A 112,414-nucleotide genomic window follows, 5' to 3' on the forward strand; every position below is an offset into this window, starting at 1 on the left:
CCGTACGCACCCAACCGTGATAATCGGAGGTGCGGCGGCGGCGTCGAGTTGGAAGTTTATCCAGCGCCGTGGAGGCAGCAGCGAGGGTTGCTGAATCACACAAATGCGTGAAACTCTCTTCGCGTGGACATCGAGATATGCGATACCCTGGCTTGTCTGGGGGAGAAGGCAGTACAGCAAATGTGTACGCCACTGCTTCCATAGGGAGAGAATACAGTGCTCTCACTTCGCACGCGTGGGTTTTCTGCGGTTGCCCCGGGTTACCTCCAATGCGTAAATACTCACGAATTGACTGATAACACCTTAACATATATAGAGGACTGCAGAGCTTTCTGGGGAGGGGCGGGGGCGATGAGGGGATGTGGCGCCAGCTTGCCGCGTGGCTGCTGCTGCCATCACGCTCAGAATCAGATGAGCTTCGAAGCTTTTTAATTCCACAAATATCCAGTCGTCCATAATAGTTTTTTTTATTATTACACGCTTTTATTTAACTCACTGTTATTGTTGTCGTATCCTCAAATATTGTAACTCAATTTTAACCCACTTCCCAATGTGGTATCGACTGCAAACTTGGTATACTTATGTCATACTGATGACAATACTATATTCTATCATAAAAAATAAAAGAAAGTATTTTAAAACAATATTTTTTATATGTTATGTTTCGGCTTGGCTCTAATTGTCCACGCTCAACTGACGTTGGCTGTAAATCACCACGGCCCCTTACGTTATGGCAAGCTTCGGGGCCACTTTCTGGAGTCGTGGACTTCTGCCATTACTCGTACGGTACATTTCATGAAAGCGTTTAAAAAAAAGTTTTTTTAAATATTACTTATTTTTGGGTTAGATGGATGATAGTGGTCGCGAAAGCCTCCGTGTTCAACTACAGTATCTCTCCAGAATCGGCGAGCGGACACTGCGTGCAGCGGTGTCGGAGCCGCATCTTTACAAATCAACGTTATTGTATTTTTTTATTATTATACATTTTTTGTATCATTCGCCAAAAATCACGAGGACTCGAAGCATGCCCCGCAGGGGTTGCGAGCGAGCTCCAGACAAACTCTTGTCAAGTCGGCCTTTGTGTTCCCCAAAACCACCACGTACTTCTGGTGTACAGGTGAACGTTAGCGGGGTGTTGGGGCGGGGGGAGGTAGTGTCTGTTAATATTTTTTATTTTTTCGTTCAACAATCCGCGGTGTAATTTAATGAGATGAAGGATCGCCGGCTCCGGGTCCTTGAGTCTCAGGGCACGCTGCCTCGAACAGCTCCCATCAATCATCGGCCTTAATTATTGCAGCCCCAGCCACACCACGTACCCAAGCGCCACCACCACCGCCACCACCACCGCCACCACCTCCCGCCTCCACCACTCTGCCCTCCTCCACAGCTCCTTCCCCAACCAACCCCCCCGACTCACCCAACCTGGCCGCTCCTCTTCCTCTCCCCCCACCTCGTGTTTTATATAAACATGCCAGCGAGCGTTGTTGGCTTCATGTGTGATGGATGTATGGCCGTGCTCAAAGTGACGTCTCCTGCCGTGTGATGGCGATGGTGATGATAGGCATGATTTGTACGTCAAGGTTAGATGACACAACAGGTGTTATAGGCGTTGTGCAGATGTAACCTGACCACGTTGTGGGCAGCAAGAGGGCAGCGCTGCAAAATCGGTTGCTGTGCTGCCGGGTCTGTGCCCGAACATCTTCTGCTCCACCGCCTTCACCAACCTGCGCTCCCACTGACCCAGTGTGGTGAAGTATGGTCAAACAACTCCCACAACTCGATCGGTGCGAGGAAGCCCTCGATCTAGCAGTGGATTGACCAGACGCAACTAATGGCTGCACACGTACTTTATAAACACTTGGCTTAAACGTCTTCACAGGACAGGGGCTCGCTTAACATACGCCACGCGGAGTGACGCCGGAGTCCAACAACCTCAGCTGTGCCAACGGACGCGTTATCAATATCATCGCCCCAGTGCATTCTCGCACTCTGCATGAGCTTCGCTTATTGCTTGCGAGTTGCCAGCGTGGATCCTGTTGCTGCCGTGAACTCAGAGTCACCTTCCTCCCCAGCGACCAGGTGACCCCCACCCCCCCAGAAAATCAACGATACGGAGCAGCAGCTGCGACAGATAGGGCTCCAGTTGACGCCTGTTTTGAGCTCAACGGCCGTTGGGGACGTATGCGGCTGGTGTGCTCGCAATCGGGCTCGCGAATCGGGCTTATCGCACACTTACCTGCACCGGACACACCACACGGGAACACGGGTAGCCTGATCCCCTGATCGCTATCAACTCCCACCGACAATTCGGTAAGCGAAATGCTGGGAGGCGCTGTGTTAAAATAATAATAAAAAATATATATTGGAAGGCACCCCACCGCAAAGACCCAGCGATGATGGCGCATGTAAGCTTACAACGGGCGGATGAGCTTGCACCGCCGAGAGCCTGGGTTCGAACCCATGTTTGGGTTCGATCCCATGTTTGATCAAACAGGGGCTGTCGAGCGTAGAGAGCCGATGGTCTCAGCCCGGTCACCAATCCACTGCACAAATAAAAAACATCGCATCACATTTTGGTTCTGCAGGTAAATTGCCTAAATTCCAGCTCTGATAATTAAATCAATTTGTCGTTTTTACTGTCACGAGACAAACTTTTTTCTGGGTGGCAGAGCGGGCGTGGAAGCGCTGCCCCCTTGCTGAGTTAGGATCAGAGGTCAATCACTTGAAGAGATCTCAGAAGCAGTTCTGTGACTTCCACTTCCACGGGCCTGTTATGCAACATGAATGGCCGCGCTGCTCTGCGAGAGATCCTAGTGGACTCGTCGTCTCCCGAGGCGACGTCGGTAATAGTGGGGATGAAACTGGGGCGGACATAGTCAAGGAGAAACAAGCAGCTGTCATCTTGAGCTTTCCAGATGGAGATCGGCGATGGGACGCCAGGCTCGTGAAGCTCGTGCATCCGACTTGGGGATCACGAGCACAAAGCTACGGCGAGACCGCGCGATTGATGTGGACGTTTGCACAAACAGGAGCGTGCGATGCACCAGCGCGGGTTACACAATTAGTCAACGTTTTTATTGCTTTGGTCCAAATATTTTTGCTCATTTCGTTACATTTGAGTTTCCCCTACGACACGAAGCCAGCTTCCCTTATCCTACTTATCCGACAATCGCCCCCCCCCTTCCCAGACCCGGAAAACCTGGATCCACATTCACAAACCCACACCCCTCCCCAGAAAACGCCACCATTCAAACTCGATCGTGTTGTCCACGTTATTATTTTTCACGATGCGCTACGGTAATACATCCAACGATGTAAGGATTACTTATAACGACATCATATAACAACCGTACCGTCAATTTATTAATGGATAATTCCGAATTGCTACCACGAACGTCAGTTATTGTTATTCCAGACGTATTTTGTCAAGAAATAAAATACACATATATAAAAAGTAAAATGGACAAAAATAAATCACCATGTGACGATCATTTTAAAAAGCGGACAATTCGATTATCGTTGATCTTGTACCGTACAATGTATCACAGTATCGCCATACCGCGGCGACCACAGTATTAACATAACTTCCCTCATCAGGCTCCACAACAAATACAGTCCTAGGTTCATGTCTGTTTTTTCACATTTTAAATGTAAAAAAAAGTTGTGTTAATTTTAGTAAAAAAAATGTAAGATACAGATAAAGTTTTTTTTTTTAAAGTGAGTATAGACGAAGGGCATTTATTTTCTCTCTTGCATCGGAGGGGTCGACGTAATCTCCCCCACTATCGTTTCACATCGCTCACTCGCTCACATTGCTTACTCGTGTCACGGTCAAGGGCCGAAGGGATAGAGGGCAAGAGGACGGAGCGGATCAGCTGGTGGCACAGCGTGAGCAGTCGGACTCTCGACGAGAGACGCCGACGATCGTCGTATATGGTTATTCGTCTGTCATGCACATCGACCCTCGGTTATGAGGATGACGCTATATAGATGGATAAGACTCACCCCCCCATCCACCCCAGCGGTGATCGCGAGCACCAATTACAACTTTTCATCCCTCTCCGGGTGGACAACTGTTGCTCTCCGTACACCCGAGCTCATCCCCGCGGCCTCATCCTCCCACATCCGACAGCTGCCGCCCCCCCCCCTCATCCCCCAACCACCACCAGGCACGGTGGACAGCTCATCAGAGAGCGACCGAGGGAGACCGGCCGGCTACTCCAGAAAGTACGTGGTGGTGTGCGTCGGGAAGGGGCTGGTGGTGATGAAGACGAAGATCTTGGCCACGAAGCTCGTGACCGTGCCCTGGCGGAAGAGCTTCATCTCCGCCTCGAGCAGGAAGTCGTGCGCTCCGCCTACGACGGGCCGTCGGAGCATCACGACGCCCGTGTGCGAGTTGAGCTTGCGCGTCGCAAAGTAGCCCAGCTCGTTGCCGGACGGGATGGACAGCAGGATGCTGTCGCCCGCGAAGGCCGGCGAGGGCCCGATGCGGAAGATGTTGGCGGGCGTGCGCACGCTGTCGGGGAACGTGAGCGCGTAGTGGGTGATGCGCGCCGGAGCGTCGGCGCAGCCCAGGTAGTCGTGGCACGAGATCCGCTCGCAGCGCCTTTCGGGGTCAAGCATGGGAGGGTAGTGAGAGAACCGGTGAGCAGGAACGGCTACGTACGGTGCGAAAGAAGTTCAACGAGCATACATTCAAAATGTGCACCTCCGATTAGCACAGTTGGCTAGGTACGGTGCGAAAGAACTTTAACATACATATATACCTCGAATAGTGCTTGAATGAAAAACTAGCACCGTGTGCACTTTTCTTAATGACCAAATATCTTAACCTTTTTCCAAGCCTGTATCTGAACTTTAGGTTGCTCCGGGGGCTAAGGTGGCAGCAGAGGGCATTGCAGGAAAATACATCCATTGTTTCCCTGTACAGCAACACCTAGACTTTCGTCCACTTGACTTTCGTCGCTTCGCTCTTTCGGCCGTTTTCAACGAAAACCACATTTCACATTTCGTCCACGCGGCTTTCCTCTTTCGTCCGATTTCATCCCCAAGCTTTTCATGACGTTCACGCCACGAGCCGTGTTTTTCGTTTTTGAAAAGAAGTCGTTCAGTGAGCATCTCATATATTTGTGTTTATTCGTATATTATGAATACTTTACTTATTTCTGTGATTAAACTGTAAACAATTCATAGTTACTACAGTGATTACTTATGCAGGAATAAAAACATTTCAAGGTATCATTTTGTTTATTTATTTAGATTTTAGTTTTATTTATTTATTGTTCATTTTTATTATATTTATGTTTATTTAGGTTTCGCGCGCATGTGTCATATATTTACTGTAGCTATTTGCATGTACGTTTCTATATTTACTGTAGTTATTTGCATGGACGTTTTTCGCCGGCCAAAATAAATTTGCAAGCTGAATAACGGCTCTGCTTTGACATTCGTCCATGCTCTGGTCCCTAACCAGACGAAAGTGCAAAGTATTCCTGTACTCTGTTCAACGCATACTGCTCCCTACCTTTAATAACCCGCAACGCCCAGCATGGTCCGACGTTTTGCCAAGTAGAAAAAAAATTGACCCACGATGTACTCGATTGGAATATATACACGTAGCGATAATTATCATCAACCTGGACTGAAAACTTGGCAGCACCCTCTTGAGGACTTCCCGTGTAAACACGCGTCAATAAATAGCTCCCAACGACCCGTAAGGCGCGGGGAGGCCCTCATGCCCCAGCAGACTGACAAAAGGAGCCGCAGATCACACAGGTGTACACAACAAAGACAAAGATCCCCCGTATAGCCTTAACAGACTGTAGGGGCAAGTGCTGTTAGCGAGCACCTATGAGGTGCACACGCACACACGCACACACACGTGCGCACGTACAATCTCGGGTTCGCTCGCACACTCACGTGTCCGACGCCCTGCGGTAGTTCGGCGGGCAGTCGTAGGAGAGGCACCGGAAGCTGCCCTGGATGTTGTAGCAGGTCTGGTCGGAGGAGCAGTTGTGGCTGCCCAGCGCGCACTCGTCCACGTCTGCAGAGCGGCAAAAGCGGCAGTGAGTCCAACGTTTTTTTTTAAAACAACGGCGCTACGCCTCTCTAAATAAAATTTACGCTGAGCCGCTATCGCGTTCAAAGATTGATAGGTGAACGGGACACCCGCCCTGCAACCCGCAGACGTCTGGGAACGGGAAAGGGTTCAATGGCCCCCCCTCTCTGTCCAATTTCTATCTTTGTAGCCCGGCACCGGAGCCCTTCCGGATCTCAGTGCAACCGGTGAGGTTGCACTGAGATCACTCGGGAGGGACGTGCCGGCTGTGCCACCGGCCGACAGCAGGGCCTGTGCCACGCGCAGCCGAATTTTATCTCGGCCGATCGTTATCGTCTGCGATGTCATTCGTTCAGACTCGAGGCATTCGCCTACGTGTTAGGAGCATGACGAGGCATCGATTCGTCGATTGAAATTGAATCTCGCGCTCGCGGTGCGCTGGTCGAATCGCAAGCGTGCCAGCCGGCTACTTGATAATGAATTCGTGGACTCTTCATGCAAACGTTTCGTTCAGAGCAAATTGTGCGAGCAAAATGTGCAAGCGAGACAGGGCAATAGAAACGCAATACAAATGAGAGGGTGCAAATGACACGAGAGAAAATGGAAGTCGCGAAAACGTGAATCGTGACCATTCCTCAACATTGCTGAAGACGCGTGTCAGATTGGAAGTTGCCTAATGGGAGCGTGGGAGCACGGACCGTTCCACCATTGCGCGAGGCAGACCTGGGAATAATCAAGGCTATCATCGCAGCTTTTCGGCACTGCAGCTAAATCGCTGGTGCTTGTCCACTTGCTCCCCATTGCTCGGCGCCTGAAAGCGTTTGTCTCAGTTGTCCAGGCGTGCTGCTGCAGCTGCTGCTGCTGCTGTTGCTGCTGCTGCTGTTGCTGCTGCTGCTGTTGCTGCTGCTGCTGTGCCACCTGCCGAAGGCGAAGAAGTCGCCCGATTATGAAATCCACCGCCCCCCCCGCCCCTCTGAGTAGTTGTCGTACCTCACGCGGTTTGCTTTATTACGTTTCTTTGAAGTTTCCTGCCCAGGGGCAGGTCCCTCCATCCTCCCCTCGCCAGCATTTATTGGGCAACGCTGTCACTGAACGCAGTTTGACGTCATAGCCTCCATACCCTCAAGCATCCAGCTTGCTCTGGCTGAGAGCTAGAGATCATCATCATCGTCGTCAGCCGTGTTGAATCCATTGCTAGATGGCGGCCGCGCCCTTCCGTGTTGGTCACGTGCGCTCATTCGACTATACTTCCCCACTTTTTGGGGAATGGACGTTTGTGAAGGAAGAGAATGGGGCAGCACAGGACCGGCGGTGCAGAGAGCACCCGCCACTGACGTGATAGCCGTGGCTGGGATTCCAACTCGGGTCACAACAGAGCGTTTCGTAAATCACGGGCGGTGACGCGGTCCCTGCTTGTTGCAGAGGTTCGCGGTTCGAATCCCAGCGGCCGCCCTGGCTATCACTGCGCTGTGTAATGACCGTAACAATACGACGACACGCCGTCTGCATCGCAGTGCCCGTTCAAGATTGCCCTGATTTCATTAGCAAAAGATTGTGGACCATCGTGTGCCATCGTGTGCCGGCGTTGGTGGTCCAAATTTTGCCAAATTTGAAAATTATCCACAAATTACTCAACTGGGATTATACACAGCAGCAATAATTGCCCCCCTTATGAGTAGACTAATACCCCAGGTCACTGTTGCAAATTAGACTATCAGACATTCCTGCCCTCTGGAATTCTCACCTGGCTAATTAGCATAAACTTGGGAAGTCAACTTTAACCACTGAACCACCGCTCCACCCATGTTCACATGTTCATATTAGCCTTTCTGAACAGCGCTGAACTCAATCAGAACTCCGATGCGCATTTGTCAGTGCGCGCCTGAACTCGAGCTAGCAAAGGTGCGTCGCTCACAAACAGCTGGAAGGCAAGACCCTCACAGTGGGGCACTACAGTGGTGAGATGTTAAATACTTCGCTTGGTATACAGGAGGTCGTGGGTTCCATCCCGATCCCAACCCTGACGCCTGTATATTTGGAGTGCATATTCTCCCCCGTGATCGCATGGATTTTTCTCCGGGTTCTGCGGTTTTTCCCTCCACATTTTAAAAAATGCGTTAAGAGTATTTGGCTGCTATACTTTTCCACGTGATTAGCCACTTCGTTGAGCTGTCATTTGTGGCCAGGCCATTTCTTTAAAAGAGCAAGATGACTCAGTGAGGCTTACCTAGTAAAATAAAAAAACTGTTTAGTTTAGTAAATAGACATAGTTATTCGTTTTAGGACTCCCATCATGCTTTGCACGCTTGTGATCTGACCACCACATTGCGTGCACAATGCTTCCAGTCTTGTCTAGACCACCGACTCAAAAGAGTTTGTTTCCACAACCTGCACGTATTTTCCCAACCTCGCTGAGCTTTCTCATCATTAAACAGAGAGAGAGTGCCCGATTTGCATTTTGCGCGCAAACTATCTAGCTACGGCCACATTCCCGCGGCTGTAATATTTTTTTTCGTTTAACCGCGGACGTGCAATACTTTCCATCGCTGCGCGTCGTATGCGACAGCCACACCGGCGCATAAATCATCGCCCGTCTCGCGGCCAGGGGGGTGGGGGGGGTGGGAAGGCCAAGGACGGCGCGGGCAACGGGTGGCAACGACTTCGTGGTGTTGTGTCTGCCCACGACAGGTTTATTACGCCCTTCGCAAGGGCGCGCTGCGTCAATGGCCTTTCCAGTTCGCGGGGAATCTGGAATGCCGTGCAGATGTTGTGCCTGTTTTATCTCTTCGCTATCGCAAGCCAACACTTCCTCTGATACCATCACAATGACAGGCTCTTTGGTTTCAGGTTATAATCTCAGATTTCGCACAATGCGTTTTTTTTTTACATTTTTTTTTTTGGACATGCTCAAGACGATGGCATTTTAAATAAAACAATGCCGTTAAGCGTGCGTTTTCAGTTTTCATTTAAACGTAAGGCAAATCAGCTCGATGTGCTGCCGATAAACTAACGGCATGGGTGTTACCGTTGTGTAATGGTTGGCGCACCGGACTTGCAAGTCGGTGGTCGCCGGTTCGATTCCGTGGCGCAGTAATTGAAATAACTTGCCGCAAGTTTCTTAAATCCCCCCCTTCCTCTCTCCTCTGCCCACTCAGCAATGTTAATGAGTGTTAGGCAATCGGCAGATCCTGTGTGGTGGGGTAAACTGTGGATAATGTAACCGCTTCCACGATATCTGGCAAGCGTGGAAGAGTAGGCCAAACACACACTAGAGGCCATACAACCATCAGAAGCATGGCCACGTAATTGCAGGGCTGCACCTTCACAATTTTTTTAAAAGCTAATCGTAAGTGTCGTTTTTTCCAGCTTTTTAACGTATTATAATAATAACATTACTTTTTTTATGAAGCTTGGCACACACACGTAACTTTCTTTGTATTCGCTGCGCGGGGGTATCATTACACTGCCAGTTACAGTCAGGGCAGTAAGTGACTCGGGCTATTGACACACGAGGAGGGCTTAATAGGGCGCTTAGGCAATTTACAGCACGTTGAACAGGGGGGGGGGGCAGGGGGTGAGCTGAAGCGGGAGCCACACACGGCGCGGTGTATCATGTGGCAGGATCGCACCACGCGACGACGCTCACCTAGTCCATCACCTGCCACAACATCCTCCCTTTACCCCCTCCTCCTCCCCGCCGCCGCCGTGCCTCCACAGCCAATCTCTCAACTGGCCCTCCCCACACGCACACAACTCCCGTACAGGCACCATTATTACCACTCCTGCATCTAGCCAACACCCCCCCCTCTCTCCTCCTCATCCCCACCGTCGTTCCAGCCACTTCACCCCAACACTAATCTACCCAAGCGAGCAACCCTCATGCCCCCACGCCACTCACCCGGCTCATTCCCCCTCAACCTCCTCCCACCCCCCGCCTCTCCAGCTCCTCTCTGATGTTCACCTGTACTGTAGCTACCAGGGGTGGAAGGCAAATGACTCATTTGGGATTACAAGGGCAGCACCTCCGATTAGCACGGTTGGCTAACTTTACGGTGCGACAGAAGTTCAACATACATACATTCTTATAGCAGTCACTGCTACCACCCCCCGCTACTGCTGGACTAGTGTCCACTTGCGGGCCGTGTCCTGAGTCACCGTGTGCCGCGCAGGGACAGCTGCCACCGGGGGTGCCCTTTCGAATGCGATGTGAAGTCGCTTGTCGCGTGTGACCCGTTCTGATACGCCCAGGCATAAAACGGCGTTTGATGAACCATCACGCAAAGCACAAACCACCACGAGAACTACCGGCATTCCCACAGCGCCTTCTGGCTCGCCATCGAACAAAGACGGTCACAGCATCGCGCGCTTTCAGGCGCATTTCTGCGGCCGTCTGGAACGCTCTTCCTTCCGACATTAGGAAGCAACCGGAACTATGCACTTGTAAATCATCTCGATTGAAAACTCATTGGTTTACAACTGCTTTCTGTATTTAGTTTGTCCTTCCTCCCACACCTCCGATTAGCACGGTTGGCTATGTATGGTACGAAAGGAGTTCAACATACATACTTTGATAAAAAAAAAATCATCTTAATTTTCATGAATGATCCACTGACTTCCAGCGATTCAATTCATTCGCCCCGATTCAGGGTCAAGATTCGATTCAAGAAAAAAATATGATTTTACTTTGTTGTGAATGTAGCGGCCACCAGTAGCTGCAGGGGTCAAGTAAACCTGTTGCTGGAGTGGAGAGTGTGTGGTTGAGGGGTAGAGTGAGATGAGAGGGGAGAGGTAGGAGAGTGCATGGAGGGGTGTAAAGTGAGATGAGAGGGGAGAGGTAGGAGAGTGCATGGAGGGGTGTGAAGTGAGATTAGAGGGGAGAGATAGGAGAGTGTGTGGTGGGGTGGGGTAGAGTGAGATGAGAGGGGAGAGGTAGGAGAGTGTGTGGTGGGGGGGGGTAGAGTGAGATGAGAGGGGAGAGGGAGGAGAGTGTGTGGTGGGGGGGTAGAGTGAGATGAGAGGGGAGAGGTAGGAGAGTGTGTGGTGGGGGGGTAGAGTGAGATGAGAGGGGAGAGGTAGGAGAGTGTGTGGTGGGGGGGTAGAGTGAGATGAGAGGGGAGAGGTAGGAGAGTGTGTGGTGGGGGGGTAGAGTGAGATGAGAGGGGAGAGGTAGGAGAGTGTGTGGTGGGGGGGGTAGAGTGAGATGAGAGGGGAGAGGTAGGAGAGTGTGTGGTGGGGGGGTAGAGTGAGATGAGAGGGGAGAGGTAGGAGAGTGTGTGGTGGGGGGGTAGAGTGAGATGAGAGGGGAGAGGTAGGAGAGTGTGTGGTGGGGGGGTAGAGTGAGATGAGAGGGGAGAGGTAGGAGAGTGTGTGGTGGGGGGGGTAGAGTGAGATGAGAGGGGAGAGGTAGGAGAGTGTGTGGGGGGGGGGGGTAGAGTGAGATGAGAGGGGAGAGGTAGGAGAGTGTGTGGTGGGGGGGGTAGAGTGAGATGAGAGGGGAGAGGTAGGAGAGTGTGTGGTGGGGGGGTAGAGTGAGATGAGAGGGGAGGGGTAGGAGGGTGTGTGGTGGGGGGGTAGAGTGAGATGAGAGGGGAGAGGTAGGAGAGTGTGTGGTGGGGGGGTAGAGTGAGATGAGAGGGGAGAGGTAGGAGAGTGTGTGGTGGGGGGGTAGAGTGAGATGAGAGGGGAGAGGTAGGAGAGTGTGTGGTGGGGGGGTAGAGTGAGATGAGAGGGGAGGGGTAGGAGAGTGTGTGGTGGGGGGGTAGAGTGAGATGAGAGGGGAGAGGTAGGAGAGTGCGTGGAGGGGTGTAAAGTGAGATGAGAGGGGAGAGGTAGGAGAGTGCATGGAGGGGTGTAGAGTGAGATTAGAGGGGAGAGGTAGGAGAGTGTGTGGTGGGGGGGTAGAGTGAGATGAGAGGGGAGAGGTAGGAGAGTGTGTGGTTGAGGGGTAGAGTGAGATGAGAGGGGAGAGGTGGGAGAGTGTGTGGTGGGGGGGTAGAGTGAGATGAGAGGGGAGAGGTAGGAGAGTGTGTGGTTGAGGGGTAGAGTGAGATGGGAGGGGAGAGGTAGGAGAGTGTGTGGTTGAGGGGTAGAGTGAGATGAGAGGGGAGAGATAGGAGAGTGTGGTGGGGGATAGAATGAGATGAGAGGGGAGAGGTAGGAGAGTGTGTGGTGGGGGGGTAGAGTGAGATGAGAGGGGAGAGGTAGGAGAGTGTGTGGTTGAGGTGTAGAGTGAGATGAGAGGGGAGAGATAGGAGAGTGTGGTGGGGGATAGAATGAGATGAGAGGGGAGAGATAGGAGAGAGTGGCGGGGGGTAGAGTGAGATGAGAGGGGAGAGGTAGGAGAGTGCGTGGAGGGGAGTAGAGTGAGATGACAAGGGAGAGGTAGGCACGTGCGAGTCAATGGAGGTGCTTGCACACTGTGAGTGTGATGTAAGTTGATTTGATTGCTTTAGGAGCCAGCGGAGGAATCGGGTTATTGGGGCGACGTGGCCTCATTTCGAGGCATGTTGGGTCACACTCCATGGGCCTCCGCGTGGCAAGGCAGAGTGGCAGCGACCTCACCTCGGCAGCCTCGTCCGTTGGGAGAGTGGGTGTAGCCAGTGTCGGGGCACTCGCACTGGAAGCTGCCCTCGGTGTTCACGCAGCGGAACGCGCACAGCCCCTCCGCCTCGGGCAGCGAGCACTCGTCCACGTCTACATGGAGAGACGCCGTGCATGTTGACATCGTCATCGTCACCGTCGCCATCACCAACAGCAATAAAATCGCCTTCGTCGTAATCATTATCCTCTTAGTTTATACATGTAAATCTCAATCGTCAACACAATCGTAGTGATCGTCATCACCACCACCACCACCCCCACCGACGTAAACATTTATCAACGTCATCATCTATCAATGTCATGATCATCAACACAATGATCACAATCATCATCAGTCTAATTATCCAACATCGTAATTGATCAAGATCATTTAGTATCGTCGTCATCGTCGTCATCAATCAACACCATCATGAATCTACATTATCTTAGCCATCGCCCACATGCCATGCCGGTTTTGAGCCACAGGGATCTCTGCTAGCTCAGCACGGAGGCGTCTCCCACCTGCCTGCAGGTATTCTGGGAAACCACGATCTGATAAGTGAATAATTTACAAACCCAGAGATCATCACAATACCTCCCTGATCTCATAAACCATCACGCGAACTCCGGTCATCCTCGCAGCGAATTTTGGCGAGCCATTGAATCAGGACGGTTACCGCATCGCGCGCTTTCAGATGGCCATCTGGAACGCTCTTCCTTCCGATATTAGGAAGCCACTGGAGCTATGCACTTTTAAATCTACATTTAAAACATTTTTCCTTAGAACTGCGTTTTGTGTTTAGTTTGTTGTCCTTCCCCCGCCCGTCCGAGTAGCACGGCTGTCTAGGTGCGGTGCGAAAGAAGTTCAACGTACAGTACGTCTCTCGTGGCCCAAGCCTATCCCGTTCACGGGCCCTAACCAGACGCTGACGTTGTCGCTGCAACTGGATTGTGACACAACGTTCGTGGTAGCAGCAGATGATTCGGCAGCATTTATCATCAAAGTTGGCCAAGCATTCCAATGTGGCAGGACCCTCCTGAAAGAAGAGTCTCAAGACTCGGCGAGCCTTTTCCTGGGTACAGGAATGACAACACCATTGCTTCATCGGTGGGAGTGAATATAGATATTCCTGGAGGAACACATATTCTGGGTGGACAAACAGTACATAAAGGGTGGTCCAAAAGTCAAGATGCATAGGGTTATTCTATTAATATTTTTAAAAAAGGACAAACTTAATTCCCTTAGTGTTTATGCATGCACGAATCCAATTTTGAAATTAATTTAGGACTTTTTTTTTTTCGTACTTGAGTGCACATGAGATCAAATTGAATTTATTCCGTTCGTCTTTAGTCAATTTAGTTTAAAATTGTATATGTCACCTGAAAAGGAAGAATAAAATATATATATACATTGAATAATGAGAAAGTATTAACTTAAGGAATAAGCAATTAAATGTGCTAATACCAGTGTTAAAATAACTAAAACAACCCTATTTGTGCTGACTTTTGGACCACCCGGCATATTCTCTTGAGGCTTGGGGCACATAAATGTGCTCGGTGAGGAGTGCAGTGAGGGAGGCTGCGGTGAAGGAGGGCGCGGTGAGTGGGGGTGAGGTGGGTGGGGGTGAGGTGGGTGGGGGTTGGGTGAGGAGTGTGCGGTGAGGGGGGTGAGGTGAGGGGGGGACACGGTGAGGAGTGTGCGGTGAGGGGGGACACGGTGAGGAGGGTGAAGTGAGGGGGGGGGACACGGTGAGGAGTGTGCGGTGAGGAGGGTTCGGTGAGCGGGAACACGGTGAGGAGCGTGTGGTGAGGCGGAGGGGGGGGGGCGGCGAGGTGAGCGTGTGGTGAGGCGGGGATGGGGCCGCGGTGAGGAGAGGGCACGGCTCGCGCGCCGGCACCTTGGCACGTGGTGTGGTCGGCGGTGCTGAGCTCGTAGCCCGGCAGGCAGTAGCACTGGAAGGAGCCGTACGTGTTGCTGCACTCCTGGCCGCACAGGCCGCTGGAGCACTCGTCAATGTCTGTGACACAGCGGTGGGAGGGCAGGAGGAGGAGGACGACGTTCAACAGCGGTAAGGTCGTGGGAGTGGAACAAGAGGGCCACCTTGTGGCAAGGGAGGGAAAGAAGCGCCTGGACCCGAGATGGAAACGCGAAGGAAAACCGAACGTCGCGGCATCCCAGTGGATGCATGTGCATATTCGACGAACAAAAAGCTCTACTCGTTTCCATGAAGAGCCACGCAAAGACAGGCGTTAGCAGGCATTGCCCAGTGAACATGCAATGTCGAGACAGCATTGGGTGACATTAGAGCAACGTTGTAATTTCGTACAAGTAACCCTCTACTCACTCAGCTAACCCTCTACTCACTCAGCTAACCCTCTACTCACTCAGCTAACCCTCTACACACTCAGCTAACCCTCTACACACTCAGCTAACCCTCTACACACTCAACTAACCCTCTACTCACTCAGCTAACCCTTCACACACTCAGCTAACCCTCTACTCACTCAGCTAACCCTCTACACACTCAGCTAACCCTCTCCTCACTCAGCTAACCCTCCACACACTCAGCTAACCCTCTACTCACACAGCTAACCCTCTACTCACTCAGCTAACCCTCTACTCACTCAGCTAACCCTATACTCACTCAGCTAACCCTCTACACACTCAGCTAACCCTCCACACACTCAGCTAACCCTCCACACACTCAGCTAACCCTCCACACACTCAGCTAACCCTCTACACACTCAGCTAACCCTTTACTCACTCAGCTAACCCTCTACACACTCAGCTAACCCTTTACTCACTCAGCTAACCCTCCACTCACTCAGCTAACCCTCTACTCACTCAGCTAACCCTCTACACACTCAGCTAACCCTCTACTCACTCAGCTAACCCTCTACTCACTCAGCTAACCCTCGACACACTCAGCTAACCCTCCACACACTCAGCTAACCCTCTACACACTCAGCTAACCCTCTACTCACTCAGCTAACCCTCTACTCACTCAGCTAACCCTCTACTCACTCAGCTAACCCTCCACTCACTCAGCTAACCCTCTACACACTCAGCTAACCCTCTACACACTCAGCTAACCCTCTACTCACTCAGCTAACTCTCTACTCACTCAGCTAACCCTCCACTCACTCAGCTAACCCTCTACTCACTCAGCTAACTCTCTACACACTCAGCTAACCCTCTACTCACTCAGCTAACCCTCTACTCACTCAGCTAACCCTCTACACGCTCAGCTAACCCTCTACTCGCTCAGCTAACTCTCTACACACTCAGCTAACCCTCCACTCACTCAGCTAACCCTCTACTCACTCAGCTAACCCTCCACTCACTCAGCTAACCCTCTACTCACTCAGCTAACGCTCCACACACTCAGCTAACCCTCTACACACTCAGCTAACCCTCTACTCACTCAGCTAACCCTCGACACACTCAACTAAACCTCTACACACTCAGATAACCCTCTACTCACTCAGCTAACCCTCTACTCACTCAGCTAACCCTCCACACACTCAGCTAACCCTCCACACACTCAGCTAACCCTCTACTCACTCAGCTAACCCTCTACACACTCAGCTAACCCACTACTCACTCAGCTAACCCTCTACTCACTCAGCTAACCCTCTACTCACTCAGCTAACCCTCTACTCACTCAGCTAACCCTCTACTCACTCAGCTAACCCTCCACTCACTCAGCTAACCCTCTACACACTCAGTTAACCCTCTACTCACTCAGCTAACCCTCCACTCACTCAGCTAACCCTCTACACACTCAGTTAACCCTCCACTCACTCAGCTAACCCTCTACTCACTCAGCTAACCCTCTACACACACAGCTAACCCTCCACACACTCAGCTAACCCTCTACTCACTCAGCTAATCATCCACACACTCAGCTAACCCTCTACTCACTCAGCTAACCCTCTACTCACTCAGCTAACCCTCTACTCACTAAGCTAACCCTCTACTCACTCAGCTAACCCTCTACTCACTCAGCTAACCCTCTACTCACTCAGCTAACCCTCTACTCACTCAGCTAACCCTTCACACACTCAGCTAACCCTCTACTCACTCAGCTAACCCTCTACTCACTCAGCTAACTCTCTACACACTCAGCTAACCCTCCACTCACTGAGCTAACCCTCTACTCACTCAGCTAACCCTCTACACACTCAGCTAACTCTCTACACACTCAGCTAACCCTCCACACACTCAGCTAACCCTCTACTCACTCAGCTAACCCTCCACACACTCAGCTAACCCTCTACTCACTCAGCTAACCCTCTACTCACTCAGCTAACCCTCTACTCACTCAGCTAACCCTCTACTCACTCAGCTAACCCTCCACTCACTCAGCTAACCCTCCACACACTCAGCTAACCCTCTACTCACTCAGCTAACTCTCTACACACTCAGCTAACCCTCCACTCACTCAGCTAACCCTCTACACACTCAGCTAACCCTCTACTCACTCAGCTAACCCTCTACTCACTCAGCTAACTCTCTACTCACTCAGCTAACCCTCTACACACTCAGCTAACCCTCTACACACTCAGCTAACCCTCCACTCACTCAGCTAACCCTCTACACACTCAGCTAACCCTCTACTCACTCAGCTAACCCTCTACACACTCAGCTAACCCTCTACTCACTCAGCTAACCCTCTATTCACTCAGCTAACCCTCCACACACTCAGCTAACCCTCTACACACTCAGCTAACCCTCCACTCACTCAGCTAACCCTCTACTCACTCAGCTAACCCTCCACACACTCAGCTAACCCTCTACACACTCAGCTAACCCTCCACTCACTCAGCTAACCCTCCACTCACTCAGCTAACCCTCTACTCACTCAGCTAACCCTCTACTCACTCAGCTAACCCTCCATTCACTCAGCTAACCCTCTACTCACTCAGCTAACCCTCTACACACTCAGCTAACCCTCTACTCACTCAGCTAACCCTCTACACACTCAGCTAACCCTCTACTCACTCAACTAACCCTCTACTCACTCAGCTAACCTTCTACTCACTCAGCTAATCCTCTACACACTCAGCTAACCCTCTACTCACTCAGCTAACCCTATACTCACTCAGCTAACCCTCTACACAATCACCAACTCTGCGCGTCACCTTTTTGCTCGAGTCCACACATTTATTCTCAAAACACAAGCACCATAACACGAGATCACACACGTCGCCTAGTGCGCGCACGCACGCACGCGGGCACACACGCAACGCCACGAGGCTATCTCGTGTGTTTTCGAGTTGTATTTTTCTCCCCGCATGCTCCTTGAGCGACGCGCGGCAACGTCGGCGCTTGGAGACCACGATGTTTTCCTCAAACAACTCGTGCGGTGGATGGCCATCGCGACGGGCCCCAGCCGCCGGGTCACAACAAGGCGCGCGAGCCCGAGTCACTACGGCGGCGCGGTTTTACTCACAATGAAATGGCGAGGCTTTTAAGAGTTTAAAGACAACCGAGAAGTCGCCCACATTTAGTTTAGATATAAAGCAGCGCCGGGGCGGACTAAAAGGTCACGATGATTTACATCTAAAGGGGATTTTCTTTCACGCAAGTTGTAATGCCGCCTAGAAGCCAGCTGATAATATAATGGTGTCGCTGCGAGGGCACATTGGCCCCGCGCGTGACCTTTACCACGGCGAGAATTTTCTCGCCAAATGAGGGCATTTTTTTTTCTTCCGACAGGTGCGCACGCGATAATAAAAAAAACAACGTTTTGCTGATCTGCATTAATGTTAGAGAAAAATAAAAAAAACCTCGCCGCTGGTCTTCCGTCGTAGAAAAAAAATGTATAATGCCTTAAATTCCGTATATGTTTCACCCTGTCGCGTCACGGTCACTCAAGGCTCGTTGACCGGGCTAGAAAGTGGAAAGTGGCCTGGGGTCTCAGGGATGACAGGTCAGAAATGCTCAGAAATTGACTGAAAACATCTTGAACTAAAACAAAATCCTCCTGAAAAACAGCCCTAGGACTCAGTGTGGCAATCCTAGATAATCAAGTTATTATAATATTGCGAGGGAGACTGAGCTCGGCTTGTGTGGGCGACCAGGATAAGTATGTAAGTGATGATGCAGCGATTCATTGATCTAAGTAAATTATTACGCCGACGATTCTCGAGTAAAATAGTGCACGTAGCACGTAAGAAATTAAACGATGAGTTACAAACGAGTCGGAACAAAATGAGAAACAATATGAAAGAGAGAGTGAACATGAGACGCAATAAGTTATTCTTGGATCATATCGCGGCGCTGAATTGTGCCGATCCATCGAACTGCTGAGTGGTGAATGGTTACATACGTAGAAGGTGGTGTGGTTCAGGGTTGGGCGGCAAAAACCAGAGTGACCCAGTGATAGCCGAGGAGTGACCAGGATTGCAGGATTGGAGTACCCAGCGTTAGGTGATACAGACTAGAGTAGCCCAGGCTGAGCTAGGGGTGACTAGGGTTTAGTGTCCCAGGGTGAGGTGGCCCAGGCTGAGCTAGGGGTGGCGAGGGTTTAGTGTCCCAGGGTGAGGTGGCCCAGGCTGAGCTAGGGGTGACTAGGGTTTAGTGTCCCAGGGTGAGGTGGCCCAGGCTGAGCTAGGGGTGGCGAGGGTTTAGTGTCCCAGGGTGAGGTGGCCCAGGCTGAGCTAGGGGTGACGAGGGTTTAGTGTCCCAGGGTGAGGTGGCCCAGGCTGGGTTAGGGGTGACTAGGGTTTAGTGTCCCAGGGTGAGGTGGCCCAGGCTGGGCTAGGGGTGACTAGGGTTTAGTGTCCCAGGGTGAGGTGGCCCAGGCTGAGCTAGGGGTGACTAGGGTTTAGTGTCCCAGGGTGAGGTGGCCCAGGCTGGGTTAGGGGTGACTAGGGTTTAGTGTCCCAGGGTGAGGTGGCCCAGGCTGGGCTAGGGGTGACTAGGGTTTAGTGTCCCAGGGTGAGGTGACCCAGGCTGGGCTAGGGGTGACTAGGGTTTAGTGTCCCAGGGTGAGGTGGCCCAGGCTGAGCTAGGGGTGGCGAGGGTTTAGTGTCCCAGGGTGAGGTGGCCCAGGCTGGGTTAGGGGTGACTAGGGTTTAGTGTCCCAGGGTGAGGTGGCCCAGGCTGGGCTAGGGGTGGCGAGGGTTTAGTGTCCCAGGGTGAGGTGGCCCAGGCTGGGCTAGGGGTGACTAAGGTTTAGTGTCCCAGGGTGAAGTGGCCCAGGCTGGGCTAGGGATGACGAGGGTTTAGTGTCCCAGGGTGAGGTGGCCCATGCTGGGCTATGGGTGACTAGGGTTTAGTGTCCCAGGGTGAGGTGGCCCAGGCTGAGCTAGGGGTGACTAAGGTTTAGTGTCCCAGGGTGAGGTGGCCCAGGCTGGGCTAGGGGTGGCGAGGGTTTAGTGTCCCAGGGTGAGGTGGCCCAGGCTGGGCTAGTGGTGACTAGGGTTAAGTGTCCCAGGGTGAGGTGGCCCAGGCTGGGCTAGGGGTGACTAAGGTTTAGTGTCCCAGGGTGAGGTGGCCCAGGCTGGGCTAGTGGTGACTAGGGTTTAGTGTCCCAGGGTGAGGTGGCCCAGGCTGGGCTAGGGGTGACGAGGGTTTAATGGCCCAGGGTGAGGTGGCCCGGGATCGATCTGCCAGGGGTTCCTGGCCCCTCGTGGAGACTGTGCATACCCTCGCAGTTCTTGCCATCGGCCGCCAGCCTGAATCCCTCGCCGCACGAGCACTGGAAGGAGCCCTCGGTGTTGTCGCACGTCTGTGCGCACAGCCGCCCCGGGTACTTCCAGCACTCGTTAACGTCTGATTGGCAAACAGACACAAAGACAAAAATAACCTTTCATTGACTGCTAGGGCATGGGCTGCTAGGGAGCACCTATGAAGGCCAACATGGCACACAAGGGGGTGGGTGGCCAACACCATGCCCGGCCGCCGTTATCTCCCCAATGCAAATGTTTACACAGTGCCCCTGGTACTCATTTAAGGCTGAGTTGACCTAGGGGAGGCCCAGGATCAGTTTAGATATCCGTCACCGTTGTTGGCTGTGAGCGGGAACTGAACTCGGGTCGGTGGATACAGGGGCTGGTAGATTATGCTGGCAGGTAGGGTGCCGGTGGTGTGTAGGTGCATACCGGTGGCTTGCCAGGGACACACAGGAGAAAGCTTGATGGCTTATGGGTGCATTTGTGAGTCGAGCCGACAATGGCAGCGGTGCCGGTTGGCATCAACGCGGGCGCCCTCACCGACGCAGGTGCGTGTTCGCACGTCGAACTCGTAACCCGTGCGGCAGTCGCAGCGATAGGTGCCCGGAGCGTTCTGGCAGAACTGGTCTTCGCCGCACGTGTGCACACCCGTCGAGCACTCATCCACGTCTCCGGAAAGAAGAAAAAAACAAAGACCAAATAAGTGCGCAAATAAAAAAATTTCAGTGGATGCCGGTTCTGCAACGCGACCCGACGCACGCTTGTGCACGGAAGTGTGTGTGCATGACACACAGTCACCGTACCCAAACATCTGGCCCAATATGTGTTGTGTGCGTGATACACAGTCACCGTACCCAAGCATCTGGCCCCATGTGTGTGGTGTGCGTGACACGTGGTCGCCGTACCCACGCATCGGACTCCATCGGGGGAGGCGTGGTATCCGCGCCCACATAGGATGAGCGTCCTCTGGCAGGTGAACGATCCCACCGTGTTGATGCAGTTGAAGCCAGGGCGGCACGGCGCCGAGCCGGATGAGCACTCATCAATGTCTGAAGCGAACGATGGTGACGATGAATAATAATATTAATTATTATGATGATCATTTGCAGCCCATTGTCAATCCACTGCCGGACGAGGGCCTCCTCAATCCTATTTCAGCCGTGGTGGTTCTTTGACCACACTTCACCAATCTGGGTTTGGTGAAACGGGAGGCCCAGGACGGGTTCAGATGTCACTCGCATCTGATTTATCAGTCGAGGCCAGGAATCAAACTCAGGTCACCAGGTTCATCGCACAGTATGCTAACCACTGTTGCACTGCTCCATGATGCTGCTGATGATGATGATGATTAGAATATCAATGGCGTTATCAGTTTTGACAATGATGGCAATGATGATGGTGACAACGATGGAACACTGGCGCACTGCTCACCGGCACAGTTGCCCACGAGGTCCTTGGTGAAACCTTCTCCGCAGTGATTTCGAGGTCGGCACAGGAAGGAGCCCTGCGTGTTCTGGCACTCGTTGCTGGGGCCGCAGCTGTGGCTGCCTGTCAAGCACTCGTCCACATCTGCGACGGGAGCAGCGGCAGCGGCAATGATCACAATCACTCGCTCAAACTCAATGGCATAGCTATCAAGGAGTGTGTGCAGGCGGTGCAACTGCCCGGGGCCACAGACAACAGAGAGGCTCAGATGCCGGGCTACGAAGAGGAGCACTAGGCAGGGGTGAGTGCGAGCGGTTGGCTGAGGGCACACATTGAAGTCGATAGTGACCAGGCTAAGACCATTAATTTACTAGAGCAGAAAACCCGATTAAATCGCACTTGGTTCTGGATTCGAACCCAGAATCTCAGCAGTGCCAGATCAGCGCTCTGACATCTGAGCCACCTGATCACCTCCACCAAGCATCATCTTAAAGCTCTGGTAAAACATCGGTGGCTGCAACAACATCATATGTCTGGATGCCCCATAATCCAATATATATGTACACATATACACATAGTGTGGTTCATCCAAGCGCTACGGTCCTATATCTATTAATACTACTTAAAAATATTGAATAATTTTTATTTTGCCAGGTGAGGCCCACTGAGCTATACACCTCTTTTTTAGAAGTGACCTTGCCACGAAAAAATAGCTCAACCAAGTGGCTTATCATGTGGAGCACGTGGATAAAAATCCATGGGACCACGGGGAGAGAGCAACACGCAAACTCCAAATATACAGGAGTCGTCAGGGTCGTGATTGAACCCATGACCTCCTGTATACCAGGCTAAGGAGTTAAGATCTCACCATTGTGGCACCCATATCGCCATGTTTGGCCAACCGCATGGGGGAGAGAGAGAAATATAGGAGGCTGTGGCACGGCCTCTGGCTGCTGTACCCGTGCACTGGTTGTCGAAGCCCATCTGGAAACCAGGAATGCAGGGCACGTTGAGCTCGCACTGGAAGGAGCCCACCGTGTTCACGCAACGCTGGCCAGGCAGGCACGTGTGTGACTCCACCAGGCACTCGTTCACGTCTGGCCAGAGGGAGGAAGGGTGAGTATGTGGCTCAGTGCAAGCACATCTGTAAAAACAGCATTATAGCTCATCGGATTTCTCCAGTATAAATAAATATTCTGATTCTGTTATCACCTGTCCTTGCCTTTTACCTGCCCTCCTACCTCACCTTTCACTTCTCACCATCGTCTCCGGTTCCACCTTCTTACAAAGCCCACGGTCAACCTTCGTTCCCTCGGAGGTCGCTCCTTCTCGGCTTCTGCTCCTGAGGGTCTGGAATTTTCTTTCCCTAGAACTCCGTGCGGTTGAGACTGCTGCTGCCCTTGTCCAAGTCAAGACTTAAGAGCCCATCTGTTTTCATGCTATGTTTTTTTCTTCATGTGAAGCGCCTGCAGATACGGTTGAATTTAGATGCTGCTATATGAATGTAAAATGTATGGTGTAATTGTCCTGGTTTTCCAAAGTATCGTCATGTGGTTGAGGTATCAGCTGTCGTGTATTTCTTCACAGGACCCGGGGAGTTTAGTGCTGGATACAGCAGCCACGATTTCAAATGTGATTTGTAACTTTGATCCTTAGCTGTGTGTATCGATAGTTCACTGTTAATGTGCCATTCTATCGAGGGACTACTATGGTGTGGTATGGGTCTGTTATGTTGTTGTTTTTGCTGCCTTGCCCAAGATTGATAAACCGGGGTTATATAATGTATTTATTGTGTATTTTTATTTTAGTGACCCGCTTACCTTTTTCTCTATTTTGCACTCCTCCGATCGGTTTTTTTTCTATCGTTTACTGTTGTTACCTGCATGACCCGCCCATACTGGACACGTGTGAAAAAAAGAGCTTCACTACTCATCGGATTCCTACCCCCGGCCTAAAGATTCCGATTCTAGATTCTCCGTTTTGTTTTGCCGGCCGCGAGGGGCCTGCCGTACTGCTCAGGGTAAGAATTATACGGGGAATTTAGATTTTCTCACGGCTGGGTGCCGATTGGCCGATGCCAGTCACCGTGGCAGTGCGGGGTCCAGGTTGGGCCCGCCACACTGATTAACTCATATTTGTTAGTTCCCTTGCTCAATTTGACTCCTTTTGTCAGCGCCTCCACCGGCCGCCTTGGAGAGATAGCATCGCGGGCGCGCTGAATGGCATCCAAATCAGCCTGCAAAATGCGATTTAATGAGTCGTGTGGACAAAAAAAATGCAATTGTCGTTCCGTGATCAGAGTGAAGGGGTGTGGGGGTGGTCGCCCCTCGGGATCGGTGTTCGTGGCTGGGAAAGGTCACCTTGGCAGGTGTGTCCATCCTCTTTGAGCTCGTGGCCCGCAAAGCACGAGCACACGGCGGCCAAGCCCGTGTCGTGGCACTGCTGCGAGCAGGGGCCCCCGCCTGCACGCGCCACCCACGCAAGCACGCGGAGTGAATGCAAAGACAAAGAAGCTGCCGCTGTGGCGAGATGTTAACAACCCCGCCCGGTATACAGGAGGTCGTGGGTTCAATCCCAAACCTGATGCTTGTATATTTGGAGTTTGCATCTTATCCCTGTGGTCGCGTTAATTTTTCTCCAGCTCCTCCGGGTTTTCCCTCCACATTTAGAATCAGCATGCGTTTAGAGTGTTTGGCTGATATAAATGTCCACGTGATAAGCCACTTTGTTGGGCTATCATTTGTGGCCAGGTTGCTTATGAAAACGAGCTATATCGCTCAATGGCCTTACCTGGTAGAATACAAATAGTTTAGTTTTAACCCCCGCCCCCCTAAATAACCTAAACAGATTACTGGCATAAGTGCTGTTAGCGAGGGTGAGAACCTCCTTCCCTCAGCCGTACAAAATCAGCAGGGGATCAAATACTTTTTTCCCTCACTGTATGAAGGCCAGCATGGAAACACGAGAGGGTGGGTGGCCAGCACCACGCCTGGCCGCCTTTGTCTCCCTAACGAGGATGTTTTTTTTTCTGTACACACCCGATACTCATTTTAAGGTTGAGTTGACCTCGGGGAGGCCCAATACCAGTTTCTAATAATCGTCACTGGAGAGAACAAGCCCAAAGGGATGTTCCCTGCGGAGATGGAGCGATGAGATCATTCCCTGGGCAGGAGAGAACGTGGATCGTGGCACTGCAGGGTGCTAAAGGATGCAACTGGTGTGAGGAAACCTTCATCCAGCAGTGGATACACCCATGGATGATGATGATTATGTGTGTTCTGAACTACCGGACATCTGTGAAAAAGAGCTGTCTAGCTCATCAGATTCCTCCAATACAAATACATATTCTGAATGATCTCCGACTGATTCTGAATGAGATGTGTGCACCTTGGCATCTGTCCACGTGGTTCTGCCCCTGGTGCAGCTCCAGTCGGTCCCCCCGATCCTCGTTGTCTGCAAAGAGGGGGTCCTCTCTTAAACGCGAGGTATTGTCTCGTCGCACACAACCCACCAAACACCGATCGTTTGAACGCTCTCCAAATACTCTAACATCGAAAGCATTAGTGCACAAGCTCTCCGTCCATCTCTAACGGCGAGATGCTGTGATTCCATAAAACCGTGACCCGATATGAACAAAACCTCTCTGTGGAGTGGCTCTGCTATGAGGGACGTACCATACTCTTTGGTTTTTTCGGTAATGTCATGTAGGTAAAAAATTAAAATAATTTACATTTTATTCTTTACCTATGTGACTTTACCGAAAAAACCAAAGAGTATGAATCCTTGCACTCACGAAAACTTCAAATCTGGGACGTACCATGTTGAAAACCGGCCACATTGATCAAAGGGGGATTTGCCTCATACTTGGAAGACACAAACAACACAGCAAAAATAAATATTTACAAATATGCGAATGCATTGTTCCCTGACAGCTGGCCATCGGCTTGCGTTACTAATTAAATACTTCAGAGGGCAAACACACATTGGATAGCATTACGTAACCCATGCTTATCCTTAATTGATTAACAATTATTCATAGTAAGGAGGGTTAGGCGGGAAGCGGTGGAGCGGCGGTTAGCACACTTTGCCGTGTACCCGGCCAACTGAGTTCGAACCGCCCCACCGCCACCACCCCACCATTCACGACGTCGCGGCTCACCGGGCAAGCAGGAGCGTCCGTCGGCCTGCAGCCGGTGACGAGAGAAGCAGGCGCAGCGGAACGATCCGGCAGTGTTGACGCAGAGCTGCTGGCACAGCTGCCCTGGGTAGAGCGTGCACTCGTCCAGGTCGTCGGCCGCCCCCGCCTCCGTCTCGCCGAAGCCGGCGCCGCCCGCCAGCGCTGCAACCGCGGAGGGAGAGGAGCGCACCACCACCCCAGGTTCATCGCCACGAGCACGAAGACCGCGTGAGCCACAGCACCGTCGCCTCGCTCCGTCGTCGTTGATGAGAAATGTAATTTGCCGGCCGCTGCCAGGGATCTTCATTCATTCGGTTCTTTCGGTAAAGTCACGTAGGTAGAAAAATAATAGATCACGACGTTTCGATCGCAACACAAGCAATCGTCATCAGGTGGGACAACCACAGCAAGAAAAAACAGCTGTTTTTCACTTCATCAGCGTCAGCCATACGAAAAAGACTGAAGATCAAATCCAGTCAGACACGTGAATAAGTAAATAAATACGAATATAGAGTTTGGAAAAACCACTGCTCTGGTGAATGTAACCCTTTCCCGGTCCGAGAAGTCTGCAAGTTGCAGCGTGGGTCCAATTCACCGCTGAATCTCGGAATGTGCAAGAGGTTAGCGTAAATTTTATCGAGAGAGGCATAGCTCCACTGTTTTTAAATACATTGTACTCACCACAGCGAACTGTAGCGACACGACCGCACTCTACGCTAGATGGTACCAAAACTGTGCCACACGCCCTCCCGCGTGGCCTTTTACGAAAAATTACGACGTACGCGTCCGTCAATCGGAACGGAGAAAAGGGTTAAGTGGTGCCCGCCGGCGTGAAAACGCAAAGGCCCCAATAACCGCAGGGGGACGTTGCGCCAACTTCGGGGCCAACGCTGGCGTGTTTCCCGGCGTGGGGGGGGGGGGGATGTCCGCCGAACCGCACCTTGCGCGTCCGTGGCGGTCTCGGGCTGGCGCGGTCGGCGTGGCCCGGCGCCCTCCCCCGGCAGGGGGATCAGGTTCTGGGCCTCCTCGCAGCAGCCGCGGAACACGCGGCTACACGCGTGGCCCAGCGCCGGCACGTCGCCGCAGCCGTGCCCGCGGATGCGCGCGCGCATGCCCAGCGAGCAGCAGTCGCAGCATTGCTGGTGCCCGGGGTGACCGGCGTGATGGGGGAAGTGAGGGGCCAGAGAAGGCAGAAGAACAACGCGGAGGGTCAGGCACAAGGTGAAAGCGAGCGTCAAAAGGCAGCCATTAGCACAGGTGAATGGCACTGGACAAGGGCTTGGACGTGTTCACGTGTCACCCTTTTATAAAAGGTGGTGGTGGCTGTGGTGGCGGTGGTGGCGGTGGTGGTGAAGGTGGTGAAGGTGAGCATTGTGCTATAGGCGAAAGTGGTGGAGGTGTCGGTGATGAGGTAAAGGTGGTGGCTGAGGTGGCTGTGGTGGTGATGGTTTAGGCGATAGCGGTAGCACACGTGATGGGGTAAAGATAGTGGTCATGGTGATGTAGGCGACAGTGGTGTTGTTGTTGATTAGGTAAAGGTTGCCGTCACGTTGTCGTGTTGTAGGCGATGAGGTAAAGCTGGTTGCCGTGGTGTTGTTGATGAGGTAAAGTTGATTGCTGTGGTGTTGTTGATGAGGTAAAGCTGGTTGCTGTAGTGTTGTTGATGAGGTAAAGTTGGGTGCTGTGGTATTGTTGTTGAGGTAAATCTGGTTGCTGTAGTGTTGTTGATGAGGTAAATCTGGTTGCTGTGGTGTTGATGAGGTAGAGCTGGTGTTGTGGTATTGTTGATGAGGTAAAGTTGGGTGCTGTGGTGTTGATGAGGTAAAGCTGGTTGCTATGGTGTTGTTGATGAGGTAAAGCTGGTTGCTGTGGTGTTGATGAGGTAAAATTGGTTGCTATGGTGTTGTTGATGAGGTAAAGTTGGTTGCTGTGGTGTTGATGACGTAAAGTTGGTTGATATGGTGTTGTTGATGAGGTAAAGCTGGTTGCTGTGGTGTTGATGAGGTAAAGTTGGTTGCTGTGGTATTGTTTATGAGGTAAATTTGGGTGCTAGTGTTGATGAGGTAAAGCTGGTTGCTATGGTGTTGTTGATGAGGTAAAGCTGGTTGCTGTGGTGTTGATGAGGTAAAGCTGGTTGCTGTGGTATTGTTGATGAGGTAAAGTTGGGTGCTAGTGTTGATGAGGTAAAGCTGGTTGCTATGGTGTTGTTAATGAGGTAAAGCTGGTTGCTGTGGTGTTGATGAGGTAAAGCTGGTTGCTATGGTGTTGTTGATGAGGTAAAGCTGGTTGCTGTGGTGTTGATGAGGTAAAGCTGGTTGCTATGGTGTTGTTGATGAGGTAAAGCTGGTTGCTGTGGTGTTGTTGATGAGGTAGAGCTGGTTGCTGTGGTGTTGTTGATGAGGTAAAAGCTGGTTGCTGTGGTGTTGTTGATGAGGTTAAGCTGGTTGCTGTGGTGTTGTTGATGCGGTAAAAGCTGGTTGCTGTGGTGTTGTTGATGAGGTTAAGCTGGTTGCTGTAGTGTTGTTGATGCGGTAAAGCTGGTCGCCTTAGATGCATAAAACTGTAGATGATAGTGGTAGCGTCACTGCTGAGGTAAAGCAAGTTGCCCGTGATGTTGTATACATGTTGAACTTCTTTTTCACCGTACGCAGCCAACCGTGCTAATCGGAGGTGCGGAGGTAAAGGACAACAAACTAAACACAAAACAGCAGTTCTATGTGACTCGGTAAAGTGGCGCTGACCACAGCAGTGGCACAGGCGATGAGGCGAAGACGCTAGTGCAAGTGATAAGGGTGGCTGCCGTTGCGGTGCGGGCGATGGCGGTGGCGTAGGCGACGGGGGAGAAGGACATTGGCGCGGGCGACGGCCGGGCACCTTGTAGAGGTTGGCCTCGCACACGTCGTTGGCGAGCGATGTGCAGGTGCCCCCACTGCGAGCCGCCACCACCCCCGCCTGGCAATTGGCGTCGTGCAGAAAGGCCATGCAGCACTGCTCCTGCACCACCCTGCCTCGCAGACCGCACAAAGATCCCTCGTGAGAGACTTCCAACAGACTGGTGAGGCAAGTGCTGTTAGCGTGGACATATGAAGGCCGGGCAGGCATGGGGATGGGTGGCCAGCACCACGCCTGGCCGTCTTGGTCTCCCGAATGCTGATATTTACGCACCACAACAGGTACTCGTGTTGAGTAGTTCCGACGTACGTACTCGGAGACGGAGGTAAGTTAGGGGCTTCCGCCAGGGTTTATTAACACTTATCCATACTACACAGGGTACACAACTCCCAGGGGCTAGGGGTCCTACTCTGAGTCCGGGTCCCTGCCGGCTAGCTCCGGTCTCTCACCTCTACAGCTACCACCGGCTTCTCCCCAGACTCACTACTCGATCCCTATCACTATCCCTGGTTCCCTCTTCACCCTGTTTACTATCCCCGTTCCTATAGTGACCCCGCTTACGTCACGGGGTATCCCTTAAATACCCTAGGAGGCGTGACGTCACGTGCACTGCCCAGCGCGTGCGACCCCACGTCCCGTGATGTCATCGCACCGGACAGCGCACACGACGCCACCACTCTCCTCTACTCCTCTACACTCGTTAAGGGCTGAGTCAGCCTAGGGGAGGCCCAGGACCGGTTCAGATCTTTTCGTCACTGACGTTGGCCGCGAGCGAGAATAAAACTCGGGTGGCGCAGTGCGCTAACTGCTGTGCTACCTCGCAGGCCACACGTACCATGGCACAGATGCCTCTACGCTCAGCTCAAGTCAAGTTGTATTTGTGTAACCAGGCGAGAACTCAAGATAATGTATCATTTGCGAGAGACCTGGGCGACAGGGTTACCTCTGGCTATATCGACCTGTGGCCCTCTCTAGAACATTCGAGCACCAATGAAAACAACAAGTGTAATTTAAAGCGAGTAAGTGGACATGTGGTGCAGAGGTCAGAGCACCAGGCTGACACTGGTGAGATCTTGGGTCCAAATCCAGACAGCTGACTGGAATTAAACCGGGTTCTCAGGTCTGGTGGAGTTGATGATCTCCTCCCAGTCACCAATGATTGCGTAAAATAAATATATATCACACTAAATTTGGTTCTGCACTTAATTTGACTAACTTTCATCTTTGAAAGAAAAAAATTTCGATCTTGATTTGAAGCTTTCGTGACTGCAGGAATCCATACCCTTTGGTTCTTTCGGTAAAGTCACGTAGGTAGAAAAATAAAATAAAACCAAAAATAATATATCACGACTTTTCAATCGCAACACAAGCGATCGTCCTCAGGCGGAAAAAAATCCAGCAGTGGAAGTGCTGAAACGTGATATATATTTTTCTTTTATTTTTTCTACCTACGTGACTTTACCGAAAGAATGAAAGAGTATAACAAAATATCGATTTTACTTTTATGCGACGAACATTACTTTTGGTGGCAGCGCGGATGGGCACGTGCTGCCCCTCCCCCCTCTGTATCAAACAGAAGTCACTTGAGGACATTTCAGAGGTGGCTCTGCGATATTGCGCTTACGAGGGCTGTTCTCTATCATGGATTGGACGGCTCTGGGAGAGATGTGAATGGAGACTTTATCTCTTGACCTGATGCTGGTATCACAATCCAGGATTCTGTAGTTCTCGCCTGCCATGTCCCCTGCCGTTCAACGAATTGTCATAAATTCAAGAAGAAACGTTTGTCTTGTTTGTATTAGTATTATCTGGACTGTTCCGTCTCCTCTACACTGACTTCCGCTTTGTTCCGTCAATATTGTTTGCGCCCTGTCAGTTCATCGGTCTCGTTTGTTCCATCTCGTTCTAAGACAGCAGTCTAAAGGATAATGTGCAGAACGTTTACACAACTCAGACTACCCAGCAAACACGGGATGGTGGGACATTGGCCCAACATTGGTCCTACGGTTGCAACCATATGCCAACATTGGCACAGCATTGGCATGCTCGCTGTGTGATGCAATGCCAATGCATGCATCGTGGTCTTGAGGACTGATGTTAATTCACGAATCAATGATTCATTGCATTGCCAGCGGAGCAATGCCATCAAACAAACACCGGAGTAAGTTACAGGAGCCCACACAGCCCATCCATGCGTCTTCTCACCCTGGCCAGAAGATGGTGCTATTGGTCCACAATCAAAGAGCTCCCCACAAACCTAAACTACGTACTATATACCAGGTACTTCAAAAACATGTTAACACTTATATAGGAAATATAACGGATAATACACTGTAACATGATAACAAATGTATGTTAATAGCTTCAAAAAGTCAAAAAGTATTCATAATAGAGGTTTTTGGGTTAGATCGTGTTGTAAATATATAAATGTGTCGTTAAAACCCGCCACCACCCGACACAGCCAACTAGTAAGGGTTGTCACGTAAACAGAACGTGGCCAATTCGTCACTAGTACAGCACACCGGTGTGCTGAAGAGCCAGGCCATAACATTTACAAAATGAGTACGACGTTTCGCCAGTAATTACAACCAGCTTCATCAGGCAACAGCCAGATTAGTTGAGAAGTCTTAATGTTTATGCGAGCCCTTTGAACTTGTCATTCCCGTCTGTTGTGTTTATTAAAATAGCCGTACCAACGGTAATCCCTATTGAAGTACGCTGCCCTTTGTAGGCAAGCATTTAAATAATGTATCATTCGATTATTCGCTTCCAAGCAGCACTAAGGCGGTAGCTATCCGAACGGTTAAAGTTATTTTATTTCTTTCAATTTCGATAGATTCTCTAATTAGTCTTGGCAAGTAGTAGCTAGTTTGCACAAAACTTCAACATTATCAAAATCAATTGAGTGTCCTTGTTGGCACGCGTGTTCTGCTACTGCTGACAGTTGTATTTGGGATAATTAAATATTTCTCTGATGTTCTTTTAGTCTCGTGCTGATCATTCGTCCTGTTTGCCCAACATAACATTTACCACATGTGCAGTTAATCCTGTACACACCTTCTCTTGATAGCTTCGGTAATACATCTTTTCTACCAGATATTGATTTCTGTATTTTATGTACCGTGCCAAATCTGACTCGGATGTTTTGTTTTTCTAAACATCTGGCTAGTTTATGAGTTACTCCCGCAATGGACGGTATTTTGATCATTTTAATTACTTGGGCAGTTTCAATGTTCTTGTTATTTGATTTGGTTTTGGTATTCAACGCCCTGTTGATTTGTGTATCATTGATTTGTGCATCATTGTAACCGTTCATTTGCAGCGCTTCTTTAACGTGTTGAATGTGCTGTACTAGTGACGAATTGGCATATTCTGTTTACGTGACAACCCTTACTAGTTGGCTGTGTCGGGTGGTGGCGAGTTTTAACGACACATTTATATATTTACGCGATCTAACCCAAAAACCTCTATTATGGAGTCTCCACTTGTTCGCCATAATTGTCAACACGTGCCTGGAATCTTCTCCAGGTAGTCTCCAGAGCCCGGAGGCAGTTTTCTTGTGATATTGTTGGAAATTCTCAGAAGTGTTAAAAAATGTTGAAGCACCCTGTATATAAAAGTGAGCTTCACTAATTTTCAGAGAGCCACATTCACCAATAAGACATCAATGACAGATGCAGATACCTGATGCACAAAATGTGAAATTTAAAACTCCCCAGGAGCATGCGACTGTGGTCACGCAGAACAGACCGTATAACGACGCAATGCCCGATCCACAGTACGAAGGAGACATCGCGGCGATGCCGCTCCGCTGCTCCTGACGCGGTTATCTGGCTAGACCAACCTGAACGTGAAATTGTAGTGGTTGCTCTGCATCTACAGTGAGGGAAAAAAGTGTTTGATCCCCTGCTGATTTAGTACGTTTGCCCACTGACAAATAAATGATCAGTCTATAATTTTAATGGTAGGTTTATTTGAACAGTGAGAGACAGAATAACAACAACAAAATCCAGAAAGACGCATGACAAAAATGTTATAAATTGATTTGCATTTTAATGAGGGAAATAAGTATACTTATTTCCCTCATTAAAATGCATTGTTCAAATAAACCTACCATTAAAATTATAGACTGATCATTTCTTTGTCAGTGGGCAAACGTACAAAATCAGCAGGGGATCAAATACTTTTTTCCCTCACTGTATATTTGTCGGGGGCCACACTAAAGGCCATCAGGGGCCATCAGTGGCCCGTGGGCCTTGCAATGAAGAACACTGATATATATATACTTCACTACATAACGATAATAAAAACAATACTCGTTTACAGCACTTTGTCAAAACAGTACACTTCCTGGTGAAGGTCTCCTCACGCTGTGTTAGTCATGGACGGTTGATTGTGTGACCATACTTCAGCAAGCTGATCAGTGTGAGTCGGGTCAAGCGCGCATCCAGGACCGGCTCAGATATCACTCACCAATGATGTTAGCCCTAACTGGGAATCAAAACTCAAGAAGCCGGGTTCCAAAACACAGCATGCTAAACGCTGCACCACCACTCCTTCATTCTGTACCCTGAGTCAAGATCAAGTGAGCTAAGCAGTGGGTTGAATGTTTTTTATTGTCTACAGATGTCTAGCTACAGCGTGTAACATTTTAATAACATACTGTATAGTATACATAAGCCTGCTATAAAGCAGCAGGCTCTACTGCCCACGAGAATGTAATACATTGGCATTGGATGCTTCATACAGCAGTGCGTTTGGCCCTAATGTAGTGGCATGGCGTGGTTGGCATGGGGCACTGGGTACAAGCAATGAAATGGGACCCCTGTCCAGCGTGAACCCCTTATTCGTAGCCCAGCACCTGAGCCGCTTTGGCCATTGGGCCCCGGTGCAGTTGCACTGCCTGCACAAATGATAGCTAGGCCACTGTCCCTAACACTCAGGACATTGGGCATTTGCACTTTATTTTCTCAGCTTTGTTTGAATTTTCTTTGGCTCCAAATTAATCCCGGACTCGCTGTCTAGAAACGTCGGTGTCTATTTACGATTCGCATGGGGCGGTTGCAGACGTTCCGGGAGGAGACGCTGCTACCGACGAGACATCGGATTCAAACCCAAGAAGATCTCAGCAGTGTCGACTCAGCATCTCTCTGATCCCCCAAAGCTACCCAGCAAGCTCCTGGACTAAGCCCCAAATGAGTACCTGGTGCGGTGTGTAAACATCGCCACTGGGGAGACATAGACGGTCGGGCGTGGTGTTGGCCACACACCCCCTCGTGTGCTGTGCCGGCCTTCATAGGTGCTACTCGCTAACATCACTTTCCCCAACAATCTACTCAGGCTATACAGGGGATCGTTGTCTTTGGCTTTGTGTCACTCTGCTCTTCTTTTCCATCGGGCATCATGTTTTTTTGGCCGACGATGAAACTGGTGGAACGTTATCCTCCTCTCTGTGTCTGGTCAGGGCGATCGCTTCCTGCAGTGCTGCCCTTTCCTCTCTCGAGGCCTTCTTTATACGTCGACGCACGCATTTACTGCTGTGCATTCATTGTATGTCTTCATAAGAAGGTGGCAACGAGGGGCGTGTGGTCTGTGCGCAGTGGAGTTCTCTGCGCCTACCGCTGCTGGGGGGGGGGGGGGGGGGGGTGTGTGTTGAACTTCTTTTGCCCCGTACATAGCCAACCATGGCTAATCTGAGGTGCGGGGGAAATACAACAAACTTAACACAAAAAGCAGTTCTAAGCAAACTAGTTTTCAATCTAAGTCATTTAAAAGTACATAGCTCCAGTGGCTTCCGAATATCGGAAGGAAGAGCGTCCCAGACGGCTACAGAAGCGCATCTGAAAGCGCGCGATGCAGTGACCGTATTTTTGGGGGGCTGGCGGTGGTGGTGAGAGATGAGACAAAAGTGGTGGGGGGGGAGGGGAGGGGGGAGTGATGCTGCACCTGCAGTCGTCTGCCCCCTGTGCCCCGGACATGGGGATGTTCCCGCAGCGACCCGTCTCGGCTGCCCACTGCTGCCCCGCCGCGCAGCAGCTGTGGATGAGCTCCTCCGGTGAGGTTACTGGCAACACCGCTGCAAACACACACACACATACACGTGTGGGAACACTGTCACATGAGTAAACTCACGCAGCTATAATAACCACGATGCTTATTTACCCAGGAAGGCCACACTAAGTCTGGGAACTGGATGAAATGAAAATACAAACTCGGCGCAGAGAGGTGCCAAAGTCAAGAATCTAAACCAGACCCTTCTTGCTGTGACCACTGCGACAACCCGGACTCGTTTAAAGTCAGGGAACAAACATTGACATGAACTCAACACATTCGCCAATAACCTGGCCCTGAAGATGAAAATAAACATATCATAGGTGACGTTTTAGACAATATATCCTCTTTATAAGGCTGTGGACCTTCCCATTGCAGGCTGTTATTTGTGTTTGTGCACCACTGCCAAAGCAGGATCGTGCCGCGGTGGCGAGATGTTAACTCCCTCGCCTGGTATGCAAGTGGTTGTGGGTTAGATTCCGACTCGTGACGCCTGCATATTTGTAATTTGTATGTCTCTATTCCCGTGGTCACGTAGATTTTTCGCCAGGTCCTCTGGTTTTTCACTCCACATTTAGAAACATGCATTTAAAGTATTTGGCTGTTGTACATTTCCACATAAGCCACTTCGTTCAGCTATCATTTGTGGCCAGCTTGCTTCCAAAAAAAGCTATATATCTCAATGGGTTTTTTCTTGTAAAATAAAACGTATTTTCGTTTAGTTTTGTCATTTTTGCACCTTGAGATCCTGGGTTCGAAACCAGGCAGCTCCCCATTATGAAACTGAGTTCTTGAGTGAAGGGAGTTTAAGATCTCTGCCCGGTGACCAATGACTGCACACACACAAAAAAACTACCATGTTAAATCTAATTCAGCTGAATTCCTAGCCCTGAGAATGAAAAACATCGGTCGGGATGTCAAAATGTGACGAACATTACTCTCCGTGGCAGGGCGGGTGGGAAATTGCTGCTCCCTGCTGCTATGTAGAACAGAGGTCACTTGAAAAGGGATGTCAGAAGTAGTTTTGAGATATTCACTTCTATGGTTCGTTCGCTGACTGGAAATATTCTACCGCTCCGCGAGGGATGCAAATTTATTCTGCGTTTGATCACAAGATGTAGCACAATCATTGTACATTTCAATTGGGAGGGGGGTGGGAAATAAAGAGGGGGGTGGCTCTTATCTGACAAACAAGACCTGTAAAAGAACACACGTTTGTAAGTATTATGTTTAGGCTTGTTTACCCAGGAAGGTCCTCACTGAGTCTCAAGATTCCTTTACAGGAGAGTCCTGACAAGTGTTTGCTGCAGCTGGTGGCGATGTTTCTCGGTGTGCAATCTCAATTGAGTGATTTTTTCAGGACATATTTTCGGCACTGGGATATTTTGGTCAATACCGGTGACATTGTATGGTGGGTTTTTTTTGTCATGGGAAGAAACCAGAGAGCCTGAAGGAAACCCACGCAGAGCAGGGGGAGAAAGCACGCAAGCTCCACACAGAAAAGGCACCCGAGTCGGGAATCGAACCCAGGCTCCTTTATTCTGAAAAATGTTATCAGTTCATCAAAATGTTGTCGTTAATTTGACACTAAACAAAAATCAATCACCTTCAATATGAACACTATCTTATCAAGCAAAAAACAACACAGGGAAGGAGCAGAAGTGATTTCTCCGCTCTGATGGTTGTGACAGGGAAAGACACTTATGCTGCCCCTCCCTGTATACTCCACACTCATATTTCAGGCCCCCTCTACTCCAAAGTGGAAGAGAAAAATATGCAGCGGGCTAACACTGCCACCTCCATCCTTCATAGCGGAAGGTTCACTGCTTGAAATGTCAGCCGGCCGACTGTATTTTTTGTGGGGTTGCAAGGCAGTGTTAATAATAAAGGACATGATTTTTGTCGCGATCATATAACTGCCAATGCAGGAGGTTTTTTTTTTTTTTAAAGTGACACCATCTTACAATTGCTTTGGAATGTACAAGTTCTACCAGTCGGGTTTCGGCACTATCTCATAAATTGGCTAAGATTACTGCCTGGTGGGAGGGCTAAAGGAGTGATTATCTATTTTTGTGACGTATGTTATGAAGAAGGGCCATTTCCCAAAACATTGCATGTTACATAATTGTTCCTTTTAAGGACCACAGTGTTATTGATTGCGGTGTTGAGTTTTTGTTATTTGTGCTTATGCACCGCTGCCAATGCAGTATCACAAAAATATTCTAATAATGTAAACGTAGCGCGCGGTCTCTAAATGAGAGACCCCATGTAATATTACATGGCCTTACATGGGATTAAAGTGTAAACTTTAGTGAAGGGGAAAAGATCACATCACAATGAAAAATCAAATCAAAGTTTTTGAACTTTCCAACATTGGCAACCACAAACCTTGAAATGAAATCGCTCACATTTAGAGTAATTTTTTTTCAATTGTTTTTGTAGAATCTGCCAAGGGTTCTGTTTTAGAATGGAGAGCTGAGAAAGTGCTTCTCGAACCCGAATACATCTCAAAGATGGATTATGTCCTCAGTTTTATTAATCGTGACCTGTACCATAAAATTGCAAATCACGGTCCAAAGTAAAGTTAATTACTTTTGGAGTTACTACGAGGAAGTCTGGCCAGGACTCTTTTTTGTTTGCTCTCAATAGTTTTTTTTTTAAACGATTTGTCAACCGCTCCGATAAATTACGACGCTCATGCGCAACACAGTGTGGGGCCCTCTTAGGCCGAGCGAGCGTTCCAGCGGGACACAAAAGCCAGGCTGAGCTTTAAAAAAAACGCTCCTCAAAAATAACTTTTCATTCGGCTGTACAATATTTCTGCAGAAAGAAAGTGCGCATGTGGTATTTTGGTTTTTACAACAAAAAAAACCCACCCCAGCTCCACACAAAGCCCGACTGAGCTTCGCGAGTACCCAAGCCAAGAATCACAGATGGAAATGAAAAAAAACAGAAGGGAGTTCAGATCTGCTGCCTTGAACACGACAGGCATTATAACTTGAGGGAGCCCCGATTCATCCGTGAAAGTAAAAATGTTTTTAAAGACGACTGCAGTAAAAACTAAGACCACCCACGTGTACCTCCTCTACCTGAAAGCCCCCTTGACCACACAGGTCAGGGCGCTTGCTCTCACCGAAGCAGCAGCTTGCCAAAGAAACATATTGCCGGGCATTTCCTTAATTCATCAAGCTGCCACCTTTGCCTCGTAGCAGCCCGCGTGACCCCGGCGTCTCGCAAGGGACCGCCCCGAGGTCGACAGCGGCGCGTCTGCGTCCTCTCAGGGTGATGGCGCTCGAGCGGAGCGTGATAAGGTCCGTAGAGTACGTGAGAGGGGGGGTGCGGGGAGGGGGCGCCTTGGCTAGAAAAACCACCACGTGCTCGTGTCACCTCGACTTGCCCGATTCATCGCCGATGACGATCGAGCCAGGGGGCATCTCCGTAGCTCGCGTCGTAACTTACAGGTTTAAAGACGAAGAGAAAATCAGCAAACTCATTTGAGAACGTTTCACTTATGATGACAAAGACAAAGATCGCCCGTATAGCCTGTTCAGACTGTTGGGGCAAGTGCTGTTAGCGAGCACCTATAAAGGCCGGCACGACACACGAGGGAATGGATGGCCAGCACCATGCCCAGCCGCCTTTGTCTCCCTCCTGGCGATGTTTCTGCACCGCATCAGGTACTCATTTGAGGCAGAGTCTACCTAGGGGAGGCCCAGGACTGGTTTAGATAATCGTCACTGGTGTTGGCTGTGAGCGGGAATCGAACTCGGGCCACCAGGTTCGTAGCGCAGCGTGCTAACCACTACACTACCACTCCCCACTTCTGACGAGATCGCACGCCCCACACACACGCACAAAAGACAAAGATCTCCTGTAGAGCCTTGAACAGACTGTTGGAGCAAGTGCTGTTAGCGAGTAGCACGTCTGAAGGCCGGCACGGCACATACGTGGGTGGGTGGCCAGCATCAGGTCCATGATCTCTGTCTCACCACTGCGCCAGGTACATGTTTAAGGTTGAGCTGATCCAGAGGATGACCAGGACTTGTTCGGTCGGATATCACGAGCCACTGGTGATAGCTGTCGCTGAGATTTGAGCTCAGGTCACTGGTTTCGTAGAGCAATCTGCTGATCACTGCGCCATCGCTCCCCACAAACGTACATAGGCACACACGTGTGCATTGGGCACCATTACTGTTTCATTACTTTGGCAGCAACTGCTCTTTACAGGCACCACTCCGCGCCAACATGTTTCAGTTTTTTTGGACTGTTAATGTGAGTTTGCTACAAAACCAAACAAATCTGGCCTCATTCGTTGGCTAAAACCCATCAGACTCCGTCGGCCCGTTCGATCCATCTCCCCCTGCTCCCTGTCAGAAGGCGTTTTATTTCTCTCCGCTTACGAAAAAAATCTGGCCGCAAACTAAAAAAAGGCCACTAAAACGGTATATTTGGTGAAGAAACTTCTCCAAAACCATATTCCAACCTCATTCGTCTACGTAGCCACGATCTGCGTAATCCACGTGCCCCACATCATCCGCCAGGAAACTATAGCCGCTGGCGCGCCGAGGGCAACATCGCCACATCTAAGTTACCGCCACCGCCGCCACAATCGCGGCCACCGATACCACCGCCAATACCACCACCACTGACACCGCCGTCACATACGCGGCCACCGATACCACCGCCAATACCACCACCACCGACACCGCCGTCACATACGCGGCCACCGATACCACCGCCAATACCACCACCACCGACACCGCCGTCACATACGCGGCCACCGATACCACCGCCAATACCACCACCACCGACACCGCCGTCACATACGCGGCCACCGATACCACCGCCAATTCCGCCACCGAAGCCGTTACCTGCACACGCGATAAGGAGCTGCGAGACCCAGAGCGCAGCGAAGGCCTGCGGAGCGAGACCCATCTTGGCTACGTTTGTTCTGAGCTTGGGGCCGCGAGAACGCAGAACGCGTGACGGAACGCCGGGTCCTGCTGCTGCTGCTGCGGTGGTGCTGCTACTGAGCCAAAGATGGGGAGGAGGGTGGGGGTGGCGGAAAGTTTTGCGATGGGGGATGGAGCGAGGATGCCGGAGGGTAGAGGGTGGGTGGTGGTGGTGGGGGACGGGACGGGACGGGACTGAAGGGTGAATGGTGGCTGCTGCAGGGGAAGTAGGGAGGGAGGGAGGGAAGGTGGCGGGAGTTACTGGAGTTGTTTTTTTTAACGATCACCCACAAGCGGCCAATTGCCGACAAAGCCTCGAGGCTCTACAACTAGCACGTCAGTTTCCACGAGAAACGCACCTCCCTCTCCTCCCACGGTCTGGCCAGTCCATCTGGTATGCATAAGCAGCAGCGGCAGCAGTTGTGAAGCCAACGGAGAGAGCTTTCGAGCACGAGGAAATCCATTTGGTTTGACACCTACCCCACCGGCCACTGCTCGCAAAGCCGTCTGCAGTACAAGTCACGGACTCCCCCCTTCAACCTCCCGCAGCCTCCTAGCAGCAGAGATCCACACACCAACCAGCAATTTCCCTGCTTCCCAAAGCACCGTCCTGTCCCCCACCATTGTCATTTCACTTGAAGTGGCCTGAAAACTTGAGCAGAGGCGTCGCAGCGAATTCAGTTCAAGTTTAGTTCAGCATAGGTGTGCCTCAAATCGGCAAATATAATCTCGGCTATTTTATGGCCGAAGGGAATGGTTCAAACTAATTTGTTTTATATAAAAAAAATCCCAGACTGAAGATATGACGTGGGCAGACTTGGCTATGTGGAGTTCACAAGGGCTTAAGTCCATGGTTGCGTCTCATTATTCACTCAGTTTTCTAGACTAAACGATTCAAATAATGACTGCAAAATCAATTTCGGGCCTTGTTGCAACTTCAAATGTGGGTATTATGATTATAATTACTTTGATACGTATGAATGGGAAAACATTTTTAACAACCCAAGCGTTACCCCGGCAATGGGTCTGTAAATATTGCTTAAAAACGCGAATATAAATAAGTACTTGCATAAATAAAGACCGGCTGTCATGTACAAACACATCGCACGTAGTGGCTCTTTGGTGGCGGCGGGCCAACAGGTGGTCCCGTTAGGTTACGATCCCCGCACACCTCGCTAACTCGCCAAGCGCGGCGTCCGTCGAACGCACGGATGAGCGAACGCTTGATGCCCGCAGCGTCCAAACAGGCAGCAAACACCCCCTCTTCTCGTGGGGCGCACCTCGCCGCACTTGAAAATCAAACGACAAAATATTTAGATTTTAAGCTTTCGTGACTGCAGGGCTTCACATTCATACATGACTTTACCGAAAGAACCAAGAATATGACGAAATATTTGGCTGCTGCTGCTGCTGCGTTGGCAGATTGGTGCGCGAGCACGATTAACAAAAAAAAAACACACAAAAAATACTCAACACATCGGTCAGTAACACTGTGGCCTTAAAATAAAACAAATGTAACAAATGTAATCGGCGACGATTCATTCATAGCACATTGCCTGAAACACGCTGTGTTATTGACGAACGTGTTGAGTTTCGTTCACTCGTAATAAAGTTGCTGTTGTTTTTAGTTAGATACGTGCCAATTAGTTAACACTTTAGCACACTGGTGTGCCAGAGAGTAAACACGCAACATCTACAATTTGAGTGCAGTTATCTTCACTATTTGTACCGTGCACCGTTTTTACTCTCGTCGCGCGCTCAGCGGCGGGCGGGCGGTCACCCAACACCGTATCACTCCAAAATATGCATTCGAAGGCAATGATTTGGGTGTTATCTGCAAACCGCCGTCTCTCAGACAAACCAATTGAATGGCTTAGTCGCTCACAACTCAAGCTCCAATGGTTGATGTAATCTATTCAAAATAAGAAGACTCCCCTATCACTATGTATGTATGTTGAACTCCTTTCGTACCGTATGTAGTCAACCGTGCTAATTGGAGGTGCGGAAGAAGGACAAGCTAAACACAAAAATCAGTTCTAAAGAAATGAGTTTTCGATCTAGATTTTAAAGTGCATAGCTCCAGTAGCTTACTAATATCGAAAAAAAGAGCGTTCCAGACAGCCGCAGAAGCCCATCTGAAAGCGCGCGATGCAGTGACCGTCTTTGTTCGATGCTTACCCAAAAGCCGCTGCGAGGATGACTGGAATTTGCGTGGTGGTTATTATGCTCCTTGACGAAATCAGCAAGACACTGTGGTTCATTTGTGGCTACTACTGTGGTCACTATTCTCGTGAACGTCACTCGTTGATTCTTCCACCCACGTTGAGGCCTTGGTCTACCAAGGCCAGTGTCGTCTCATCCGCACTGCGTTCAACCACCACCACCACACTGGAGGTCACAACAACACTTCTCTTTCTGCGTATTATTTTTGCACTCACTGCTCCACTTGGGAATTCTCTCCCATCATCTATTTTCCCAAGCTCCGACAAATAACCTTAGCTCTTTCCAATAAACGTACCAAAAAAACGCACACCTTCAAAGAGTGCTATTTGTTGCTGCCCACTTGGCTTTTTTTAGGGCACGCCGGGCCCTCGGTTCGCAGGCGGTGGTCGCGTCTGTTTTCTTGACGTCACCCGGAGCGACGTGCAACCCGGGGACGGGATAAACGGGTCCTCTGAAGTCTGCAGCTGCAGACCTCGGCCTGGGAGAGAGCGGCTTGCGCAAGCTGGAACTCAACACCGGTTACGCCCGGGCAGCATGAGAAGCCATCAGGGCAGAGCCCACGCCCAGCGGGCCCACGCATCCTCGCGGTCTCCCGCTCGCTCACGTGGCTCTGCTGCACAAAGATGCCCTGTGGAGCCGTGCAAGCTGACGCGGCCCGCGCGGCGGTTGCGTTTTTGCCGTTTGGTCACGGAGGTTCCGCGGGTTCGAGCTCATCGGCCGCCCTGGTTAGTACTGCGGCAGGGGAATTAAGTGAAACTGACCGCTGTCTGCTTTGCAGCGGGCGTTAAAGACAGCGTGATGTTGTTCAAAGCGGAGTAGGCCACGCAGTGCTGGCGTCATAGCCCAAGTTTGAAATAATTACCCACAAATTATCTAATTGGGTAAAGAGCTCTGCTGCCCCCGACATTGGCATTGTCCCCTACTGTGAAACTACTGCAGACTATAATCGTGTTAAAACGTACTCATTCAAGGCTGAGTCGACCTAGGGGAGGCCCAAGACCGGTTGAGACAATCGCCACTGGTGTTGACCATGAGCAGGAATCGAACTCCAGTCACCGGGTTCGTAGCGCACTACAGCTCCCCAACCACACACCGCACACACACACACATGCCAGCACGTACAGGCGAACACCACACACATTCACACGCCCAATACACGTGGAGGTGGAGCACACGCACAGACATCAATCAACCCCCTACACACACATACACACAGCCGCACACGTGGACACATCACCCACCCTTTGTGCACACAGCGCAATGCACATGCACACATTCACCCACCTAATGTACACACGCATCACATGCACACACACACACAAACACTCAAACACGTGCAAGCATGTACAGAAGATGATTACAGAGACAGAGGTCCACCGTGTAACCTACACAAGCTGCTGGGACAAGTGCTGTTATCGAGAAACCATTCAGGCCAGAACGGTACACAATGGGGTGGTGTGATCGCCTTTATCTCTCCAAGTGCTGATGTTTGCACACTGCACCAGGTACTCATTTAAGGCTGAGTCAGCCTAGAAGAGGACCCCTGTGCCAGTTCATATATACTTCTCTGACATTGGCCGTGATCGGCAATCGAACTCGAGTCCTCGGTTTTATAGCGCGATGTGCCAACCACTACACCACCGCTCCCCGCGTGAGGAATTTGAACACTTTCCACCAGCACGCACACTCACGTGCAGATTTTTAAGATGCAGGAGACACCACAACGTTCTGCACAAATGTTCGGCCGCTATCAGGGTCCCAATGCTTGCGGCTTTTTATCCAGGCAATAAATCATGCGATGAGAATACAATGATAATACAATGGACCTGTGCTCGTATAACACTATACGGGCACCCAGGTGGATAAAACGATCAAGAATCAGCATGCAATGAGTGCTCCTAACGTTCTCAGAAGAAAGTATAACAAAAGTAATTCTGGGGAAAAGTAAAAAAAAAATTCCCATGAGTAATTGAGCGATATAGAGACCAGATTTTCATTTTAATGGAAGAAAGGCCGCTTTTAATGTGTCACTGTGTGTGGTCATATTGCCCATGGAGGGAGTGGTAGTGTCACGGTTAGCGCGCTGTACTATAAATCCAACGACCCGAGTTCGATGCCCCTCTACACGGCCAACACCAGTGACGATTAATTATCTCAACCGGTCCTGGGCCTCACCTACATCAACTCCGCCTCAAAAGAGTACCTGATGCGGTTTGTGAAAACATCGCCACGAGGAAGACAAAGGCGGCCGGACGTGGTGCTGGCCACCCACCGGCTCGGGCGCCGTGCCAGCCTTCATCACTGCTACTCGCTCGGAGCATTCGTACCAAAAGTATGTTGACGCTACACAGGGGATTTTTGTCTTTGGTGAAATTGCCCAGTGGTCGCCCTGTGGCCAGGGACTGTGATCTCGTATCTCCGCCGCGTGACGAATGTGTCATCAGCGTGACTCGCTCGCCCATCGCACACTCACGCAGGGGGACAGGGCCAACAGCAGCCAACGCAAGCACACAGCTCGCACGCACGCGCACACACACATACAGACAAAGATCCCCTGTATAGCCTACACACAGATACATGGGGAAAGTTCCGTCTGCGAGAACATTAAGCGTGGCATGGCACACGAGGTGGGTGGCCAGCACCACGGAGCGGCGATATTACACATCGCACCAGGTACTCATCTGAGGCTGAGTCAACCTAGGGGAGGCCCCTTAATAGTACAAATAACACTGGTCAACACACTTTTTCTGGCATAAGGTATTCCAACGGTTTTAATGTAATTTTGGGGTGCTGATTCCAAATCTGGCATCAGTTTTTGTCTCTCACATCAGGTTTTTGAGATATCAAATATTGCACCTTCAATAAAAACTGCAGAAGAAAAATATTAAATAAATGTGGATATCTACATAAAATGATATTATAAACACACTATTCTAAAAATACAGCACCATATTTTAACACTAAAGCAGTGACTGACAACAACTTGCAACAACTTGCAATCATAAGTGACAGAGTTAGTTTCGGGTAAAATCAATGAAAATGGGGTATGCCGATAGCATAAAAATTATGTGATAGAGCAAATCTGAGATCAGATTTGGAATCAGCACCCTGAAATTAGTCTAAAACAGCTGCAAAAGTCCAGGCCAGAAAAATTTTTTTTTTTTTGTTGACCAGTGTAATTAATCGTTACTGGTGTCGGTCGTGAGTGGCAATCGAACTCGGGTCGCCGAGTTCGTAGCGCAGTGCGCTAACCATTGCGCGACCGCTCCCCTGCGAATACAAAGACAAATCTCCCCCGGGATGAACACACGCACGGACGCGCGAGCCAAAGGGAACCGCACATTCATGCCCGGGAATCAGGAGCCGCAACTTCTCGTCGCAGTTGCAGCGCGGAGATCACGCACACACACACACCGCGCCGCGCTTGTGACGCGCACGACGCACGGCACAAACAGCGCCCGTGCGAGCAGCACGGGCGGGACTTGGACTTGGCCCATTCCCCTCCCCCCTCCTCCCACTCTCGCTCCTGCACGCAGCAGCAGCAGCGGCAGCAGGGTGCGACGCGTCGATTGCCAGAGGCCGTTGTGCGTCAGACAAAAGGGCTCTCTCATCCAAACCAGAGCCACTCTGCTTTAACAGCCCACTTTGTGTCACAGCGAGCCCTCCAGAACCAGCCTCCCCCGAGGTGGCCGTACTCGGCCCAGAGGGGCCCAAATAAATCCTCCCCCCCCCCCGTCCATCCCTGTGACCCATCGTAATGGGAGCGAGTGTGGTGCGTGCGTGTGGATGTGCACTGGCTTGCCCTGAAGAAGTAGGATGGATCACTTAATTAGAATCCAAATTGCCCTGTCTTTATTTCGTGTGAGTAAAAATAATAATGTTCCCCTTTTCACAATTTAATTCCGTTGTCGCATCATGCGACGAATTATACGTTCGAATATCTCGCAGAGCAGTGAAAACAAGATGTGTCAAAGGGCGGCCCGTGGAAGCAGATATCGCAGAGTTACTTCTGAAACCCCATTGAGTGACCTGTGTGATGATGATGGCATTTGGTTTATTGGATAGAACATGCATGATTATAGTGATGATGACATTCATAACATCCAAGGTCAATGTTTTTTTGATGAGCAGATGGAGATGGGGCTTATAAATAAACGTCACATCAGGTGGCAAAACAGCAGTCGCACCCTTCTCAAAACAATGTTGACATCCCATCATACAAATGTAAACGCACGGCACTTTTGTAAATCTACTACTGAACGAGGGCCACCCTACACGGTAAAAGTCATAGGGGTAATTTGACCATACTTCCCCATGTCCGTCAGTGCAGGAAGAAGGAGGGGGGCACAGAAATTGAAGCATAGTACAGTACAACGCATTTCCCTGCATTGTCCTCTGCTGCTCACAACGTAGCTGCTTAGCAGCCTGCAGTGCCGGCTTTAAGCGAGGTGGACGCCCATCCAAGCACAATCTAGGCTCACATCTGATTAGCTTCCAGCATCTGATGAGATCGTGAGGGGACCACGGTGGCGAGATGTTAATTACCTTGCCTGGTATACAGGAGGTCGTGGGTTCTATCTTAACCCTGACGCCTGCTGTATATTTGGAGTTTGCATGTCTCTCTCATCATCATCATCACGGTGGCTAGGAGATGTTAACTACCTCGCCTGGTATACAGGAGGGCGTGGGTTCGATCCCGACCCTGACGCCTGCTGCTGTATATTTGGAGTTTGCGTGTCTCTCTTTCTCCCCGTGGAGATGTTAACTACCTCGCCTGGTATACAGGAGGTCGTGGGTTCGATCCCGACCCTGACGCCTGCTGCTGTATATTTGGAGTTTGCGTGTCTCTCTTTCTCCCCGTGGATATGTTAACTACCTCGCCTGGTATGCAGGAGGTCGTGGGTTCGATCCCGACCCTGACGCCTGCTGCTGTATATTTGCAGTTTGCGTGTCTCTCTCCCTTTGGTCGCATGGATTTTTCTCCAGGTCGTCCGGTTTTTTTTTCCACTCCACATTTAGAATCAACATCACGCGTTTAGAATATTTGTCTGCTATAAATGTCCACGCGATAAGCCACTTCGTTGAGCTGTCATTTGCGGCCAGGTCGCTTCTGAAAAAGAGCTACATAGCTCAGTGGGCCTTACCTGGTAAAATACAAAATATCTTAGTTTAGATGAGGCTCTTCTCCAGGTGATTGGGTCACCGGCGTAGCGTACGCAATATCTGTTGTAACCACTCAACATGAATTCCTTCTGTTCCCACCGCCTAAAAGTTATTTGCGCTGTCAATGAACGGACCACGATTGTCATGTTTATTTATTTAGTCACCCGGCACAACCGCCCCCCTTACAGCGCTGACGTCCATCGGAACCCACAATTACGGCAATTCCATGTCACGCGTCTCTCGTGCTATTACACAAACACGCGGGGTGGTGGGAGGGGACAACGTGCGGAGAAGAGACGACAAGACCCACATCGCTGTGTTGTTCAACTTAAACCAGTCCCTCGGTGGATTTTTGTTTAAAAAAATAAAAATAACAAAGCTCCGTACCCCAGCAAACACACAATGCATGGACCAACGTTGCACCAACGATAGCCCAAATGTTGACCCAACGATGTCACGTTGACCGGCTAAGTGCACAATTCACTTGAAGGCAAAGAAGACGGAGAGGTGGGTCGCGATCGCGTGGACCGTGCGCAAAGCACTCGTGGAGCTTTGCGATGGGGGGGGAGGCGAGCGCGTGTTTGTTGTTGGAAGTCCGAGCCCGAGCTGAGTGTCGCGTAACCAAATACTTCCCTGTGTTCTCAGCGCCTGCTCGCATTTCAAGAGGCTCACGCTGGCAAAAAAAATGTGGAAGTGTGCGCGGCGCGAGAGAAACAGGGAGAGAGAAACGGGGAGAGAGGAAGAGCAAAAAGGATGCGGGGTACGGAGTTTCCGGAGTTCAGGAGTCATTTTGCTCGTGCTGCCCAAGCCGCGGAGGAAAGTGACGATGAGTCGATTCCAATAAATTATTGCGCGACCGATGAATTCATCGAGCATTGCGAGTGAAAGGTAAAATGGTAAAGGCGCGACCCTGCACTTGTTTGCCCATGCCATTGCCGCCTAAAGGGCCTCTTAACGTGAGCTCCAGAGAGCCTCTTTAGAAGACATATGGCCTTCTCTTCCACCACGCAGGCCAGACGTCTTTGAAGGCGACGGAGGACGCAACCACATTTTAACCCACCACACACGACCTGTAACCGCGGGGTGAACGCAGAGAGGATCCATTTGGAAAAAAAAAAAACGTGTTCTTCGTTCAACCGCCGCGAACAAGAGATAATCGCGCTCCCCTCTGCGCCGTCCCACCATCGGCGCTCTTAGTCGCTCATTGCTTTGAGTCAGCGACTGTCACGGGCACAAATAAATAAGCCAACGTGATGTTCAACAAAGAGCTCCCTCTCCAGACATACGAGCCACTCGGCCTCCCGAGATCCACACCCAGTCACCGAGAGATGAGCGCTCAGCCGTCCGCCGCCGAGTCGTGCCGCACTCTGGTGAGCGCCCAGCACACGAGCCAGGCAGCCGCCAGCTCCCTCCCCGCAAGGAGAAGCCAGTTAATGTTTTACAGACACCGCAATAAATTTGACACGCACTTATTCACAGCTGGCTTTGATTTTGACAACTGCCAGCGGGGCCTCCAGGACAACTTCTTTTCATTGTAATATCGCCTGTTTAATGCTTTGCGCTAGGGCCCCAGCAAACATTTAAATGCATCTCCTAACAGCCCCAAGGGCGCAGCTCGGCATGGAGTGAATCATAATGGCCTCCCTTGTGGTGGTCTTGTGGAAGCCCATATGGACCACGCGGCTTCCGCTGCGCATTTGCTAGTCAGCAGTTATATTCAACGCGGCACGATCGCGCTGCACGGTGATGTCGCCCAGGAGGGAGCGAGCCCTGATGATAACCGCAGCAAGGCATCTGGGCTGTGAGCCCATCATGAAGGTTCGTCCCACGCCAGATGTCACAGAAATTGGCGATGCGAGGAATCAGGAATGAGTGACATTTGGGGGATAATTACCAAATGCCTGCTTCTTTCCATGCCGTTCGCAAGATAGCAATTTTATTCCCACTCTTCTTGTTTTACGATTTGGCGTCACGTCGACAGATGAAGTGTCGAATCGGAACTCTTGCAGAGGAGTGCATCGCCGCCTAGTGTGTGCAAAAACAGCCCGCAAAAGCAGATTCCGCAGAACTAACCCAGAGATGCCTTCAAGTGACCCTACTAAATAGGATCAATTTCCACATGACAGCCAAACCAATATTTTAAAAATTCAGTATTGTTAACATGATGGGTTTTTTTTAATGAAGTCATTGATGACCCGGAGTGAGACCACCATCCCACTGCAACTTCACTGAAACCCAGATTCAAACCCAGGTTCTGGCCCGTGTCGGCTCAGCGTCTCTGACCGCTGAGGCACCTCGGCCACCTCCCCATAGCGGGCGTCATCTGGCTCCTTCGCGTGACGATTTCTGGTGGGCTCAGCGGCAGCAATGCGTGAACTTGGCAGCCACATTTCTCAGGCAGGGTCCATTAGCCCTCGGGCAAGCATGAATCACCTCCAGGAGGCCCCGAGGACAGGCTGCCCGGGGTCGCACAGCGCACGAGTGTTGTACAGCTAATGAGCCAGCACTCATACACGGTTTGCTAAATTGGTCACATTCGTCAAGGATTTGTTTTTAATACTATCGGCCTCAACACCCGTTTCCCTGACCGCCGCGGTCACTAATAACGCCTTGTTCGTAGATCGCGCGAAAGCCAAGAAAGGGTTTCAACTTCAAAGCGAAACACTCGACCGTAGCACAAATTGCTCAACAATCCTTCCATTTACTGCTCCTCCCAGACCCCAGGCTTTCGACTTCTCGAGCTGAAGCAGGGCTCTCGTGACGCTTTAAAAAAAAAACAGTGATATCCACAAGCGGAGGCAGTACATCACCGCGTACGCTCAAGCGCACTCGAGGGCCGCTTGTTGTTGTTGTTGGTTGGAACAGCGCGAGCTCGCGAGACACGTTCACCGGTGGTCACGTTAGTGACGAGGGAAGGGACGACGCGCGACGCACTTTGTCGAACGTGCTAGCACACGTTTGCGTGCGTGTATGGTGAACTTATTCTTGGTTCTTTCGGTAAAGTCACGTAGAAGGGAAATAATAAAATTAAAACATAATAAAATAAATATAGTGAGATTTTATATTTTATTTTAAAATGTTTAATTTTAATTATTTCCCTTCTACGTAACTTTACCGAAAGAACCAATAATATGAATCCATGCAGTCACGAAAGCTTTAAATCGAAATTTATGGTGAACTTCTTTCGCACCGTACGCAGCCAACCGCGCTAATCAGAGGTGCAAGGCAAGGGCAGAAAACCGAACACAAAAAAGCAGTTATAAAGAAAGAAGTATTCCATTTCATTTCTTTATAATTGCATAGCTCCAGCGGCATCCTAATATCAGAAGGAGGAGCGTTCCAGGCGGCCGCAGAAGCGCATCTGAAAGTGCGCAATGCGCTGACCGTCTTTGTTTGATAGCCAGCCAAGAGCCACTGCGAGGATGACTGAAGTTCGCATGATGGTTTGAGGCAAACCCTTTCATAAATGTGGCCAGTTTTCTACAGGGTTTCGTTCTTAATATCATCATCGTCCTCTCTCGTTACAGACGGCTGGACGGGCAGAGCAACTTGCATTACACCTTTCAACATGATTTGGACAGCGTCTCAAAAAAATCAACAAACGAAGCGTGGCGACCGTCCCGCCATCCCCCAGAGCTCACCGCACGACACGGACCCTCTGTCCGCCCGCACCGCTCGCGCCGCGTGGCCAGGGCTGGGTCAAGCCAGTGGCTCGTGCAAACACGCGCAAAAGGCTCTGCTGGCAAAAACAAAAAAACAGACGTCCGTGGGAACATTTGCGGTCGGCAAAATTCCGTACGTCGCACGTTCCCCCAACAACAAGTAGCGCTCAGCGCTGGGGACAGGCGCACGCGGTCATGTCGCGCGGAGTTCTTTACACGGCAGCGTTTGAACGACGATGGCAGCAAAGGCAACGAGGTGTCCCACACTTTGAAACCGATCGCCCTGGAGTGTAACGGACATCGAGTTCAGGCCACCGGCAGCTGTCGTTGGCACCGATTAAATGACGGGGGCTGTGGTCAATAAACTACGGATTAGCGAGATGAGAGCGAGATAAACGCGAGGCACGGGCGAGAGACCTGTAGGCACATCGATTAGCGGGTCACGCGCACAGATGTCACGGTGGCGAGATGTTAACTACCTCGTCTGGTAAGCAGGAGGTCGTGGGTTCAATCCCGACCCTGACGACGCCCATTGTATATTTGGAGTTTGCGTGTTCTCCCCGTGGTCGCGTGGATCTTTAGAGTATCTGGCTGCTATACATTTTCACGCGATAGGCCACTTCGTTAAGCTATCATTTGTGGCGCAGGTCGCTTCTGAAATAAGAGCTACATAGCTCAGTGGGCCTTAGCTGATAAAATAAACATTTAGAATAGTTTAGTTTGTAATGCTGCGATGCCACGCGACATCGCAGCGCCCGCACGCGTCGTGACTGCAAGAAGGCGTCACGAGACTCGACGACGCACAGCTGAGTGCATCGCTGCGGCCCAGCCGGTAAAACACAGCTGAAGTGCTCCTCCCGCGCATGCACCCGTTCAAAGAGGTCCGCGCGCAACCGCGGGACGCAACTGCCCTTGTTGGCGACGGTGACTTGAAGTTGGCCTCGCCTGAATTCCGTCAACAAAAGATCAAGCGCCCGTGATTCTCAAAGAGACACTGTCCTGTGCTCTGCGATTGTTGAGCAACGGAATGCAGACTCGTCCCCAGATGGGGCTCATTTTCCCGTGAGCTCCGCCGCAAATAACTAACACATGCACGGGGAGGTACACACAAAGACAAAGATCGCCCGTACGGACATGCAGACCTGTGGGCCAAGTGCTGTTCGGGAGCACCGATTAAACCCGGCCGCATTTGTCTCCCCAGGGCAAACGTTTACACACCGCACCAGATGCTCGATTAAGACCGAGTCTACAGGACCGGTAAAGATATTCGTAACCGATGCTGACAGTGAGTGGGAATCGAACGCAGTTTTGCTGGATTTGTAGCGCAGTGCGCTAACCATTCCCCACACACAACACGCAGACAAGGACACTTGAGGCAGCACAGGTTTGAGAGCTCTCCCCTTCCCGCAGGTGTGAGACCGGTAACGGATCGCCGTGCTGCAGTAAGCAAATTAACCCTGTAGAACACTGGCACCTTGAGACATTAGTGGAAGGCGCCTTGCAAATAAATGTAAATTATTATTATTCACCCACCACACCAAAGAGTTTACATTCACCGTGGATTCATTGGGTCTGCCTGTGCCGATTGATTCCATCTGTGCTGAGCCTTGAGTGTTGTCCGCTTGCAATACATCGGTGGGTTTTCTTCAGGTACGGTACTCGTGGCATTGACCAAACATCCCAGTGCAGCAGAACCCCCCTGTATGAAGAGTCTTGAGACCCGGTGAGGCTCTCCCCAAGTAAATCATTTGCATTGATATCACCATAATATTTTTCCAAGTTTAAATCTGCTCTTGTTACCAATTTATGAGCAAGGATCCAGCATGACATCCATAGCGCAGGTGGCATCTGTCGGTAATTACTGTGCACGTGTAGACATACAGCCCTTTTGTCAATCCACTGCTGGATGAGGCCCTCCCCCTGCCACCCGGGCCGTAGGGGTTATCTGACCACGCTTCAGCGGTTGTGAGTGCGGGTTGATGAAGGTGGGGAGCACTGAATTGGGAGTACATAAGCACAGTACAACCCAGGGTCTTGCTGCAATGCCCTCTGCTGCCCACAGCGTAACCACAGGCAAGCCCTGTTCATGCATACCAAGCACTCGCTATCCAGGCTCAACGCCTGCTTAGCTTCGCTACAACCAAATCGCCCGGAATGCGATCCCATCTCGTGAGATATTCGCTGCATTTGCATCCTTATTCGCTCGAAAAAAAATCGATCCTTCGCTGCTTCGACTGGTCCCGTTTCTCTCAAAAAAGGTGCCCTCGCGGGCCTGCTCGAGCCTCCGCGAACTCGTCCGATGTCCCCCAGGAGAACCAATCTGGGATGGCGGCGCGAGACGATCGGATGAGAAGCGGGACCAGCAGAAGGGCGCTGGCGAACGCCACCGTGGAGTTCTGCCACCGACGTTCTGATTCAAAGCCTCATGGAGGGCCCCGCCGCTGGTCCGCACACCTTCGTTTTGCCAAGGCAACTGCGGTGGCAGCCGTCACCAACCGCTTTAGAACGGCGACCGCTCGCTGCCGGGCACTCCTCTTCGATGAGTGTGGACATTAAAGGTGAGCACCCACACCCGCACCGCCCCCTCCACAGTGACTGTGGACACCCGAGGCACACAATGGACCACGTCGCGGAGAATAACTCTGCGCTCTGCTAGGCACGCTCGCCGGCGGGCTGGACAGTGTTTGTCGCATTCCCCCCGAAGCTCTCGCGTGGCTCACAAACGTTGACCGTGGGACGTATCATTTAGACGTACCTTGCCATTCACGGTGCCGCTGAATTGCGGGTTAACGCCGGTAAGTGCTGTGGTACAGGACACCTGAGCAGGTCCACGCGGATTATTGGACGCGTTAATGATGTTTCAATTAAAAAGTGATCCATGTATTGAATCGTGCAGGTATCGATTGCATGTTTCCCACTCGAGGAGTTTGTAAAACCCAATTGAAGACACACTTCTATATTCTATTGCCCACATTGTAATGTGTTTACCCAGTATTGCATGCATTACATGATCTCTGCATTGCATGCTTTCATTGTTTATTAGCTGTATAATTATTGACAGTTTTTATTGCTTATCTATCACTGCCGCGTGGTGCTTGTGAAGCACCTTGCTCCAAGTGATTGTGAAGGGAGCTATGCTAACTACAGACTGATTGATGATGCTCATTACCTTATGCAAATGATATGCTCACGTTCCATTTCGGCTAACGGGTCAAACAGAAACTATACAAACGCGACGTAAAAACTACCAAGGAAGAGGAAACCTAATGAACCTGCTGAAATAAATGAAATCTAACGTATAAACCTAAGAAGAATTGTGGCCACGAAACGTGACAATTCATCAAATCGCTGGAAGGAGTGGATCATCGTGGATCATCGTCAGAGGCCTGCACCTGGTCAAGTACAGACAACTCAACGTAAATAACTATTTTAATATTTTACCAGGTGAGGCCCACTGAGCTATATAGCTCTTTTTCAATACCCAATTGGACTGAGCCCCCTGGGAGCTCATATGGACGACAAAACAGTGGCAGCGAAGTCATGGTCAAGGGTCACCGTGACCAGTGCCGCCGATTCCACCGCAAACTCCCCCATCGCTTTCTTCTGCCAGATTACGCCAATCGTCGCGATCGACACCAGACCTTAAACTTCTGAACAATTTGGCGGGGGGGGTGGGGGGAGCTGGGGCGTGGGGGGGGGTCACGCTGACTAATCACGCACGCTTCAGAGTAGCCGCTCCGCATCTATGCACCATTTAGAACAAACACAAGGAGCCATTCACTGCTCCGAGTGAGCGTGGACCGAGGGCGTTGCTCACACCGCTCGGCCAGGAACACGGCGAATCAACAGCGCGGCTGCGGCTCTTGTTTTTACCCCCCAATTTTTATTTTCCCCACCACCGCCGGTGCCGCAGTCAAGGCTGCCACGGTCGGTACCGGGAACGGGCGAGCGCCAGGGGGCTTCGTGTGCCGTGAGCAATGAGCCGGCTAACGAGTAGCTAAATAACGAGTAGCCCGTTAGAGAGTAGCCGGCTCACGAGTAGCCAGCTCACGAGTATCCGTCTAGCGAGTATCTGGCTATAGAGTATCCAGCTCACGAGTATCCGTCTAGCGAGTATCTGGCTATAGAGTAGCGAGCTCACGAGTACGCCCCAAGGATTAATTTAGTGTGCGTACGCTCGTGTCTGCGCACGCTGTGCGTGAATGGGGTGGGGCGCTGGTCAGCGGCACTGCGCTACAAACCCGGTGACGAACATCTGAACCTGCTCTGGAGCCATTCCCCTCGGTCGACTCAGCCTGAAATAGCCGGTGCGTGCGGTGAACGAACGTCTGCACATTGCAAGAGGGTCGCAAACGCGTGAAAGTATATGTGGGCTATCTTTGTCTTCATATGTATGATTATGTATGTGAGTATGCCCGTGTACAGGGCTTAAGTTTTCACTGAAGGTTCTCCGGGTCACCGGTTCGACTGGACTAGGTGGCACGTGACTCGTGGTAGCCACAGCCAGGACGAGTGGCATACCCTATGGGAACCTCATTTGCCAGTAAAAATATGATAATTGGTTTTTTTTTACCCTTCTATCTGGCAACAAAACTGACACCTTTTTACAAGGAGTCATGTTTGCATAGACCGCAATACCTGCAGTCATAATACAAACAATAGACATAACTCTAATAATGTGCACTGTCTTTTTTTGTATTATGACTGCAGGTATTGCGGTCTATGCAAACATGACTCCTTGTAAAGAGTGGCATACTGGCAGGTTTTCGACCCGAGGGCGGAAACATTTTCGGATCGCCGATCCAGACAGACCCCCGGGAAAAAATGAAGACCGGAGTACGCCAAAGAGCAACGAGGCTTTTGAACATAACAAGGAGAGACAACGTTGAAAGTGAAGATTTGAGAATTAAAACCAGAATCACCGCTGGAATTTGCTAAGTGACGGAAAAAATTACGGAGTTGGGGCAGGACAAGCAGATGACAGACGGGCGAGGCTCACGCTGGGAATGGAAGCCAGTAGAGAGAGGAAGAAGTAAAGAGAAAATGAGATGGCGAGACGAGATGAGAAGGTGGCAAGGAGCTCATGAAAAGTGGAAGACATTCGCTGAGGCTTTTCGCCAGCAGTGGCGGGGGGGGGGGGGGCAGTGCGGAGGGAGGAGGGTTGGGGAAGGGGGGCTCTCGACTATTAAGGTCTTCCTGTGAGAGTGAAACTGAAACACTGAGAATAAACCCAGGCAGTATAACGAGGTAACACTCCTGACTTAAGGCTTTCGTGACTACAGGAATTCATATTCTTGGGTCTTTCGGTAAAGTCACGTAGATAGGTTCAAAGAAAATAACAAAAAAGAAAATAACCAAAAAGTACTTTTTTTCTCCTGATGACGATTGCTTGTGTTGCGATCGAAACGTCGTGGTTTTTTTGTTATTTTTTGTTATTTTTTTATTTTCTTTGAACCTATCTACGTGACTTTACCGAAAGACCCAAGAATACGAGAAAACACTCGCAGCTCCGCGCGCGTCCAAGCCGCACACTGACACTAGCTTTCACCGCTGAATGTTACGCTGTGGTCATTTGGGATGTTAACGGCTAAGAAAGCAACAACGGACTCGACCGCAAAAAAGGGGCCTTCTGACTGCCTCAATAGAACATTTGCGGGCAAAAATTGCAGCGGTGAAGAGACGCTCGGTGCGCATGGCCCCTGCCTCCCGCCTGCCTTCTCTCCAAATAACCTCACAACCCGCGTGGACGTCAATTCTAATAACAATTTGGAATTTGTCACGTGCACAGTTTTTTGTGTTCACTCTGAGAAAGAAAGGGAAGAGAGAACGATTCAGAAGTGCGGGAAACCGCGGCCTGAACCGGTTCCATTCAGGGCCCAAGTCTCTGTGTGTCCCGATGTCGGAATGTTTTGGCAACTCCAATGATGAGTTGTTTTTTTGAAACACATGTGAGAGGAAAACCGGAGTGTTTGGAGAGAAAAAAAAACATCCCACACGTGCTAATGGGTGGGAGCACTCAGTCTCCGTCGAGATGGAAACTCCGATGGAAATTAGCTCACTTGCTGTACTGCCATCGCACCCTGGCAAAGCCACGAGATGGCGACCCTCCGCACCCACGGGTAGGGAGGTAAGTTTTGCGGACGCGTGTGTGATCCGCCAACCCCTCGCTGCCTCCACAGCGCTTGCAGGGGTAGGCCATCAAGCGAATGTCCCGTGTGCACAGCAGGGTATGCATTAGGGCTGAACGATTAATCGATTTCAAATAGAAATGGCAATTTGAAACAATGCGATTAGCAAATCGCGATTTTTTGCGAATTGAAAAGTCCTATTATTTTCTAATTTTAATTGTTTTATTTTTTATCATTATACAATTTTTTTATTAACAATTGTTCTATGTTTGATTGTTCTATTTCAATGAAAACATTTTAATAAAGACACGTTGGAAGCAATTAATATATTTGAAGTTCTCCTTGCATTAGAATATATGGAACAGTTCATATCAGTGGCGGCTCCTGCAAAATCTCTCAGGGGGGGCAAATGTCTGGATGATTGATAAGGATAAGGTCCACCCATGCAATGAATAAATTAACAGCTTAAGCATGTAAAGGCAACTTCACTTCTTTAATATTAATGAAAAATAAAGTGACTCTTACAATACATCTCCTTGTTTGTTTCTATACTCACTATTAAAACAAACCACTCAAGTTTATTTTATTAAAGATTCCACTAGGTAGCGATAAATTATAGTTGGATGAAACGTGCTTACGTATGATGACGTTAGCACGTATGATGACGTAAGCACGTTAGGGCGAGCCCTCCCGGAAGCCATAGAGAATGCATTGGAGCGCCCCCCGGTCGAAAAAAAACATCTTTGAATGTAAGTCTATGGGGCCACTCGGGGCGATTCTCAGCCGGAGTGAAATCGCCCCAAAAGAGGCGGTACTCCACAGAACGTGACATGACGCTGATTGGACTATATCCAGAGGCTGCAGTGACGGCTAGCGTGACTCTGTGGTTGAATGACATTGGTGGTGCGTCGCCCAATCGCCCTAATGAAGAAACCGCCCCTGGTTCATATTGTGATGGTATCACGTGGTAATGCTCCATCACATGTTTTAAATCTATCACACAGTGAATATTGAACTGAAGCTTGACTTTAAAAAATGTAATCGCAAATCAAATCTCAATATCTGTCAGAAAAATAGCAATTAGATATTTTTCCCCAAATCGTTCAGCCCTAGAATGCATTCGACCGGCACAGCTGTGAAGGGGGGGGGGGGGCCTGAGTGTGAGGAGGGTGTGAGGAGGCGGTGGTGGTGGCCAGGTGGTGGTGGTGTGGGAGCAGGGTCGACTGAGGGCGCCGCCATGGGTTATTTCGCACCGTCTCAACAAACACCGCTCCCTCGCCGCGGCCGCCGGGTTCTCACTCCACGCTGTTATTGCAGTTGTCATCGCGCGGCGTGTCACGCCGTGGACGGAGCGTGCTGGCCCCTTGGCGTGTCACGCCGTACATGTGCGTGGGATAGTGTGAGTGTGAGTGCGTGGGGTAGTGTGAGTGCGTGTGTGGGGTAGTGTGAGTGTGTGGGGTAGTGTGAGCGTGAGTGCGTGGGGTAGTGTGAGTGTGTGGGATAGCGTGAGTGGGATAGTGTGAGTGCGTGGGGTAGTGTGAGCGCGTGGGGTAGTGTGAGTGTGTGGGGTAGTGTGAGCGTGTGGGGTAGTGTGAGTGTGTGGGGTAGTGTGAGTGCGTGGGGTAGTGTGAGCGTGTGAGGTAGTGTGAGTGTGTGGGGTAGTGTGAGCGTGAGTGCGTGGGTTAGTGTGAGTGCGTGGGATAGAGTGCGTTGGATAGCGTGAGTGTGTGGGAGAGTGTGAGTGAGTGGGATACTGGCGACCCGGGTTCGATTCCCGCTCACGGACAACAGCGGTGACGATTAACTGAACCGGTCCTGGATCTCCTCTAGGTTGACTCAGCCTCAAATGAGTACCTGGCGCGATGTGTAAACATCGCCACTAGGGAGACAAAGGTGGTCGGGCGTGGTGCTGGCCACCCACACCCTCGTGTGTCGTGCCGGCCCTTTATAGGTGATCGCTAACAGCACTTGCCCCTACAGTCTGTTAAGGCTATACGGGGGATTTTTGTATTTGTGTGTGAAAGGATATGCAGGGATCGATGACGTAGTGGTGGTTAGCGCACTGCTCCGCAAACCCAAGTGACCCAAATTCTATTCCCAGCCATGGCTAGCATCAGGGGCGCCGCAGAGTCGAGATGTTAACAACCTCGCCTGGTATGCAAGAGGTCGCCGATTCGATCTCGACCCCGACGCCTGTAAATTCGGAGTGTGCTTGTTCTCTCTGTCTCCCCGCGGTTGCGTCGATTTTTCTCCGGGGCCTCCGGTTTTTCCCTCCACGTTTAGCAACATGCGTTCAGCATCTTTGGCGACTAAAAACATTTGCACGTGATAAGCCACTTCGTTGAGTTATCATTTGTGGCCAGGTCACTTTTAAAAAAGAGCCACATGGCTCAGTGCACCTTACCTTGTAGAATAATAATTGTTTATAGTTGTATAGTTATTATACGAATGAGTCACTTTAAGATGTTTTCTTGTTCATGTTTTTGTTTTTTGTTTGTTCCGGTTGCACCCGATTCAAGAGCCTAATGGCTCACAGGGCGATACCAAATAAATGAAACTGAAACTGATATTTCGATTTAAAGCTGTCGTGACTGCAGGGATTCATCTTCTTGGTTCTTTCGGTAAAGTCAAGTAGAAGGTAAATAATAAAATAATAAAAATAAAACATAATAAAATAATTCTCACGACGTTTCGGCCACAACGCAAGCAGCGTTGGTGAAGACCAGGTCTGTCGGGGAGACAGCGTCGGGGAGACAGCGTCTGACACTGTCTCCCCGACAGACCTGGTCTTCACCTGAGGACGGCTGCTTGCGTTGTGGCCGAAACGTCGTGAGAATTATTTTATTATGTTTTATTTTTATTAACTTATTATTTCCTTTCTACGTGACTTTACCGAAAGAACCAAGAAGATGAAACTGATATCTTAAACGGTCCTGGGCCCACCGCCCTCATCATCTCGTGCTGACCATCAAGGTGAAGTTTGGTTAAACAACTCCCGCGACTGGCACAGGGTGCGGTGGCCTTCCTCCAATGGTCGTCATTCGAATGTGTTCATAGCTGTTTTACAACTCAGTCTGCTCAATGTCTCCTAGGTCGACTCAGCTTTAAGTATATCAACAGCATTGCGAAAAAAAAGACGGGCAGGCATGGTATAGTGATAACACCAAGCCCTCGTGCACCTTTGCTGGCCTGAATAGGTGCTTGCAAACAGTATTTGGCCTGGTAGTTTGTTACTGATAGGAACCTCCTGGTTACACCAGCCCACTGGGGATTATTGTGTCTGTCCGTCCGTCGTGCAGGGAGGGGATGGGTGGGGAGGGAGGGGCTGGGTGGGGAGGGTGGGGAGGGGCTGGGTGGGGAGGGTGGGGAGGGTGGGGCTGGGTGGGGGGTGGGAGGGGTGGGGCTGGGTGGGGAGGGAGGGGCTGGTCACCCCATGGTGCCCTTATAAAACTCAACGTTTAACCTACTCACGCCGGCTTGTGCCCGCCCTCACAGTCGGGCATATTTGCGGAATACACCACGCCGCCGTTGACCCTGGCCATTGACCGAGCAACCCAACGTTCCTACCAGCTCCCTCCGCAGGAGGAATGTGTTACAGGCTATATGAGGAATCTTTGTCTTTTGTAAATTGATTGTGTAATGCTGCTGCTGCTGCTGCGTTGGCAGTGGTGCACAAGCACCATAAACACAACTTCAACACATTCATCAACAACACCGTGGCCTTAAAATAAAAAAAATATAATAGGCGACATTTCAGGCAATGGCTCTTCTTCATAGCACATAGAGAGGCCAGCGAGATGGAGTTGATGACGAGGGTTAGAGGCTGCACCTAACACCATGGGGCCTGATGTGAATTACTTTTTTTTTTATCTGGTGGCCAGTCTTGAAAATTGGCACGTGAATAACCACTAGTACAGGGTGCTTCAAACAAAATTTTTTAACACTACCGAGAATTTGCAACAATACCAGGAGAAATGTGCCTCCGGTCTCTGGAGACCACCTGGAAAAGATTACAGGCACGTGTTGACAATAATTGCGAACAAATGGAGACTCTGACTTTTTGAAGTTACTAACATACATCTGTTATCATGTTACGGTGTATTATCCGTTCTTTTTCCATTAAAAACGATAGTCCCATACATTTTTTTGAAGCACCCAGTATATATAATTCGCATCTCCGATTACCACGGTTGGCTACGTACGGTGCAAAAGAAGTTCAACAAACATCGACACAATTGAGAAACAGGCAAACCCTTCGAGAATCAAACGAGTACTACTCCCACTGAATAAACCCCATTCATATCTTAAAATACATTTGTAAATAGGTGCCTCTCGTGACACACCTTTGTGCGAACATTCTCATCGCGTTGAACGTCGCGAGCTGGAGTGCCACGCTCCCTCATGACCCCAGTGACCCCAGAAGCACGTGGCGATGTTCTTGCACGAGCGGCAAATACCTCAATACGTAAATACATCGCTGGGGTGTTTTGCCTTTCCGCGCAAGCACTTGAGAAGACGTCCCTCTGTGTTACGGCTTCCAAACTTTGACGAAGTGCGTTCGACAAAACCTGTACGTGGCACATTCACCCACGACTGATGGTATCATTATTGTACTCGTAATAATTGAAATTAAGCAAGCTACAACTGCCAATTGCATTGTTAAAAACGGATGTCCCATATATGCAATTATGGTGCATTGCATTCCTGTTGCCTCACGTACGTTTAAAAACCCGAGTGTGTGTTCAACTTACCACTAACAGAGTGTGGGTGAGGGAGGGGAGCGGTGGTGCAGTGGTTAGCGTAATTTTATGATTGCAGCCGCTTGAGATTGATTCCCAGCCACGGCTCACATCAGTGGCGAGTGGTCACAGGTCGCTCCCTTCACCAACCAGCAATGACCAGGGTGGTGAAGTATGGTCAGCGTGGCCAAGCAAGACCCCACGAACGATGTGGTGCGGGGCAGTCATTCATCCAGCAGTGGATTAACAAAAGAGCTGAACGCATTAAATATATAATAAACCACGAGCTACGAAGTAGTGTAATTGATGTACCACATAATCAGTTGTGCATCCTGGCAAGACTTTGCGTAATTAATTACCTAATTAGGTTACTGAATTATCGAGCCACCTCATATTATCCCAGATGCCAGCTCTAAATTGTCTTTTCCTCGTGAGCCGTTTATAATCAGGTAATTAACAGCTAATTTACAACTGGCTACAATTACAGTGTGGATTTATACACGAGGAGTCTAAAGGGGCAGCTGCATCTCATGATGAAACATCGGGACATAAGCATCCTGGGCAAAGGATGTCTTCCGTTATTTTGCTTGAAAGAAACATTCAGTCATGGACAGCATAACAGATGAAGGTGTTAAGTCGGGATTTGTCCGGGGGGGCAGGGAGGCAACAGCCCAGAATGCTGAGAGAAGAGAGTTCCAAAGTCCAAACTATGGGGGCAGCAGAGGGGAGGTCGACAGCGCAGACTCTCACTGAGCAGAGGCTGACCGGCCTTTGACATTCGCAGGCGTGGTTGCGAGTGCAAAGATTACCTTGGAGGCGAGTAGGGTGAGATGGCACATAAGAGGCAGATGAGTGTGAGGAGGAGAGTGTAGCGAGATGAGAGGGCGAGGTAGGAGAGTGCGTAGAGGGGAGTAGAGTGAGATTAGAGGTAGGACAGTGCGTGGAGGGGAGTAGAATGAGATGAGAGGATGGAGGTAGGAGAGTGCGTGGAGGGGAGTAGAGTGAGATAAGAGGGGGAGGTAGGAGAGTGCGTGGAGGGGAGTAGAGTGAGATGAGAGGTAGGAGAGTGCGTGGAGGGGAGTAGAGTGAGATGAGAGGGGGAGGTAGGAGAGTGCGTGGGAGAGTGCGTCCCACCTGATGACGGAGACTTGTGTTGCCTCCGAAACGTCGTGATCTTTATTTTATTTTTATTAATTTTGATGTTTTACCTACGTGACTTTACCGAAAAAACCTAAGAATAGGGAGTAGAATGAGATGAGAGGAAGGAGGTAGGAGAGTGCGTGGAGGGGAGTAGAGGGACATGAGAGGGGGAGGTAGGAGAGTGCGTGGAGGAGAGTAGAGTGAGATAAGAGGGGGAGGTAGGAGAGTGCGTGGAGGGGAGTAGAGTGAGATGAGAGGTAGGAGAGTGCGTGGAGGGGAGTAGAGTGAGATGAGAGGGGAGAGGCAGGAGAGTGCGTGGAGGGGAGTAGAGTGAGATGAGAGGGGAGAGGCAGGAGAGTGCGTGGAGGGGAGTAGAGTGAGATGAGAGGGGAGAGGCAGGAGAGTGCGTGGAGGGGTGTAGAGTGAGATGAGAGGGGAGAGGCAGGAGAGTGCGTAGAGGGGAGTATAGTGAGATGAGAGGGGAGAGGTCGGAGAGTGCGTGGAGGGGAGTAGAGTGAGATGAGAGGGGAGAGGCAGTAGAGTGCGTGGAGGGGAGTAGAGTGAGATTAGAGGGGAGAGGTAGGAGAGTGCGTGGAGGAGAGTAGAGTGAGACGAGAGGGGAGAGGTAGGAGAGTGCGTGGAGGGGTGTAGAGTGAGATGAGAGGGGAGAGGCAGGAGAGTGCGTGGAGGGGAGTAGAGTGAGATGAGAGGGGAGAGGTAGGAGAGTATATGGTGGGGAGTAGAGTGAGATGAGAGGGCAGAGGTAAGAGAGTAGATGGTGGGGAGTAGAGTGAGATGAGAGGGGAGAGGTAGGAGAGTGCGTGGTGGGGAGTAGAGTGAGATGAGAGGGGAGAGGTAGGAGAGTGCGTAGACGAGAGTAGTGAGATGAAGGGGGGGAGGTAGGCAGGTCAAGTAAATGGAAGATCGTGAAGATTGCAAGTTGCGACCCTGCGTTTGATCTCGGATTGGACTGGAGGCCAGTGGAGAGCTTGGATTATCTGGGTGGCATGCTCCTGTTTGTATGTGCAAGCAAGGAGTTTGGTGGGATTTTAGATCAGCTAGAGTTTGGAGATGAGAGATTTGGGGAGAAGAGAGACTTGAGGGATTTGGGGAGGCCGTAGAAAACTTGCGGTTGTCGATTATGAATGTTATGATGGCATGGGTGCGGTGTGTGTTACGGGTTCACGTGAATCCTGCAGCCACAAGTGGCCGCTACTGACAGTTATGACGATTGCAAACAACAAATATTTATTGTTGAATCGAATTGTGACCCTGAATCGTGACAATTCACCACATCACCAGGTGGTGGAGAGGGGGCCGGGGGCATGGGAATGTTGACATCCCTACTCAGTCGGGGCGCCACGGTGGTGAGACGTTAACTACCTCGCCTGGTATACAGCTGGTCATGGGTTTGATCCCCACCTTGATGCTGAGTAGTCGCTGCTGGAGTTTGCATGTGCTCCCCGTGGCCGCGTGGATTTTTCTCCATGTCCTCCGGTTTTGACCCTCCACATTTAGAATCAACAATCACGCGTTTAGAGTATTTGGCTGCTTGAAATTCCCACGTGATAAGCCACTTCGTTCGGCGATCATTTGTGACAGCCAGGTCGCTTCTGGCAAAGTGCTGTATAGCTCAGTGCGCCTTACCTGCTCGAATAGAAGTAGCAGTAGCACGCTGAATTGGCACGAACGCTGCTGCCCTCACTGAGCAAATGGATCTTTTTTTCCGAGCGGTCGCCTTCCCTTGACGGTGACAACGACGGCTTTCACCGGGCAAATCGTCGCAGCGCCCCGCGGACGCATCTGCAGGCGACTTTCTGAGAGCCAGCGACGCAAATCCCACCGAGTGGAAATGCCCCGCGGCTACGAACGCAGCTCTCGCTCCCTCCGCCACTGCTCCAGCTCAAGTCACGACGTGCGAACCCCCCCCCACCACTCCCCCCGGTGGCCCAGCCGAGACTGGGCCACCGATAAAAACTAAAGCAACCGCAAATAAATAAATAGACAAATACGTAAATAAATAACAAGCAAACCCGGGGGAGTGGGGTGGATGCAAATGACACCACGGACAGGAAAAAACAAAGACGAAAGAAAATGTAAACGTGTTTGTTTCCACACATCCGCTTGAACTACGACTAAAGTTGCTGCCCCTTGCAACGGCGGAGTACTCGGACGAGAACGATGACACGCAGTAACGTACAGCGCTGTCTGTCAACCAATCGCTGGACGGTGGTCACGCGAGTTGCCTTGGCCGCGCTTCTTCACCACGCTGGTCAGAACCAGTTGGTCAAGACGGGGGAGCATAGGGAGCACACTGCGCAGCAGTGGAGGTCGCTGCGCTGCCCTCTGCTGCCCACCAAGTAGCCACGCAGCAGCCCTGGCAACGCTCTGACGTGCATGCCGGTCTCTAAACGAAACTAAAACTATTTTTTTTATTTTACCAGGTAAGGCCCACTGAGCAGTCTACACCTCTTTGTCAGAAGCGACCTGGCCACAGGTGATATAGCTCAACGAATGGGGCATATCGTGTGAAAATTTATGTCGGCCAAATACTCCGAACGCATGTTTTCTAAACGTGGAGGGAAAAACCAGAGGACCCGGAGGAAAATCCAAACGACCACGGGGAGAACATGCAAACTCCAAATATACAGGCGGCAGGGTCGGGATCGAATTCACACGACCTCCTGTATACCAAGCGAGGTAGTTAACATCTCGCCACCGTGGCGTCCCAAAGGCTGAGATAGAAAGTTATTGGATAGTCACCCATTCAAGAACCCCACAGGCTCAAACCTGCTTAGCTTGCTTTCAAAATCTGGTGAGATCTGGCGGGGAGAGGTTATTGAACAACTCGAGGCACGAGACGAGAGAGGGGTGCTGTTAGTGCGGCTTTCGAGAAACAATGTCCCACTGTACTCACCTCCGTGGCAGGAAACCTCTGACAGTGGAATACTCCCCTTCTGAAGTTTGTCAAAGTAATTCATTGGATGGATTTTTTTCCCTTTTTTTTCACCCAGAGGCTATGGTTGTGGGGTTTCGTTTTTGTGAGCAAATGGAAAAGTTTACCCACTCCGGCTTGGGCTTTTACTGCGTCGTCGAAACGCAAGCCGCCATAAAGAAACGAAGCGCTTTAAATTTAAGAATAAATAAAATAAACCGTACATCAATGGTAGCTAAACTGCATAGCTAGCACGATAATTGCCAAGACAAACATTCTAAAACAGCTCCCAACGCGACGTAAAAAAAATATTACACGAAGTTACCGAACTGAGAAATTTGGTGGCGTGCTCACCGATGCAAACACGGCCCTCCACCCACGAAAATGTTGTATCGCTCTCGCGTTACCCTCGCCGTTTACAAAAGGGCCTCGCTCAAAACTTATTACGGCCCCGAGGGGCGCCGGTCAGGATTTGGAGGTGGGGGGCGGCGGCGCCCGCTGCGACACTCACCGGGGCTGGCTCCGCTTGGCGGTGGTGCGGTCACCTCCGGATGGGGGGCCCCCGTCGGAGGTGGGGGCGGCCGCGTGGGCCTCCACGTGCCTCGCTGTCCCCTCGCCTCGAGCTGGGCCCGCGCCTCGGCCTGCTTGCGCTTGTTGCCCAGCGCGCCAGACTTCCGCTCCCTCGCGTCGTGAAGGTCGCCGCGGCGAGTCTCCAGGGGGTGCTTTTCCCCGTTCGCTCGTGACCTTTTGGGCGCCTTCGTGGCTTTGAACTTCGACGGTGATTTCGGCGACGGTTTAGACGATGGTCTTGACGCCTCCTTGTTGCTGGCTTTGACTGTGCCGACCTTTTCAGAGAAGGTTCGGTTCCTGCCTCGCTCCAGGGCAGTAGTCTTCTCTTCCACGCGGTCGGCCTCCTCCTCCTCCCCACTCTGCCCATCCTCCCCGCCGGCCCCACCGTGTTGCGCCTGCTTCCTGGGCGCCGTTGTTCCGTCTCCGTGCAAGGGGAGAATAACCGACGCGGGGGTCGGGCTATACCTGAGCCAGGTTTGCGGCGCGCGCCCGCTGTCGCCGCCGTCTTTCAATCCTCCGGCCGGCACCGGCGGCTCCGGCGTTGGTGTCACGCTCTCGACAGCACCTCTCGGTTCTCCATCGAGCGCTGTGCCGTCCTTGTAGAGTGGCAGCACGAGTGGCGGGAGACGTTCCGCGCTCGCCCGGGAGACTCCGCCAGCCGGCGAAGCCCCTCCTGTGTGACCGCCACCGTTCTCGTCGTCGCTGCTGCTCTTGTCGTCGCCGTCACGGTCGTGGTCGTCGTCGTCGCCGCGCTCGGTGCCATCTCCGCCGGATCGGCATCCGGGCTCCGGGTAGCACAGGAGCTCCCCGCCCACGTCCGGGCAGTGGCACACACGGCAGTCGGGCAGGCGGACGGTGAAGCCGGCGTCGTACTCGCGGCCGTCGGGTGCCACGCAGCCGAGGCGCGCGCACTCGGGGCACGCGTCTTGCGGCGCCCGCACGTCCACGCAGCCCGCCGGCAGCTCAGGGCACGGCATGAAGCGACAGTCGATGGAGCCGCCCCCTGCTGGGCACCGGCACTCCGTGCTGCCATCGTCGACGAAGTAGGAAGCCCCTTCCGGGACCTTGGACGCACATGCGGGGAAGAAGCAACGCTCCACGAGGTTTACATTTAGTACGTACATATGTACCTTGAACTTATTTCGCACCGTACGTCGCCAACCACGCTAATCAGAGGTGCTGGCGGGGAAGGACAACAAACGAAACACAAAAAGCAGTTCTAAATAAGTGAGTTTATCAATCTAGATTTAAAAATGCATAGCTTCGATGGCTTCCTAATGTCGTGGTGTTATTTCACTCGGACAACTTTTTCGTTTCTTCCATGTCTCTTAATTTGTACAGAACTCCTCGCGTTCAACACCACGCATCTCCGTCACAACTCCTCCTCTTGTACTGCTCGTCTGCTACTCTACGCTCGTTCTCTCTCGCTCCGCTAGCCTGCTATGTTGCCCCCTTCTAGCTTCTCCACTGCTAGCCTCTCACTATACACTCCGCTAGCTTCTCCACTGCTAGCCTTGGCACACTCACACTTAGGGTTCCGTGAGTCTCTCTACTGCTAGCCTGTCTACCCTCACTCCTCCAACCTCGCCCCTGCCTCCAGCGGGGGATCAGCCAACACTGCTGGAGAGGACGAGGTTTGGAGAGCGGGGACCCGGACTTCTCTTTGATTCACTCTTGTCTTCACTGCAACCAACTCAACCCCTCTGCCTCACACGTTCCCCTTTTATCCTCCTCCTCATTAAGTGACCCCAGATGGCCCTCATTAAGCCAGCGTCCTCCCCACGCCTCACCCACGTGGTTTCCCCCTTATCACCACTATCTCTCGCCTCCGTGGCGCCTACTCCGCGTTTGCATTTGCAGCCAGCCAATCACTGCCTCTTCCCCTAATTGCTGGCATCTCTCTGTTTGCTGTCACCCAGGCCACCCGCCTGCACCTGCTTGTCCTTAGCTGACCTCACTGTCTGCAACCCCGTACATAATGCAACTGCTGTTTGCAAACCCTGCGCGCCTTACGCCATTACACTAATATAGGATGAAAGAGCATTCCATGTGGCCACAGAAGCGTATCTGAAAGCGTGCGATGCAGTGACCGTCTATCATGCACATTTAATATGCCTGCGTGATAAACAGGGTTGTGCATGGTATGGTCAAATAATACTTGAGGCCAGCGTAACGTGACGAGACCCTAGTATCTGGCAGTGTGTTGCCCATGTAAGGTTGCAAGAGATGTAATGTGTCTGTAATTGAGGAAATATGTCACGGGATTCCCGTGAATATTTTTTGTTACGCAGAGGTGTCTTAAGGGCCCATTCTGACCGGAAGGAACTATGGGGACCAATATTTGTTCTTCTTTGCTAATCTCTAGGAGGAAGACTTTCCTGGAGACTGCTTTAGCCGCGTAGGTTTTGACAGTCGTGCTGCTCTACGGCTCTCCGATGTGTTTTCTGGTTGGACCACGCGCTGTTCGGCAAGATGTCCAACTTTTCGATGCACGTGCCGAACTGCATCCAGTTCCCAAAGAAGCTGTGGTGGCTATGCACGCGGCCTGTAATCCAGCACTGTGGAGGCCGCGAGGGTTGATGGATCACCACACAGATGTTGTGAAACTCCCCTTTCCGTGGGGATTGGGGAGGTGCCATGTCCTGGCTCACCAGGGCAAAGCAATAACCACCACCTGTTTCATATGTATAGGACAGAGTGTATCCTCCTTCCATCGCAGTATGGGGTTCGTTTTCATTAGTAAGGGGATTGGTGGTGCAGTGGTTATCGCTGGGTTATGTATTCTGACCTAAGACTGATTCCTGGCAAACGTTAACAGTGGTGACTGATAACTGGACCGATCCTGGGCTTCCCACCCCCTGCCTTTACAAATCCCTACTGACCAGTGTGGTGAAGTATGGTGGAAACAACCCCCACAACCAACACACGTGGAGCGGCCTTCATCCCGTTGTGGCTTTGGCAAAGGGCGAAACATTCTAATGGGAGGTGACAGCGACTCATTAGTGTGGCATTTGTTGTGGAGTGAACCCAGCAGTATGGGGTTCAGTCTCGTTAGCAATTCACACGGACACCCACACGCAGGGATGTGAGGACCCTGCCCTGTGAAGGTGTGCGAGGAGACGGCGAGGGCCCAACTTCTGTGACCACCAAGGAATCGTTTTTCCCCGGTTGAGAGTGAGCGGCGGTGGCATCGGAAGACTTGCTGCACGCCGAGCTCAATTGTCCAGTCATTTGTGAATCAAATTTCTGGTGCTCCGGTTTCCTCACACATGTATAAACCCTCATTAATGGACTTGAAAAAAACTATTTCATATATTGAGGACTGCAGAGCTTGGGCAATTGGTGGCGCCGGCTCACTGCGTGGCTGCTGATGTTGAGTCGTCCTCTCTCTCTGAGAGCGAGTGAATACTTGTGCACGTTGTAAGTTGAAAGTATATATATACGTAACGTTCATCATGAGCTAGATTACCCTGGCAATGGTCATATGTGACTGCTCCAACGGGTCGCCCATGCCAAGATCTTCATCTAGAAACAAAGTGCCTCGACAATGCATGCCAACATTGCATTATGCAACGCAATAAAACACCCACTCCTTGCCTTTATAGGATCTGGCCCCACGGCATTGGCCGCCCTGCTATCGGGATACTGCAATTCTCAATTATAGCAAAAAATCATAAAAGTCACCGTGATATTGTATGTGTATGGGTGTGGGGAGCGGGAGTGTAGCGGTTAGCGCGCTGCGCTACGAACCCGGCGACCCGAGTTCGATTCCCGCTCAAGGGCAAAACCAGTGACGATTATATGAACCGGTCATGGGCCTCCCCTAGGTCGACTCAGCCACAAATGAGTACCTGGTGTGGTGTGTAAACATCGCCACTGGGGAGACAAAGGTGGCCGGGCGTGGTGATGGCCACCCACCCTCTCGCATGCCGTTTTGGCCTTCATAGGTGCTCGCTAACAGCACTGGCCCCAACAGACTGTTAAGGCTATGCAGGGGATCTCTGTGTTTGTCTGGGTGTTTTCCATGATGACAGAAATACAGAAAGCCAATGTGGGGATATGAGCTACAGTGATGGAATGGCCTCGCACTGACCCTGTTGGTTAATATTTACAGCCCTTTTGTCCATCCAATGCTGGATGAAAGCCTCCCCCCGTACGTGGGTCAATGCGTGTCGATGAAGGCGGACAGCATAGATGCGGGAACATAGTGCAGTACAACAATAGATGTCACCAGACTGCAAAATGCAATGTAGTCCCCACAAGCAGCCTGTAAACGTGTGTGTTTTACGCATGTTAGTTGCCCATCCGAGCACTAAGCAGGCTCAAACCTGCTTAGTTTCCGAGATCTTACAATATCGAGCACGTTCCGGGGTGATTCGCTCATGTGGCTCTGGTCGTGCACGAAGTGGCCAATCACATTTACAAGCTACGAGAGCCCAAATGGCGCTCATGTTCAATGTTACGGTTTGCCGTATTCTGCGTGCCATGCTGTAGTCCCGTAAACCGTGAAATGGGCCACGTTTAATCAGACAGGTGACGGCAGATCTCTGCCACGCGTGACAAAACGCCGGTCAATTCTCTCAGCACAGCCGAGACGTGCAGGCCAGCACAAATCCTCTTAACGATTGATGCGCAAAATGCACCTGAACAATCGTCATCAACTGGACGTCTGTGAAAAAGAGCTTCAGGGCTCACTATTCCTTCACCACAAAATTAATATTCTGATAAACGCGTGCCCTCCCGGTAACCCACAAGATCGCGAGCCAACGTTCTTAACCACTGCCGAACGAAGGCCCTCTCAACGAGCGTCCTCGCCATCCCTAAACGGGTGGGGGCCGCACGCGCCGCCGGCTGCAGGGGATTCGGCGTCGGCGTTCACCTTGCCGTTGGTGAACCCGGCGGCCACGCAGTCGTAGTACTGGTAACCGCGGCAGGCGCAGCCGTGGCGCAGGCACGTGGCGCAGCAGGCGCCGGGCTCCAGCGTCTCCTCCACGCAGCGCTCGTCCTCCACGCACTCCACCCCCGTGCAGTCCCAGCCGCCGCCGAGCGCTGGACCCCCGGCCCGAACACCGTCGCCACCGCCGTCACCGTCGCCACCGCCGTCACCGTCCGACGCCGGCGCCGAGTCGCCGAGCGCCAGCGCGCAGCACGGGCGGAACGCCGATGGGAGCACGAGGTGGAGGAGGAGGGAGAGCGCGACGACGGCAAGGAGGCCAGCTGGTTGGCGCGGCTGGCTTCTCATTGCGCTTGGGCGGCTTAGGGAGCCTCAGGGGCTTCCCACCTTTTGCGAGTGGCGTCCGTCTGAATTAGCCAGGGCAGAGGGAAAGCCACGGGGATGGCGATCAGTTCAACACTGGTGTTGGGGACCTTAAGTCACTGGCCGCTGCGTCGGCTTTGACGATGTTGGTCGTCTCCACGTGGAATTGCGTCCATACGGCTCCATGCCAACCCGCTGCTGGGTGAGGGCCTCGACACGTAGTGAGGGCGGTGAGGGTTGTGCGACTCTACTTCACCACGCCAGTCGGTGCAGGTTTGAAGTTCAATAGGGTGAGAGTGCAGTACAACAGTGCGATATTCTGCATTGCCCTCTGCTGCACCCAGCACGTAGCCCCACGGCTGCCTACAGCGACCTTCCCAGCACCTCCGATTAGCACGGTTGGCTACGTACGTTGCGAAAGAAGTTCAATATGCATACAACGTGGAGTACATGGCACCCACCAGTCCAACAACTGCCCGGCGGACTGAACCAACCCCACTCAGCTTCTGACATTAGACGAGATTGGGCACGTTTCGACTGATTTGGTCTCAGGCTCTCTGTATGTACTGGGAATTAAATGGGCACGCTGCCCTTGTTTATAGGGCTGCAGGCGAGTAGAGTGCAAGGAATAATGGAATCAAATGCAGCCCTCGTGGGTATGTGCACACAAAAGGCAAAGACAAAAATCCACCGTATATCCTTAACAGACTGTTGGGGCAAGTGCTGTTTGTGAGCATCTATGAAGGCCAGCATGGCACAAGAAGGGGTGGGTGGCCAACAACACGCCCGATCGCCTTTGTCTCCCCAGTGGTGATGTTTTTACACAACGCACCAGGTACTCATTTGAGGCTGAGTCGACCTAAGGGAGGCCCAGGACCGGTTTGGATAATCGTCACTCGTGTTGGCCATGAGCTGGAATTGAACCTGGGTCGCCGAGTTTGTAGCGTAGCGTGCTAACCGCGACACTACCGCTCCCCACTTTGTATGTATGTGCACACATACGCATACACACATGCATTAATTAGTTTTATTCTTGTGCTTGTATTCCAAGGAAAGCCTCACTATATCTACAGACTCTTTTTAAGGAGGGCCCTACCAGGTTTCCACAGTAATAGGCGATGTTGCTGCTGCTGTATGTAATCCCCATTGAGTAATTTGCAGGGTTTTTTTTGTATAATTGAGATGTTCGACCAATACCAGTGACATTGCGTGTGTGTGCCACGGTGGCAAAATGTTAACTACCTCGCAAGATGTAAAGGAAGTTGTGGGTATATTTGGAGTTTGCATGTTCCACCCGTGGTGGCATGGATTTGGCTGCAAATAAATGTTCACATGATAAGCCACTTCGTTGAGCTATCATTTGTGGCCAGGTCGCTTCTAAAAAGAGCTACATGGCTCAGTGGGCCTTAATTGCTAAAAATAAAAAAATGTTTTTAGCATTTGGTTTCAGCTATAGGAGGAAACCAGAGCCCGGAGGAAACAGAGGGAGGGGGGACATACAAACTCCACAAATAAAGGCATCCGAGTCAGGTATCGAACCCAGGACTTTAATGCCGCAAGGCACAAGTGTCACCACTGCGTCACCCTGCCACCCATCAGCTCGTGTGTGTACTTGATTACGAACGTAAACACTTTCAAGCATGGTGTGTTTACGATGCCCACGGACACTAGAATCAGTGAGTCAATAGAATCCTTTAATCTGCCATATAACGACCAATCGGATATATATCTTGGAGTAATTAAATTTGACTATGCACACGAACATCCCACTCCTGTTGGACTCAAGAGCCTCAACATAAAAATGCAATGAAGAATCTGCAGAAAGGTGCCTGGACCATAACTGTCTCAGAGTTCTTGCAGTTATTCAATCTCAGCCAATAACCCTCAGGGGATTGCACAACAGCACTCCACAAACACTCGACTTTTTAAACAACGCCATCCAATTGAGTTATTAGACGCGCGCGGAACCCATCCCGTTAAAATTTCACCATCGAGACGTTTCGCGAAATGTGTTTTATGTTTATTTTCTTGCGCATCATTAATAGGAACTTACCCAAGGCTGCACGCGGACTCCAATATCGTTCTTTCAAGACATGAAATATTAACTGTGCCTTGCCATCCTTCACAAATGCCAAATCTGAAGCCATCTGCAAGACTTATGCACCAGTGTGAAATGCCTGTTGTGTTTGGCTTTGCATTTTGAGCACATATTACTCGAGCCGGTGCAGAATTTATTTTTGTCCGTCTTTCTTCACAGAGACAGACGACACGTAAAACGAAATGAACTCGGAGCATCTGAGATACTGACCAGAGACCCCAATACAGCAGCAAATCACATGGCGGGACAATGTGAAGCCCAAATGAATGACCAAGGTTTTTTTATTTTGAGACATCAACTGAGCCAACAAGAGGAAAGAAACAGAACACCACTAGGCCAATGTGAACACTCCCCATCAACTAAAATTTATATTTAATCTAAGATTATATTAAATCCAGCCGGCTCTCTGCGTGACGAAAGAAAACTGATTTCGGGCAATTTTTTTCCCTCTTTCACAAAACTACTTTGTAAGTCAGCAAATTTCATTTCTCAAAATGCCTCGTGTATAATGCGCCGCGAGGAGGGTTGGTTCCAAAAACGATCGCACCAAACCAGTTTGTTACCTTTCGTGCACACGAGCTCCTATCAGCGGTGGCTGTTGACGGAAAATAATATTTTCTTGCACACCACCAGGCATTCATCGGACAACAAAGCCAAAGCGAGAAGCGGCATACCGGTTAGGAGAAGGCGTCGCAGCTCAAGCGTCCCTCTACCTCCACGGGGCTGCCGGCGGGTGCTTAAAAACAAATCTGCTTCTGAGTAAAATCCCCTCTGAAGAGGTGCAGACGAAGCCGTGACGAGAAGTACGCAGCCCGCGCCACCGCCGCCGTGCGCTTGGACAGATGACAGTGACTTGGACGCCCGCTGGACACCCGAGGCGTAGGTCCTGGCGAGCGCAAATATTTTCAACGCGACGGGGGTGGATGTGTCACTTCCCTCCCTCTCCCCCCTCTACCCACCAAAGACGTGGTGCTCAGGAAGGCCGGCTAGCTAGGTGCGGGGAGGGGGGGTTTCGAGCGAGGGCTCTGAGACGGTGGTTGTGGTAGGTGGTGGAGTGGTGCTGAAAGGATTTTGGGAGCTGGTTTTTGTTTGGGTGGAGCAGAGGGCGTGAGTGCTCACCCACCGTTGGGATTTGCCGTCCACTCGCGTCATCCCTGCTCCACCTCCTAAATCGCCACCCCCCCGCCCCAACCGACCACACTCCTTGCCCGGCCAGTGGAACGTGATGACCACACGTGAGGCGTGGCACCCAGTGGTGGCCCTGCAAGGTGGCACGCCCAGAGGGTCAATTGTTACGTAAGTTCAATCAGAGCGGCGTTGTTATCTGAAACGGCAATTACAGTTTTGAATTGCAATTCATTACCAACGATGCAATGAGAATTGTCATTGATCCCTGCCTTGCGAGATGCCCGATGGACCAGAAGTTGGTTAACAAGAATCAACAAATGATGTAAAAACAAATTCACAGCTGAACTATTTACTGGCAACACCACTGCATGTGTTTTTGTGGTTGTGCTGTTTAAGTGTCCGACGTGTTTTTGGGTTCCCAGTCAAAACATTCCAACGTTGGGTCGACGCTGGCACATGGCTGGAACAATTCGGCACGACATAGATGATTCGCTCCGCATGACTGGGAGCTTCCTCAACTCAATTCCGGAAGAATCTCCCGGGACGTGGCGCAACACGTCGGACATCGTGCCGAACAACACGCGGCTGTGACCCGAAAATACTTTGAAAGGTGCATGCTAAAACTGCTGCATCCTTCTAGCAATGCAAACGTCATCTTTAGTTTTGCACAACAGACTTCTTCAGTACAATTTACAAGGCTGCATTATTCCTTCGCCGAACCCATGGCATCTGTACCAAATCCATTAAATCATTTAAAATAAAAAAGCTTCTCACGTGGGGCCACACACACACACACTCACCACCCAGCACACAGGAACGACTGGCAGAACACTTGGAGCTTTATGTACACTAAAAGTACACACACACACAGCCCCGTTCTGTATTGTGTGGCGCGTACAGGCAAGCGGTTTGCAGTGCTTTAAGTGAAAACGGGTGTATTTGTGCGTGCAAGTTGCATACAATGCGAGCTAATGTGGAGAGTGTAGCACCAGAGCCTGGCGCTTGCGAGCGCAGACTCCCAATGTTTATTTGCGTTTCCTTCTCTCCCACAATTAAAGGGGCGCACGCGTAAACAAGCCTCTTCCAGAGCCCATTAATAAAGAACTCCGTCCATTGGGCTAAGTGGATGTGTGGCTTTCTGGGTACACTGACATGTCCACGTAGAGCAGCCCTTTTGTCCCTCCACTGCTGGATGACAGCCCCCCACTCCCCAGGACTTAGAGGATCATAGGGAATGGTAATTTGACCATAATACACAACGCCGAGCTCGTAAAGACCAGGAGTATAGACATGATAATATTAATTACTTATTTATCCAGGGAAGCCACACTGAGTTGTATGACTCTTTTTCAGAAGGGGCCTCCTACATTGGGATTTTAATCTGAGATGTTTTCTGCCAATTCACAAGTGGGAAGAAACCGGAGGGCCCAGAGAAAACCTGTGCATGCGAGGGGGCAACGCTCTATCGCCGTATAGATTCAAACTGATGGTGATTAGCCCACTTGCTGTACCGTCACCTCTTGGCTAGCCAGGGTATGATACCTCGATGCTCTTGAGGAGGGAGCCTCACAACATTGGGGCGATCCACCCACCCTCATCTTCACAGTGCTGGATTACAGGCCACGCGCGGAGCCAACCACCGCATAGAAGTATGGCACAGCAGTTGATGTTGCTGGCCCATCTTCAAATCCCCACTACATAACCCCGAAACCCCATGACAATGCATTTGTGTACAGTGGTCACCCATCCGAGCGCTGTCCAGGCTGAGACCTGCTTAGCTTCCGATATACAATGAGCTGGCGTGCATTCCATGTGATTTGATCATGCTCTTTTATAGCGCTGTGTACACATCGTAATACGCAAATATACCAATGTGTTGAAATAAAAACGTTTTAATAAGTGTATCGAGTATTACCTGCTGTGACACACGTGGCTCCAGACACATGGACGCTGGCAAAGCACTGGGAGATGGAGAGAGGAACGCGCAAGTTAGAGGCATCATATTGACTGGGCAGGATATGTCCCTGGAAAGGATGATGGCCCGGTGATCGAGACTAAATCCATTGAAAATCAAAGGAGGGAACACACCTGAAAAGACATCCACCAAGAGACGGATCAATGAAACCAGCTTGGGTGCAGGAGCCATATGGGTTGTTGCTTTGCACGGCTTCGGGAGGCCTTCATGAAGCAGTGGATAGATCGTGGCTGATGAGTATAATTATCGCTAAATATGTATGTTACGCTAAAAAATGCGTACAGGTACATATGTACAAATTCCTTAAAGTGGGATGAAAACTCGTGCACCCATATTCAACACTCAACAAATTAACTTTACAACATTCTCTGTAACAATCTCCAAACTTCCACACAGGCCATTTCCATGTCCCATCCCCACCCAAATCAGATAAAAACAAAATTACACTACTGTACACATACATACATTTATCCAGTGATGGCCCGATACGGACAGCTGCAACTGGACGCGCCCCAGAAACATGCGGTCTCACTGCTGGAGTTAAGCAATCGAATATGCGCCCATACACAACTATTCAACGTTAAGAGCATTCATCACCCGGGCTTGCTGTACCACGTGGAATTGTGTTCATGATTAACCACGTACAGCCAACCGGACTCCAGCTTTTAAAATGCTGCCAGGTTCCTGGCGCAGTGGAGGCCCTCAAACCGCACATCGCTCACGCAGCGCCTTCACCCCCAGATGCCTGGCATCAAGCGCATTAAAGTTGAACTCGGTGTTGTGTCGGCGCATATCAACAAAATATGTTTAGGTCCATCAGCCTATTGGCTTTTCGGGTCAATTTTAGCCGGCAGCAAGCACTTGTTTAAGCAAACGAACTCTGGACTATCCATAATACGTTTTTTTTTTGGGTTAGATCGCATAAATATATAAATGTGTGGTTAAACCCGCCACCACCCGACACAGCCAATTAGTAAGGTTAGTCACGTAAACAGAACATGCGAATTAGTTACTAGTACAGCACACCGGTGTGTTGGAGAGCAAAGCCACAACATTTACAATCTGAGTACCACGTTTTGCCAGTAATTACAACCAGCATCATCAGGCGACAGCCAGATTTGTAAAGTCCTCCTGTTGCGTTCCTTAACTAGAGGCAAAGATGTGGTGACCACACTTGTGCACTCTTCTTCTCTGGACCAGTTCCAACCTTCTGGGTCTCATCATCAGCAGTGTCAGGCTTGTTAAACAAATGCTGCTGGATCGCCAGATGGTACTTTATCAGCAGCATAACTAGCGTGCTGGCCAAAGTTACGAGTTGGGGCCCCCTTGACAACCAAGATGAGTGCCCCAACAGCGTTAAATGATTCGAGACCGTGAGCGTAACGATGTGATCAGGAAAGAGGAGCAGCGATATATAGCCTAGGTGCGACCTTGCGAGACAAATCAAATATTTGGGCCCCACCGAACCGATTGCCGCACCCCCAGAGCTGATAATGTAGACATGCCACTGTATCGTATGTAGAAATGTTGAACTTCTTTCGCGCCGGACGTAGTCAACCGTGCTAATCGGAGTTGCGGGCAAGAGCATTTAGCATATTGGATCATGTTCAACAAACCCCCAAAAATCCCATCACGCTAGGAGGTAGCTCAGCAAGTAGGCCTCGGCAAGGTAAGGTAAATTACCTTTTTTACCGGGTAAAAGGGTAAAGGTTTCGACATGCCAAGGGGTAAGGTAACGGGTAGGGTAAAGGTAGCTCAGAAGAATTACCCGGTAGGGTAAAGGTAGCGAGAATAATTACCCGGTAAATACAGTACCTTGTTTACCGCTAAAAGCTCCGTGGCGCAGTCGGTGGCCTCCATTTGAAATTTAGATAATCCATTTTAAATTGCGATAATTGATGTCGGATCAGATGGAGATGGTCCACGTTCTTGAGGTATAGGTACTAGATGATGAGGTCGAGGATGCCAGCAATGGCATTTTTGGGGTTGTAGCGAACAGCAATCGAAAGAGGCAGCGGCATGCGTTCCCGTGGGAGCACACACACGATTGGATGGAGGGTGATTCCACCCACACGAACGCGTCGGGGTGGAAAGCCCACCTCAAGAAGCACAACGTGGACGCCCCAGGCAGCGAGGTCGGAACGTGGGCGTCGGCTGTCTGAAGGTTCCGTCTAACTGGGCCGGAGCGGCGCAGGATCTTATTGCCTGTCGTTCATCCGAGGACGATGGCGATGACGAACTTGATCAGGTTGTTGATGAGATCGCCATCGACCAAGACGACTGGGACGTGGAGGTTATGGAGGACGGTGTCGTCGACAGCCTCAACGCCCGATTCGAGAGTATTCTATATGTATAAAGCGCTCTACCTAGCATTTATCGTTATAAACCTTTTTCATGTGTTGTACCCCAGTAATTTCCCTGTAATCGGGTAATTTGCATGGGATAAGGGTAAAGTAGGCTCGTTGCTTTTTACCTTTTACCTTACCTGCTAAAGGGTAAAAGGTAGGGTAGAGCGATTGTATTGTGGTAAGGTAACATGTGGGTAAAGGTAGTCTTGTTTTTTTTACCGTTTAACTTTTACCTTACCTTGCCGAGGGCTATCAGCAAGCATGGACGTCCAACCTGGAAGCGTGACATTGTTAGAAAGAGGGGCGTACAACACACTCAGTTGAGGTGGAGAGCACAGTACAGTAAATGTTACAAACAAACTTTATAGGGTACACATTTCACAGACACGCTTATAAATGTAATGCTGAGCCGCAGAATGATAGCATATGCATATGTGCACATGTTGTTCCCGGGTCTGGGTGTTTGCCAAGATTGTGAACTTTTAGAAGAATCACCACTGGTGTTACATATGGGGCACTGTGGTAGTGAGATGTTAACTTCCTCGCCTGACATACAGAAGGTCGTGGGTTCGATCCCGGTCCCGACCCTGACGCCTGCTGCTGTATTTTTTTAGTTTGTTCTCCCCCATGGTCACGTGGATTGTTCTCCGGGTCCTCTGGTTTTTCCCTCCACAATTAAAATCAACATCACGCGTTTAGAGTACTGTATGAGGCTGATATAAATGTCCACGTGATAATCCACTTCGTTGAGCTATCATTTGTGGGCAGGTCGCTTATGAAAACGAGGTATATTGCTCAGTGAGCCTTACCTGGTAAAATAAAAATAAATAAATAAAAAATATGTTAAATATACCAACATTTTTTACTTCATGAATTTAGAAGGGGACTCAGCTCCTACCAAGCCCGCCAGTAACACTCTTGGGCTGCGTTTGGAGTATTTGGCTGCTTAAAGTTCCGCGTGATAAGCCACGTGGTTGAGCAATCGTTTGTGGCCAGGTCGCTTCTGAAAAATACCTACATAGCTCAGTGGGCTTTACCTGTTAAAACAAGATGTAGGGTTGCACTCAGCTCCTCCAGGCTTGCCAGCCAGGCAGCACATCTCTCCCCGCTGCAACAAAATGAGCAGAGCTTGGCGTGGTCATCAGCGAGGGAGAAGCGTCTTCCTTGCCTTTGAACGGATGGAGTGAGCGTGCGAGCACCTAAGCACTCATCTCATCGGTGTGCGAAATCGCAGAAGGGAGAGTGTCGCGAAGGTGTGGGCAGACGCGGCCCTGTGACCGCAAACAAAATGCGGCATTGAAACCACACTGCCGGCCAATTGGCCAAGCCGCTTCGGGCAGTGGTGTCACTCACAGCCCCCCCCACCCCCTCCTCGCCCGCCACTCCGTTCATTGCCAGTTCTCAAGTCAATCAAGGGAGAGGCTGTTTAAGCGGGCAATTAGTATCGGGGCATTGTGGGGGGTTGGGGGGGGGTAGCGTAATTGGGGGCTCTACTGACCGGCTGCAGCTGTGTAACTCGTCACTGAACGGGTGACATATGAAAGGGGTTCAGTGCGACGGGGTGTTTGCATGCGTCACGACCAAGAGGCAGCAGCAGCAGCCTCGTAGTGTGCGCCTGGAACCTTCCGCGGATTGTGAAACGAGTTCAATTCATCACACCTCCCAATCCAAGCCATCGGCCCCAACCTCTGTGATGTTTCCGTCCGCGCGCGTTCCACGTGCGCGCGCTGCACACGTGGCGCTTCGTGCGAGTCGTCGCCCGATCGTGCAAGATGTTGTTAGCCTCATCAATAAAAGGGGGGGCTTGGGGGGGCGTTTCGCATGACCCTATACGATAGGCAATGGGGTTGATCTATCGAATGGATCGCTTGCAAATGAACCGACGCGATGGTTGACCCTCGATTAATCAGAACTCGTCAGAATCAGGATCCATATTCTTAGTTAAAAAAAGAAAATTAAGATTAATAAAAGTAAAATAAAATATAAAATAAAAATCACAACATTTCGGAGGCAACGCAAGCTTCCGTCTTCAGGTGGAACCGTCACAGCCACGATTGCTGTTTCAAGTAAGAGAATTGTCCAGTCGGGGTGGGTCTAACATGGCTGTCGGAGCCGTGGCTGCGATCACACTCGTCAAAGCCTAAGTTGATTGTTCCTTCACTAAACACAAATAAAATACACAATAACATGATTTTAAAAAAATTCTAATAACATAATAAAAACAATAAAAGCATGGTATTTCCCTTGAATACTGAGGATTGAGGTCAACGGTGATGACGATGGCTATTGATGATGATGAAGTAATGGGCGAGGTGGTTGTTAGAAGGAAGAGGCGTTTTGCCCATCCTCTTGGTTGCACGCTTAGGGGCCATGATTAAGGGCACAATTAATGCAAATTAACAATAACTCAAGGTCAAGAAACGCGGAATAATACGTAGCTGTACGCCAACGTACACGCACTACAACAGTCACTATGCGAGAGAGAGAGAGGGAAGAGAGTGGTGGCAGGAGCTGGGAGATGAGACGATGCGGGTGATCTGAAATCACAAGTGCCGGTCGCTGTGCTCAACCGCGGATACACAAAACTCCACACCGTGGTTAGCAAATTGGAATGCCGAAGGAAAACCGTGGATATATAAATATCGCGAATGCTAAAGACGCCGTTTGTGAGGGATAAAAAGGCGACGTTTGCGATCATTGGGCCTTCTTCGTTGTTATACAGGAGGTCCATTACCTGAAACGTCGCATATTGCTATATTCTCCCTATTTTAAGAAAACTCAGAGAGTCATCTCCTTTACCAGTGGCAAAATATAGTAATAGGATTTTAGCCTGATAATTGGTTTGAAATGAGGTTCCAATGGTGAGGTTTTTACCCTTTCAACGGGTACAAAAACTGACACCTTTATACAATGCATCGTGTTTGCAATAACCACAACACAAGCAGTCAAAATGCAAACAAAAAGAAACAACTCTGATGATGATAATGATATGCGCTGTCCTTGAAGTTGATTGGTCCACACCCGAGACAGCTTTTATTAGAGCCTAGAGATAAAGGAGATGTCTCATAGTGTGAATGCTTACCCCGAGCTCTCAATACTCTGATAGTGCACTGTTTTTGAGTTGTACGCCTTTTGCCGTCATCTAGTCCAACACCAATGGAGACTAGGCTCTAAGAAAAGCTGTCTCGGGTGTGGACCAATCAACTTCAAGGACAGCGCATATCATTATCATCATCAGAGTTGTTTCTTTTTGTTTGCATTTTGACTGCTTGTGTTGTGGTTATTGCAAACATGATGCCTTGTATAAAGGTGTCAGTTTTTGTACCAGTTGAAAGGGTAAAAACCTATTACTTTAAAACTCAGAGAGTTTGACGCACCCCAAACTTGTGGCCGGTGGCAATAAACCAATGCAAATGTGGTCTCGCACACACACGCACACAGCGACCGGATTATAAGCAGCACGCCCAACTTTGACTTTAAAATACAGGGGGTCGGTGGGCGGTGTGTCTTATCATTCGGAAAGTACAAGATATAACGTGTCCTCTGAAGGGCGGTGCTATCGATGAATGCGTTGAGTTATTGTTATCAGTCTATGGGGATGGCGTGAGGCACAGTACACCACGGAAGGGGCTTGTTGCGTGCCAAAGTCGCCCCCTGCCCCCCACTGGCCCTGGACACTAACGGGGGCTCCATTGCTTTTCTCCTGATGCACAGCCGGGCCCGGTATAGGGGCCCACCTCGGCATCTGGTTTTCATTTAGAGGAGTCTGCAAGCGGAGTCTGCAAGCGTGGCTTCGTGAAATTAACTTTCGCTCCAATGCCGAGTTCAAAGAGAACGTTCTTTGTGGGAAGATGAACTCGAATACCCACTTAAGAGTGCGGTTGTAAAAAAGATTGTGGGTTCCTTTAAGTGTCTTCAGTTGCCTTTAAATAGACGTCTATCTAAGCTCGTCTGTAGATTCAGCCAACTGTGATTCATCGATGGGCGTATTGTAAAGGCTGGGCTGGCTCAGGTGGCTTTATTCACACCTTTAACTTTCTTATTATATCCCCATCTCATCTTTTGGGTATTCCTCAAATACTTAGCATCTTACGTACAAAGCTCCTCGAGACTGGACCCACAAAGCTTCATGTTGATCAGTTAACAAGCATCCCTTTGGTGGAGTCATCCCCAATTTAACACCAGACTGCTTCTCCTACTGACAAAGCCAAATATTCACTTCTCCTTGAACTCTTTCGGCCTGCTTCATCCACTTAAGCCAGTTTGTTAATGAACTTTAACTCAGCACACCTACTATTTGACAATACTTTCAACTGCTAAAATTAAGTTTTCGTTCACTCTCGAAGAGAGATAACGACTCAGAGGCACGAGGAACCAGACAAGAGAGGGGGGAGCCACTGCGGCGAGCTGGCACCAACAGTTGCCCAAAGCTCTGCGGTCCTCTAATATATGAAGATATTTTTAGCCAACTAATGAGTGTTCACATTGTGTCGTCACCTAAAATATGGGTGGCGTGATGACGTAGGGAATTGTGCATTGCGACATGAACCCGGCGGCCTAGATTGATTTCCGGCCACGGATAACATTAGTGCTGATATTTATACAAGTTGCTACCATGCTCTTCACCAACCCGCACTGACCAGCGTGGTGAAGTATGATTAAATAACCACCACGAGTCGCAACGATGGGCCAACGTTGGCGCGTGGTTGGCATCTTTTGACGAACGTTGGCCCAACGTTCCATTCGCCAATGGAGGGATTCACAAGAAATGATGTGTACGTGTACAAGTACCGAAGATGCAAACTCAAGAAACGTTCCGCAACCACCACAGCTCTTACCATGTATGTGCCTTCCTGGGCTGTGTCCAATACAAGTTCGACGTTTGACGAATGAGAGGGAAAAAAGATGTTAAACGTTTTACCAAGCTCAGTATTATGTTTTTGTAAATACCGCTTAGACGAGAGCGGGTTGGCGTACTTTGTGAAGATGAACTTGACAATGAAAGGTTAACTTCCTCATGTTTACAAACAAGAGAGTTGCTTAATAAGTGTCTAGCATTTACCTGCAGTGACATACGGTTTAAGTCGTGGTAGTTGCGACCACGTGATGTTAGGATGGGCTCTACCAAGTGCGGGTGAGAAGAGAGGGAATTGTCATGACGGTACTTTTCATCGGCACCAGTAGCGATGGGTCTACGAAAGGTAACACGTTTACTGTGCTGTGTATCCATCACTCGTTTTTCATGAAAATTATCATGGACAGTTGAAATATTTTAAACGAGAGAATTGTTTTTAGGTTTTTTTCTTATCTATTTCCAGGAAAAATCTATGTAAATATAAAAAACACAGTCTTTCGTGGAATAACATTGTACTTCATAATGAATGAGCGTAACAACCAATAACACTGGTCAACACACTTTATCTGGCATAAGGTATTCCAACGGTTTTAAGGTAATTTTGGGGTGCTGATTCCAAATCTGGCATCAGTTTTTGTCTATCACATACGATTTTTGAGATATCAAATATTGCATTTTCAATAAAAACAGCAAATTTAGGCTCATATACGAATATCTAAACAGACATCCATACAAGAATAATATATAATTAAAAGGCAGAAAAAGGCCGTTGTTGCAGGGTTAATACATACTCAACACAAATTTGCGTTACTTTGTCGGATACCTCTTTAAAAAAGGACGACCAATTAAGGCACAACTAACAACCGTACGTAAACTGTTCAAAATATATGAACGCTACACCTTTCTACAGCCTATACACCTGTCAACGATGTTTGGAATATAGCATCGAAAGGAAAACATCAGTGTTGCTATCATATCGGAGGGATCAATATCGACCTCAAAACATCAATGCATCGGAACCAAAATATCGATGTTACCGATGTTTTTCTGCCGGTGTGTAGAGGATTTGGCCACTATAAATGTCCACATGATAAGCCGCTTCTCGATGAACTATCGTTTGTGGCCAGGTCGCTTCTGTCAAAGAGCTGCATAGCTCAGTGGGCCTTGCCTGGTCAAATGAAAAAATAAAATCTTGACTTAAAGCTTTCGTGGCTGCAGGAATTCATATTCTGGTAGTTTTTGTTCATGTTTTTTTAACCTATCTACGTGATTTAACTACACATATTTGTACCATCTTATATGACAGGTACTATTCTACTTTACCGAGTGTTGACATCCCCAGCGTTTAATAGTATTGCTTACTTGTATGCTTATTATCAGCTAACACCGGACACAACTATGAGCCGATGTGCACCATTGTTCTCTTTTAGCCCCGCTCCCGAGGACCATCATCTTGGCTGCCACATTCAGACAAGCCCCCCCCCCACAACTCTAGGATCACCTTCCTCGCTCCACCCACACCCCCCATCCTGCACCTCGTCCTCCCTCCACTTTCCGTTGCACCCGTCCTCTAGGATCACCTTCCTGGCCCCCCCCACCCTGCACCCGTCCTCCTTGGCTCCTCCCCCCTCCTCTTACCCTATATAATAATGTACCATCACAAATAACTCTCACTACAGTTATTTTGCTGTGCCTTTTTACACCTGATGAAGGAAGCTTGTGTTGCCTCCGAAACGTCGTGATTTATTATTTTATTTCTATTTTTATTTCAAATCTTTTTGTTATTTATTATTTATTTATTTTACCTACGTGACTTTACCGAAAAAAACTAAGAGTATGAATCCTTGCAGTCACGAAAGCTTCAAATCTAGAACTATCTACGTGACTTTACCGAAAGACCCAAAGAATATAAAAATAACATTTTTAGTTTCATATTCTTGGTTCTTTCGGTAAAGTCACGTAGAAGGGAAATAATAAAAATTGAAACAATGAAATTCGCACGACGTTTCGATTGCAACACAAGAAATCATCATCATCAGGTGTGAAAACCACAGCAAGAAAATTTGAAAAAAGTGGCGGTTTTCTTGCTGTGGTTTTCACACCTGATGATGATTGCTTGTGTTGCAATCGAAACGTCGTGAGAATTTCATTGTTTATTTTTTATTTCCCTTCTACGTGACTTTACCGAAAGAACCAAGAATATGAATCCCTGCAGTCACGAAAGTTTTATGTAAAAAAATTGTTTCGTTTTAAGAAATCGCACGTGGCAAATCGTGACGTCACCCCACAATACGCCCCGCGCGATGACGTAACGACGTCTTCACGTACGTCATCACGTTGCACGCAACCAACGCGGTGACGCAGCCAACGCGATGTTTGGCCAATCGGAGGCTGGCGATGGCGTCTGGCGGACTGCTATGAACCTTCGCTGTGTGAGCCGAGCTGTATTCGCCGCCACGCAGGGCGCCTCGTAAACCCGACAAGGTGCTCGCGTTTGCGGCCGCGATTGATGAGTTCCAAATGATCCCCTCGAGTGGCGTGTACGAACTTCAACCGCGGGCGCGACGAACGGCGGCTCGCCGCAAGGCCTAGTTACGACCTCGAGCCTCGGTCTCGCCTGAGTTGCCTACCGAATTCCGGGGGGCGCCGCGGCCCCCGTGGGGTGGAGCGCAGCGAGCCCATTGCCCTGTTTCAAATTGGCCGCCTTTTAGCGGCTGCTGAATGAGTTAAATTGTTTTAGTTTCTTAATTGTAGTAACACGCCAATGAATCGCCCTAATTCGGGACCGAAACCTCATCTGGAGATTAAATAAAGTCGGTAATTCCTCAAATAGTCTCGGCACGATTTCAATGAGGGTTTTGAATTAGGTTGTTTGGTTGCTTCGGATGAGATTTATTTCTTGTACAAAACAACTGAAGTACGTGAAGACGACTTGGTGCGCATATACGAGATAACGCTCAAACGTTTGCAGAGACAGCATTACAAATACACGCCTAGTCGCAAGACTTCATTCTAAAGCACTGCGTGACTAAAACGTGAATATTAATACATGCCAAATTACTTTTGCTGTTGTCTTCACATTTCTGTGTCGTTTTGCTGTAGACTTATATTTGAGAAGTCGGCATCTGATATAAATGCTAGAGACTTGACTGATCAGTCTCATCGTCACGCTTTCCCATATCGCATCTGGTTGGTAACGCCCCACCCCTCCCATCACTGATGTTGATTTTTGAAATCTGGCTCAGGTCCGTCAAAGATGAGCACGGTGCAATGCTAGTTTTCATATTGATATAGTGATCATTTGGATGTTTGTTTTAATGTGTTGTTATTTCATATTTTTTGTTCTGCACTGGTTTTCAGATCTACCGATCTTAATTGTTTTTAAAAAGAAAAGTCAAGTCTCCAGTGGCCTATACCCAAGAAAGATGTCAAAAATGTCCAATGTTCGAGTTAAGGTGGAAAAAGGTGAGTCTCATCGTCCAATTGATTGTATAAACGCGTAAGGGCATATTACACATTTGCATATTAAATGAGCTTATGATGCTGGCTTTTGATAGTGTATGTTTTTTTACCTTTCAGACGGGGAGCCTTCAGCTGCACGAAACAAGCTGGATGCAGTGCTGCAGTTCCTTGTAGAGAAAAATGACCAGGAAAGGTAATTGCGACACTTCACTGGTGGTGTGTATGTGTAAAATAACTGCATTGAGATTTGAAATCTTGTTGCTTGAACAATCATAATGTAGCATAGTGTGCAAATTTTAAGAGTGGGGTGGAGCAGTGGCACAGAATTTAGCACACTGCGCTATGAACTGGGTGATCTTATTTCAATTCTTCAGCCATTTGTTGCCAAAAGGCTGAACATCGTATGATGTCAGGAGTATGAACTGACAGATAGGGGTTCTAACGGTTTTTATGTTGGGTGCAAAGTTTATCATTGTGATTATATTTTTATTTAAATATGATTACTTCACCCTAAGTGCCGGAACATTAATGAGATTAAACTGTCTGCAGAGAACAAGAAGAAGGTGAACATAGACTGGGTCAGAATGAATTCAACACCAAGTAAGATTTTACGTGCAAATAGTTTTACATTGTTACACGAGCACACATTCCAAGTGTATTTAATGGTATTTATGGATATGCTTTGGTGTTGTACATTTTCCCTGTGGGATTGCTTATAAACAAATAACTATGTAAACATTGCCTGGCCAGTAATTACATTCATATTGAATCTCTTCTGCTTTTACAGGGACACTTCACCTACTGGCATCAAACGGTGAGTAAGCAAAACGTTATTTGGGAACGTTTTAGCAGTTACCTTTGAGATGTTCTGACATTATTAACTATTTATTCTGACTATGGTACCTTTTATGCATTTTAAATAATCAGGAGCACAAGATTCCCCCATCAAAAACGGAAGAGGAGAAAGGATGTGGATGATTTCATTTCAGAAAACAGCCATCCAAAACAGAGTACGTTTCTTTTTACTTAATGAAAATACAATTTCATAATACATCTTTAAAAAATGTGCAAAACAGTTATGTTACTCGGTTGACTGCGGAAGAGGAGAAAGGATGTGGATGATTTCATTGCAGAAAACAGCCACCCAAAACAGAGTACGTTTCTTTTTACTAAATGAAAATACAATTTCATAGTACATCTTTAAAAATGTGCAAAACAGTTATGTTACTCGGTTGACTGCGGAAGAGGAGAAAGGATGTGGATGATTTCATTTCAGAAAACAGCCATCCAAAACAGAGTATGTTTCTTTTTACTAAATTAAAATACAATTTCATAATACATCTTTTAAAAATGTGCAAAACAGTTATGTTACTCGGTTGACTGCGGTTTTCTTCACATACACTCATTTGTCTTGTGTCGTTTTTCTTCTGGACAACAGACACGTACGTGATGAAATTGTTTGACCGGAGTGTGGACCTTGCTCGGTTCAATGAGACGACGCCCCTCTATCCCATCTGCCGTGCCTGGATGAGCAACAACCCCGGGCACAAGGATGATGGCACTGGCCTCACCACCATCACTGATTCCACCGAAAACGACAATACAGGCGTGCGTTACTTTTATTCCATATCCATTGTGAATTGCTAATTGCAGGGTATATGATGATTCTGCAAGGAAAAATGGAAGGTAAGAGGGGAAGAGGAAGACATTTGACCATTTGGGAAAGTGTGGGAAGTTAAATAAGACTGTCTCTTAGCCTGAATATTGTAAAAGAAGGAATACACATTTCATGGATAATTCCTCAGTTATGAGAATGGTACTTAATTGTATAAAAAAAATGGTCAAGTGTTCCAATATTAGGTAAAAAAAATTCTCAATTTACACGCAATCACTGTGATAGTTAAATGCATAACATGTTTCTTAATTGAAATATTGCTGAATTGTATTTGTGTAGTGGTTTTGTGTTGTGTGTTTTTCTGTTTGAACTAATTAGTACGTTTGCTGCACCTGGAAGATCAGGTGACAGAATTCCTGAACGGGGAATGTGTGGAAGTGTCACGACTGCCTCCACCCACTCCAAGCACCAACAAATGAAAATGGAGTTCACATCAATCTACGCATCCCTTCCCCCATTCCTCAACCGGATGAACACCTTAACATCCGCATGGTGTGTGTGCACAGAAGCTATTTTAATAGGCCATGTCAGTATGGTCACATCAACATAGGAACATGTGTATTCTTCCTCCAGATTTACAAAACCTCCCACGTGAACACATTTACAGTGTCCAGAAGCCATATAATTATATCATCCCGACTAACTTCGTTTCTAAATCTTAAAATCATCGATTAGGTTAAGCATTCTAAATATGAGAATTGTGCTTTTGAGTAGATATTTCCAGAAAAGATGTGTTTGGCATGGTAAATGAACGGTTACAAAGTTAATAAAATGAATCCCTGTCCATGTTGGTAAAGCCACATTATAGTGTGAGCACATTTCTAATAATGCAGTTGACAAACATTTTGTTTTTGCAACCAGGTTTGGTTAAAAACACACGTGAGCAGAAGCAGTGGATGCGGGAGAGGGAAGTTGTGATTGTTATAAATATTCTCGTGTTGCTTCAAAACCTATTTTGTGCTCTCAGCCGGAAGAAATGGCACCACCAAATCCCATTCTGCTGTACAACCACATGGAACGATGGAAGAAGATCCGGCAAAAGTGAGTGCAGCCCGTTGAATTTGTGTTTCAACTTGGTTGATCTTTATTTGTTTGGCCCACTGTCATGGAAGTTTTTTTTATATATAAACTCTGCTTATATACTTTAATCCTGCTTTTATACCATAGGACCCACAATCGTTTTCAACTCTTCTTGATTTCGTTTCAGGTGGAGGGTGGCCTCCCACCACAACCAGATGCGTTATGCGGAAAGCATGAAGATACTAAAAGAGATGTTTGACCGACAATGATGATTCTGTGTTTTAATTGTAAATTGCATTATCACATTTTATACATCTTCAATCAACTGTATAAAAATGTCTTTATATACATGCGAATGTATACATCTGCTTCTGTAACATATTTTTTATGTAATATTTTAAAATTTTAGAATGTTAAGTTGATCCAAATAAACCATTTACATTTTTCTTGTACTAGTCTGTTTTTAAATTACAAAACATCCGATTCGCGTGGCTGGCTACGTACGGTGCGATAGAAGTTCAACATATGTGGAGAAACATGAGTTAACGAACGACTCAATGAAGGAGTTAACGAACATTTAAATGAGTTAATGAACGACTGAATTCGAACCAACGATTGAATGAGAACGACTTGAGCTAATAAACGACTCGAGTTAACGAGTGCGTGCGTTGAACCAACGGCTGAATAAACGAGTTAACGAACGACTCAACCCGCACCTCCGATGTTGGCTACGTACGGCGCGAAAGAAGTTCAACATACGCACGTGAACGACTGAGTGAATCAGTGGTTACGTATTGAGTCAGCTGTTACACACACCCCCCAGGGCCCACAATGCATCGCGCTTTGTCAACATGGCTGCGCCCAGCCGCCAGGGCGCTTCACGTGTCCATCCCTGCGCACTCTTCCACTCGGCCGTGGAAACCGTCTTGAAGGCTTGGCCGGTCTTGCAGGTACTCGTGTCACATTGAGGGAGCCGTCGCCCCCTTCAGTTTTCGTTGTAGGTTGACTTGTGGGCTTCGCGCGTGCGTTCGGGCCTAGCAAAGAGCGACCCTCCGCCGTCGCATAGTTTTCCTGCTGAATTCAAGCCACCCTGGCGGTAGAGCCGCAATGCTCGCACCCTGGTTAAGCCGGTCGACTTAACGCACCCTTATAATTACACTTAACCACACATAGTCTCAGGTACGTAAAGTAAAAGACGAGATTGGTTTAAGTAAACGTCTATTTTTTGTTTAAAATCCTGTCTTGCCACCGATACACTTCACCCGTTTTAAGTGAGTAAGTCGACGAGTGAAAATAACTCGTTCACAGGATTGGCCAGGAATCCACGTTAAGAAACCGCCTCGAGACTAATCGAGGTTTTTCAGAGTAAATGCATGAACCGCATAACATGTGTAAGTATGGGTTTAATACGTGTCTCTGTGTGTGCACCTTAATACTAACGTTTCCTTTCCCCTCTGCCCGGTAACTTCATAAGCCCCTCCTCACCCGCCCTCCCTCCTGCAATCATTCTATGGAAAGTCCTGTTGATGCTAACGTCTTCCTGTTCGTATATGGCAGGGGTCGGCAACCTACGGCTCCGGAGCCGCATGCGGCTCTTTACGGGCTGCTTCTTGACGATGAGTACGTATGTACTCAGATGCATTGCGGCTCTTGAAATACTGAATTTTGTACCGAATTGGAAAGAAATGGCTCTTCTTGTTATTTTGGTTGCCGACCCCTGGTATATGGTCTTGGATGTATGCTGGACTTCTTTCGCACCGTAATTAGCCAACCGTGCTAATCGGAGGGCTTGGAATTCAGTCTCGTTTAATTAATTTAATTAAATATATCGTGTTCAGTCAGAACCACGTGCAAAATAGGACGGTTTCGAGTAAAAACGTTGGCTTCGTCGTTAGCATAAACCATTGTCAATCTACTGCTGGATGAATATTTCCCATAACCGTTGACATCAATCCCAACCTTGTCGGATGGTAGACAAGATTGGAGGGAGATATACTGGGAAATCGTTTCACTAATGAGGTGTGGCAAACGTTTCAATTATAGTGGGATAATATAAGTTATGTACGAGTGGGATTGAGACGGCGTTTTCAGTTAAGGAGTTCGTCAAATTTCAGTGCGGTGTAAATAAAATAAGTACCGGCGTTTTTTATATTGATTCGCTGGTCCATGTCATAGGAATGTGAAATTCCTCACCACTGGCTTGAAGGCTGTAAAATAAAATCAACACTGCTCCATGCTTATCAAACAGGGAGACACGTAACCTTTTGCTTGTGCTTTTGGCCATCTCCACTCTCCCTTGCAGATAGCGGTGGAGAATGGTTTCGGAGGCGTGTACAGTCAGCAGAAAGCTGAGTGGATGGTGGGTGTTGTGGAGTCGTTTTTCTACGAAAACGGTACGGAGTTGACTTCATTGCTGTGCGGCACTGTTCTTTCTGGAGTTCTGTATCAAGCAGCATGTTAATCCTGCGATCGAATGCACGAGGGTTTGGTACATATACGTACATGTAATATCCCCTTAGTCAATACACTGCAGAAAGAGGGCCTCCCCGTGCCGTGTCGGGCATGGGAGTTGTTTGACCATGATTCACCACGCTGGTTAGTGTGTGTCGGTGAAGGGGAAGGGCCCAGGACTGGTTGAGGTATTGCTTGCCATTGATTGTAGCTGGGAATTTAACTCTGATTTAATTGGCGCAGTGCGTGAACTACTGTGCCACTTATCCTCAAGCACGGTAATAATGATGGTGCCCATTATTTACCCAGGAAAGTAGCACTATATCTCACTTTTTTATGTGTGTGTTCTCCTTTGGCATATATGACCACTTCCATTTAATGAGTGTTTTGTACGTGTTACAGTTGAAACAATGTGAATGATCCTTAAATCTCCACGTCTATTTTCACCCACAACTGGGGAGTCAGTAGATCATCAGTGAGGGTAGTGTGGGTACTCTTGCTTCTTAAGAGACATCTAGGTATTCTGTAGAGATCCCCCTGTAGTCGGAGGACCTTTCCTCGAGCAATAACTTGAGCCCGACAAAGTCGGGGCTTTGTACTTACCAAAAATTGTGGAACCGGTGGAGGTTTGAGAAACTCGCACCAACTGGGCTGTGAAATGGCCAGGATATGATAGTACGATATTAATCGATGAACTACTATATGATTGGAAGACATGAAGATGAATGTTTCATTCTGCAGGCAACTTGGAGTCCTTCGAGGTGGAAGACTTCATGACAGATATCCTCAACAATGAGTTTGACACAGTCATCGAAGATGACAGCTTACCACAGGTACCATGGATGATGCCCGAGCAATCCCTAAGCCTATTTTAAAGCACTTTATATTACAATTCATTATAGATGTGACCTGGAGTTCTGTGTAAAATTCAGTGTAAAGAGACAGTTGTTTGAACTCGTAGCAATTTCTATCATGCTGTATTGGTTAGAGTTGGAATGTAACCAGAAAATAAATGTTCAGGCCTTGCATAGGATGATTGGAATTTCATTTCAGGATTGGATAAACAAGGAAATTCCTTTTAGATCATGTAAACAAAGTGTTTTGTATATGTAATGAGGAAAAGGAGGTCGAGGTGGGTGGATGTCCCTACTGGACATCTGTGAAAATGAGCTTTATAGCATCGAATTCCTCCAGTATAAGTAAATATTCCGATTCAAACGTGTGTGGGATGGATGAGTGCAGGCTATTCAAATAGTCATTGTGGTGGGCATGTAGTTGTCGATAATCAATGTCAAAGGCAAATATCCAAACGCTAGGGATACTGTAAGAACGGACCTTAATTACGGAGTCCAGTGGAAGGTAGCGATTGCAGGTTGCTATGGCATCAACCGCATGGGCCACGATGACCTCTGTATCATTCCTTTGTACGTAGACGTTAAACAATGAGCGCTTGCTGTTGTCTGGGCGTGCATGCGCAGGTGTCACGACAGCTCTGCACGCTGTTTGGCCTCTGCACCGGTGGGCGTGCGAGTGAAGCGACGCAGTTTATGGAGACGCTGAGCCAGAAGAGCTTCAACCACAAGCTGAACGTGACTCGCGTCGGAGACAGCGACGAAGACGACGACGATTCTGGTGGAGCCAATGACGAGGTGATCATGCGGCATGTTTTTAATATCAGCTGCTGGGTCTTATGGCCAATTGTAATAATATTTTCAAAAATGATATTGTAAATGTTTGATTTAAAGCTTTCGTGACTGCAGGGATTCATATTCTTGGTTCTTTCGGTAAAGTCACGTAGAAGGGAAATAATAAAATAATATCAATATAAAATAATACAATTCTCACGACGTTTCGACTGCAACACAAGCAATCGTCATCAGGTGTAAAATCCACAGAAAGATTTCACACCTGATTATGATTGCTTGTGTTGCAGATGATATTGTGTCATTCATGCCAACGTCATCCCACAGTTGGTTATGTTTGTTCCCCTCGCAAACATTTGTAATTAAAACACGTTGAAATACGTGATTTTTATCAATAATAAATCTGAGGCTTCTTCAATTTTGTGAATCTTTTAAAGCCTATTGTTGATTATTTTGTTTAAAATTTTCAATTTATTTGTTAAAATTTTGCTCTCGCCATCGCATCCTGAAATGTCTCAGAGATTGGCTGTGGAAGAGATTTTGCCCAGCGCTGCTCCTACGGCTACCCTTTCATCTGATGAGATTGTCACATGACAGCAAATGCAGTATTTCTTTAATTCTCGGAAATAAAATTTAGCCAAATCTAATCCACAGTCATATTGATGGATTTCTTTTGTATGCAGTAACTCATGACCAGGGGCTGAGAACCTCCACTCTTAAGGGTCCGTTGCTTTGCAAACTAACGCCTGCGCATCTTGCCCTTAATCAACTCTTCAACTTCAACTCTGCTCTCTCAGGCCATGGACTGCGCCGAAGCGGCGCAGCCGCCGCCGTCGTCGGGAGAAGTAGCGCAGCCGAGCGCGCGGAGCTCCAGCGAGAGCCAGCGCAGAGCTGAGCCGGGCGAGGACGGCTGGACAACGGTCCAGCGGAGACGGAGATAGCACGAGCGCTCATCCCACCGCCTCCGTGTTTTACTTCATGTGTTCAGAATCACTATCGGAATATTTATTTGTACCGGAGGAATCCGATGAGCTGTAAAGATCTTTTTTCACGGGGACAGGTCAGAACGTGACCGCAAAACACAATACAAAAACACGACGGGAGTGCAAAGGAATGGTAAACAAATCGCCGAATAAATACAAATAAAAACGAATCTATTTTTATCTTACCAGGTAAAGCCCTATGAGCTATTGGCTTTTTCAGAAGTGACTTGGCTGAACGAAGCGGTTTATCATGTGGACATTTATAGCAGTAAAATAATCTAAATCTTCTTTCATTTGGCTGATTTAGATGTTAAACAACAACTGCAATTGCACATCCAGGTGGTCAAGCCAGATAACCGTGTAATAATTTAAATTGTCTAGACGCATGTTTCTAAATATGGAGGGGAAAACTGGAGGGCCTGGACAAAAAATTCACACGACCATAGGGAGAACATGCAAACTCCAAATATACAGCAGGCATCGGGGTTGAGTTTCAACCCCCAACCTGCACACCAGGCGAGGAAGATAACATCACAGCACCGTGGCACCCCTTACATAGATATATATCAAGTATATACGTTCAAATCCCATTAGTACAATTAATTCCCAAGCTTGAGTGGGTGCAAATGTATGTACAGTACAGGTAGGTCCTCTACTTCCGATGGAGATGCGTTACGACGACCCCATCGTAAGATCGAAATATCGTAAGTCGGACCATCGTAACTCGGGGACTACCTGTACTTATGTTGAACTTGTTTTGCACCTTCCATGGTCTACCGTGCCAATCAGGATGCGGGGGAAGGACGACAAGCTAAACACAAGAAACAGTTCTAAAGAAATTAGTTTTCAATTTAGATTTAAAAGTGCATACCTCCAGTGGCTTCCTGATATCAGAAGGAAGTGCGTTCCAGACAGCCGCTCAAGCGCATCTGAAAGCACGTGATGCAGCGGGCTCCGAGCAGAGTGTGCTGCGGTTCTATTGCATTGCACACACTAAGATGCAGCTATAAATCATACGGAGTGTTTCCCGAGCGCCCAGCTCAGTGCCCGACTGGTGGTTGGGCACTCGGTTAATTTGCGCTCGCCGCTGCTCCGGTACTCTTGCAATCCCTGCCGCATGTTCATTTGGATGTGGTGTGCGAACAGAGTTTGAAAAGCTGTTGTACACGTGTGCAATAGGGGGCGCTTCTGCCATTTGAGTGGACTGTTTTGCAAGCCCACCCCATAATGGTGGTGCACATCGTGCAAGTGTAATGCATTAGTCCTAAATCTTGCGCGTTCATTAAAAGTGCGTCGTGCTATTGGCCGGGCTCACGGTTTGTATTCCCGCGCGGCCCATGGAGACGTAAGTTAGAGTTACGCGGCATTCGCGGCGCCGTACATTTTGCGCGATTGCCATTAGCCTTATTGGCAACGCGAGTCGCAGGACGGGGCTCGCACGTCGATGTTTGCTGCATTTATTTACGACGTATTGTAGGAGCGTTACCAAATACGTTACTCGCGCAAATTAACGTTGCGTTAAAAGTGCAGCCCAGCCATTGGGACGATATACAACGCGTGTTTTTGTGGTGCATTAACGTGCTCACTGAGTAAATTCCAGCAGAGTTGCGATTTACTTTGTGAACGAGCAAACCAACAAACCGAATGGCAACTGCGACAGCCGGCTTTATTTATTTACGCGCATTTTCACTTTTTTTTTTTAAAGCCACGCGTGCACAAGTCGAGGAGTCGTAAGGCACGTGTGACCTTGGTGTGTTGAGCTGATGGATAGATCCACACCCAATCCTGTCCCACCCCCAAAGCCCCAGCACCCTCCCGAGGGCACTGCTAAGTGATTGATGGACCGCTAGCATCGGCGGCGTGCCACTCGCGACCTCGTCTATCCATCACGAACCGGGCCGAACAGGAGGCCAGTTTTTGCCATCGCCGCTACCACACGCTTGCCAACGTCTCTCTGCAGAGACTTTTGACGCGGCGGCAAGTTTGGGCTCGAGGTCCCCGGCAAACCGGCGGCCTGGATCACGCAAAGTGGAGACCGCGTGCCAGCAGCTGTGCGCCTCCATAAAGAACATTTCATTAATATGATAATGGACGTGCCTGTGTTGCGGGGATTTTGCACAATTGGTTTATGGTGGGCGTAAAACATTGCTCTTGCTCGTGTTTAGTATCGAAAGGTATTCATGCAATATCTGATGTACTAAAGATATTACTCCCCACGTTCATATATGTTTTACTACCGTTTTGTTTTGCCGAGTCTCCTTTGCAAACTGGATTTTTTCATTACACATCCACTGGCTTTTTTTAATAAATAAATTTGATTTATTGGAAGCAACGCTTTTGATTTCTTTTTAATTTTTATATCTAACATAAAAAGACAGCTGCTGCTGCAGAGTACAAACGGAGGCAGCAGGAGCCGCCGCAGACGTTGAAGGTTTCTGAGAAATATTTTCAACTGCTGGGCTCTGCTCCACATCCCAAGCGCTTGCCACCATGCCTTCCTGCCACAGTTCGTCCTGACGACTTGCTAGACCAGTGGATAAATGCAATTCAAGTGTGCGATTGACAAAGCAATATGATGCGTATATATAGAGCATTCACATTTCATTGGTTAGAATATTGTCATGCCACCCTGTCATAGGTGTGATACACGGGGGAGGAGTTGCAAGATTGGTGGTGCAGTGGTGATCGATGGGTTATGAACTCTGACCCGAGATTGATTCCTGGCAGTCGTTAACAGTGATGACTGATACCTGGACCGGTCTTGGGCTCCTCACCCCCTGCTTCTACGAATCCATACTGACCTATGTGGAGAAGCATGGTGGAAACAACCCCCACAACCAACACATGTGGATAGGCCTTCATCCCGTTCTGCGTTTGACATAGGGTCAAACATTATGGAAGGGAACAGTGGCTCATTAATGGGCATTTATTGTGGAGTGAACCCAGCAGTATGGGGTTCAGTCTCGTTAGCAATTCACACGGACACCCACACGCAGTGGTGTGGGGACCCTTCCATGCGGAGGAGACGGCGAGGGCCCAACTCCTGTGACCACCAAGGAATCGTTTTTCCCCGGATGAGAGTGAGCGGCGGTGGCACCGGAGGACTTGCTGCACGCCGAGCTCAATTGTCCAGCCATTTGTGGATTAAATTCCCGGTCCTCCCGTTTCCTCCCAAATGTATAAACCCTCATTAATGTACTGGAAAAAAACATCTTAGTATATAGAGGACTGCAACGCTTGGGCAACTGTTGGTACCGGCTAACCGCCTGGCTTCTGCCTTCAAGCTTGTTTGGTTCCTCAGCGATTGTGAGTTACATTCTGCATGAGTGGTGTGATGTGAAAGTTAACATACATAAAGGCATTGATACAATTTACACATTAAATAACCGGTACTTTATTTGAATCCCCCTATCTCTCTGTGCTTGTGCGTATACAAACCTCTCGCGAATCCACTGCTGGATGAGAGCCCTTCCCCGCAATGTGCGGGTCTTGGGGGAATTGGGGGATGGCTATTGCACCTTCATGCTGATCAGTGCGGGGTTGGTGAAGGGATGCAGCGTGCACGTTGGACCGAAGTACATTACAACAATTGATATATTTCCCTCTGCTGCCACGCAGTCGCCTCTAACAACTTTTTTTTTCGCATGGTGGTAATACTCATTTACCACCTGAGGCCGTCACTTGTTTTCCAGCGCGCTCGCATAACGTTGAACGATCGCGTTATGAACTCCAACATGGTATAGCGCGACAGCTGAGGAATGGAAAGGCAGCGAGACGCGTCCGAGATCCGCGTGGCTATCGATGCGTGCCACTCGACAGACCCTCCGAGTCGTTGCTGTGAAATTGACTGTCACAAGGTCACCGCCACGACTGACACCACCACCACCAGCAGCAGCGGCAGCAGCGGCATAAACGCCGTGCGGGGAACTTCAGCGAGATCAACAGCACGAGCAGAGGACGCCGGAACGCCACCAACGGCATACGCAGCAGTAGATGCAGCAACAGCAGCAGGAGGAGGCGTAAAATCATCGCAGCAACAATAACAGCAGCAGCAGCAGGAACGGTAGCAGCAGTAAGTGCGGCAGAAGCAGCAGCGAGAACACCAACGGCAGCAATCGAAGCAGGAGCAATATCTGCAGCAGCAAGCACACACACACAGTGAGAGCGTGAAGCTGCGAGCGCTTGAGTCGTGCCGCCTTTGCTGGTATCGCTGACAAATCACCGCTGGAATCGCGATGGAGCGCAACGAACTCGGGGCTCCATCCTCGCCGCTCGCTATGACCAGTGCCGGATTTTACGAGAAGCAAAAGTAGCTACATATGTAGCTACATATGTAGCTACGGGCCCCGCACTTTCAAGGGCCCCGTGCTAAACGCTTTCAAGCTATCAATTCCGGTTCAGTGATTCTGCACTTGTTCTATTACTAGAGTACTACACTGCCTTCAACTTTTATGAACGACTGGGTGTTTAAGGTTAGAGATTTGTCTATTATGCCGCTGTATAACAAATGAAAAAATACGATTACTTTACTTTACTATGCAAGTACAAATTTGTGTTTTAATATTTACGTGTCTTGTTTATTTAGGGCCCCTTTCTGACATATGCTACAGGCCCTGCACTAGCTTCATCCGGCACTGGCTACGACCCCCTCACCCAGACCAAACCCTCCTCGACACGTGGCGGAGGCCACGCGAGTCGTTTGACAGCGACTCCTCTTCTCGCCGGCGGGAATGAAATGACAGATCGCTCGTAAAAATTGCGCCTCGGAATTCTCACCAAAATCATTGCAATTCGCCAAAGCCGCGCGTCGTGTCGATCTTGATGTAGCCGGTCGGGGTGGTTGTGGCGGTGGTGATTGGGGGTGCTGGAGTGTGTATAGGACCGTGCGTTGAACTTCTTTCGCACCGTACGTATCCGACCGTGCCAATCGGAGGTGCAATGGCAGGTCAACAGGCTAAGCACAAACAAGCAGTTCTTAAGAAATGAGTTTTCAATCTGGAGGATATCGACGGAGTGGCAGCTAAAGTGCGGATTCCGCTCGGAGGGAACTTCCACCGCGGAGACGGAACGATGGAATCGATCGGCACGTGTGCGGCAGGTTCCAGGTGGATTGTCGCATCGAGGCACGACGACTGCTTGGGGTGAGGCCTTCATCCAGCAGTGGAGATAGTCCATTGCCGATGGTAATGGTCGACACCAGCGTTCTTCTTGTGACCTTTCTTCCGGCCCCTTACGCGCAGCCCTCAATATAATACACAAGACGTGAAGACACCACCACCTTGCAGGCGGGGTGGCGGCCAGGCGAGGTAGTTGACATCTCGGCACCACCGAAGCACACCGCCCCATACCACTCACTACCGCTCCCAACATACAGAGACAAAGAGACGCACTCACACTACAATTTAACGAGACGGATTGCATCAGCACGGCGAGGTGAGGCTGCGGGACGTTTACGGTTAAAATCTGTTCTGGCGTGGATGGTTAAGACCACATGTATTGGTCTTTTCATCAAGAATTCGGGGCTTCGTGTGCCACGGCGCAGCGGGTACATCGAAGAGGGATTGCGCTCGTGGGGATATGACGGCCCTTTGATGATAGGATGAAGAAATCCCATGCCTGAGTATTCAGCGTATGCATATGCACAGTGCGTTTGCCAATCCACTGCTGGATAAGGGCCTCCCCACGTCTCCCCACATCGTGCTGGTCGACTCGGCATCAACGCTGCAATCGTCACGATCAACTTCATCAATCATTGTCATCATCTAAACATTATCATCACAATAATCTTCATCTACACGTGTATGTATGTACTGGATGTTGAACTTATTTCGCACCGTACGTAGCCAACCGTGCTAATCGGAGGTGCAGGGGAAGGACAACAAACTAAACACAGTTCTAAAGAAATTCGTTTTCAATGTAGATTTACAAGTGCAAAGCTCCAGTGGCATCCTACTATCGGAAGAGCGTTCCAGACGGCCGCAGGAGCGCATCTGAAAGCGCGCGATGCAGTGACCATCTTTGTTCGATGGATAGCCAAAAGCCGCTGCTGCGAGAATGACCGGAAATTTATATTCAAAATTATATTTTTTCATCACCATTATCATTTTCGATCATCGCCATCAATCATTACCGTGACTACCAAACCCCGTTTCTGAAGTGTAGCGAGTGGATTGTCTCAGCCCGTTTGACTCCCATGCGATGAGCATTTCTATGAAGCAGAAGGACACTGGGGTAAGCGTGTCCCGTGGTGTGTGTATGAAATGTCACTTGAGGTTTCAGAAGCACCAGCGTTCTTCATTGCAATGCCCGCTGGCCACTCGCGGCTCCTGGTGGCCTTTAGTGCGGCCCCTGACTTGCAGCCCTCTACAGTACACAAGATGTGAAGACACCACCAGGAGGTGCGGCGGCCCTCACACTGAAGTCGTATCGGCGAAATACCCCCCTCCTCTGAAAATTAGTGAAGAACACCGGTCTACACCCACTCATGGCCCACACGTGCCAGTTGTAAGTGCACTCATCACACAATGGCTCATCACAATGAGCGCCTTAGACGGCACTGTGCTGTCAAAACTGATGTCCAACTTATACATGCCGTGCTCTATAACACACACTGGGTTGCACTGCTCCGCGAGCTTTCCGAGTGAACACGCATGGCACGACGACAACAGCACAATTGGAATACAAACTCTTAGTTTTTTCGGTAAAGTCACGTAGGTAAAAAAATGAAATAAAAATTAATAAAAAATAACTCACAACGTTTCGGAGGCAACACAAGTGATGACGGAGACTTGCGTTGCCTCCGAAACGTCGTGATTTATTATTATTTTTATTAATTTTATTTTTACCTACGTGACTTTACCGAAAAAACTAAGAGTATGAATCCTTGCAGTCACGAAAGCTTCAAATCTAGAATTGGAATACAATTGACGGGAGACGGAATAAAATAAAAAAAATTCAAATGAAACGTCAAGACTTTTAGAGAACAGAATTCCCTCCAGAGACACACGAGACAACTACGCCGGTGAGAACAGTGGCACAGCCGCGGGTGGCATGGGCCCTGCTGCAAAGAAGAATTCGCGGGAGGCCACCCCTCCACCACCCTCCCCCCTCTCAGTTACATCTCTCTCCGTCGTCGTAACGCGCTGCCTGGGTTACTCCTGGCCCGCAGTTGCGCTGCCTGCTCACTCTCTAGCCACACCAATGGGTTTAGGAGGACAGAGCAGCGACCGCGGGGTCAGAGACAGACGACCCCGGGTGGGAGGGGGGGTCAGGGGTCAGGCCCCGGTTGACAGTGGACACGCACAATCGACGCTGATCTCTACCACCGCCACGGCCTTCGCCTCCACTCAGCGTGGCGGCGAGCGCTGGGGTCGGGGACGCCAGTCGGCGTCTCGTGAGGACCGCTACGCCCCAAGGGGTTTGCGCCTCATGATGATGAAGGGGGAAGGCAATGTTTGTGTCGTTGTAGCCTGCAGCATGGGGTCTCGTCTATCCCTCCCTCCCTCCCACCCACCCCACCTCCTTTCCCGCTTCTCCACCCCGCGTGAAAATCGCCACACGCTGTGTGCCTTTTTGTAATTGTTTCCGTCTTCATTAATCTGCTTCCAAATTAATTGCGTCTCTCCTCGGCGGCGATGATGCGCGGTGAATGTGGATGACGCGCGGTTTATTGGAGCGCGCGAACTGTTGAGAACATCGCACCCTTTGCCTCTCTTGGGGAGTGTGTTCCGTTCCGTGCTTCTGGCCTCTCCGACCTCGTCGATGATGAGAAGACTCCGTTAAAAGGGGGCCTCTGTTGGCATTTGAGGTGCAGAGCGGGTCGCTGAACTCTACTTGAATGCCTTAGATCGCTGACCCCTCTCCACTCTGAGAATGGGAACATTTCCTTCAACGTCAAACCAATGCAAATTTGTCTGAAATATCGTTTTGAAATTTGCCGTAAAAATGCGAGTCCCCAGCTCTTTGCTGGGTAAAGGTTTAACCGCGCCATTTCAGTCGTAATGCGGGGGGAGGGTGTGTTTGGCCATACTTCACCACGCTGGTCATACTTCACCACGCTGGTCAGTGCAGGGCTGGTGAAGGTGGTGCGTCGGACCCCCAACAATGGTTCAGACAATACTCGCCACTGGCGCGTTACAGCTTTGGTCGGGAATCAAACCGAGGTCACCGGCAGTGCGCTAACCACTCCTGCCGCCGTTTCACCCTGTACAGCATTTCTGAAAGCTGCCCTTTAATGAATTGTTCCCGCACAAAGGGGAAAAATCTCACGAAATCATTGACAATGTGTCCATCTTACCCGGCTCGGGCGAGGGATATACGTCCGCCGAAAATTGCCGACCTCCGCCACGCAGCCGAGGCAACTCGCGTAAGCCGACTTGAATGGCAAAGTAGGTCACATCAGCCAGAGAGAGGCGCGCAGCGCCTGCCCACGACAACAGAACGTGGTGCGTAGGGCGCGCGCGGGGGGGGGGGGCATGGGGAAAGGGTGGTGGGGGTGTTGTGGGGGGCCCGATGTGACATCGTAACGGGGATTATGAGACGCACCCCCGCCATAAGCTGCGCCTTATTATGGGATTTTGCCTCCGGGTTTCCATTGACAAGTTATCAGCATTCTCGCTTTACGCTTGTGTTCGGATTTAAAGGTTCGCTGTGCGTGTATCAGGGAGCTGCTGCCACAGTGGTGGGGCGCTTTTAGGGGCGCCGCGGTGTCGAGATGTCATCGTCCTCGCCTGGTACACAGGAGGTCGTGGGTTCGATCCCGACCCTGACGCCTGCTGCTGCTGTATATTTGGAGTTTCCATGTTCACTCTCTTCGCGTGGATTTTTTCCGGGTCGTCCGGTTGTTCCCTTCGTGTTTAGAATCAACAACAAAACGCGTTGAGAGTATTTGGCTGCTATGAATTTCCCCGTGAGACGCGACTTCGCTGACCTATCATTTGTAGTCAGGCCGCTGCTGAAAAATAACTTCATGGCTCAGTGGGCCTTACCTGGTTAAACTATATATTTTAAAAATAGTTTAATTTAGCATTTGGCGAGCACACCGGGACGTGCAATGCGCAGAGGTCGCCGGATTTGATTTCATCTCCGGGCGCCCGCAGTCGAAACAACGCAACGTGTTTCTCCAATGCCCCCCGCCCACCTATGTCCACCGTACGGATGGGCGCACCGTAAGACGGTCAGTCGATCGGCAGCTCGCATCTGTCGAGGAAGAGTGCGGGGACTCCCACCCCCTTCCAACATCGCCTCGCCGGTGTGGAGGAAGTAGACCACACACCACCCGGAGGGGGCTCTCTACAGCTGCTCCTTCCGCCAGCAGTAGCGCGGTTAAGACATTGCAGGGCTGCACCTGTTGCCATTACTTTGCTCCAATTGAAAACTCAGCAGTCTTGTATGATTACGGTTGTATTATTACGGTTGTATTATTACGATTGTATTATCACGGTTGTATTATCACGATTGTATTATTACGATTGTATTATTACGATTGTATTATTACGATTGTATTATTGCGGTTGTATTACTACGATTATATGATTACGATTGTATTAATACGGTTGTATTATTACGATTGTATTATTACGATTGTATTAATACGATTGTATTAATACGATTGTATTATTACGGTTGTATTATTACGGTTGCATTCAGAACGAAGCGTGGGCTCTTCGTGTACTGTTTGCCTCCCTATTATTTTGCCGTTTGCCTTTCGTTGAAGCTGCTCCGAGCCTGTTTTGTAACGGTGTTGTCATTCGAATGTCCTTTGTGAGTCGTGTGTTTGGGTGGGTTTTTTTTATTATTTGTAAGGGTAAACGGTATCGCAGTGGTTGGGCGCACCGCGCTACGAACCCAGTGAAGCTCTACCACAGTTACCGATGTTTGTATGCATGCTGTGTGTGTTTGTATGTATGCGCGTGCGCGCCGGCTTTCATAGATCCCTCGCTAACAACACTTGCCCCAACGGTGTATTCAATGCTATACGGGGTAACTTTGTCTTTGCGTATATACGAAGAGCTGTCGTGTCGTGGTTAGTGCACGGCGTTACGAACCAGGGGACGCGAGTTCCATTGCTGCTCTCGGCCAGCATCAATGACGAACCGACACTGGGCCTCCCCTAGGTCGACTTATCCTTATATCAGCATTCGGTGTGGTGTGTATTCATCGGCACCAGGGAGACAAAGGCAGAGCGGGGGTGGTATTGGCCACCAGCCCCTCGTGGGCCGTGCCGCCCTTCACGGGGTGTTCGCTAAGATCACTGGCCCCAAAAGTCTGGCCAGGGTCAACGGCGGCGTTGACCCTGGTCGACTGTGAGGGCGGGCACAAGCCGGCGTGAGTAGGTTAAACGTTGAATTTTATAAGGGCACCACGGGGTGATCATCCCCTCCCCACCCAGCCCCACCCTCCCCACCCAGCCCCTCCCCACCCTCCCCACCCAGCCCCTCCCCACTCTCCCCACCCAGTCCCTCCCCACCCTCCCTTCCTCACCCAGCCCCTCCCCACCCTCCCCACCCCACCCAGCCCCTCCCTCCCCACCTAGCCCCTCCCTGCATGACGGACGGACGGACACAATAATCCCCTGTGGGCTGGTGTAACCAGGAGGTTCCTACCAGTATCATTCTTCTGTCTGGTGTGTTGTCGTTCGTGTCGATGACAACGTTTCTGGAGCCCACGGTTCGTGCATAGCCGGGAGTTGACGGGTGGCTGGTGACACCCCCCCCCCCCCCAGCGATCTGTACATTTACGCAAGGTGGCAGATTGTTCCCAATTAAAAGTAGTAAAGATTCCACACCGCCGGGTAAACGTGTCACGGTGCTGGCCGCAGCAATGGCCACGCACAGACATCTCGCCACGTCCAAGGTTATACCGTGGGAGCGTCATCTTTGTGATGTATCCACCCGAATGAAAAAAAATTCAAACGGCTTTCATCGTACGGATACAATGAAACATATATCACCCGACACTTGAAATAAGAGAGTAATGCTTTAATAACAACAATGATCAAGTACAGACCTTTATAATGATGCAGTCAATCCACTTCTAGATGAAAGTCTGCCAATGATGTGCGAGTCGAACGGCGGGGGGAGTATGGTGAACTTCTTTCGCACCGTACGTAGCCAACCGTGTTAATCGGTGAACAACAAACTAGTTACGAAAAGCAGTTCCTCAATAAATACGTTTTCAATCTAGATGATGATTTAAAAGTTACATAGCTCCAGGGGCTTCGTAAAATCGGAAGGAGGAGCGTTCCAGACGGCCGCAGAAGCGCATCTGAAAGCGTGCGATGCTGTGCTCGTCTTTGTGCTCGTTTGACCATACTTCACCATGCTGGTTAAGTGTGCGTTGCTGAAGTGGGGGGGGGGGGGGCGATGGCTGGGGCGTAAAACCACTGCAGAATTTGTATTTACCCCACGGATTCCGGTAGTGGCTGAAACCAAACTCACGTCAACGGACCACCCCTCCCACCAACCCTTTATACCGCGACCACATCATTATAATTTGTCGATGGCGGTGGTGGCGACGGACGGGCGGTGTCGTTGCTGCGTTCTTCCCGTTCAAATGAGTCGCCGGATCTGTAATCGTCAGGGTGAAAAAACCCCCATCGTTGAGGACGTGTGATGTGGGCACACGGGAACGGTTTTGAGGAACGCGCTCTGTAAGGTCACCTAACCCCCCTTTTCCGAATGTCTCTCTCTCCTCTCTCTCTCTCTCTAATTGGCGCCGTGGTGTCAATCTCCCATCGCCACGCTCGTGCCAGACACGCGCACGCGCTTCGGAATTATCACGTTACGATGCAAAATAAAGGGAGAAAAAAACCGCTTCAGAAGGTGTCGAGCGGAAATGTTAATGTATGCGTGCGTCTGGGAATATTTTTTGTTTAATGATCTCGCAGGATAGTCTTAACATTCCTGGGCGCAATTTCTAAGGCGTCTTACTTTCGCAAAGACAGACTGGTCTCTCAAGGTTTAATTGTATGCGTGCGTGTTATTTATTTGTAGAATTATATTGCAAATCAGTGGAGAAACTTTCGATGTTAAGCGTTTCTCTTTTTTAATCAAAACGACATGGCATAGTTATGCATGAGTAAAACCGTCCATCAGATTGCATATTCTTAATTTCCAGGCTCGCTGGAAATGATGAAACGCGGGCGATTTACGTGTGTTTTAATTGTTTTTTGTTATTCATGTGTGTCTCATTATCGCTATCAGTCTTCTGTGCCAGATAAATAAAACTATACTCTCGTTATCTCTGTAGACTATTGGCACAAGCGCTGTTAAACAGCAGCTACTGAGGCCGGCACGGTAGACAAAGGATGTATTTACACACGGCACCTGGGGTGGGATACGCATTTAGGCTCAGCGGATTTATGGGGAGGTCCATAGCAGGTTCAGATTCCACTTGATACCCATGTTAACCATGGCCGGGAATTCAACTCATCTCATCCGATTCGTATTGCGGTGCCAACTGCCCCCCTCCCCCACAAACACACATACTTATGCATGAGTAAAACCGTCTATCAGATTGCATATCCTTAATTTGCAGGCTCGATGTAAATGATGAAACGCGGGGAATTTACGTGGTGTGTTTTAATTTGTTTTTAACTCATGTAGTCTGATTCGTGTTGCATTTGCCAACTGCCCCCCCCCCCCACACCACACCGCTCGCACAAAGACAACGATCCCCTGCATCGCCTACAACAGACTGTCGGGGACACGCTGTCAACGATCACTTTAAAGGCCGGCACGGCACACGAGGGGGCGGTTGGCCCACACCACGCCCGGCCGCCTTTGTTCTCCGCAGTGCTGATGTTTTACACACTCCACCCGATACTCATTTAGGGCTGAGCCGACCTAGGGGGAGGCCCATGACCAGATGTTGGTCGCCACTTGTCATTGGTCTTGGGCTGGGCATCGAACTGCCATCGCCGGCTTCGTAGCGCAGTTGCGCTAACCACCCACTGCACCACGCACACCGACACATGCTGACACGCGCGTATAGACGCGGTGTGTGCAGTATAGGGTGATGTGGGTGCGTGTGTGTGCGTAGTCGACTTAGTGGGGAGCGGTAGTGTAGCGGTTAGCGCGCTGCGCTATGAACCCGGCGACACGAGTTCGATTCCCGCTCACGGCCACCACCAGTGACGATTATCTGAACCGGTCCCGGGCCTCCCCTAGGTCGACTCAGCCTTAAATGAGTACCTGGTGCGGTGTCGCAAACATCGCTACTGGGGAGACAAAGGCGGTCGGGCGTGGTTGCTGGCCACCCACCCCCCCGTGTACCGTTCCGGCCTTCATAGGTGCTCGCTAACAGCACTTGCCCCTACAGTCTGTTAAGGCTATACGGGGGATCTTTGTCTTTGTCTTTGTAGTCGACTCAGCCTCAAATGAGTATCTGGTGCGGTGTGTAAACATCGCCACTGGGGAGACAAAGGCGGTGGGGCGTGGTGCTTGCCACCCACCCCTTCGTGTACCGTTCCGGCTTTCATAGGTGATCGCTAACAGCACTTGCCCCTACAGTCTGTTAAGACTATATGGGGGATCTTTGTAGTGGGGAGCGGTGGTGTAGCGGTTAGCGCTACGAACCTGGCGACTCGAGTTCGATTCCCGCGCACACGGCCAACACCAGGTACGATTATCTGAGCAAGTCCTGGGCCTCCCCTAGGTCGACTCTGCCTCAAATGAGTATCTGGTGCGGTGCGCAAACATCGACACTGGGGAGACAAAGGCGGCTGGGCGTGGGTGCTGGCCACTCACCTCCTCGTGCGCCGTTCCGACCTTCATAGGTGCTCGCTAACAGCACTTGCCCCAACAGTCTGTTAAGGCTACACGGGGGATATTTGTCTTTGTATGCCTACGAAAGCGCCGTGTTATAATCTGCTGCCGCACACAGGTGAACGGAGAGATGTTTTTGCGCTCTGTAGGTTTGCCATCTCGTTACGTTACCAGCAGCAGCAGCAGCGTTGTCTCTGCGACACGCAGCTGGTACGGGAGATCTGCTTCTTGAATTGGTTGCGGCCAGCTTTGAACAAAGAGACAACAATAATAGTCATAAACTACATTTATAACGCGCTCGTTTTTCACACAGGGGCCGTCCATAAATGACGTCACGCGATTTTGGAGGATTTTTGACCCCCCCCCCCCCATCGTCACACGACGTCACAAAAAGTCAGAACCCCCCTCAAATATGACGTCACAAAAAACATGCTTCAAATCGTCTTAAACTATTGTCATTGTAGTGCGTATTTAATGTGGCGCTGCACTCTGATGTTGTAGGAGAAAACATTTATTAAAACGTATATTTAAATAAGTATAACGTGTTGTCTATATTTATTTAAAGTTGCGCATTTTGATATGACGTCACATTTCTCAACCCCCCCCCCTCGTCACACATCGTCACAAATGTCTGAACCCCCCCCCCCTAGGTGCGTGACGTCATTTATGGACGGCCCCTTAATTGGACTCAGTGTGTCATCGAAAACTCGGAGGCGCAGAGCCAACGCTCAAAGTCCCTCGTATATCTGAACAGATGACAGCCTGAACAGGTGAGAGCCTGAACAGGTGTGAACCCCAACGGATGTGAACCTGAACAGGTGATACTGAACAAGTGATAACCTGAACAGCTGAGAGCCTGCACAGATGCGAGCCTTGAGCTGCTGCTTGAAGGTGGATGGATGATGGTGCCTGGCTGCTGCTGCTGGAGAATTCCAGACGGCTGTCGGTGCAGCTTTGGATAAACGCCGCTCGTATCAGCCACGAGGGTTCCTGGTTTTTGTGAACGATAAACAGCGCTCAACAAACAAATAATCGCAAAATAAAAACAACCGCCTACCCTCCACCCCTAAAGAAAAACACAATCACGGAATTTCATCCGTGCCGAATGACGTTCAAAGAAACGGTTACAGCCGTGGGGAAGTTTGGCAAAAAAAAAAACCTCTCCTCGTGACCCGACGGACCTAAGGCAGCGTTCTTCATTGCGAGGCCCGAGGGCCACTGGTGACCCCTGGTGACCTTTAGTGCGGCCCCCTGACGCGCGGCCCGTACAAACACGTGCATACAACCCTTCGTGTCGGAGAACGGCCCAACGAGGCAAATATCGCAGAGCTGTGTGCCATATCTCTTCAGGTAAATTATAAGATTATAAAAAAAAAACTAAAAAAAAAACTATAAACGATTTAAATTTCTATTTAAAGCTTTCGTGACTGCAGGGATTCATCTTCTTGGTTCTTTCGGTAAAGTTTCGTAGAAGGGAAATAATAATAATCCCATATCTGCATTTTCCATAAATATGCTAAATTCATCTGCTGATAAGCAAATTCCTTTGTCAAGGCGCCCTTCCTCCCCTAACCCAGCTTAAATATACGCTGCCAAGCTTGGTGGTGTTCATTCAGACGCTGTCTTTCCGACAAACCTGTTCTTCACCTGAGGACGGCTGCTTGCGTTGTGGCCGAAACGTCGTGAGAATTGTATTTAATTATGTTTTATTTGTATTATTTTATTATTTCCCTTCTACATGACTTTACCGAAAGAACCAAGAAGATATAAACGATTTGTTTTAATTTGACCAAGTAAGGCCCACTGAGCTATGTAGCTCTTTGTCAGAAGCCACCTGGACCACGAATGACAGCTCAACGAAGTCGCCTAATCACGTAGAAATGCATCGCAGCAGCCAGGTAACTCTAAACGCATGTTCATTCTAAAATGTGGAGGTGAACCAAAAAAACACCGGAGGGGAAAAAAAACCCGCGCGACCACGGGGAGAGCATGAAGACACCGGCTCGGAGGAGCCCCCATTCTGGCCACGCGCCAGACTCATTAGCGAACATCTCCCGCTCCGGGTCGCTCGAGTCGAGGCCGCTCGACGGCCTGAATCCGTTGCGCTCTTTGATTTCGACTCGGAGCTCGTAGGCTGTCCCCAATGCGCCCTCGGGTTGTTCGCAATGATGCCCGACGTTTTGCTCCCCGCGCTGCGAGCCGACTCAGGAATTGAACGAGGGTTCCTGATGTCTGGCCATTGGCTCCAGGTGGTAGATTGCTGCGTGGCAGGATCGTGATAAAATTTGCGACCGCTTTGGGCAGGCCTCCATCCAGCAGTGGATCGATCATGCCTGCTGCTGATGATGATGATGATGATAATACTGTTGCCGATGGCAGAGCGAGCATCCATAAATGTTGCTTACTTCTTACACATCACGAGGGGGCCGGGGGCTGTGATCGAGATGTATAACAAGCGTACTGCTGAGTGCATGTCGTGTAAGGCGAGGAGAAAAATTTGAAATCGCAACACATCGTGCATCCCGCGTTGCAAGATTTATTTTGTCATTATTATTATTATTGTTGTTGTTATTAAAGGAACACAAACGCCCTGCAGTCAACATATGTCACGGCTGAAAGTCAATGTACGATACAAAGAGAGAGAGAGTGAGTGCCGTGGGAAGGCTCTCAATGAGGCTCACAGCAACAGATGCAGTCCATAGAAGTGTAAATAAAACACGTGACCGGCGCACACTCTCATCAGCTACCGCATTGTGACAGCGCCTTCACGTTCAAACGCAGCTCCGTTGCCGTGGCAATGCCATTTAATTTGTTTCTTCAACTCCTTTGACAATTGTTCATTAGATTTTCTTGTTTTTATATATATACAAAGATAAAGAGCCAATGTCTAGCCTTCAACAGAGGGTTGGGGCAAAGTGCTGTGAGCGAGTAGCACCTATGAAGGCCGGAAACGGTGCACGATGGGGTGGTGTGGCCAGCAACACCACGCCCGGCCGCCTTTGTCTCCCGAGTACTGATTTGTTTTTCACCGCACCAGGTGCTGTACTCATTTAAGGCTGAGTCAACCTAAAGGGAGGGGGGGGGGCTTTCGTCGTGAGTAGGAATTCGGGTGGCCGGGTTCGTAACGCAGTGCACTGACCACGACACTACCGCTCCCCGTATATGCACAAAGACAAAGATCCACCGAATAGGCTTTAACAAATCTTTGTGGGCAAGTATAGTAAGGGAGCATCTCTATGAAGGCCAGCACACACACACACGCATACATACACACATGCACACACGCAACCTACTGAAAAACATAGTCGACTGTGGTAACCTCATTGATCTGTACAGGATAAGAAGACGGCAATAATAACGTCAAAGTTGTGTTTGA

The 112,414-nt window shown here is 49.7% G+C and overlaps 3 protein-coding genes across 3 annotated transcripts; 2 read left to right on the top strand and 1 right to left on the bottom strand.

Moving 5' to 3' along the window:
- Positions 1 to 3,749: 3,749 nt before the first annotated feature.
- On the bottom strand, positions 3,750 to 74,772 carry FBLN2 (fibulin 2). The gene is made up of 18 exons (XM_061551985.1): positions 74,407 to 74,772; positions 71,257 to 71,678; positions 66,319 to 67,441; positions 34,761 to 34,890; positions 28,797 to 28,926; positions 26,863 to 27,061; positions 25,905 to 26,084; positions 25,133 to 25,198; positions 24,106 to 24,207; positions 22,705 to 22,842; positions 21,752 to 21,889; positions 21,226 to 21,369; positions 20,861 to 20,989; positions 20,295 to 20,420; positions 14,536 to 14,655; positions 12,620 to 12,751; positions 5,920 to 6,043; positions 3,750 to 4,606 (listed from the first exon to the last, which is right to left on the bottom strand). The coding sequence occupies exons 2-18, from the start codon at positions 71,617 to 71,619 to the stop codon at positions 4,216 to 4,218; spliced, it is 3,735 nt and encodes a 1,244-aa protein (XP_061407969.1). The 5' UTR covers positions 71,620 to 71,678; positions 74,407 to 74,772; the 3' UTR covers positions 3,750 to 4,215.
- An 11,634-nt stretch (positions 74,773 to 86,406) lies between these two features.
- LIN37 (lin-37 DREAM MuvB core complex component) lies at positions 86,407 to 90,641 on the top strand. Its single transcript, XM_061551986.1, is given in 11 exon segments — positions 86,407 to 86,522; positions 87,399 to 87,503; positions 87,618 to 87,693; positions 88,050 to 88,100; positions 88,288 to 88,314; positions 88,428 to 88,510; positions 88,939 to 89,108; positions 89,520 to 89,579; positions 89,581 to 89,667; positions 90,143 to 90,216; positions 90,383 to 90,641. Coding segments are annotated over 10 exon segments (750 nt in total). The 5' UTR covers positions 86,407 to 86,522; positions 87,399 to 87,463; the 3' UTR covers positions 90,465 to 90,641.
- A 308-nt stretch (positions 90,642 to 90,949) lies between these two features.
- On the top strand, positions 90,950 to 97,587 carry TSR2 (TSR2 ribosome maturation factor). Its single transcript, XM_061551987.1, has 5 exons — positions 90,950 to 91,145; positions 92,498 to 92,588; positions 93,388 to 93,479; positions 94,125 to 94,295; positions 95,087 to 97,587. Exons 1-5 carry the CDS (start codon positions 91,047 to 91,049, stop codon positions 95,228 to 95,230), a joined length of 597 nt encoding a protein of 198 aa, XP_061407971.1. The 5' UTR covers positions 90,950 to 91,046; the 3' UTR covers positions 95,231 to 97,587.
- Positions 97,588 to 112,414: the final 14,827 nt, after the last annotated feature.

The sequence above is a fragment of the Lethenteron reissneri genome, chromosome 15 (genome assembly GCF_015708825.2).
Source record: "Lethenteron reissneri isolate LAM-NWPU_2019-01 chromosome 15, ASM1570882v1, whole genome shotgun sequence".
Lineage (NCBI taxonomy): Eukaryota > Metazoa > Chordata > Hyperoartia > Petromyzontiformes > Petromyzontidae > Lethenteron > Lethenteron reissneri.

What these genes read in the sequence shown, in the direction of transcription:
- FBLN2 (XM_061551985.1), bottom strand. Translation starts at nt 71,619, where the DNA reads ATGAGAAGCCAGCCGCGCCAACCAGCTGGCCTCCTTGCCGTCGTCGCG. An exon ending in GCCAAGCGGAGCCAGCCCCG is followed by an intron (nt 34,891 to 66,318) that starts GTGAGTGTCGCA and finishes GTGTGTTTGCAG; the next exon opens with CGGTGTTGCCAGTAACCTCA. An exon ending in CGGACGCTCCTGCTTGCCCG is followed by an intron (nt 25,199 to 25,904) that starts GTGAGCCGCGAC and finishes CCCTCTTTGCAG; the next exon opens with ACAACGAGGATCGGGGGGAC.
- TSR2 (XM_061551987.1), top strand. Translation starts at nt 91,047, where the DNA reads ATGGCTGCGCCCAGCCGCCAGGGCGCTTCACGTGTCCATCCCTGCGCA. An exon ending in AGGCTTGGCCGGTCTTGCAG is followed by an intron (nt 91,146 to 92,497) that starts GTACTCGTGTCA and finishes TCTCCCTTGCAG; the next exon opens with ATAGCGGTGGAGAATGGTTT. An exon ending in CTGGTGGAGCCAATGACGAG is followed by an intron (nt 94,296 to 95,086) that starts GTGATCATGCGG and finishes CTGCTCTCTCAG; the next exon opens with GCCATGGACTGCGCCGAAGC.